Consider the following 144,179-nt stretch of genomic DNA (forward strand, 5'->3'; position numbering starts at 1 on the left):
TGGCCCAGATGGTTTAATCAGGTAGAGTCCATGTTATTTTAACACCTTTTCCCCACTGTCCCAGAAGTGTTATACAGCTTGAAGAGTTCCTTGTTTCAATAACTTTAATGTGAATGGCACAGATATTCAGACATGTGAATTGGTTTTTGCTTGTAACCCTTGTGCTCAGTGAAATTATATGAAAAACAATGAGTCCTTGATAAAGAAAGGGATGACTTATCATTTGCTTCTCTCTTAGTTTGTAGTAATGAAGAGACTTGGAGATTATTGTGCAAATACATATTCCAGCACCTTTATGATGCAGATATTGTTAATGCATCTCCTGGATAAGGTGTAAAAGAGTTAAGAGCAGTTTGTAGCCCCCACTGCAGATAACAAAGAAAGTGGTCTACAAAAGTGAATTCATCACAGGGTATCCCCCTCTGAACAATTCTACCAGCAGAATCTATTGGGTTCAAAAAAGTTCTTTGGATGCAGACCAATAAATGTAACAATGTCATAAATTTATTTAAGATTCAGTATGTTTGTGGACCACCAGCATGTTTGTGGACCACCAAATTTGGCTATAGGTCCAAGTGATCTCTGAGACCAGGAACATCTATTAACATCTTCTTTCAATATATCAACCCCAACCTTACCTGGACAGGGACATGTCCATTCATTGATAACCACACAGTTGCACATGATACAACATCTGCAGCTGGAACAGAATCTGGGGACCAAATTGCTTAAAGGAAACCTGGTTCTGCATGTCTTATACATCTGTTGAAACAGCTGCACTGATGGTCACTTAGCTATTGAGTCAAATTCAAGACTACTTGAAAATAAGTCCAGAAATAGCTTTGGTCCAGAATACTTGATAGGTTGCCTTAGCCATTACAGATCTAATGGGTTACAGAGGCCATCAGGGCAGATCCTGGAATGTTTGCCAAGAGACACAGAATAGTATTTGACATTTTCCCATGGGTGGGCCTTCTTCAGGGTGAGACCTTCCCTCAGGAAACTCCCCACCCCCCACCATTTGTAAGTTGCCACTGTTGCATCTTTTAGCCTTAGCTCTTTTCTCACAACTTCTAAATATGAAGATTGGATAGATTGAGAATGTCCTTCTCTCTTCTCCCTCTATTTTCATCAACAGAATTTAACATTATTCTAATTTATTGTGTTTTCATTTTCTATTTATAAAGTGTTTATAAAGCAAAACAAACATATCTTCAATAAATAAACAAACAAACATTTGTATTAGAGTAAAGGCAACTGGAAAACCCTTCCTTTTTGGGCTCTATTTTTTCTCAACTATTTTATATTTTGAAATATATTTCTGATAAATATATTTAATTTATCATTAAAATATTCTTTGGGAATCTCATTTCTGTTCCAGATTTAACATAGAAGTTGCAGATTTCTTTTTAAAAACAAATTTCAGTTGAAAGAAAAGATTAAAAAGTGTTAAACGACCCAGATAGATTTGCCATTTTTAGAAGTACTGACTTTTCTTTTCTGCTTCATATCATAGAAACAAAGTCAAGAGAGTATCAAATGATGTTCCTAATGCTGGTCAGTGACCATAATAAAATTAACTATTCTATTTCTTCACATTTTAGCCAAGTTAAAATAAAAGCAAACAAACACAAAGACAGAATCCAAAATCCAGAACCCACATCCAAAATGCTGTTTTATGCAATTTCCCTCATACACAACCTCCTCTTTCTGTACTGAAATTTTTATCAATTTTTAAAATATAGCGAACTCATAGGAATGTGTGGACCAAGAACAAGGACATACTAAGGATTTTGCTCATTATTCTTCATGCAACATAATTTATATTAGCAAAATCAGAACCATCACACAAATCCATACCATTTTTATTATTTTCTGAAATATGAAATGTGGATCGTTCAAAAATATATCCTAACTTAACTTTGTACACTTGATTATCAGATATGGATGATTGTTTCCAATGCCCAGAAGATCAATATCCAAACAATAACCAGGATTTATGCATGCCAAAAGTATAAGTTAATTAACTTATCAAGAACCTTTGGGAACCAGCTTAGTGACACTGGCTCTTGTGCTTTCTTTTATCACAATAGTGGTGCTAGGAATCTTCAGGAAGTATCACACTTCCATTGTCAAGGCCAACAACCACAGCATCTCCTACACCCTCCTTATCTCCCTTCTCCTTGCCTTCCTTTGTTGTCTGCTTTTCATCAGTCGACCTGTGAAGATTACTTGTCTCCTTCGACAAACTGCTTTTGGGATCATCTTTTCAGTGTGGCTGTTTCTTGTATGTTGGCCAAAACCATCATTGTGGTTCTTGCTTTTATGGCCACTAGGCCAGGATCCCAGTTGAGGACACGGGTTGGGAAAAGACTAGCCTTTTCTATTGTACTCTCCTGCTCCCTTATTCAAATTCTTCTTTGTACTGTGTGGCTAGCAAGCTCACCCCCTTTCCCAGACTTTGATATGCACTCCTTCATTTCTGAAATCATTGTGGAATGCAACGAAGGGTCAGTTGCCATGTTTTATTTTATCTTGTCTTTATGGGCTTCCTGGCTATTGTCAGTTTTTTTGTAGCTTTCCTGGCCAGGAAGTTACCAGACACCTTCCAGGAAACCAAATCTATCACATTCAGCATGCTGGTCTTTTGCAGTATCTGGTTGTCTTTTGTCCCTGCCTACATGAGCACCAAGGGGAAGTAGTGGCCGTGGAGATCTTTTCCATCTTGGCCTCTGGTGCTGGGCTCCTGGCTTGTGTCTTTTTTCCCAAATGCTACATTCTTCTAGTGAGACCTGATCTTAACAAATGGGAGCACTTAATAAAAAGAGTAAATTAACCAATATTGTCAACAATATTCTTTTTTTCCCCCTCCACTGGTGAAACTACTATTAGACAGTTTGCAATGAACCTTCTCAGACAGTAATTTGAAACTTTCTTTAAAGGGAATATTATGAACGTTTATAGTTCTTAATAGAAATGATTAGAAATAACATTCTGTTAATATAGTTTTAATTGGTACAGTGGTAGATGAGGAAACGATAAACGTTAGATATATATTCTGCAAATCAAAGCAGTTACAGTAAGTTCTGTTTCAAAGCAGGCTGTGACTATTATGGTAGTTCTAAAGACAAAAGTAGCACAGTTTGAAGAAACCCTGGTTGAAATTGACAGTTCATTCTTTAGGATCTGCACTTAGTTGAGCATACTTTAAAAACAAAGTTTATTCACAGCGCCTACAGGCAAATGCCTAAGATCCAAAAATACAGGTAAGATTCTTAAGAAAGTTATATGCTATGACAGGCCATCTGCAGGCCCCTGTTTGCATCATGCTTGACCTGAAATACTTTGGAGTCCTTGGTACTCTCTGAGCTCTGTTGTTTGTTTGCAGATGTTTCATTATCTGGCTACGTAACATCATCAGTGCTAGTGAGTGTGGGGTTTGCCTACTGTTTACATACAGTAGCTTGCCCTGCCAGTGTTGGTGGGGGTGTGGTTTTCTCCTTGGTAGCTCCTTGAATAGGCTATTGCTATCTGCTTGATTGTTTGTCTGGTGTTAATTTGTCAGGCAAAGCCAGACAGCAGGTCTAGTTCCATTATGTTATGTTATATTATTATACTGTATATACATACAGTATATATATACAGTATGTGTGTGCGCGTGCGTGCGTGTGTCCGTGTGTGTGTGTGTGTGTGTGTGTATACACATACATACACATACACAACACACGCATACATACATACACATACACATACATATATACATATACATACATATTCTGTATACTGTTTTCTACCATATACAGAATCTTCCTTAACTGAGCTAAAGGGAAAAATAGTCTTGGGAACCTACAGCAGTGCCAGTCTAACTTTCTTCTTTGGCCCCTCCTCAGTTTCCACACTAAGCAAGCTGTGCAAATGCTTATCAGTCAGGAATGTGCTCTCTTCTCCCCCTTCTCTGAGCTCCATAATACCACATCCCTCATCAGGGAGACTTTCCATCATATAATCCCTGCTTATCTGGGTGTAGACTGCTGGACAGGATGTGTTCTGGTTTTTTGGTTTCCTCTTTAGCTTTCTTGTTGTCTCTTTTGAATGATGTGTAAATGTGGTTTATCTCTATGTGTCTATTGATGGCTGATTTGTCTGAGTGCCAGGCTTCCAGGAATTCCCTAGCAGTTTTGGATTTAGCTTGGTCTAGGCTGCTCACAGTTTCCCAACTGAGCCTGTGGTTGAGTCTGTCCATGTGTTGTGAGATTAAGGGGGTTTTCTCATGTCTTCTGACTGCTAGTTGGTGTTCATGGATGTGCTCTGCCAGTCTTCTGCCCTTCTGTCCTACTGGTGGCTCTTAGAGTCTTTACCCTGTATGTTGTAGATGACTCCTGTTTTATTTCTTCTTGGGCTATGGGTCTGTTGGCTTGCATAAGACATTTTGGAGGGATTTAGTTGGTTTGCGTGCTATGGTGATGTTGTGTGTTTGTAATAGTCTGTTGGTTGTTTCTGAGATGTTTTTGATGTATCGTGGTGTTATCCTTTTCATAGCCACCCAGAGTTCCTCCTGCTTGGAGGAGATGGGCAGTGACAAATTTGACAAATAAAATAGCCTGTGTGGGTTGTGCTGCAGTGGGTTGAGTGGCCAGGAACTTTTTGATGAAGTGGCATGGGCATCCATTGTATGGGAAGATTTTTTTTATGGGCCATCTGTTTCCTTTTTCTGGTGTTCTGGGTTGCTGCAGTACGTTTGTACTGATCTGAATACTGTTTGTACACAGTTCCTCTTGTGGGAGGTTGGGTTGTTAGAGGAAGATTGGTGTGTTGTTTTCTTCGTCCCCTGTGAATTTTATTCTTTTGAAGATGTTGTTGATGGTTTTGTATGTCTTTTCCAGTTGTTCCTTTTTTATTATGACATACTGGATCCAAACTTTTGGTTGGTTGTATGTGTGGGAGTGCAATAGTTTCTAGACGCTGCATTACACTCTCTGCTATGAATCCTGATAGTGGTGATCCCTTGGGTGTTCCTCTGAATTGTTGGTATATTTGTCCATCAAACTGAAAGTAGGTAGTGAAGCAGAGGTTGATGAGTTCCATGATTCTGGGTATTTCAATCACAGTGTATCTGGTTAGGTCAGGTGTGTTGTGTAGTAGTGCTGCCATGGATTCTTTCTCTAGTTCAGGATCAGTGGATGTAAAGACATCCAATGAAACCATAATTTCATCTTCTATTTTTAGGTCTTTGATTTTCTGGAGGAACTGTAGTGCAGAGTTGATAGAACATTCACTCCCCTCAGTGAGATGTCCAAGCTTTTTCGCCAAATGAACATACAAAATGGATATCAAGTGGGATATCAAAAAAATATCTAGGGACATTCCAGGGAGTAGAGTAGCAATACCAATGTGGAAAATATTGGCTTAGTCAATTTGAACATCTAAGTCCCATTGTAGACTCGTGGAAGACTTATCAGCACACCTCTTGATGCAACTTTTATCTTCCCCAACTTCCTGCCATTCTTAAATATTTGGGAGTCCTGAGAATAACTGGAAGTGACTAGATGTGTAGGCAACTCATTCTTTTAAAGGGATGGGATTTTTGCTTATCCATTCAATTTATTTAAAATTTTATTACAACTTTGCATTATCATTTTTTTTATTTATCATTTATCATTTATCACCATTTTATTTAAATTGTCATTAATACTTTGACTATACATTACAAATATAGCTCATTATCTACATTGTCTGAGGGCTGTGCAGACCGAAATGAAACTGACACTACTGTAGCAAAGGGATTTTCCACTCTGTCCAGTTCTTTTTCTGTTCTGCTATTTACTCTGGGAGAGATACCACTTCCCTTGAAGGAGCAGGTCTCTGACCTGAGAGCTTTGCTGGACTCATGGCTGTTACTTGAAATTCAAGTGGAGAGCATCACCAGATTTAGCCCAGGGTTTGCTCTGTTGAGGTTTTCCTACTAACAGATTAAGACTGCTATATGTGCCTAGTCATTTTGGCCGGGTGAAAAGGTTGCAAGTGATTGTCTCCTCTCACGTGCTTCATGCAAATCACCTGGGGGGGGAGGAAACCTGCCCAGACTTGTTCTCAATTCCTCTTTTTTCTCTGCCGGCAATGTAGCCAAGCAAGCCTTGCTCCAAAGGGAGCTAAGTCCTTTAAATGTTTTGCTTTTGTTTTTGCTTTCTGTAAATAATTTTTATAGAAATGCTTGTTGTGTGACTTTGTTGACCTCTCCTGGGCTAAAGGCTTTCCCAGCATCTGCCAACATGCTCATGTACTACTCTGGATCTTATCTGAAAAAAGATATACATGGCAACAGTGCTCCATCCTGTCACATTTGATGGAGGACCATCATACATATCTTGAGAAGTAGCCTCTGATTAGCATCTACCTGTCAAATGTTTTCATAAGGCTTTGAAGGCTTTATTGAGGGTGTTGTTCTGAGCTGGGATTGACACCATAGTTTATGTAATCTTCCAGTTTACTTCTGTACTCTACATTGATTCATGCTATCTTTTTTCTGTTTTTAATACACATACACATACACACACACAAACACACACACACATATACATACACACACACACACACTGTACAGTATATATATATTTACCAATAATACATATATACCAATATACAGTATATTATTGGTAAATAAAATATTCAGAAGATATGATGAAGTACATCCAAAAATATAACACTGCTAATAAAATCAGACAAGAATGTACAGAATAGTGATTCAATGAGTGACATTTGTAGAAACTAAAAATATATTCATAAAGTGAACTAGCTCAATCTGTTAACATATTGTTAACTCTAAACAAACAGACCATCTATTGCTCCAACTTCTAAGTTTTGGTACGATATGTTATTTCAATACAATAATTATATAATATACTTCGATTTTTAATATGCTATTAATTAGGTGCCTTGGGTATTGAATACAGATAAAAGAAAAAAAGTGGATATTCTAGATTCATCCTTTCTTTACAGCCATTTAATGGGCTCCACACTTCCATGGTGTCATGAGTGCCGTTGAGCTGAAGACATCAGCACAACGGCACACATGACAATAACGAAGCAGAGGAAGGGGCTCAAGATAAGCATAGCACGCACAACAACAGCCACAGACTCTAGCCGGAGGAAGCAGCCATCAGCTCACAAAGGAGAAAGAAGAAAAGACAAAGGCTAAGCGGATCGCGAGGCACACCCAAGCTGTTAGCACAAGCGCAACGGAGATCGCCCAGCTGACAGCAATCACCGGCTGAATGAGGAAACCGATGATGGGCGATCCCGGGGCACCAGCTGGGGCCTCGCAACCCTTCACCTACCGGCAAGACAGCATGCAGGACAAAGGGGGGATGACGTAACCCAGGGTGAGGGGGCGCTGACCGACGCGGGGTATTTAAACCCCGCACCGGCGCGCTCCTCTCACTCTCAGCTTTTTTCGTAACTGACGCTATGCATGAAATAAACCTGAACCTGCTCTTCCCTGAATCAGCGTCTGCGTTTTACTCTGCGGTAGGCAGTGCATGACATAAAGCTGAGAGTCACAAACTCAGCCTCGCCGAGCCCCACCGGACAACGAGCTGCGGGAGGAATAGACGGCGAGAAGACCACGAGCGATGAGGCCGACGCGTCGCGGCCAAAGCGGGCGAACCGCACGGCAAGAAGCGGAGGAGGACCGATCGAGGCCAGAGGCACCGCAGACCCCAGGAGCCACGGACACCCGCCCGGCCCACCCCAAGCCTCAGCTCCAACCCCAGAGGGAGACGGCGGCGGAGGCGACCCGGCCACGGGAGGGAGCAACATACCTCCCGAGACCAGCGGAGACCCCCCCGCCCCACATCACACCCCAGCCATGGGCACGAAGCGTCAGCCCAACTGCGGCAAGCACGGTGGAGGACGGAGAGGCAACCCAGCCGACGCACTCCCAAATGGAGGAAGCGGACCAGCGGACAGGACTGCCTGAACCCCACCAGTGGCTCAACCCGGCGGACACACCGATAGACCCGACCCCAGCTGCGGCGCGGATTTCGGACGGGGAGGCTCAAGCCAGACTCGCAGCCATGGAGGCCCAGCTACAGGACCTCAGGACCATGCTGCAATCGCTGATGTCCCCGGCGCCGCCCAACGACATTCCCGTGCAGGCCCACACCCCGAGCGGGTCGTCGCACCCCCATGGGCAAAATGCTGATCAACAAGCGGCCCAAGCGGACGAAGCCAGGAGTCGGGAAGCGAGAGGAGAGGACTCACACAACGCCCAGGCCCCAAAGGACTTCCCCATCTTCGACGGGAACCCCGCAAAACTGTCGTTCTTCATTACGAACGCAGGGGGTTCATGGGGCGGCACGGACACTCTTTTAACTCCGAAGCGGACAAGATCGCAGCCGTGGCGATCAAACTACAAGACCGGGCGGCAGACTGATATGTCCAAATGTACGAGTCCAACTCCCCCGCCCTCTCGGACTTCCATGCTTTCATTACCGAGATGAAGCACTACTTTGAGGACCCACTAGCCAAAGAGAGGGCTAAAAGCGCACTCCAAAGCCTCAATCAGGGCGCACACACTGTCCCAGACTACGCCCTCAAATTTAAAGCCCTAGCAGGGAAGATCAACGACTGGTCCGAGACCACCCTGCTAGAAATGTTTAAAAGGGGGCTCAACCACGAAGTACTTCAATGGGCTCTCTACCGGGATGATCCGGAGACTCTGCACGGCTGGATCCACCTCACGGGGAAAGCAGAGCACGCGCACCGCACCTTCCTAATGACAACGATGGAAGACAAAACCAACACCTACTCAAAGGTACCCGCGCCACATGTGGGGACGGCCGGTCCCACATATCCAAGGAAGAAATTTACTCGCGGGCCCTGCGGGAGGTGTGGGAAAATGGGGCACAAAACGGCAGATTGCTTCTCCAGCCGAACCCCAGCGAGCGCTCCTAAACCCGCACTGAAACCTAGCCTCAAACCAACTAACCCGCCGCCACCCCCCCACCGCCGAATGACCGGAGCCACAGCGACACCGGATGAGGGCTGGGACGCTCACTGGGGGGGAGAGGACGCCGTAGACCCAGACCAGCCGGCGGGAAATGCTCCCCGCCTGCCTTAAAACGTGCCGCGAGGCAGGTGGTGGGACAGAGACGCGGATCACTTCGACAGAGCGGCGAAAGCTCCGTAATAATGGCGGCAATCAAGCTCTCTGGGGGCAACGGAGCCACCACGGCCGCGGCACTAGTGGACTCGGGGTGCTCAAAAAACCTGATCCACCCCGACATAGTCGCAAAACTCGCCCTACGCTGCCTCCCCCTCCCCACGCCGCTGGCATTTCACCAGCAGGATGGCTCAACAGCGGGAGGGACACCAGCCACAATGCAGACCGAGCCGGTAACCCTACAAATGGGTACCCACACCGAACGAACATCGTTCGTGGTAACCCACATAGGACGGCCCATCGTAGTCTTGGGGATACCATGGCTCGCAACAAACAACCCGTGCATCGACTGGGCGACCCGCACCTTCCGATTCGATGACGGCGAATACCGGGCACCAGTTCCGGCGGGCAGGACCAACCCCACGGTGGGATGCGCAGAGGCGGCAACCCAGGACAACACAACCACACCAGAAGACCTACCGGAGCAATACGCTGACTTCTCAGAGGTCTTCGGAGAGGCGGAATCTGATCAACTACCCCCCCACCGCAAGACGGACTGCAGGATTGACCTGCTGCCCGATGTCCCCTTACCTAGGCCGAAGATTTACTCAATGACCCCGAAGGAGATGGCAACCCTTCGGGAGTTCATCGACAAAAACCTAGAGAGGGGATTCATAGAGCCGGCATGCTCACCGGTCGGAGCGCCCGTCCTATTCCGAGAGAAAAAGGACGGCACCCTACGGCTCTGCACCGACTACCGGGGCCTCAATGCAGCTTCCCTATCCAATAAATACCCCTTACCCCTCGTGAAAGACATGCTCGCCCACCTATCCACGGGCAGAGTATTCTCCAAGCTGGAACTTCGCGAGGCGTACTACCGGATCCGAATCAGGGAGGGGGACGAATGGAAAACGGCGTTCAACTGCCCCCTAGGCGCCTTTCAATACAAAGTGCTGCCATTCGGACTAGCAGGGGCCCCGGGGGTATTCATGCAGCTCATCAATGAGGTTCTGCATGAGCACCTGTTCAAAGGGGTCCTGGTCTACATAGACGACGTCCTCATCTACTCCAAAACGCACGAGGAACACGTGACCCTAGTCAGACAAGTCCTCGACAAGCTAAAACGGGCGAAACTCTATGCCAAACCCTCAAAGTGCGAATTCCATAAAGCACACCTAGACTACCTGGGGTACCGAATCTCCAGAGAAGGCATAGAGATGGACCCTGCAAAAGTCGAGGCGGTGGTGAACTGGGAACGCCCCCGTAACAGGCATCAACTCCAGAGCTTCCTCGGCTTCGCGAATTTTTACAGGTCATTCGCACGGGGGTTCGTGGAGATAGCCCTCCCCCTAACAGACCTCCTCAAGACTAAAGGGGTGGGGGACACACGACGCGCCAAGAACCCGGGCACAGTACTAAATTGGACTCCCGCGTGCCAAACCGCATTCAACAGGCTGAAAGCGCTGTTCACCACGGAGCCAATCCTCGCGCACCCAGACCCAGAACGGCCGTTCGTGGTCCAAGCCGACGCCTCAGACTTCTCCCTGGGGGCCATCCTACTCCAGAAGGACCCCACAGGAGTCCTGAAACCATGCGCCTACCTGTCGAGGAAATTCTCTGAGACAGAAAGGAGCTGGCACGTCTGGGAGAAGGAAGCCTTAGCGGTGAAATCGGCGTTGGAAACATGGAGGCACCTACTGGAAGGAGCCACCCAACCATTCGAGGTCTGGACAGACCACTGGAACCTCGAGGCCCTCCGAACGCCCAGACGCCTCAGCCCAAAACAGGTCAGATGGGCCCAATTCTTCAGCCGCTTCAACTTTCAGCTGAAGTTCATGCCGGGCAAAAAGAACTTCCTAGCTGACGCCCTCTCCCGACTGCCCCAAGATGAGGAGCCCGCATGATCAGGATGGTCCTATCCGCTTCCCAGCTGGGGATGGCGGTGACCACCCGGAGCAGCACTCGGAGGCAACCCAACCCCACGGCACAACCGACGGTGGGGCAACCAGTAACCAGACGGCGCCAACCGCAACTGCCAGGGGTGATACGCGCAGACCTCACTGCCGCCCTCAAAACCGACCCTTGGCTCCTAGCAAACCCCGACAAGGTGACGATGGCACAGGACCTGGCATGGGGGGAAGACAGAATATATGTCCCAGACTCACAACGCCAGGCGATCTTGCACAGATCCCACGACGCCAAGCAAGCGGGACATTTCGGGTTCCTGAAGACCCTGCACCTCACACGATGCCAATTCTGGTGGCCCGCGCTGAGACGGGACGTGAAAGCCTATGTAGCGTCCTGCCCGACATGTGCCAGGGCCAAACGGGCACCAGGTAAGCCCCCGGGACTTTTACAAAAGGCGGCGGAGCCCTCCCGCCCATGGGAGGAAATCTCCATGGATTTCATAGTAGATCTCCCACCCAGCCAGAAGAAAACGGCCATTTGGGTGGTGAAAGACTACTTCTCGAAACAAGCCCACTTCATCCCCTGCTCATCGGTCCCGTCTGCCCAACAACTAGCCAAACTCTTCCTGATACACGTGTACAGGTTACACGGATGTCCCGCACGCGTGGTGACCGACAGGGGCACACAATTCACTTTGAAATTCTGGCGGGCCTTCCTAAAGCTGACGGGGACCCAACAAGCCCTATCCACTGCCTGGCACCCCCAGACGGACGGAGCCACAGAGGTCCTCAATGGCACCCTAGAACAATTCATACGCTCATACACAAACTACCACCAAGATGACTGGGTCGAACTGCTCCCATTTGCGGAAGTCGCATATAATAACGCCGTCCACACGAGCACGGGGAAAACCCCGTTCGAAGTAGTCTCGGGGCGCGACTTTGTCCCCATACCGGAGCTACCGCAACCCCTGGGACCCCAAGTGGATGCAAGTGACTGGGGATGGAAGATTGCGGAATCGTGGCCAATAATCACGGCAGCGCTGAAGGAAGCACAGGTGGCCTACAAAGAGCAGGCCGACAAGCACCGGCGCCAGCAACCGACGTTCCAGGCAGGGGATATGGTCTACCTATCCACCAAATTCCTGAAGTCACCTCAACCCTTGAAAAAACTGGGGCCTAAGTATATCGGGCCGCTTCGAGTAACCCAGATAGTGAACCCGGTGGCAATACGCCTGGACCTGCTGCACAATCTACAGAGACTCCTCCCGGTATTTCACACCAGCCTCCTGAAACCTGCAACCACCTCTCGATGGCACCCGAGCACGCTACCGCCCTCCCCAGTGATGATTGACGGCCAACAACATTTCGAAGTAAGAGACATACTCGACTCTCGCCGTCAATGGGGAATATTACACTATTTAGTAAGGTGGAAACACTTCCCCCACCCAGAATGGGTGGCGGCGCAACACGTCAAGGTGCCAGACCTGACCCGGGCATTCCACCGGACGTACCCCGACAAGCCAAAGGGGCGACAAGCCGAACCGGCCCCTGAACACCCTTTTCCCCGCGGGGCCCCCCCCCGCCAATCACACCCCCAGGGGAAAGGGCCCCCCAAGCCCGCGACTTGGGTAGACCTCCCTCCCCCCGGGACTCACCCTCCCCCCGCCCTGGGCCCACGAGGGAGTGACACTGGTCACCTGTGCATGCCTGGGGGCAACGCCCAGGATGCACACATAACAATGACGACGCACTTGGAAAAAAGATAAGGGCCCTACCTGGAGCTGAAAAGCACCCAACCAGCCATGCCTCTTTCCTCGCCGAACTGAGCCAAACAAGCAGGGTGTGGCCGGAGCATGCGCACGCCCAGGGTGTGGTCGGGGCATGCGCACTGGGAACACACCCTAGATGGACATGAGGTAGAGGGCAGAACAAAGGGAGGGGCGAAAACACTCCAGCAGGAAATTTAAAATATATATATATATATATTTTGACAGCTCTCCTGGTAAAAAACCGGAAGGCCGGGGGGGGCACTATTCGGACAGGGGGCAGTATGTCATGAGTGCCATTGAGCTGAAGACATCAGCACAATGGCACACATGACAATAACGAGGAAGCAGAGGAAGGGGCTCAAGATAAGCATAGCACGCACAACAACAGCCACAGACTCTAGCCGGAGGAAGCAGCCATCAGCTCACAAAGGAGAAAGAAGAAAAGACAAAGGCTAAGCGGATCGCGAGGCACACCCAAGCTGTTAGCACAAGCGCAACGGAGATTGCCCAGCTGACAGCAATCACCGGCTGAATGAGGAAACCGATGATGGGCGATCCCGGGGCACCAGCTGGGGCCTCGCAACCCTTCACCTACCGGCAAGACAGCATGCAAGACAAAGGGGGGATGACGTAACCCAGGGTGAGGGGGCGCTGACCGACGCGGGGTATTTAAACCCCGCACCGGCACGCTCCTCTCACTCTCAGCTTTTTTCGTAACTGACGCTACGCATGAAATAAACCAGAACCTGCTTTCATATGAATCAGCGTCTGCGTTTTACTCTGCGGTAGGCAGTGCGTGACACATGGGATCCCCAGGCCTGACAGAAAAACCAAGTTTGGGGGGCCTTCTGGAAGGCCAACAGGGTTGGGGCCATGCTTACCTCAGGGAAAAGGATGTTTCAAAGGGTGGGTGCCACAGCAGAAAAGGCCCTCTTCCAGGGCCCCACCAATTGAAGCTCTAGCTAACAGGACCCACAACTTGCCCATCCTGCTCAACCTGATGGGATGGGTGGATGTAATTTGCATAAAGTGGTCCCTCAAATAACCTGACCCCATGCCATGTAGGACTTTAAAGATCGAAACCAGCACCTTGAATTGGACCTGGAAGCAAACTCATAACCAATGAAGCTTGCAGAGCACAGGTGTAAGATGTGCTGTTCTTGAGGCACACAGAACTGCCTGTGCCACTGCATTTTATACCAGCTGAAGCTTCTGGATATTCTTCAAGGGGAACCCCATGTAGTGTTACTGTAGTCCATTTGCAAGGTGACTTGGTCATGAGTGACTGAGAATACAGTAGATGGGCACATGGAACATTGCAGGGTGGTTGACCAAATGCTCGGATTCTTCCTTTGTCAAAAATTTATCTAAATTTAATATTATATTTATTCAAGAAATTGGGTAGTTGGCCAGATTTTTGTGGATGGATTTTATTCTCACTACACCAAAGCTGTTTCATATGAAAGGGGAACAAGACCCAAAGGAGGCCTGGCCATCTCAGTTCCTACAGATTTAAGAACATTATCCCTCTTCCCTAGGCTTCTAGTATTTTATCTGTTGCCTCTTCCTGAACTACCTGAAAGAGCTTACAGATTATTGTGCTTCTCCTCAAAGAATATATATTCATTAGGAGTCCTTATAAAGGAGGAAAAGAATGATGTAAATTGTTCCTATGCATTATTGCAATCAGACAGGTGACTGCCACAAATATGAACCCAAGGAAAAACATTGAATTGTATCTTCGACATCAGAATCAACTTGCCTTCTCACCATGGACCCTGAATCAAATTTGGCTACTTTATACTACATGCCCAGAAATGGGAGCCTAGATGTCAAGGCATTTGGTGAACAAGCAACGTTGAGTTGAAGTTCTACCTCTAGTTCTTTATTACTTCTACCATACACAGAAATCTTGCCAGACTAAAGTTACCTTCTCTGAGCCAAAGGAAAAAATACCCCTGGGAAACTAAGGCGGTGCCTGCCTGACCCACTTCTTTGGCCCTCACACTTTCCACACTAAGCAGGCTGAGACTCCTTTTATCAGTCTGGAATGCATTCTGCTCTCCCACCTCTCCTGGCTCCATAGCATGACCTCCTCCCTCCACAAGGAGACTTTCCATCGCACTAGATAAATTAGTAATATTCCTGCAAAGAGTCTTTCTGATTTCTGTTCCATGAGGTCAGTTGGCTCTACATGACACTAACAGTTGTACTATTGTACACTTGAAAGGACACATACACACTGAATATCTGCACATTAAATACCTTCATAAATTTGCTATCAGAAGAATCTATGTTACATTGTCCCATAGTTAGGGTAGATATGGACATTAGGAAAATCTACAGCATGCTTTGTACAAAGAAGTCATGGGGAATTATGTTTAACTGATTCTTTTTATCAGATGTTCCTTTCTATTCAGATCAGGCCTCAGCAAAATTATATAACATTTGGGGGAAAAGACACAAACTAATAGCCCCCCACTGGAGGCTAAGATGGCAAAGATCTCCACAGCTACCATATATTTTCCTTTGCTGCTCAGGTAGGCAGGAACAAAGGACAACCAGACACTGCAAAAGACAAGCATGCTGAACGTGATGGATTTGGTTTCCTGGAAAGTATCTGGCAGTTTCCTGGCTAGGAAAGCTACAAGAAAACTAACAACAGCCAGAAAGCCCATGAAGCACAAGATGCAATAAAACATTGCAACAGATCCTTCATTGCATTCCAAAATGGTTTCAATGTTTAGAGAGTTCAGGTCAACATTTGGGAAGGGAGGAAAGGTGGAAAGCCAGACTACACAGAGAAGAGTTTGAATAAGGGAGCAGGAGAGCACAATGGAAAGGGCCAGTCTTTTCCCAACCCATGTCCTCATCCTTGATCCTGGCTTGGTGGCCATGAAAGCCAGGACCACAGTGATGGTTTTGGCCAACATACAAGAAACCGCCACTGAGAAGATAATCCCGAAAGCAATCTGTCGAAGGAGACAGGTCACCTTCATGGGTCGACCAATGAAAAGCAGGGAACAAAGGAAGGATAGGAGGAGGGAAATGAGGAGGGTGTAGGAGAGGCTGCGGTTGTTGGCCTTGACAATGGGAGTGTCCTGGTACTTCCTGAAGATTCCTAGCACAGAAATTGTGATGAAGGACAGCACAAGAGCCACTCCAGTCAAGCTGATACCCAGTGTTTCTTCATAAGATAGGTAACTTACGTGTTTGGGAATGCATGAGTCATGATCTTTATTTGGATACTTATCAACTGGGCAATGGAAACAGTCATCCATGTCTGGAAAAACAAGTGGGTATATTAAATCAAGATATTCTTGGCATTTCTGCATATTCCCCCAAATAGACGCAGAAGAATACAAAAGAGGTCTATTTGTAGCATTTCCATCGGTTTTTCTCTTCTGAAGTTTTCATCCTATACAGCATAATTTTTTCCTTGATGCAAAAGTAGAATATATTAGTCAAGAATGTACACTTTTAATAAGAAAGGTTTGTTTAGTAACACACTGAGATGAAGTTGTTGTTATTTTTTAATCACTGAGGAAATGTTGGGATGCAATAGTTTAGGAACTTAAGGTTGTAAGAACTAAGCCTACTTTAATATTATACAGCATTTCAAGGTTGAAGATCCAGTTTAACTTGTCCCTGTCTTCATTTTTCCTATTTTCTGTCTTTCGGTGTAGTGGAAATGCTGCTTTCCACTGAGGTCCAATCAAGTTTAAGCCATGACAACTAGACACTGTATAATGTATAATATAAAAGAATATGCAACACCCCCTTCCTGGAAAACTTGATTATCTTACAAACAACTCAAAGAATTACTGGGTTCATGGTTATCATCACCATCATTATCATCATCACCACCACCACCATCATCAAAAGTAGCAGTACTTATCTCCTGACTAGTAGAACAAGAAATAAAAATGGTCATATTCCCTTTAGGAATATGATACAAAATGGGATTTTGGATAAGGAAAGCTTCTTTCCCAGCCACAGCATATGTAACTTTAAGTCACCTTAATGCAACTCAGAAAAAGTGCTCCCAGATGCCTTTTTACTTCTGAACAAATTTTCACCAAACGTGTGTCATGTTACCCATTTCAATGTGCTGTTAACATTGTAACGTTTCACATGTCATCTTCTGTTCCGTGTTCCTTCACCCAGATTTTTCCATTCCCTCGCCCTCCGTTGTTTTGAGGGCTTGGAATGTATGTTTGGGTTTGCGCTCCTGCTCAAGGTTACTTTCCCAGGCGCGTCTAATGGCTCCTAGCACCTGGGAGGGGGAGCGCCCTGACGAGGGATGGGGCGGAACTTGCTCACAGGCAAGGCTTTTAAGTTTGTATTTGGCACGCTTTTGCTCATTCTCAGCTTTCTCTGTATTTGCATACTATTCCTTTAATAAATCAGTTATCTTTAAGCCCGAGCTTGTGAGACTGAGTATTTGGGATTAGGCAATCGTTACATAAAGCTGAGAATCATTTCAACCATTTTCCGCTAGCCCCATCCAATCACTGGATAAGAGGGAACGCTAGCGATGACCGAACATCAGCTTCGCGCAAGTGATGGGAGCGAGGAAGAGCGGGAGGCGGCAAGGATCCGGCCAGCTCTAACCTCGAGAGTGCAAAGAGCAGCACGTCGGGAGATGCGGGATGCCCAATTAGATGAATTGCTGATATCCATGCAGGAGAGCCTCAGGAGTGAACATAAAATTGTAATGGAAAGAGCACCGGGGAGGGGGTCTCCACAACTATCCTGGGAGCCCGAAATTCCCCTGTCACCGAGGGTGGTGGTAACCAACCAACCCCTGGAAGAACCGGTCACTCCTGCTCGTATGAGGGCGTTGGAGGACAAAATGGATCTAATAGTGACAATCCTTAAGGATCTCCCCAGAGATGCAGAGCCCACCCCGGAGGATTGGGAGGAAGAGCCGTCACAGTACCCCAGGCATAGCACCCTGCCATCCAGGGGGAGAAGCAAGACTCGATCAGCCCGTCAGGCGGGGGGGCGAGAGGCAAGACCTCCTAGGGATCGGCCACCCATGGGGGCTCGGCGTACGCTGACATTCGCGGAACCGCCACAGCCAGCTGAGCCGGCAAGAAACTTCCCACCATTTGGGGTGAAGTTTGATGGGGATCCCACTACGCTCTCCTTCTTTATCACTAATGCCAAGCATTATATGGAAGATTGGGGCCGGAACTTTCGGTCAGAACATGGCAAAATCAATTTCATTGCCAACAAACTGAGAGGAAGGGCAGCTGATTGGTATGTACAACTGTGCCAGGCTGAGGCAACTGAGTTAGAGGACTTCGATGACTTTTTGTGGGCACTTAAACAGCATTTCGAAGACCCTCTAGCCCAAGAAACAGCTAAAAACGCCCTGAGGAAACTCTACCAAGGGTCCCTCTCAGTTGCCAATTATGCGCTGGAATTTAAAGCTTTGTCAGGGAAAGTAGAAGACTGGTCTGAGCCAACTTTAATTGAAATGTTTAAGCAGGGGCTAGAAACAGAAATCCTTCGCTGGGCACTAGGAAGAGATGATCCTAAAACGCTGTACGGGTGGATTCAGTTGGCGGGCAGCACAGAAAATGCCCTACAAACCTATGCCCATACCAAAGAGCTTAGACAATCTCATCTTGCTAGAGGAGCGCGTACATCTGGGCTTGCCAGCCGCCCCAAACCGAAAACCTGGGAAGAAGAAAGGGAACGACGATTCTCCAAAGGTCAGTGCCTGAGATGTGGGAAACAAGGGCATCGAGCCACATCGTGCCCCAGACGTCGTCCAGAGGAACGACAGACGAAACCTGCAATAAAGTCGCCTGCGCCTACTCTACCGCGGAAACTGAAAGCGGCCATCGCAGAACTGGACCCCCCAGAACTACCCTTCGGAGAAGAGGAAGAAGAGTTGCAATTCGAGCAGCCGGCGGGAAAAGCCTACCACCTGCCCTGAAGGGCGCCCTAGGGCAGGTGGAAGAAACCGGGCGTAACCACAATTCAGTGAGTGGAAATTTCCCCACACTGACTGTTAAAGTTAAACTGGGCTCAAAAACCAAAACTGTGGAAGTTTGGGCCATGCTAGACTCGGGCTGCTCCCATTCCCTTATGCACCCTGATGTTGTAGCGGCTCTGAAACTGCCCACGTTTCCTTTGCCAAGACCTATGATCTTCACCCAATTGGATGGAACTATGGCGGGAGGGAAAGCAGTCAATCATTCCACGGAACTGGTAGCCTTGCAGATGGGCTCCCATCAGGAAAAGCTGCCATTTGTTGTAGCTCCAGTGGGGGGGCCTCTGGTTATCTTGGGGATGCCCTGGTTTGTGCAACAAAACCCTTTTATCAACTGGCTACATAGAACTGTGACTTTTGCGGATGGATTTTACAAAGTACCCGAAAAGGACCTACTGGAAGACATGGAGGGTAGAGGGGTAGCGTATACTACTGTGCAAACGCTTCAACCTCTTGAGGGATTACCCAATCAGTATCAGGATTTTGCTGAGGTATTTGGGGAAAAGGAAGCAGATCGCTTGCCACCCCACCGAAAAACGGACTGTGCCATTGAATTCTTACCAAACGTAAAATTGCCTCACCCAAAAATATACCCCATGTCTCCCAAAGAGCTCACTACGCTAAGGGAGTTCATTGACAAAAACCTGGCTAGGGGTTTCATTGAGCCTGCTAATTCCCCGGTAGGAGCCCCTGTCCTATTCAGGCCAAAAAAGGATGGGTCATTACGGCTTTGTACCGATTTCCGCGGGCTCAATGCGGTCTCAATATTAAATAAATATCCTTTGCCCCTGATCAAAGATATGTTATCACATCTGGCCAGAGGCAAAATCTCAAAACTGGATTTGAGAGAAGCTTATTTTCGTATTCGCATAAGGGAAGGGGATGAGTGGAAAACTGCATTTAACTGTCCTCTTGGGGCTTTCCAATACAAAGTCTTACCATTTGGTTTATCCGGAGCACCTGGGGTTTTTATGCAACTAATCAATGAGGTCTTGCATGACCACCTATTTAAGGGGGTACTGGTATATTTGGATGATGTATTGATTTATACTGAAACCATGTCAGAACATATCCACTTGGTGCGTCAGGTACTGGCTAAATTGAAAAAAGCAGAGTTGTACGCTAAACTGTCAAAATGTGCCTTTCATCAGTCACAAATTGATTACCTAGGCTATTGAATTTCAGCTAAGGGCATTGAAATGGACCCTGCAAAAGTAGAAGCTATTGTGGCATGGGAGCCTCCCCGTACCAGGAGACAATTACAAAGTTTCCTTGGGTTCGCTAATTTTTATCAGGCATTCGCCCAAAATTTTGCTGAAATTGCCCTCCCCCTTACTGAACTGTTAAAAACCAAAGGACAGGGGGATACGCGACGTTCAAAGAACCCAGGCGCGCTCCTTAAATGGACTCCAGCCTGTCAGCAGGCGTTCGAAGCGCTCAAACAAATCTTTACCACAGAGCCAATTTTACAGCATCCAGACCCCTCTAAACCCTTCGTTGTACAAGTAGATCCTTCTGATTTCTCCATAGGAGCAATCTTGTTACAATCTGACCACTCTGGCGCCTTAAAACCCTGTGCTTACCTCTCTCGCAAATTCACTGAAACTGAGAGGAGATGGCACGTTTGGGAAAAAGAGGCTTTTGCTGTAAAAACAGCTTTGGAGACGTGGCGACACCTATTGGAGGGCACTTCCAACCCTTTTGAAGTCTGAACTGATCATAAAAACCTGGAAGCTCTAAGCACCAGTCGAAAACTCAGTCCCAAACAGCTGCGCTGGGCTGAGTTTTTCAGCCGCTTTGACTTCACCCTTAAATTCATACCAGGCAAGAAAAACTTTTTGGCTGATGCACTCTCCCGCAGACCCCAAGATGCTGGCCCAGGGCCAACGGTCCAAGGCACCGTCTGGACCAATAAACAATTAAGTTTGGCAGCGGTGACTCGCAGCCAGACCCGAGCGCAATCAACGCAACCTCCAGCCGCTCTGCCTTCCAGCCGCTTGCAGCGCTTGTCAGTTCCATCTGATTTGCAACAACAGTTGCTTTTCCACCTTAAAACAGATACTTGGTTACAAACCAATAGAGACAATCTAACTTTCACTGACGATCTCACCTGGCACAACGATCACCTTTATGTACCCGATGCTATGCGAAAAACCATACTCCAGCGCTGCCACGATGACAAGCTGGCTGGACATTTTGGCTATTTAAAAACTCTTCACCTTGTTCGCCGACAATTCTGGTGGCCAACCTTACTCAAAGACCTAAAAGCATATGTTACTGCTTGCCCTGTGTGTGCAGCAACAAAGCGCAAAACAGGCAAACCTCAAGGTCTCCTTCAACCCGTCGCCACCCCATCTGTCCCCTGGCAGGACATTTCCATGGACTTTATCGTTGATCTACCCCCTAGTCAACGCAAAACTGTCATTTGGGTGGTCAAAGACTTTTTCTCCAAGCAAGCTCACTTCATCCCATGCGCTTCTATCCCCACCGCACAACAGCTGGCCCGCCTCTTCCTCATCCACGTGTACCGCCTCCACGGTATCCCCGCCCGTTTGGTGAGTGACATAGGCACACAATTTACGTCACAATTCTGGCGGGCATTTTTGAAACTTCTGGGCACCAAACAGTCACTTTCCACCCCGTGGCATCCGGAAACGGACGGATCTACAGAGGCGGTTAACTCTACACTGGAACAATATCTCAGGGCTTTTGTTAACTACCAACAGGACAATTGGGTCGACCTACTTCCATTTGCAGAGGTCGCCTACAACAATGCTGTTCATCAAAGCACTGGTCAAGTTCCTTTTAAAACAGTTTTTGGGCGAGATTTTGTTCCTATTCCTGAACTTCCCCATCCACAACCACTGCCAGCTTCCCTTACTGACTGGGCTGACTCTCTCAAGCACTCATGGCTTAATATTCAACAAGCTCTCCTCCATGCCCAGGCTACTTATAAACGCCATGCCGATGCAAAGCGTTCCCCAGAGCCATCTTTTACTGTCGGAGATAAAGTCTACTTATCAACTAAGTTTCTCAAATCCCCACAGCCCTCCAAGAAACTTGGCCCTAAGTTCGTGGGACCTTTTCCAATTATCGCCCAAATTAACCCTGTTACGTTTAAACTTGCTTTGCCTCACAACCTTAAACGTTTACATCCTGTTTTCCATTGTAGTTTACTCAAGCCCTACCTGCCGTCGGACCGCTGGCATCCCCAACCCATTCCGCCACCTCCGCTCATGATTGACAACCAGCAACACTTCGAGGTGACATCCATCCTGGACTCCCGATGCCAGCGCTCCGCTTTGCAATACCTCGTCCGCTGGAAACATTTCCCTCATCCTGAATGGGTTGCTGCTCCAGACATGCTTTCCCCTCGTTTGGTAGCCCAATTTCACTCTGCCTATCCTGACAAACCTGCTCCATAGCCTTCATTTGGGGGGGCAATATGTCATGTTACCCATTTCAATGTGCTGTTAACATTGTAACGTTTCACATGTCATCTTCTGTTCCGTGTTCCTTCACCCGGATTTTTCCATTCCCTCGCCCTCCGTTGTTTTGAGGGCTTGGAATGTATGTTTGGGTTTGCGCTCCTGCTCAAGGTTACTTTCCCAGGCACGTCTAACGGCTCCTAGCACCTGGGAGGGGGAGCGCCCTGACGAGGGATGGGGCGGAACTTGCTCACAGGCAAGGCTTTTAAGTTTGTATTTGGCGCGCTTTTGCTCATTCTCAGCTTTCTCTGTATTTGCATACTATTCCTTTAATAAATCAGTTATCTTTAAGCCCGAGCTTGTGAGACTGAGTATTTGGGATTAGGCAATCGTTACAACGTGTTTGTTTCACTCAGTTACACATCCTAATAAGGATTGTTTGAACAGAAAGTTATTGTTTGAACTGGGACAAGTTTCCACAATGAGTGCTTATATATAACCTGATGTCTAAATGCTGAAACACACCCCATGTTCTTAAGCTGTTTCTTACCCGACTGGTTTGAGATCTTCCCTTCCGAACATGGAGTACAATCATAGCAGCAAAAGGGTTTGTTCTCTTTCTTGCTCTTTCTGAAACCTGAGTGGCATTTCACATTACACAAGGAAAGTGGCTGTGTCTGTCCATGTATGGAAGAAGCATTCGATGTCACATGCAGAAAATCAGAAAAGGGCTCAGTCAATGTTCACAATAAATAAGGAGGATTCCCAGGTTTGCTCAGAGGAAGTAAGGCAGAGCACGATGGGCCCACCTCTTCTCACTGCCCTCAAGACATACAACCTATATATTTCCAGTGAGGCTGGAAAGTAGTGGAATCAATATCTATCTCACTGAGAATGAGGACTGTAAAAAAAGGCATGCTAATCTTAGATAGAGGAGGTCCTCAATTCATGGACCTCATTTTCTAAAATCCACATTAATTTTGAGATTACTTTCAGGGAATGAAAGATGAATCTTTCAAAGATAGTAGCAGGGAGAAACTTACCCCATCTTCCTTTCTGGCAAATTCTTAAATTATACTAATGAGTGAGAGGCAACAATAAACTAAGAGAGAAGGATAGAGGGAAAGGATATCAAGCCCTTTGGGTCTATATTGATATGCAAATAAAAATCAACAGCTGTTTAGTGATGGCAGGAGTTGGGTGGTCAATAAATTTAAATAGATAGATTATGATAGATAGATAGATAGATAGATAGATAGATAGATAGATAGAAGCTGTTTCTGTCAAATACACTCTAGAAGGGACCTGAATTTTCTTACTATTAAGAATGAATTCTAAGAAGAAAGCAAAGATTTTGAGTTTTAAGAGAAAAAAGTCAGAAGAATATTTTGGAGGTGGGGAGAAGGCCCTAAAATAACTAACCTTAAAAAGATTGTTTTGAGAATGAAATGGTTCCTTTTTGTGGGAGGTTTTCAGCTGAGATGTCTGACTTTGTAATGGGGCAGCTGGGCTCTTTGATTTCCATATGAAAAATGCCTAATGGGTAATATGGAGACAACTAAATGTTCTGGTTTATTTTGAGGTGGGATAAGAAATTAAGAATATGTATATAGATTGATGTCAAGGCTTGTATGACTCCATTTTTCTTTAGAGATTTGGATTAAGATGTATTCTATTGCTTTTAAAGTATGTTTGATCTTTTAAGATTTATAAAATATAATAATAAGTGTTTGGTTTTAGGTTTAATAGAGTTAAGATTGTTATAGTATTATTAAGTATAACAGTAGAAAATTTAAATATAATTTGAATTTCATTATAGTGGTCAAAATATATAGAATAGTGGTAGGAAGGAAATATTTAAATAAATGGGGATTTGTGGGGGGGTGTTATATGGAGGTCATTTATTTGTTTAATTTTTTTTCCAAATATAAGGGGAAGGAGCTATTGTTTTTAGTGTCATAATGTGTTAATGGAATGATTTATAGAAATAATGTGATTTTGGTTTGACATAGAGTAAGGGATTAATGATGGAAATTGTTGTCTATTCATGTTGTTGAAAGTTGGAAGTCATCCTGATATGTAATCTCAAAAAATATTTTTTATTTTTCTGTTTTTTCTGTTTTTTCAATTTTTTCTTTTTCTTTTTATAGTTTCTTTCTTTGCTTTTTGTAACTTTTATCATTGCTTAAACTTAATAAAACTCTTATTTAAAAAAAACTAACCTTAAAAACATGTATTTTTTCTTGCTTAGCTCAATGAAAACTGAGCACTTCCAAGAACCTAACCCTGAAGGTCTTTGACGTGGCTGTTTATAGAAATGAGATGGACCTTACCTGGTTAAATTGAGTGGGCCAGACAATGTTCTTCTCAAAAAGTCTGAATCGCTGGTCTGAAGAGCCCTGTGGCTCTATCCTCCCAATTTTGACCCGAAGAAAAGACTCATTTGGGAATGTGACCCAGTTGATAATATCAAATCGAGCTACTGATTCTCCATTTTGGTCAAAAGAAATTGATTCTCCACTGCTGTCATTAAATGATACACTTCTAAGAAATTGGTGAATCTAAATGTGGGAAAGAAGAAGCAAAAAAGAAAGAAAAGGAAAATATAGTTGTTTGCATTCTAATATACTATTTTTATTGTTTTTATGTGGGATATAAAGGTTTTTAACCTTACTGACATAAATACATTACCATTGGTGATTGTTTGCATTATTTATGTGACTATAGAAGAAAAATAGGGGAAATGTTGAAGATTTAAAGGGTGAAGCAGAGGGGGAAGGAGACAGGATGACCCCTTAACTTACTTCAAGTAAAGGGAAATATCAGAAATGAAGAAGTGAGGTCCCTTAGGAATACTCTGGCTTATTTTAAAAGTCTTTTATGGATTTAAACATTCCATCTCATATTGGATTTTCTCACATACACTGTTTGATAGATTGACGTCAAAACGCCAATGTTCAGAGAATGAAGCCACCAACTTCTAAAGAGCTGTGACTGATGGAATGCTTCATAAGGGAAACTACATAATTGAAAACTTATGAATGTCTTTTGCACTCATTCAAATTATGATTGAGATTACTCTGGGCTATGCAAATTGTTTAATAATCAGTGAATTCCTCATTACATTACTTGGGAAAACAAAATTTGGTCTAGGAATCTATAGGAATTTCATTTTATCTCATACAATATTGCGCTTCAGCTGCTGGCTCTTTGGGTCCAGTCTTCTCAATGTTTTGATAGAAGAGCTGAAAGATAAATGGCAAAGTTGAAGGAGAGAGCGAGAAAGAGAGATAGAGAGACAGAGAGGATATCTTCCACCTGGCTGAAGTCTTAACTACCTTCCCTCTCTTTACTACCATCTGGCCACACTTCTCTAGTCCAAATGATATCCCAATGTCCTCACTGTAGATCCATGTCAGGTGGATCAGGGAGTCGATGTCTCATTCACTCTTAGCTAAGAGCTTGATGACATCCATGTCATGTAGGGGAGGTGGCTGATGGTAGTTCCTCTTTTTTTAATAAGAATTTTATAAGTTTAAAGCAAAGATAAAACTGCAAAAAAAAAACTACTACAAAAAGAAAAAAAAGAAAAAAGATGAGAAAACAAAAAATGATAAAAAGATTTTTTTAAGAAATTACAGGATGACTTCTGACTTTCAACACAAGAATACATAGCAATTTCTATAATTAATCCCTTACTCTAAATCTAACCAACACATTATTTCTATAAATCATGCTATAGACCCATTATAAACAATCACTAAAAACAATTGCTCCTTCCCCTTATATATAAAGAAAAATAAACAAATATATAAACCTCTAAATCAACTTCCCTCCCCCTAAAGAACCCTTTTATTTAGATATTTTCTTCCTGCTACTATTCGACATATCTCTGGCCACTATAATAAAAATCAAATTATAAAAACATTTGAATTGTCTACTTTTATGCTTAATAATACTGTAACAATCTTCTTATAAATCTTTAAAAAATCAAACAAACTTTAAATCATTAAAGAAAAATGGAATCATACAAGTCTTAATATCAATCCAAATACATATTCTTAATTTCTTATCCCACATTAAAATATACCAGAGCATTTTGTCTCCTTATTATGCATAAGGCATTTTTCATTAAAAATAATTAAACAGCCCAACTGTCCCTCTTAAAAAAAAAATCAAGCTGCTCAGTAGAAAACCTCCCACATAACATAGCTTCATTCCCAAAACAGTCTTTAGGAAAAACAGCCTGGTCAGTATCTTGTAAGTCAAACTTTAACTCCTTCTTCACCAAAATATGTTCATCACCCAGCATTTCTTCAAAGAGTCTATTACTGTCAGGAAAAAAATCCCCCTCTTGATAAACTTCTTCCTCCCCCCATAGAATGTCATCAGCCAGTTGATACATTTTAGAATTGATAGTTTCTACAATATCCCAAATATCTTGCATAATAGCTTGGCAGGTGTCATGAAAAATCTCTTTAAAATCACAAGGAAGGCCCGAACAAAACTCAGAAGATTTCCTTATGGTCCTCCATGTTTCAGGCAGTAGATTATGGTGCCCTCTAGATACTTGCAGATAGGAGCTAATAAGTTAATGAGAGGCTTGTTATTAAGTGAAATTGACAAAGGAAAAATATGCTAACCAGCAGCTACAGAAAGTGAACAGAAAAATGAAAACTCAAAACAGCAAGTTCAACGTGCAGGAAAAAGTTGAATCCTTCACATTAAATACAAAAATAGTAATGGGAAGAATACTAATTATTCTCAGTCCTCAAAATTTAGATGGGAAGTAAGCCAAAGTCTAAAAAAAAAACATTTTTGAAAGTAATCCAGAAATAACGATAGGCAGCAAGACAGTCCACTTTTTCTTGTTGTAGACAGCCTTTCTTAGGGTAAGAAAACTTAACAATATAAAATGAGTGATTTAGAAATGGGGAGGCTCAACCTAATATTCCTTAAGGCTATAAATGCAGGTTGGAAATGACGGCTTCCCCACCTCCCGTCGTCTCTTACCAAGACTTCGCTGTTTGTGATTCTCAGGCTACAAGGTGATGTTTTGGAGGACAAAAAGGGAGCTTTTCTTAACTCCTGAAAAAGCTCTGGGCTTCAGGTAAAAGCCCGGGCCCGAAAAAAAACTCACATTGTCAGTTCTGTCCATGGAACTCGCGGAAAAGGCTGTTCAATCGTCCATGTTCCCCGCCGGAAGCTGATGGTAGTTCCCCTCTTGAACTTGTATCCATATCCAGTCCTTGTGATTATCTGGCTGAGGGGGTTCAAGCTCATGCAGAACAGGAGCAGGGACAGTGCATCACCTTGGTATATGCCGCTTGTGCAAGCTGTCTTGACTTGACTTTCAGTGTTGGTATCCACAGTCCCATTGAGCTCTTGAGGAAGGTCTTAAGTGTCCATGTTCCCCGCCAGGCATTCACAGATCCATGTGTGGGGCATGGAGTCATAGGCTTTCCTGTAGTCAATCCAGGCTGTGCTCAGATTGGTCTGTCTAGATCTTGAGTCTCAGGTGACTGGTGTTTTGAGCCCCTGTGTTGTTCCCAATGCTCTTCTGAGCTGTGCTTATGTACTGGGCCATATTGTTGGTTATGCTGCAGCTTGCTGGTTATGATGCCTAATAGGAATTTTCATGTTGTAGGGAGGCAGGATATTGTCTGTTAGTTGGATGGTGCTGTTCCCTTGTGGGGATCTTTCTTGATCAGCACTGTCCTACCTTGTGTTAACCAGTCTGGGTGGGAGCCTGCTGCTAGCAGCTGATTCGTCTGTGCGGCTAGGCATTCATGCACTGCTGTTAGTTTCTTTAACCGGAAGGTGTGGATCCTGTCTGGGCCAGGTGCTGTCGAGCTCTTCATGTTCTTGGTCTGCTTTTCATGTTCTTGACCCCATCAGCCAGATAATCACAAGGACTGGATATGCATACAAGTTCAAGAGGGGAACTACCAACAGCCATGACTCTACATGGATGACATGAAGCTGCATGCTAAGAGTGAATGAGACATCGACTCCCTGATCCACCTGACATGGATCTACAGTGAGAACCTTGGTATCTCACTCAGACTAGAGAACTGTGGCCGGATGACAGTAGAGAGAGGAAAGGGAGTCAAGACTGATGGAGCGGAACTACCAGTGGGCCACGTAGCAAAGTAAACGTCAAGGTGTAGAAAGTAAAGTCCTAACCTGACATAGGTTAATACAGTATAAATATATATCACACACATAGACACACATATACTATATATACTGTATGTATGTATGTATGTATGTATGTATGTATCTATATACATACTTTGTATATATTACAAAGTTGGATCTAGTACAAAGATAAAAACTACAGAAAAGCAAGAAAAAAAAGAGGTGAGAAAAAAGGAAAAAATATTTTTGCTTTTTTGTAGTTTTTATCTTTCTTCTAAATTTAATAAAGCTTCTAACAAATTTGGATCTAGTTAGGACTAGAAAAGATGGATCTATTTAGTACTGGATAGAAGATAACCAGGACATTGCAGGTTAGCATTCAAGAGTGGGAAGTTGAAAATCATCCCACTCTTGAACTGAAGTTTGGAGAAAATGCTCAGCAGCAATCCACCATCGCATCACACAAACGACTCTGATCTAATTGAGTTACAGCTGAGAAAATATTACCACCAGCATAGCCCACATATGGTCAGTGCTCTTACACTAGTCTCCTCTGAGCGTTACCTTCCATGACTGTTGATTAAGCTTCTGTCTCCTTCTGTTCATGACTGATCTTTGATTGCCCATAGAAGAGCACATGGCATGCAAAGCATGTGCAATAGCATAGACAGCACGGTAGACACTGTAACTGTGAGCCGTCATCCTCATTTCAAACACAGCCATAGGGAGAGTCTCTAGTCGCTCCTTCCCAGTGCAGATGTTCTCACTCTTCACATCAGTGGAAAAACCAGGGAAGAAGCAATTAAATACCTGTTGCCAGATTTCTCTCAGGGAACCATCTTCTGCCTCCAGAGTAGGGTTTCTTGCTTGAAGAAATTGACGGAATCCAGAAATATCTTTTGAAGTAACAGCCAAGGATAAAGATCCATGGATAAAGCTTAAGTCCCAATTTCTCTGCAAGGGAACGGATGTGAAATCAACATCTGCTGTCATAATCCAAACTTTGGAATATTCTGGCATGTCCTCAAGTTCAGAAACCTTGAGGAAAACCCTTAAGCTTAACATACTCTGAAATTCTCCATGAAAGATGACAGTATTGGTTGTGCGGGTCAAGGCAAAACGTAATGTTTCACAAGCTGCTTCCTCTACCCTATCAATGTCACTGAGCATCCCACCAGCCAAATTTCTTATGAAATCAAAGCAGATACCACTCTCGGAAAGCATAGGGATCACATTCCTTAAGAGCACTTCTCTTGCATTGCCAATATCAATATAAAACACTCCAATCCAGGTCCATCCAAAATGCAGCAAGAGATGGAGGATCCCCTTGTACTGATGAATGGCATTTGGGAACATCCAGTGGAAGAAAACAGCATGTGTTTGAGCATCCATCTCTGGGGCAGAGCTGTACGCAAGCTAAAGTACATGAAGAAGCAGAAGTGTTAGTTTCAAAGCATATCTCACTCCTGTTTTTCTTTCTGTAGACATTCTATTAGGCCATCATGACCTCTGTTCCATCCATTGGTTCATATGATACAATTAACTGTTTTATTCTAGCTGGTGAGTTTTGACTGTCCAAAACAAATCAAAACAGTAGCCTTAAAAATCCAGGGGACCTTCTTTGAAACCTTTCCTGTTTCTTTAACAACACTTACTTGTGCAATTTTGTAGTTGGTCAGGATGGCTGACATGTCCAGGAATTCATTAGAGCTCGGTCCCCCAATAACAGCTACCAGATCGTTCTGGAGGTGACATTTATAATTAGGGATGAATCTGCTTGTTGTAGAGAGCAGCTCCATTGTGGCTGCATATGTATATCGCGGACTAAAATAATTGTTATAGATATTGAAGCCTAGGGTGACATTGGTTAAGATCTTGTGGTTTCCATTAATCTCTTTTACAGCAAACACCAAGGCTAAGACATGTTGGTAGGCCTGAGTCAGTAACCTGCAGTGACATTGGAAAGTAAAAGACACATTTTTTAAGTTAAGAAGAAATAAACATTTCAATCTTGTATATCTTTCCTATCATCATAGTAACCTAAATTACTAAAGTAAGATATATGCCAGGGCTGTTGTGAGGAGTGAATCCATACATTTGACCCAAAACTACATATTGTGTGTATGATAGCAGCATACATACTGACATATATTCACATAGTTATGCACAAATAGACACATTTCTCTCTCTCTGAGCCACTCTCTCTCTCTTTTCCTCCCTGTCTCTGTCACACAGACACAGATGCCATCTTTCTATTTATCCATCAATGAGAAATGCAAAAACAAACAAGCCAACCTTAGAAACCAGTTAGGACTCAGATAAAGAGCAGAACTGGGTAATGAGCTCCAGATGACACACTGAATATAATGTGATTTTCAAGAAACAAAACAATGCTTCTGTATCTGCCTGTCTCCCTCCTTCCCTTCCTCCCTTCCATTTAACCATCTATCTATAATTTCTCTTCCACTGAAAATTCCCAGTTTTTCTTTTGCTCTAAGAGCTGCAACGTGGAACTTTAAAAAGGGCAGCCTCAACTCTTCTCACAATGAATGTTTGGGTAGTGAAAGCCCATTTATTACACCATTTTATACACCAAAAAGTGTATTCACTTATGTCCTTATATTTATGAATTAATGCATAATGCCTTGTATTTTGCATTATATCCTATATTTTCTCTTTTGCACACTGTGTCTGTTACCTACAACATTTTTTTTATCTGTTTGAATATCTGTTGTGCTCCAACTATTTGTATACAGTGCTACTGCTGTAGCTGTTGATACCCATGCAATAAAATATGGTGGCATTTTGAAATGGTTAAGAAAAGTTATTGTGGAAGTCAAATACTGACTATCGCCCTAAAGCAATAATTAACATGGAGTACCACTTTTTTTCCACTGACTTTGATCAGAATAGAGATACAACACCACAACTTTGAAAAGTTTCAGTTCCTCACATGAAATCAATGAACATGTCCTGAGAAGGATGTCTTGTGAATTTTATCTCATCAGACATAATGAAGAACTGAGAAATTATACCACCAATAATGAATTCTCCTGGCTGATAATATTTATGAAAAATAATACTTGGTTCATTACTAGAGTATTTTGCACAATTGACCATGCAGATGCTCTTGGGGATCAAAACTAATATCAGCACGGAAAGTTTTATAGTCATAAATGAAAATGTTCCTTTCCAAAAACAATTCTCCATCTCCCTCATAGATGACAGACTAGCTTCAAAGGTCAGAGTCAAGAGTCCGTTGCAGGCCAAGGCTCTATAGAAGAAATGTCTGGGCACTGAGTTGATGGAGCCTAACCTCCTCATTTCCCCAGCTGGGATTGTCAAATGGCAAATTTCAAGCATCTTTTAATTTGTATTGATAACATTTCTTATAGCCACCAACTATCCAGAGAATTAGAGAAACAGTCAGAGAAATCACAATTAGCTTGTTAATTGCAAGTCAAATAATACCATATTATTTTGCTTATCTTACTGCTGCTGATATATTATTCGACTTATTCCCCATGGACACAGAGACTGTAAAATGGTCCTGTCCCTTGTCCTCGAGGTCAACCACCCTTGAGCTCAACTTTAAAATGAACATACCTCTGGTTTGCAAAGGATATATTGATATGAAGTAGAACTACAACTTTTACATAATATAGATTGATCCTGTCTTTCCAAGTCAACCATATCTAACAGTTTGAGAAGAAAATTAAATTACTATAGATTATTCAAAAATGCACTTACACATGCTAGCAGTAGTTTCTCTTGGTTGGAAGTTCAATGAAACCACCAGAAAGGTGTCTTTTTCCTTTCTATCTTGCCAGAAAATCAATCAATCAATTAATCTTCTGCAAGACATTTCTTGTTGCATGGTATAATCCAATGAACCCTGCTCTACACTTGGGATTCTAGGGATTATGCCCTACAATCAACACAAATGGAAGGTAGAAATACGAGAAAAAGAATGTTTTTGCTTTTTTATTGCAAGGCCTTGTTTCTGTAAAATTGAGCAACCACTGAATCTTCCAGCAGGAGGAAGCATTTACTGAAAAACTCTATAGTCCTTATACCGTACAGGAAGAGGAGTGCGTTATAGTAATCAGATAGGGGCTGGCCACAAATATGAGCCAAAGAATATCTATGAAATTCCTTTTTCTCAAGATGAATGCAGCATCTCACCATAGATCTTGTGTCTGATTTGGTTGTTTGATAAAATATGCTCAGAAATGTGAGCCTGGCTAAATTGATAATATTTAACCTATGAATGATCTGAGGTTTGTTCAGCGAGCCTAATAACCTCCATGCCACGAACAGGTGCACTGTTGTACACTAGAAAGGATCGTACACTTGCACATTAAGTTAGTTCTTAAATTTGATGGAGGGTAGACTTATCCTTTTCTGTGGCTGTATGGTTTGTGGAGCTGTTTGCATGGACAGAGACTTTTAGAAGAGGCTGAGTGGGCATCCGCTGTGTCCACCTGTGATATAGATGGATTATATCTGCTTTTTGAAGTTCTGAGTCACTGCAGTGCAGTTTTGCTCATCTGAAGGGAGTTTTTACACAGCTCCTCTCATGTGCTGTTGGGATGTGGCTGTTCTGGGGGAAGCAATCATATCTATACAAACTCATTTTACAGGGACTGATTGTAGAAAGTTCTGTTGTAACCTATGGGAGATTAATAGTAAATATTTCAAAATCGTTATTTATTACTTATTTTTATTGCTTCTAAAATAATAACAAAAATAATAAATAATAATGAACAAAATAATAAATAAAGCTATCATAATATCACCAGCATCTCTCTACAGTCAGAAAGGAAATTGAGATTTTGGCATATGGTGTGACTGCTCTTTGTTTTTATTCATTCTTTTTAGTTTAAGTCTAGATACATTGGTGTTTATACAGTAAAAAACAGACAAACAAACCTTCATACAGTACAGTGATTATAGCAAATTGACCTCAAAAGGAGAAAAAAAAATGAAATGAATAAAGAGGAGAAATCGTATCTATGTAATACAAATATTAGTTCAGAACTTGTACCTATTACCATATAGACACAGATTGTTCCACCTTCTTGTTTTCAGAATATGAAGCCATTTCAAAAATCAACAAGGGACACATAACCTGAGTCCAATCTATTCTGTTCTGTTCTGTTCTGTTCTGTTATACTCCACTCCACTCCACTCCACTCCATTATCCTAAGCCCATTTACATTCTAACTGATCACTTTAGGGCAGGGGTCCCCAAACTCTTCAGCTCATTAACCTCTTCATGATGTTTCAGATTGTTCATCAACCCCCAAATATTTATTATATGAAAATAATTTAATAAATACTATTTAACTAATGCAGATGATACCACTTTGATGGCTGAAAGTGAAGAGGAACTGAGGAGCCTTATGATGAAGCTGAAAGAAGAAAGTGCAAAAGCTGACTTGCAGTTAAACCTCAAAAAAACCAAGATTATGGCAACCAGCTTGATTGATGACTGGCAAATAGAGGGAGAAAACGTAGAGGCAGTGAAAGACTTTGTATTTCTAGGTGCAAAGATTACTGCAGATGCTGACTGCAGTCAGGAAATCAGGAGATGTTTAATCCTTGGGAGAAGAGCAATGACAAATCTTGATAAAATAGTTAAGAGCAGAGTCATCACACTGAGAACAAAGGTCCACATAGTTAAAGCAATGGTGTTCCCCGTAGTAACATATGGCTGTGAGAGGTGGACCATAAGGAAGGCTGAGCGAAGGAAGATTGATGCTTTTGAACTGTGGTGTTGGAGGAAAATTCTGAGAGTGCCTTGGACTGCCAGAAGATCAAACCAGTCCATACTCCAGGAAATAAAGCCAGACTGCTCACTGGAGGGAATGACATTAAAGGCAAAACTGAAGTACTTTGGCCACATAATGAGAAGACAGGACACCCTGGAGAAGATGCTGATGCTAGGGAGAGTGGAAGGCAAAAGGAAGAGGGGCCGACCAAGGGCAAGATGGATGGATGATATTCTAGAGATGATGGACTAGTCCCTGGGGGAGCTGGGGGTGTTGAGACTAACAGGAAGGTCTGGCATGGGCTGGTCCATGAAGTCACAAAGAGTCAGAAGCAACTGAACAAATAAAAAGCAACTTAACTAATAGTGCCCTGAAATGAATGCATGAACTATCTCCCCCACCTCCATTTCAGTAACTTCTGTTTACCCATTCGGTGAGCCCAATAGCCCAATAGACTGCTTAAGGATTTACTGCTATGCTCTTAAAAAGATACAAATAAAATTACATTGGGTATCTGTAGGCTAAAATACTTAAACTTGCTATTGGAAGGGCCTGCAGTACATTGTAATATAAAAATGACAAATACAGATGTTTGGGGAAATTGTAGGGTGTCATGCAATGTAGAAGCTATAGACAATGTCATTTACTTGATTCCTTTTATCAGCTGCTCCTTTTATTCAGCTGCTCCTCTTGGCCTCAACACAATGACACAGCATTTGGAGAAAAAGACACAAGCCAGTAGACCCCCACTAGAGGCTAAGATGACAAAGATCTCCACGGCCACCAGATATTTTCCTTTGCTGCTCAGGTAAGCAGGAACAAAGGACAACCAGACACTGCAAAACACCAGCATACTGAAAGTGATGGACTTGGTTTCCTGGAAAGTATCTGGCAGTTTCCTAGCTAGGAAAGCTACAACAAAACTAACAGCCAGAAAGCCCATGAAGCTCAAGATGCAATAAAACATTACAACAAATCCTTCATTACATTCCAGAATGATTTCACTGTTCAGAGAATTCATGTCAACATTTGGGAAGGGGGAAAAGGTGGAAAGCTAGACTACACAGAGAAGAGTTTGAATAAGGGAGCAGGAGAACACAATGGAAAGGGCCAGTCTTTTTCCAACCCATGTCCTCATCCTTGATCCTGGCTTGGTGGCCATGAAAGTGAGGACCACAGTGATGGTTTTGGCCAACATATAAGAAACCGCCACTGAGAAGATGATTGTCAGCACCTCATTGCAGTTGAACAGTAACAGAGTTAATAACTTTTGTAATAGGAAAAGGACCAATAAATTTCAGTGCCAACTTTTTAGAGGGTTGTTGTGAGCAAAGAAATTTAGTAGAGAGGTATACCAAATCCCCAATCTTGAAATCCCATTCAGGATGCCTGTGCCAGTCAGCAATTTTTTTGTGAGTTTCCTGAGTGTGATCCAGGGTTTCCCTGATGACAGGCCAGTTGCTAGCAATTTGGGCAGCCCAATCAGCAGCAGCTGAATCAGGTAGAGTTTGTAATTGCAGTTCAGGGATGGGAACGAAGTCCTAACCGTAGACATTGTGAAAAGGTGAAAAGCCTGTGCTTTGATGAATGGCATTATTGTATGCAACCTCAGCAAAAGGGAGAAGATCAACCCAATTGTCCTGTTGAAAGCTAATATAGCAGTGCAGAAACTGCTCTAGTGTTGATTGAGCTCATTCAATGGCTCCGTCAGTTTGTGGATGGCTCGACGAGCTGAGGGACTGCTGCGCACCAATCAGTTTCAAAAAAGCACGCCAGAATCTCGAAGTAAATTGGATGCCCCGGTCTGAGATTACATGAGTGGGACATCCATGGATTTTATAGATGTGAGTGAGGAACATTTTAGCAAGTTGTTGGGCAGTAGGAATTTTAGCACAAGGGATAAAGTGAGCTTGTTTAGAGAACAAGTCAATAACAGTCCAAATGACAGTTTTATTCCTGCTTTCAGGTAAATCAACAATGAAATCCATGGCAATTTCTTTCCATGTGGCTTTGGGGGAGGCGACGGGTTGTAAAAGTCCTTGTGGTTTGCCCCCCTTTTGCTTAGCTTGAGCACAGGTGTGGCATGATTTGACGTAAGATTGAACATCAGAGTGTAGGGTGGGCCACCAAAATTGGGGTCTCACCAAATGGAGAGTTTTTGTAAATGCAAAGTGGCCTGAAGATTTGCTGTCATGGGAACACTAAAATTTTCAGGTGAAGTGATTCTGGTACGTAAATCTTGCCATTGCAGTACCAGACCTTGTCAATTTCAGTTAATTGGGCTTTGTTACTTTGTAGCCATGGATCATTAAGGAGTGCCTGAAGCAGTTCCTCTTTTAGATCAGGTTGGACTTTCACTTTCTCAGCTGCTGATTGTTTGTGTGTTACGCAAGCCAAGCCAAGTTGTTTTTGAGAAAAAATGGTATCTACCACAGGAGTGGTATTTGTGTGATACTGAGGAAGCCGAGAAAGTGCATCTTCAAGGAAGTTCTTCCTCCCAGGAAGGAAATTGAGTGTAAAATTAAAGCGGTTAAAAAACTGAGCCCATCAAATTTGTTTCCCATTCAATTTTCTTGGGGATTGGAGGGCTTGTAGATATTTGTGGTCAGTCCATACCTCAAAAGGATGTGGAGCACCCTCTAAGAGATGGTGCCAGTGAGTAAGGGCAGATTTGACTGCAAAAGCCTCTTTTTCCCAAATTGGCCAGTTGCACTCAGAGTCAGAAAATTAATTTGAGAGGTAAGCACAGGGGCGGGGAAAACCAGAGTCATCTTTTTGAATCAGAACAGCTCCGATGGCTGCATAGGAAGCATCAGCTTGCACAATAAAAGGGCACTGTGGATCGGGGTGAGCAAGTACAGGTTCAGTAGTAAAAAGCAATTTCAAGTGATCAAAAGCCTTCTGGCAATTAGGGGACCAATTAAGCTTGGTGCCAGGGGACACACTATATTTTTGAGGGTTTGGGACACCTGCTGCAAAATTACTTCCATGGCAGACATTCTTGCCTCCATGGCTCGCATCTCCTGCAGAGTTCCATTCGGGCCGTGGATGGTTCCCTGCAACCCCGGGCTCTGCACCTTCACTTGCACCTCCATCAGCAGTGGGGGCTTCTGCTCTGATTGCAAGGGTCCCATCTGGGACTCTTTGATGATTACACTCAGAGTTTGTGGGTCCCCCATGAAGTCTAAGGCCAGCAGGGCACTCTCCAGCTCCGTGGTGTCAAGTTTAGGTTCACCCACTCACTCGCTCTCCCCGCTCTCCGAACTCTCCTCCGTCTCAACCTTTTCTTCCTCCAATCTAGCATATAGCACAGTTCTCTCAGGTGATGGTAGAGGTGAAGGTTGCTTGGCTCATGCTTTCCCGTGTTTTGGCATGATCTGTGGACTCTCAGCTGAGCGATGTCTCAGGAAGAGTCTTTCACACATGGATTCACAGCTTAATGTCAGCACCTCAACATTCAAGCATTCACACAATCACAGTCAAGAGGCTTGAGTTCCTTTAACTGTTTAATAAAGCATAATGCAAGGTACAGAGGCCAAGCTGTGAATAAAGAGTTCCCGTGCAAACCTAACTTTTAAAACTACATTTCCCTAACCAGTCCCCTTTCCCATGAAACCATCCAACCCTCCTTTCCAGGTGGTGTTTTTGCTCTATTGAAACTTTATGTCCTTGGTATTCCGGGTAGCCATAATAAACATAAGAATGTACTTCACACTCCATCTTCATACCCCTCCCACCTGGTGACATCCAGTCTATCCCTTAGATAAGGAAATGATGGCAGATGCCTCGACAAAGGTTTTCACAAACCTTTGATCAGGGATCCTGACAATGATCCCAAAAGCAGTCTGTCGAAGGAGACAGGTCACCACCAAGGGTCAACCAATGAAAAGCAGGAAACAAAGGAAGGAGAGGAAGAGGGAAATGAGGAGGGTATAGGAGAGGCTGCAGTTGTTGGCTTTGATGATGGGAGTGTTGTGGTACTTTCTGAAGATTCACAGCAGCAAAACTGTGATGAAGAACAGCACAAGAGCCAGTGTAGTCAAGGTGATACCTAGATTTTCTTCATAAGATAGGTACATTACATGTTTGGGAATACATGTGTCATGATCTGTAGTTGGATAGCGATCATCTGGGCACTGAACACAATTATCCATATCTGGAAATTAAACACGTATATATTAGATACATTTGCACATCCCCCATTACAGAACATTAAGAAGATGACATTAAGCTCTTTATTCCATTTGCATCTTGGGTACACTATCATAGAATTTTTTGTTGAACATGTGTGCAAAAGAAGCACATGATAGAGAAGAATGAGGGCAAATTGACTTCTAATGAGGAACAACTTCCGGCGATTTTATATCTGAAAACAGTTGATGAACTGATGTTGCTTTACGAACTGGGACATTTTTTCCATCAAAAATGAGTGTTTGTTTGTTTGTTTGTTTGATTATTTGATTTATGTAAAACCTGACATCTAAACATTTTTATATGGTTTCTTACCTGTCTGGTTTGAGATCTTCCCTTCTGAACATGGAATACAATCATGTCAGCAAAAGGGTTCTCCTTTCTTGCTCTTCCTGTAACCTGAATGGCATGTCTCGTTACACAATGTAAGGGGCTGTGTCTGTCCATTTATGGAAGAAGCATTGGATGTCACGCGCAAAAAATCAGAAAAGGGCTCAGTCAATGTTCACAGTGATGAGGAGGATTCCTAGGTTTACCTGAAGGGGGCAGACCAGAGCAAGTGGACTCACCATTTCTCATTGCCCTCAGCACATGCAATTCACATATTTCCAATGGGGTTGGTAAGTGAAAGAAGCACTTCCTTTCCTCCTTCCTCTTCTAGAGTGAGGACTCCAGAAAATGTGGCAGACCTTAGATAAAAGGGACCTTCTATCTAGATGGATCTTTCATTTCATAAATAATTAATGGAGAGAAACATACCCCATCTTTGTTTCAAGTAAGTAGTTAATGTATATTAATAAGTGAGAGATTGAAATAAAATAAAAGAGTGGAGGATGAAGAAGGACACAAGAATGGAAAAGGGACCCCGTTCTTTGTATGCCTCACTGATACACAGTTAAAATCAAGAATCAAACATAGGAATCGTCAGGATTCTTCAGTTATTCAGAATTATTTATGGCTGTTCAGCTATGGCAGATGATTCTATCAAATATTCCTCCAGAGAAGACTGTCGAAAAACTGTTTAAACAAGAAGAAAATAATACAAGTTTAAGGGGAAAAACAAACCAGAACATTTTAGAGGGGAAATAGTCTAACCGTCTTTCAGAATGTATAACTTGTTCTTTAGTTATACATTTGAGTTTGACCAAACTATTTAGTAGAAAACAATCCTATTTCATAAACTGAACACTGAAGCTCTTTATGTTTTAAGTAACTAAATAAACATTTATTGAAATGAAATGGATTCTACCTGGTTAAATTGAGTGGGCCAGACAATGTTCTTCATAAAAATATTCAGCCGCTGGTCTCAAGATTCCTGTGGCTCTATCCTTCCAATTTTGACTCAAAGAAACTATTGATTTCAGAATGTGACCCAGCTGATAATCTCAAATTTTCCTATTAATTCCCCATTTTTATCAAAGGAAATATTTCCCCCAGCAGCATCATTAAATGATACACTTCTAAGAAAGTGATGGATCTAAATGGGAGAAAGAAGGAGAAGTAAAGAAATGGAAATGTAGCTGTTTGTAATTTACATTTCTTTGTTATTTTTTGTGGGCTAATTATGGAAATAAAATAAAATCTTTTAAACTTTGCTGCCATCAGGACATCATTCCAGGTGGTGATTTAAATGATTTATTTAATTACATGTATAAGTAAAACAAGGCAAAATCGTAAGGATAGAAAGGTGAAGTAGAAAGGGGGTGGGGGGATTACCTGTTAATTTATTATATTTCCATTTACTTGAAGTAAATTAACAGGTAATTCCACCCACCCCCTTATTAAGTAGGATCCCTTAAGATAACCTCTGGCTTATTTTACAAACATATTGTGATTCTGAACGCATAGTATCATAAGATATTTTCTCTCATACAGTATTTGCTGACAATTTTAATGTGAAAATATTGAAAGAATCAAGCCACAAATGTCTGAAAAGACACAACTGATTGCATCCTAAGCTTCATCACAGTATTTGGCCCAATTCAGTTCATATGTGTTGTGAAATAGTTGAGCGATTTACTGTTTAGTGGTATTGCCATTATATCATTTGGGAAATCTGCATTTGATTTGGAAATTTTATCTCGTTTGCTTCAGTAAGTGGCATGCATGTGGCTGATCTTCTTTAGAGACAAAAGAGGGTCAACCACTCTTAATATTTTGAAGGAAGGCAAGTAGGGAAAACAGGAACTTCGGCCTAGACTGAATTTTTAAAAAAAAATTCAAAAGAAGGAAAACAGCAAGTAATCCCTCTACTGTTGCTAAGAAAAGTACTTGGATATTTCTATGAAATAATCACGTAACAGGAGACTGAGTTCTAGTCCTGCCTTAGGCCTGAAAGCCAGCTGGGTGAGCTTGGGCCAGTCCCTCCCTCTCAGCCCCAGAGCCAATCAGGCGTGGTATGAGAGTTCTAGTCCCGCCTTAGGCGTGAAAGCCGGCTGGGTGACCTTGGGCCAGTCCCTCCCTCTCAGCCCCAGAGCCAATCAGGTGTGGTATGAGAGTTCTAGTCCCGCCTTAGGCGTTGTCATGAGTGCCGTTGAGCTAAAGTCATCAGCGCAATGGCACACATGACAATGGCAAGGAAATAGGTGAAGGGGTACAAGATAAGTAGCCATCAACCCACAACGACTAACGGCCAACAAACAATAGCTAAACGGATCACGGAGCACACCCAAGCCATCAGCGGCAATACAACGGGGATCGCCCAGCTGAAAGCAATCAGCAGAGGAATGGGAAACCTGATGATGGGCGATCCCGGAAACCCTCACCCACCGGCAGGGCAACGTATTGGACAAAGGGGGGTGACGTGACCGTGAGCGAGGGGGCGCTGACCGGCGCGGGGTATTTAAACCCCGCACCGGCGCGCTCCTGTCACTCTCAGCTTTTTTCTACCGACGCTGTACGTGCCCTGCAAATAAACCAGAGCCTGATCCGCGAACCAGTGTCTGAGTGTTATTCAGAGGTAGGCAGCGCATGACATAAAGCTGAGAGTCATAAACTCAGCCTCGCCGAGCCCCACCGGACGACAACGAGCCGCGGGAGGAGTAGACGGCGAGAAGACCAGCAAGATGAGGCCGGAGCGGCGCGGGCAAGGAGGGCGAGCCGCGCGGCAAGAGACAGAGGAGGACCGACCAAGGCCAGAGGCACCGCGGACTCCCGGAGCCATGGACGCCCACCCCACCTGACCCGAGCCTCAGCTCCAACCCCAAGGGGAGATGGCGACGGAGGCAACCCGACCGCGGGAGGGGGCAGCACGACTTCCGAAACCAGCGGAGGACCCCGCGCCCCACATCGCACCCCAGCAACGGGCGTGGAGCGACAGCCCAACGGCGGTCAACACGGAGGAGGACGACGGAGACACCCAGCAGACGGCGGAGGAAGCGGACCCGCGGCAGAGGGACGATGAACCCCGCCGGCAACCCACCCCCGAGGACGCGCCAACGGAACCGGCCCCAGCGGCGGCGCGGGCTGTGGACGAGGAGGCACGAGCTGAACTCGCGGCCATGCGGGCTCAACTGACGGAACTCCGGACCATGCTCCAGTCGCTTATGCCCCCCGCGCCACCCAACGACGTCCCCGCACAGGCCCACACCCCGAGCGAAGCACCGAACCCACACGGGCCAGCGGAGGGTCAGCAGACGGCACAGGCGGCCGACACCACACCCCGGGAAGCGAGAGGCGGGGCCGCACAAAACACCCGGGCCCCAAAGGACTTCCCCATCTTCTTCGATGGGACCCCCACAAAACTCTCGTTTTTCGTGACCAACGCTAGGGAGTTCATGGGGAGGCACGGACACTCCTATGACTCCGAGGCCGACAAGATCGCCGCCGTGGCGATCAAACTCCAAGACAGGGCGGCGGACTGGTACGTCCAACTGTACGAGTCCAGCTCCCCCGCCCTCGCCACCTTCCCTGCTTTCATCAATGAGATGAAAAACTACTTCGAAGACCCCCTAGCCAAAGTAAGGGCGAAAAGCGCACTCCAAAGACTTAAACAGGGCACACGCACGGTCCCTGACTACGCCCTGGAGTTCAAAGCCCTCGCGGGGAAGGTCAGCGACTGGTCCGAGACCACCCTGCTGGAAATGTTCAAAAGGGGGCTCAACCGCGACGTTCTCCAATGGGCCCTCTACCGCGACGACCCAGAAACGTTACACGGGTGGATCCACCTCGCGGGGAAAGCCGAACATGCGCACCGCACCTTCCTCATGACAACCACGGAAGACACAAACTATGCCGGGAAAAAGGTACCCGCACTACACGGGGGGATGGCCGGCCCCATATACCCAAAAAAGAAGTTCAACCGGGAGCCCTGCGGGAGGTGTGGCAAATTAGGGCACAAGACGGTGGATTGCTTCGCCAACCGACCGCCGACCAGCGCGCCCAAACCCACTCCGAAAATTAGCCCCAAACCACCCAACCCGGGGCTGCCCCCTCACCGCCGAATGACCGTGGCCACAGCGACACCAGAAGAGGGCTGGGATGCTTACTGGGGGGAAGAGGACAATGCAGACCCCGACCAGCCGGCGGGAAACGCTCCCCGCTTGCCCTGAAACGCGTGGCGAGGCAGGCGGTGGGACAGCAGCGCGGACCACCTCAACGAAACGACAAAAGCCCCGTAATATTGGCAGCAATTAAACTCTCTGCCGGCAACGGAGCCACCACGGCCGCGGCACTAGTGGACTCTGGGTGCTCAAAAAACCTCATCCACCCTGACCTAGTCGCCAAACTCGACCTCCGCTGCTTCCCCCTCCCCACGCCGCTGGCATTCCACCAGCTGGACGGCTCTACAGCGGGAGGGAAACCAGCCACGCTACAAACCGAGCCGGTCACCCTGCAAATGGGCACTCACACCGAGCGCACATCGTTCGTAGTCACGCACATCGGACGGCCCATTGCAGTCCTGGGGATGCCATGGCTCGTGACAAACAACCCGCGGATCAACTGGGAGACCCGCACCTTCACATTCGGCGACGGCGAGTATCGAGCACCAGTTCCAGTGGGCAGAAGCAACCCCACGGTAGGACGAGCGGAGGCAACCACACAAGACAACGCCGCTACCACAGCAGACCTACCAGAACAATACGCCGACTTCTCCGAGGTCTTCGGAGAGGCAGAAGCTGACCAACTACCCCCCCACCGCAAGACGGATTGCCGGATCGACCTACTGCCCGACGTCCCCTTACCTAGACTAAAGATCTATTCGATGACCCCAAAGGAGATGGCAACCCTCCGGGAGTTCATCGATAAAAACCTAGACAGGGGATTCATAGAGCCAGCATGCTCACCGGTCGGAGCCCCCGTCTTATTCCGGGAGAAGAAAGACGGGACCCTACGGCTCTGCACCGACTACCGGGGCCTAAACACGGCTTCCCTGTCCAACAAATACCCCTTACCCCTGGTGAAGGACATGCTCGCCCACCTGTCCACGGGCAAAGTCTTTTCCAAACTGGACCTTCGCGAGGCGTACTATTGCATCCGAATCAGGGAGGGGGACGAATGGAAGACGGCGTTCAACTGCCCCCTAGGCGCTTTCCAGTACAAAGTACTGCCCTTCGGACTCGCGGGGGCCCCTGGGGTGTTCATGCAGCTCATCAATGAGGTACTGCATGAACATCTGTTCAAAGGGGTCCTGGTCTACATCGACGACGTCCTTATTTACACAAAAACGCACGAGGAACATGTAACCCTAGTCAGGCAAGTCCTCGACAAGCTCAGAAGGGCGCAGCTCTATGCCAAGCCTACAAAGTGCGAGTTTCACAAAGAGCGCCTAGACTATCTGGGGTACCGAATCTCCGGGGACGGCATCAAAATGGACCCCGCAAAAGTCGAAGCGGTGCTAAACTGGGAGTGGCCCCGCAACAGACGGCAACTACAGAGCTTCCTCGGATTCGCGAATTTTTACAGGTCATTCGCCCGGGGGTTCGCTGAGATAGCCCTCCCCTTAACGGACCTCCTCAAAACCAAAGGGGTGGGGGACACCCGACGCGCCAAGAACCCAGGCACAGTGCTGAATTGGACTCCCGCGTGCCAGACCGCATTCAACAAGCTGAAAGCGCTGTTCACTACGGAGCCAATCCTCGCGCACCCGGACCCAGAACGGCCGTTCGTGGTCCAAGCCGACGCCTCAGACTTCTCCCTGGGAGCCATCCTGCTACAGAAAGACCCCACGGGACTCCTGAAACCATGCGCCTACCTGTCAAGGAAGTTCTCCGAGACAGAGAGGCGATGGCACGTCTGGGAGAAAGAAGCCTTCGTGGTGAAATCGGCACTGGAGACATGGCGACACCTACTCGAGGGAGCCACCCAACCATTCGAGGTCTGGACTGACCACCGGAACCTCGAGGCCCTACGAACGCCTAGACGCCTTAGCCCAAAACAGGTCCGATGGGCCCAATTCTTCAGCCGCTTTAATTTCCAGCTGAAGTTCATGCCGGGCAAAAAGAACTTCCTGGCCGACGCCCTCTCCCGACTGCCCCAAGATGAAGAGCCCGCCCCAGACACCATTGGGACGGTCCTATCCGCCTCGCAACTGGGGATGGCCGTGACCACCCGAAGCGGCGCACGGAGGCAGCTCGACTCTACGGCGCAGCCGACGGCGGGACAACCGGCGACTGAAAGAAGCCAACCGCAACTACCAGGGGGAATGCGCACGGTCCTCGCCGCCGCCCTCAAAACCGACCCCTGGTTCCTGGCAAACCCCGACAAGGTAACGATGGCACAAGACCTGGCATGGGGGGAAGGCAGAATCTACGTCCCGGACTCGCAACGCCAGGCGATCTTGCATAGGTCACACGACGCCAAGCAAGCGGGACACTTTGGGTTCCTCAAGACCCTACACCTAACACGGCGTCAATTCTGGTGGCCCGCGCTCAGGCGAGACGTAAAAACCTACGTGGCGTCCTGCCCAATGTGCGCTAGGGCCAAACGGGCACCAGGCAAACCCGCGGGGCTATTGCAACGGGTGGCAGAACCCTCCCGCCCATGGGAGGAAATCTCTATGGATTTTATAGTGGACCTCCCACCCAGCCAGAAGAAAACGGCCATTTGGGTGGTGAAGGACTACTTCTCAAAGCAGGCCCACTTCATCCCCTGCACGTCGGTCCCATCCTCACAACAGCTAGCCAAACTCTTCCTCATCCACGTGTACAGGCTACACGGATGTCCCGCACGTGTGGTGACCAACAGGGGCACACAGTTCACCTCCAAATTCTGGCGGGCCTTCCTGAAGCTGACGGGGACCCAACAGGCCCTATCTACGGCTTGGCACCCTCAGACGGACGGAGCCACAGAGGTTCTTAATGCCACCTTAGAGCAATTCATACGATCATATACTAACTACCACCAAGACGACTGGGCTGAACTGCTCCCGTTCGCCGAAGTCGCATACAACAACGCCGTCCACACGAGCACGGGGAAAACTCCGTTCGAAGTAGTCTCGGGGCGCGACTTCGTCCCCATACCGGAGCTACCTCAACCCCCGGAACCCCAGGTGGACGCTAGCGACTGGGGACGGAAGATCGCGGAAGCATGGCCAGTAATCACGGCGGCGCTGAAGGATGCACAGGCAGCCTACAAAGAGCAGGCCGACAAGCACCGGCGCCAACAACCGACGTTCCAGGCGGGGGATATGGCCTATCTATCCACCAAGTTCCTAAAGTCAACCCAACCCTCGAAAAAACTGGGGCCTAAGTACATCGGGCCTTTCCGAGTCACGCAAATAGTGAACCCGGTAGCAATACGCTTGGACCTGCCACACAACCTCCGGAGACTCCACCCGGTGTTCCACACCAGCCTCCTGAAACCGGCAACCACCTCCCGATGGCACCCAAGCACGCCACAGCCCGCACCGGTGATGATCGACGGGCAACACCACTTCGAGATAAGGGACATTCTCGACTCCCGCAAGCAACGAGGAACTCTACACTATCTGGTCAGGTGGAAACACTTCCCCCACCCGGAATGGGTGGCGGCGCACAACGTTAACGCGCCTGACCTGACCAGAGCATTTCACCGGGCATACCCCGACAAACCGCAACCAAGGTCAGCAAAACCAAACCCCCCCCCCGCAGGCCCCCCCGCCTCCCGTGCCCCAAGGGAAAGGGCCCCCCCAAGCCGGCGACTTGGGTGGACCTCCCCCCCCCGGGACTCACTCCCCCCGCCCCGGGCCCACGGGGTGGTGACAAACGTTCGCCAGCACCCTCCCCCCGCCCCCCGGCCGCGGGGGAGTGGCAAGCAAGTCAACAGGGCAACCTGGGGGCAACGCCCAGGAGACACAACAAAGGCGACGCACTTTAAATAAGAAAAAGAAGGGCCCTACCTGGAGCTGAGAAGCACCCGACCAGCCACGCCTCTCTCCTCGCCGAACTGAGCCAAACAAACAGGGTGTGGCTGGAGCATGCGCACGCCAGGTCAGGACCCGAGCATGCGCACCATGGACACACCCTGGGAAGGCACGTGGTAGAGGGAGGAGCAAAGGGAGGGGCGACAACTACTCCGGCGGGAACTTTGAAAAAAAAAAAAAAATGTGGCGTTTTGACAGCTCCACGGGGAAAACCCAGAAAACCGGGGCGGAACACTATCCGAAAAGGGGGCAGTATGTCATGAGTGCCGTTGAGCTAAAGTCATCAGCGCAATGGCACACATGACAATGGCAAGGAAATAGGTGAAGGGGTACAAGATAAGTAGCCATCAACCCACAACGACTAACGGCCAACAAACAATAGCTAAACGGATCACGGAGCACACCCAAGCCATCAGCGGCAATACAACGGGGATCGCCCAGCTGAAAGCAATCAGCAGAGGAATGGGAAACCTGATGATGGGCGATCCCGGAAACCCTCACCCACCGGCAGGGCAACGTATTGGACAAAGGGGGGTGACGTGACCGTGAGCGAGGGGGCGCTGACCGGCGCGGGGTATTTAAACCCCGCACCGGCGCGCTCCTGTCACTCTCAGCTTTTTTCTACCGACGCTGTACCTGCCCTGCAAATAAACCAGAGCCTGATCCGCGAACCAGTGTCTGAGTGTTATTCAGAGGTAGGCAGCGCATGACAGGCGTGAAAGCCGGCTGGGTGACTTTGGGCCAGTCCCTCTCTCTCAGCCCCAGAGCCAATCAGGCGTGGTATGAGAGTTCTAGTCCCGCCTTAGGCATGAAAGCCAGCTGGGTGACCTTGGGCCAGTCCCTCCCTCTCAGCCCCAGAGCCAATCAGGCGTGGTATGAGAGTTCTAGTCCTGCCTTAGGCATGAAAGCCGGCTGGGTGACTTTGGGCCAGTCGCTCTCTCTCAGCCCAACTCACCTCACAGGGTTGTTGCTGTGGGGCAAATAAGTGGAGGAAGGATTATTAAGTATGTTCACTACCTTGAGTTATTTATAAAAATAATAAAGGTGGGATTTTAAAAAAAGTAAAAAAAAAACGTAAAAAAAAACGTAAAAAAAAAGCAGAATTGTTTTTTGTACATTAATGCCTAACTTTGGAAAGCACAAATGATGTTGTCTAAAATAATAATAGAGGATAACTTAGACAAAAAAAAAAAAAACACTGAAAAACCATTTCATGCTAACCTCTATGATTGCATGTACCTGACTTAGATGATCTTGAGAGAACCATGAAAAGTTGGAGCTAGTTATGTTGGACAGAAGATAACCAGGACCTTGCACAGCAGTGACCAAGATTGGGAAGATGAAAGACAATCTCAATAACTTTCATACTGTGACCAGGAAATTTACATGGACATAAGTACAAAGCCACCAGGAATGACTCTCAGATCAAAGAACAGTTTATCTTGACCTTACATGTAACACAACGTCTCAATAACATCCCACCATCCCATAAGAAGGTACTCAGATCTCTTCACATTCTCCCTAAGAAAATACTATCACCAGCATATCCCAAGTATGATGAGAAGTCTTACAACCCTGCTCTGAGCTTTACCTTCCATGATTGTTGATTTAACTTCTGTCTCCTTCCATTCATAACTGATCTTCGGTTGCCCATAGAAGAGTACATGGCATGCAAAGCCATAGACAGCGCTCTAGACACTGTAACTGTGAGCTGTCATCCTCATTTCAAACACAGTCCTAGGGGGAGTCTCTAGCTGCTCTTTCCCAGTGCAGAAGTCCTCATTCACCATGTCACTGGGAAAACCAGGGAGGAAGCAATTAAGTAACTGTTGCCAGGTCTCTGCTAGGAAACCATCATCTTTCTCCAAAGAAGGTTTCCTCCCCTGAAGAAGTTGATGGGATCCAGAAACATCATTTGAATTAACTGACAAGGATATAGATCCATGAAGGAGGTTTAAGCTCCAATTTCTCTGCAAGGGAATGGATGTAAAATCTACATCTGCCGTCATAACCCAGACTTTGGAATTGTCAGTACCTGATCATTCAAGCATTCACACAATCACAGTCAGGAGGCTGGGATTCCTTTAACTGTTTTAATGAAGCAAAATGAATGGTACAGAAGGCAAGCTGCGAATAAAGAGTTCCCGCTCAAACTTAACTTTTAAAACTACATTCCCCTAATCAGTCCCCTTTCTCATGAAACCATGTCACCCCCCCCCTTCCAGCCAGATGGTGTTTTTGGTGTATCTTAATCCCATGTCCTTGATGTCCTGCATAGCCATAATAAACATAACAACCTACTTCACAGCTTCACACCCCCTCCCATCTGGCGACATGGTGTCTACCTCTTTGATAAGGAAACGATGGCAGATGCTCCGATAAGGGTTCACGAAACCTTTGATTGGGGGGATCTGACAGGAATACTCTGGCATTTCCTCAATTTCAGACATTTTGAGCAAAAGCCTCAAATTTAAGATACTCTGAAATTTGCCATGAAAGATCACGCTTTAAGATATATGGGTCAAGAGAAAATGTAACATTTCAAGAATTGCTTCTTCGCCAGTCTCACTGAGGACCCTACCAGCCAATCTGAGTATGAAATCAAAGCAGATACCACTCTTGGAAAGCATGGGAAGCACATTCCTTAAAAGCATCTCTGCTGAACTGCCAGTATCGAGATATATCACTCCAATCCATGTCCACCCCAGATACAGCAAAAGATGGAGAATCCCTCTGTACTGATGAATGGTGTTTGGGAACATCCAGTGGAAGAAAAGAGGTTGAGTTTGAGTATCCAATTCTGGAGCAGAAGTACAGTATATGCAAGCTAAAAAAAATGGAGGGACATAAGGATAGAAGAGTTATTTCCAGAGCCTATGATGCTGTTTCTACAGGAACAGTGTAACCTCTGTTTCATTCATCAATCAATATTAACCAGCTGTTCTAGCTGGAATGTTCAGATAAGCATTTCTGAGTAGCCATTTTCCATTAACAAAATAAGAACAGCATGCCAAAATATGATGGTGCCACTGGGTTTCTTTTTAAATCTCTTTCTGTTCCATGAAAGCCACTTGCTTGTGCAGTTTTGTAGTTCATCAGGATAGCTGCCATATTCAGGAATTCATTAGAGCTTGGTGACAGTCACATTTATAGTTAGGGATGAATCTGTTTGGAGTAGAGATCAGTTCCACTGTAGCTGCACAGGTATGTCTTGGATTAAAATAATTGTTATAGATGTTGAAGCCTTCTACGTTTCTGTAGTTTTTTTTAAACTTTGAACAATCTTCCTTTAACAGAAATTATTGAAAAAAATAAAATTTATTCATTCCAAATGGCAGATTAATTCTCATTAATAGATAACAAGAATACATTTACAATTTCTTGTTATGAGAAATTATTCCAAATCATTTGAAAATGACCTCAAGTGCTGAAATGATAATCTGATTGGGATATCACCTGATTTTTCCTCATCATCCCAAAATTTAAGGTTAGATGAGCAATGGATTCGCCCTTCATCCAGCTCCAGAACCATCTCCATACTATTTCTTATTCCTTTTCCAGTTGCTTGGGGAATCAGTCCTCAGCTTCTTTCAAGGGTATATAGAACAAAATTATCCGTTCCAGATGCTCCTTTTCCTTCTCTTCCTTCACCCTATGATGTTTTGTGAGTCCAGTCTTTCTTTCACATGTGGTGGTCGTGTGATAAAGTTATACCCTTTGGGTATAAAATCTTTGAAGAGATAAGCATCATTACTAAACTAAGAATTGAAAATTCTCCAGAGCTAGGGTTACTGCAGGAGGGACGCAGTGGCGCTGCGGGTTAAACCGCTGCGCTGCTGAGCTTGCCGAACGGAAGGTCGGCGGTTCGAATCCGCGTGACGGGACGAGCTCCCGTTGCTAGTCCCAGCTCCTGCTCACCTAGCAGTTCGAAAGCATGCAAATGTGAGTAGATTAATAGGTACCGCTTCAGCGGGAAGGTAACGGCGTTCCGTGTCATCATGCCGGCCACATGACCACAGAGGAAGTGTCTACGGACAAACGCCGGCTCTTCGGCTTTGAAACGGAGATGAGCACCGCCCCCTAGAGTCGGACACGACTGGACTTTATGTCGAGGGAAACCTTTACCTTTACCTAGGGTTACTGCAATGGCAAACCGCTTCTGAAAAACTTGCCTTGCCAGGAAAACTGCAGGAAGTAGTCCAGTCGCTAGGTGCCAACAATGACTGGAAGAAATAAAACAAAACAAAAAACCCCTCAACTTATACATCAAAACATGTACAGAGCCATGGATATGACCTTGGAGAAGCTATTCAGCACTGTTCCAAAAATAAATTGTGAAGAAGCACACTTTCCAAAGAGAAGGGAAAACACAGGCAGACTTGGAGATTCTGTTCCTAAAGCCTATCTCAATAAGGTATCATTCAAGTCTTCTTGTAGAATCTCCATCCGTATCAGGACAACCTTGAATGTGTTGCTGAAGATAGTGTCAGGGCAGGAGGTGATTTCCAGGAGATCAAGAATGAAGAGAAACCACTGGGATTGGTAAACAAAGGAATTCTTAGAAGATAGCCACCATTCCCACACCTTGATAGAATGACCGATAATGCCAAAAATGTATCTGCTTCTGCCCAAAGAGATGATTGGCAGAATAACATAAAAGCTTATGCCAGAGGCATTAAAGAGGCAGCCCCCTCACCTCCATTCTCAACCTATTGGGTCTACTACTCTGAAAAGCTACCTGGGAACAGACCTCAGAAGATCACTGCTTGACACTATCTAAGCCAACTTCTTCATTGCCAAGAGTTGAGCTAGTTCAGGACATTTGGCTTCTGGGCTGCATCAATTGAGAAACAATTCATCTCTTTTTCAGTACTTTAGGATTTCAATCACTGCCCTTAAAAACATTCCTTTTCCTTCCATCACTGAATATTTATGCAACTATTCACAGATATAATATGAAACTGTTTTAACTAAGGCTGCAAACCAGCATGTATCCTGCCCTTAAATATCTCTCCAGGCTGAATACAAGTTCCCTTGTCTTATATTCAACCTTGGCAGTAGAGAAAGCAGTTCATTTTTTCTCTCAGCTCCATTGAGACCATGCCTGACTTTTATGAACATGAATGAACTCTTTCTGCTGAAGACAATTTGCTTTACTCTCCCTCTTGTCCTCCCATTAGTATGGGCATAGATAGGCCTAGTGGTAGCTGCTCAACCTCTTAGACACTCAGTGGATTAACTAAGAACTCACCATAATGGACTTCCTTGGTTTTCTGGAGTATTGAGGGATAGAAGATCCAAATGGATGACTCCTTTTTGGGGGATGTAATTTGTACCTATGGCCTAATTTTGTTGTATGGGTCCTGGAGTCTCTGGATCTCCAAGCTTTCATGGGACATCCTCTAAAACAACAACAGGAATTGATCTTTCAGCACAGAGAGTCTAAGAAGCACTTGTCCATTTAACAAGGTTGTCACATTTAAAGTTTGGCTTTGTCCAGACAACAAACACTTATCTTGTGTACTATTCTAGCCCCTCCTCAGTTTGCCTTGACATATCCAAGGGGTTAAACAGACCACTAAGTGGATGCACTAATCATTGACATCAGGTGAGCTCTCCTGGCTTTGGGAATATGTACTATTGACCACACCCAGAAGTACTAGCTGGGACTTTATTGTAAGGTTACATTAAATGAATCTTGCAAGTCCGAAAATACATGTTTCCCGCTTCACCTTTACAGTCCAAGAAAATAGGTAGGGTCCCTTCTGAGACGTTTACCCCAGGGACACTGGGGGGGCAGGCAGGTCCATTCCTTCTATGGACTCAGCTGCTGCCTAGTCTGCAACTCTTCCTCCTGTCTCCCAAGGTCATTCCCACATACAGTACCATTACAGGTATGGACCTGCCTGCACCCCAGTGTCCCTATGAGATCCTGCACAGCATGTCTCCCTGTCTCCTGGTCTCCCATTTAGAGATTCGTAAACTAAATAACCCAGCAAATAGTTGGAAAATATCCAGTAGTGACCTCTTACCATTCAGGATGTTGGAGGGAAATGCTGATTGGTGGACTCTTCCTTAGCCTGTCTTTTTATTCATATCAAACATGCATTCCAAATATCAGGTGTGTGGAACTAATCTGTAACTGTTCCCATCCCTACGAATGGCAACAGCACAACTCTTTACACCAATGTTCAGTTAAGCTATTTCTTTCTTTCTTCCTTTAATATTTATTTATTTTTATCCCACATTTGTTATTTTTATAAATAACTCAAGGTGGCAAACATACCTAATATGCCTTCCTCCTCCTGTTTTCCACAAAACAACAACACTGTGAGGTGAGTTGGGCTGAGAGAGGGTGACTGGTCCAAGGTCACCCAGCCAGCATTCATGTCCAAGGTGGGACTAGAACTCTCAGTCTCCTGGTTTCTAGCCCAGAACCTTAACCACTAGACCAAACAGCCTAATGAATTAAATGGCCACTACCTCTGTTGTATTTGTGCTTTGCTTCTCTTTTTTTTAACCTTGTGGTCATTGACCATAGTTCAATTTGGCCTGATTTAATTGATTTGGGGAGCATGCTGAGACTCAGTTTCCTTGAATGGCATGATCTGTTTGGGCCCTTAATGAATCCTTCACAGTTGAGTAGGAAGTCATGGGAATCTACTTCTCTATTTCTCTTGCTCTGTGAAATTGTCAATTAAATCTTAACTAAAGAACTGCTTAAAGAACCCCTTTGCCATAGGAGCAGCCAAATCCTAGGCAGACGGATCTTCTCTTCCACTGAAATGGTCTAACCTTATCAGTAATCCTACATCCCCAAATATCTCCTTGCACTCCAGCCTAATCTTTCCCACTGGCCCACAACCAAGAGGGTGTAGGAGCAAAATACCTTCCAGCCACCCTGTTTGGGAAGATCTGCTATCAACTTCAAATAAACTAAAGGTGGAGACCTGATTAAAGGCAAACAGTGATCTCCTAGTCTCTTTCCACAGCCTTGCAGAAACAGCCCTCATTCTCCATGGGACATGAGAGGGAAACAGGGAATTGAACCATCAAGCCCACATGCTGATTTTTTTCATTTTGAAATCTTTCTTGGGGACTGTTTCCCTTTATCTGACCAAAGAAATCATTTTTCAACTGTTCAGCTAAACACAAAGAACTGCAGAGGTCTTGAGGCAACATGATCAATGAGCTACCTCTGTCTGAAGGAAGATTACCGATATGGTCTACCTGAGATTCAAAATATGGCAACATTGAAATTTCTCTCAAACTGAAAATGGCAAGGAGAAATGGAAGTAAATACATGAAGAAATAAATGAATATTAACATACCTTCTTGTGTGTGGCTCTTTCAAAAGGCCTATTTTTTACTTACGGATTCCTTTCTGGATTTACCTTAAGGGAAATTGCACACCTGCTGTTTCTCCTGAGTTCATAAAGTAAGACAGGAGAGATTGCAGCTGAGCTGTGATAAACATCAACAAGTTGACCTCTGAAAACTTTATCCTGAACTCACAATTCCAAATTGATCATTATTCCCCCATCCAACCATAATTATGAAATAGCCATCATTAATGCTATAAAGTATCCGCCTGGCCCAAGAACATTCCCTTGGGGCAGGCCGATAATTCGACATTTTACTATACTAATATCTCATGGTATCTTGATATGATCAATCATTTCATGATTCCTTTTTAATGAGGGATGGGACAGTCAAAGCTACAATACTGTGATTATTGGTAGCTGATATTACAGTATACAGTTCTGGCTTTCAATCAGCTGGGTGTTCCCCTGTGAATTACCACTTTTCAAATATCTATGAGGGGACAGACTATTTGGGATAAAGCAGGAAGACTCTCAGCTAAAATCATGTTATTTGTGGCCCTGATGATAGCTCTCGGAGTGGTGCCTTGTGGCCCAAGTAAGATGCCTCTGGCTAAGTGTCCTGTTACTGGACCCCTGCCTATTCTCCACAAGTATTACCAGCCTGGCGATTTCATCATTGCTAGCATTACATCTCAAGTCTACCTTTTTTCAAGTCCAATAACTTTTCAGAAGCAGCCTTCGGATGAAACGTCTGATGACCTTTTGTAAGTACTTTAGGCTGAAAAAAAACACACATCTTCTGTGTGTCCAGTTAAGGTCTTCATATTATTTAATTTAGTAGCCTTCCTTTAGCTGTTTTGTCCAAAGCTCCAACTGGGGATGAAAAGAAAAGAAGAGGACGGAAGATTGTTTTCAAACTTTTAGGGTATACAGATTTCCATGTGTGCGTCTTTCCTGACCTCCATTTCTTAATTTTATAATGTGGTCAAAGCAAAGGGGGAAATAATAAAGTTTCAGCCATTTCTCACAGAAGAACGATCTCAGAAACTTCCCAGAACATCAAAGTGATCCCAGCTGATACTTAGGATGAACAGACAGATGGATAGATAGATAGGCAGGCAGGGAGGCAGACAGGAGAACTTTACAATTGCTCAAGAGCATAACTCCCCCCCAGTTGTAAAAAATAGTATTACTTTCCTTTTTTATTGTCTTACATAGGATATCACTGTTACAAGCATTATAATTATTTGGGTTTTTTCATACAGTTAAATATAGCATTGAAAAGGAAGAGAAAAAAAAAAACACTGCAACATATATCAAGGTGTTTGTTACATATTAAAGGTTTGAGTCTTAAACTAAATTGCTTGGTATTGAAATCTTGGTACAGGTATGTGTGCGTATCGTTCTGCATCTGTGTGTACATGGAAAAAATAGTTGGAGAAAGCAAACAAAAAAGAAAAAAGTCAACAAGCTATTAAATTTCTGACTTCCCCATTTTTTAACATCTGCATTTTCTCTTTTCAACGTATAGAAAATTTAGTTATGCTTCCGTGGTGAATTTAATCCATTGGCATGCATTGACACTGTTAAAGTTATCTTAATAAATAGTATGCTTCGAACTCCTTAGCAAATGGACCATATGTATCTGTCAGAATGGCTTTGCTACCTAATCTTTTCCAAATCTGCTCCCAAGTATGTTTCCTCAGAATTCACCAAACTTATTCCATACAGTAAGTCTCCTCTTTTCAAGGGGCCAATTATGAGGATGACCATGATTAGAAAGAATCAATAATAAGATCTGAAGAATGTGATAACCTGAACCGTATTGCTCCTAATGTAGGATGTTCACTCAGAATTACCAGCACATCCTGGCCTTGGCATTTGCTGTGAAGGAAATCAATGAGAATACCCAACTCTTACCCAATGTCACTTTGGGCTTCCGTATCTTAAACAGCTATTTTTTGGCAAGTTTGACGTATCTTGCCTCAATGGAACTTTTATCCACGCAGGATAAATTCATCCCTAACTACAAATGCGACATTCAGAATAATATTGTGGGAGTCATTGGGGGACCTACTTCTGAAGTCTGTCTCCATACGACAAACATCTTGAGCACCTACAAGATTCCACAGGTAAAAAAAAGGTATGAATGGCTCAGGCTTATTATGTTAAGGGCACTTTTGTAAATCGGAGACAGAAAATGGAAACCTCATAAGTTTGCTAGGTGACTTGTTTATCAAGCCTGAGAAAGTAGCTGATCAATATACGTTTGGGTGTCCAAAATGTTGGGGCAATTTGATGTATTTATAGCAAAAGTGATGTGACATACGGATGGATTTTTTGCAGTAATCCATCCATATGTCAGTATAGATTCTACATTTGCTGAAAAGCACTGATTTGGAGTGTTTGAAAAAACAGATTTGGAAAGTCCAAATGTATAGTATGCCTAAAGATTGCACTTTATATTCTTCAATAGCATAACTTCTCAATAAATCATACTATATTTTTATATAAAAAAAATAGTATGATTTATATATTAGTGAGCTCATACCTAGCTGATCTGTGGGTCTTCCCTAATCTCTTTAGTCTGATCCTAAATTGTGCAAGAAGGAGTTCGTGATCTGAACTACAGTCAGCTGCAGGTCTTGTTTTTACCGACTGTATAGATGTCCGCCACCTTTGGCTGCAAATGATGTAGTCAATCTGATTTCGGTGTTGTCCATCTGGGGAAGTCCATGTATAAAGCCGTCTCTTAGGTTGTTGGAAGAGAGTGTTTGTTATGCAGAGTGAGTTGTCTTGGCAAAATTCTATCAGCCTATGTCCTGCTTCGTTTTGTTCTCCCAGGCCATGCTTACCTGTAATTCCAGGTGTCATTTGACTGCCCACCTTAGCATTCCAGTCTCCCGTGATGAAAATAATATCTCTTTTAGGCGTGTCATCCAGTAGGTGCTGCAGATCCTCATAGAACTGCTCTACTTCATCTTATTCAGCATCTGTGGTTCGGGCGTATATTTGGATCACTGTGAAGTTAGATGGCTTGCCCTGAATTCAAATTGAGATCATTCTATTGTTTTTTGGATTGTATCCAAGCACTGCTTTAGCCACTTGACTATTAATTATGAAGGCTACTCCCTTTCTTCTGTGGTCCTCTTGTCCACAGTAGTAGATCTGATGTGAAGTGGCCCATTCCAGTCCATTTCAGTTCACTGACGCCCAAAATGTCTATCTCTAATCTTGACATCTCACTAATGACCACATCCAATTTGCCCTGGCTCATAGATCTTACATTCCAGGTTCCAATGGTGTGTTGATCCTTAGAACATCGGATTCGCCGTTCACCACCAGCACCGTTGGCCGCTAGCCATCCTTTCGGCTTTGAGCTAGCTGTGCCATCACGTCTGGGGCTAGTTGAACTCATCCTCTGTTCCTCCCCAGTAGCATTTTGACCATCTTCCGACCTGGGGGTCTCACCTTCCGATGGTATACTGACATATCTCTGGTTGTACTGATCCATTTAGTTTTCACGGCAAGAATACTGGGGTGGGTTGCCATTACCTTCCCCAGGGATCTCATTTAGTCTGACCTCTCTGTCATGACCTTCCCATCTTGGGTGGCCCTTCATGGTTTAGCTCATGGCATCATTGAGGTGCTCAAGCTCCAGCACCATGACAAGGTAATGATCCTTTGCTGAAGGCATAAAAACTTAGTAGGGGTCAAAAAGAATCTGTTATAAATCTTGGTGGAAGTCAGAGAAAGTCTGTTTAAAATCCTCCATCTCTCACACAGTAGAGTATGGCACCCCCTGGAGCTTAACCAGTGAAAGTCAATGATATGAAAGAATTCCAGAATGTGTTTACACAAGTGAAAGTGTGATATGCAGACAGTTCCCCAGGGAAAATAGAAGCAGAAAACTGGAAGTTCAAAACAGCCAATTCAACGTGTAGGAGAATGCTCATATCCTCAAATTTAGTACAAAAATAATAACAGGGAGACAATTATTTACTCTCAGTCCTCCTTAATATTTGGAGGGAAAACAAAGTCCAAAACTTAAAAAATAATCCCAAAAATAACGATAAGCACCAAGAGTGCCCGCTTTTCCTTGCTGTAGAAAGCCTCTCTTAAGGTATGCAAACTTAACAGAAATATAAATTGGGTGATTTAGAAATGGGGTGGCCAGTCTTAGTGTCCCTTTAAGGCTACAGCACAGCTTGGAAAATGGTGACCTCCCAGCCTCTTGGCTAGCTCTTACCACTCAAATGTGAAATGTTGTTTGCAATCTTCTGGCTGCAAGCAGCCATCTGGAGGAGAGATGGAGTGATTCTTGGTGTTTGCCTTTTTCCTGAAAAACTCTCCTGGGCTGCAGATAAAACCTGCCTGAGCCTGAAAAAACTGCTGCATTGTCAGTTCTGCCCACTGAGCCCGCGGGCACAGCTGCTCATTCCCCAATGTCCCCCACTGGAAGATCAATAAATCATAGTATCTCTTGAAATACCAGTGGTCTAAAAGAATATGTTGCTTAGTGAATATTTGTCATAAGAAATATTTAAATTACAAAAAAGATAACATAAAAAAGATGGAAAGGCAAAAGAGTGAAACAAGTCTTTTTACTAAATGTCTGGGAAGATTCATTTGGATTGTGTCTGACCACCTCCCACGTATATCTTTCTCAAGATCTTATATGGCTCTTCTCCAATAATAGATGACAAAACCAAAGAAGACTTCTCCTACCATATGTTTCCTAATGCGACCCATCACTATATGGGCATTCTTCAGTTGCTGCTGCACTTCAAGTGGACCTGGATTGGTGTGATTGTTTCAGATGACAACAATGGAGATTTATTTGTACAGGATATACTTCCCATGTATTCTCTCTGGGGTATCTGTGTGGACTTTTTAGAAAAAATGCCCTCAATATCTTTTTCAGGTGACCTTCCTGAAACAGGAATTAAATGGTTTGGGACTTCTCCTATTGTCACAGGAAGTACTGCCAATACTGTTATTATACAAGGAGAAATACATACTATTAGTGTCTTAAGATTGATTTTCCGCTTTGCACAGTTTTGTGATATTACAATTGAGAGCCGGGTGTGGATTATGACAGCCCAGATGGATTTTATATCTCCTGGCATTCAAAGAGATTGGGATATACATTTCCTCCATGGGACTCTATCATTTGCTGTCCATACAAATTATCCTAGGGGATTCCAGAAATTTCTGAGGGAAAGAAACCCTTTCTCAGAAAATAGTGATGGCTTTATCAGAATCTTCTGGAGAGATGCATTTAATTGTGATTTCTTAAATTCCACTCGAGAGAAAAGAGGTGAGGAGATTTGCTCTGGGGAGGAAAAATTGGAGACTCTACCCGGGACCCTCTTTGACACAAGGATGTCTGGCCACAGTTATAGTGTCTACAATGCAGTTTACATTATGGCGTATGCTCTGCATGTGATAACTTCATCCAAGTCAAAACAGAGAGTGAAGATGAAAGAATTAAGACAAGATCAATTAAATGAAGAGCCATGGCAGGTATTTTGCAGACCAATACAGAACAGGTTCCTTCAGTAGACATTAGAATGCCAGACGGAGTGGAAGCAGTAGAACTTTAGCAGCAGAGATTGTCCTAGAAAAGTGCCAGGAAGGAGACTCCCAACAGACCCAAAGGAAAAGCATTTTTTCTGAGCTTTAGAATTGATCCGTGCAAGTCCTTATCACAAGATGCAATGATCCCCACTAGTTAGGATGTCTCGGGAAGGAAATTATATAAATTCATGATGGGCCGGTTAGATGAATAGTAAAAGAAAGAGCAAGTTTATATTTTCTTCTTTTTGTATTCAAATGGGTATGTTCTTACTATTAATAAGGACATATGGTATTTTAATAGATGGAATATGTAAAATACCCATAATCAGTATTTCTGTTCCCAAAATAATTTATTTTTCTTTTTTTTCCCTTGTGCACTCTTTTATATTGGGGAGGGGGGCGTCTAAAAAAAAAAGAGCTTCAGAGGCATTTTATTCCTACTGCTTAGTCTCTGTACCGATAATATTTTATTATTTTTGTCCTGCAAAATTTGCCTCACTGCAATTGGAGGGAAAAGAGCACATTTCAGTAGCATGGTTTCTGACTTTAAAGAGAACAAAAAGGATGGACAGAGTTAAACAGAGTAATCTCTGCTGCATTAAAGATGCCTACTTTCCCAAATTTGTCACCCCACCTTCTCTGTTAGTGTCACCACACTGCCTGAAGGGCTCACTCAATTTTTTTTCCTTCTCCTTCCCCTTCCCCTTCTCTTTCCCCTTCCCCTTCCCCTACCCCTGCTTTGAATTGGAATGAGTACCATCAGCGTAAATATACCTCTAGCGTGTTTGATATTGACCTCTGCAGAAATATTTTTTCTCTAGATCATTACCCACAGTTTGCAACTATGTTAAGACTATTATGAAGGGTGTCTTATGGCATCATTTTCTTTCCACCTTCTCCCCAATTTAGTTCCACAGGTTTATGAGAAGTACTTCCTTTAAAAACAATGCTGGAGAAAATACTTCCTTTGATGACAATGGGCATATAGTTGCTGGATTTGATATTTTCAACTGGGTGACACACTCAAACAACACATTCACAAAAGTCAAAGTTGGATGGGTAGACCCACATTCTTTCTCTTCTAAATTGCTCACCATTTATGAAGATTCCATTACATGGCCCACAAGATTTAACCAGGTATATAGTTGATTCAGATCTGGGGATAGTTTAATCCACATTTTGAATTGTTCCCATATTGAATTTTTTTAGACTTATTCTGATATTCTGCTTGTGTTTTTAATTGAAATTTGCTCTTCAGCTTGGTGTTCAAATAGATGACAGTATACTGACAACCTTGAAAAGGTAATTAGGATCAGACATGGTGAGAACTTGAATGAATACCTATTGGAAAACTCCAGGCCTTTTGCTAGACTACACATTCATAAAAACCTCCTAGAAAAAGGCAATGAGAAATAACTATCACAGGGTTGGGAAGGAACCGAGCTTGATTCAGTGAAGGCTTTACCTTTCTAATAGTATTAGGTGGAATGAGGTTATTGTCTTGGATGACTGACCAGCTTATGTGTGTATTGGGCCCAGGTTCCTATCTGCTGCTCCCTAGCCCATTGTCCAGTAGAACACTGCCAATTTGCCTAAGATGTACAATTTCTGTATTGGAATATGTTAGGAAGAAGGGTCTGATATTGCTTGGGTCATCTCCTATACCGTATGTCTGAATTCATCCATCTCTGAGGTTTAATCATTATAATGTCTCCTTAATTCTTCCAGTTACTGAATATCCTAGAATACCTATATCCTTCTAGGGCATGATCTGTCAAGGTTAATGGATTTAGTCTACATGGCCTTTATTTGGGTTAACAAAAAAGAGGTGGATAAAGAACTGTGTCTAATGGCTGAGGTTAGATTGTAAATAATAGAAGACTAGATTTAGTGTGCCTAATCCACTAAGAAACTTTTGGCATTAATATTTCAATGCAGCCAGAATAATAACAACAAGAGTAATAATAGAATTTATACTATATTCTGTGACTAGAATTTTGAAGGTTAACATAATTATCTATTTCTCTTTCTAATGGAATCATTTAAAATAGCTGCTAGGTGGTCAGTACAATGTGATAACCTTTGTCCTGCTTGGAATTTGGGAATATATATTTGATTTAAATATCTTGCTGGCCTACAGGAGGGGGCATAACTACACCACTATCCAACTACTCAAATCAAATCAATGTGTGTACAATTATAGACCAACACAAAACGGGTGGTTTACAGTAATTAGAAAGTTATTAGGAAGAAACATAAAAATGTAACAGTCAGGTATGGTAAAAAGATAAAAAATAGAAATGATATTAGTATGAAAGAATAAAAGATGTAAAAGAGCTTTAAAATGTTGAATAAAAGACCCATATAAAATGTACAAGTAAATGTATGTATGTATGTATATACAAGAGACACAGAAGGTATAAAAGAAATCAAAAATGAGAATCTAAACAGGAGGGATGGGAACATCGGGGAGCCGAGGGAGCATCTATGAACACAGTTTGTGAGAGAGTAGATCTTTATCTAAGATGGCAAACTGGGTGCACACTGAATCTGGTTTATAGTGCTGAGTCCAAAGCACAACCCAGAAGTCATCATCCATTGAATGCTGAGCTCTGCCACAAAAAAGTTGGCAACACTGTATGTTGTGCCAGAGTTGGTATCTGAAAGCAAGAGGGAACTATAACATGGTTCCATTGGCCCTGGACATTTCTGTAGTAAGGGTAGGATGAGGCTTGTGTTAGTGTCTCCATAGTATCGACACTAGAGATGCCTATGCGTAAAAAGAACCAAGCTCCTGTGTCCAGAGTTGCAAGGCCACTGCAGCTCCAGGCAGCGAGTCTTCCCCTACTGATCCACAAGGAGGGCTGAGGGAAGGCCTGACACTGTGTTTTGATGAAGGCCCTTCTGTGCCATGGGACTTCCAGCTCACTAAGGTATGCTATAGGGAGGCAGAGGACCTAAGGGATTCACTGGCAAGAACGTTTGGGGAGCTGGCTGGGTCAGACTGATACTCTCCCTCTCTTTCCCCGCCCCACTTCATAGAACAGCCAGAAAAGCTACTCCAGAGGAAGACTACAACTCTCCTTTATCTCCTTTATGTAACAACAGAATCTTGCAAATCTTATTGTGCTATCCCCCCCCTCCTCCTTATTTCCCAGGTAATCAGGGAGGCCTATGCCTGAGCCACTTCCAAATAGGGTCCAGCTTCTCAGGCCTTAAAGAATATTTCAGCCTTCTTTGCCTGTGTAACGGCTCTTGTGTATTTCTGTCAAGGGCATATTGCTTGCTCTCTACACTGGTACATGCTTCTTGATAAGTGTTTCAGTCTCATCATAACTCATGCTGAGCAGAAGACTGGAGAGAGGCCCAAGGATGAGATCTGGGTCTCCACTGCCTGCTTCCCCCTGGATTAGAAGCCATCACTTATAGCTAGTGGGGCAAGACCCAGGCGAAAGACAGACCTAATAGTCAGAAGGTGGCACTAGAGGCACAGTTAGGGAATTGAAGAGCTGCTCTTAAAAGTGTGGAATGTACAGGCTCTAGTGGTGCAACATTAGAGCAGGGACACAACTGGGCACCACAGAGGAGCTGTGCTAATGGCTTGACTTCCAATAATTGGAGAGTTACAGGTATATAATGGCTACCTCCTGTCTTCAGATAGTTGTAGATGCCAGGTTAACTCCTCTGTGTCTTTCCAGCAATGTGGTCCCCTGGGACTTTCCTATTCCAACATACTTAAGGCCTACTGTCAGCCCTCCCCAGTAGACCAGAGAGGAAATACCATGAGATGAGCTAATTCTACATTATTGTAAGGCTACTTTAATCGGATCTTGCAAATCTGAAAGTACAGATCTCCCGCCCTCCCTATTTACTGCCTGAGTAATTAGGGCAGATGCTTCCTAAGTTTCTTTCTTTGGCCGTTACTCTGTCGCAGACTCCTTTCACTTCTCTCGGATTGTTTCCTAGGCAGCATCTCTTCCTCCCCTCTTCCAAGGTCACCCTCATATTCCATCACGTCTACCCCCATCTTTTTGAAAAAGGAAACTGCAGGGTTCTGGGGGCCTGTTGGAAACTGCCATGACTTTGAGTTTTTTGATAATTGAGTTCCAACAGATCTTCCTTGCAACATTGTGCTAGGCCCCTCGGCATTCTTGTAAGGCCAGTATCATCTGCATAGGGTAAAAGAGAAGTGTGTCTTCCAGGAAGTTGTGGGGCAGGAAAGTCTGTGTTATGGTCATGGCCCACCGTACAGTTAAAGCAGTAGAGTCACTATGCAGTCTCACCTGATGCCTTTTTCAGGTTAAACAGCACTGTTGAGGTGGCTGTGAAGTGCATTAAAATATGCTGTTTGCATTTTCTGGAGTATGGGAACAGTTATTTTATTCAGATACCTTGCTGGTCTAAAGAACAGCCACTTAAAAATTCATTTGAATAGCGCAGATTAATCCCGCTGGCCATCTCAGTCTCGAACACACTGCCTGAGTGTAAGGATCACTCAGTCATAGGGTATCATTGAAAGAATTTGCAGTATTTGAGAACCTGCAGTGTTTGACCGTAACTCACTACAGTTGGCAAAGAAAAAAGCAGTAAAGCATGGCTTGGGTAAAGTTTAATTCCATTCCTCTGTGATGTATATTAGAAAGCAAAAACATTTAAAATGAGAAAAAGCGTATGAGATGTCCGTGAACAGCAGTTCAAAGGAAGTAAAAATGGCCAAACGTTCTTGCACTTATAAAAAGGGAATAACTTAAAGAAAGCCATGGAAGAATTTTAAACAGACTACTCAAGTTCTGGTGGAAAGGACCGTGATACATTTTTGTTCCCTATTTGCAAGGACCAATACCATTATGGCTGAGAAAGCTTCATGCATGTCTCATTCAGAATGTCTCATTCTGATGCCCTCAAGCAATGCATATAGAACAGCAAACCAGACCTTTGGTATCTGTGTTTCAGCAAGAGCTGACCATATATCCCATTTTGAATGGGACAGTCCCATTTTTTTAACATTTCCAGACCGTCCCGTCATTTTAATCTAAATGTCCATTTTGTCCCGTTTTCTTAAAAACCTTACCTTAAAAACCTTTAAAATTTGAAAGTTCCCACGAACCTGTCAGAATGCGGTCTGACTTTGAGTGGAAGGAGGGGGAGCTCAGCAGAAACGGCAGGAAAAAAGCTGCGGAGCTCAACCCGGCGGGAAACCTAAAAAGAAAAAAACCACATCAGCTGATAGGCGGTGATCAAAGGGTGAGCCGATTGGCTCCTGCCTTGAAACGGCGGGAAGAAAAGAATGTAAAAGCACAGCCGGAGGAGGAATGGCTTGTCGGGGACAACTGTTTACTAGACTCTCCCGCCCAGCTTTGCCTCTCGCAAGTGAAGGAATCTGAAGATTCCCAGCCTGAGAAAACCGGAGAACTTCCTGCCTGCCGATCCAGCCCGTCACCCAGCCCTGCCCCCTTTTGCCATCCCAATGTCCTGTTTTTAACCCCAATGTCCTGTTTTTAACCCCGTCCCGTTTTGCCATCCCAATGTCCCATTTTTGTCTCAAGGAAAGATGGTCAGCCTACTTCATGGCATGTGTGTCTTATTTCCAAGACCAATAATGCCACAGCATGCCAATAGCACCGAACCGATTCTTCATCTTCTTCATCTCTTCCATTTAGGAAAGGCCTCGTTCTATCTGTAATGACAATTGTCATTCAGGTTCAAGTAGGGCCAAAATAGAAGGAAAGCCATATTGCTGCTACAAATGCCTTCCATGTCCAGAAGGGAGGATTACAAATCATAAAGGTAAGTTCTAATATCTCTAAAGAATTAACTAGTCCATGCAAATGAGGGTGGAAGAGAAAGTTTTCCAGTTATGTATAGGAGGAGAAAAGTGCAGAGGAGTGAAATAAGGCAAAACTTTCCATCCGCTTCCTAATTACCTTCAAAGAACTTGAGAAAGAAGGAACCTCAGACATAAAAGAGTTAGAGGCTGAAGAAATGTTGATAGAACCAGAAGAAGATCCTAGGAGCAAGCACAGGGCCTGAGAAATAAGACTCTGCCTCACTAAACACTTGATGTATTGCTACATCCAGTTAAATCCTTTGCTTGGATAGAGGCACTTTCCAATCACATATACATTCTAATTTGCATAAATCAAATTTTCCCATATCTATGGCTGTAAGTAAAACCTTAATTTAATCTGCTGAATTTCTAAGCTGAAAAATTAGAAAAATTACGTTGGTCTAATTATGCATGAATTTTAATATTCAGTAGTTTAATCAAAAAGGGATAAAAGTAAATATCAATTTGAGTTGAGTGGAATTCTATGCAGTTTCATTGACTGTATTACAGAAGAGTTTTATTAGTGCCTTCAGTCTGCCCAATAGCTTTCTAACTCCTAGGCAGTCTCCCATCGAAGCATTAAGCAGGGCCCAGTGAGCTAAACTTCTTACTTCAGTCAACATTAGCCATGTCTTGATTAATGCAGAATCTTCTACATTGTAATAACAACATTTTCTTTTGCAGAAATGGATGATTGTTTGCCATGCCCAGAGGGAAAGTATCCAAACAACAACCATGACTTGTGCCTTCCAAAACATATAGTTTTCCTGTCTTATGAAGACCCCTTAGGGACCAGTTTGGCCACCATGGCAATTGTCCTTGCTTGCATTGCCACTGTGGTGCTTGGGATCTTTATCAAATACCAGGACACCCCCATCGTCAAGGCTAACAACCGGAACATCACCTACCTTCTCCTCATCTCCCTTGTGCTTTCATTCCTTGGCAGTTTATTATTCATTGGACAACCAGAAAAGGTGACCTGCCTTTTCCGACAACCTGCTTTTGGGATCGTCTTCTCGGTGGCCATTTCTTGTGTATTGGCCAAAACCATCATTGTGATTTTAGCTTTCATGGCTTCAGTGCCAGGGTCCAGGATGAGGAGATGGCTGGGAAAAGGATTAGATAATTACATTGTTGTTTCCTGCTCCCTCATTCAAGTCACTCTTTGCACTGTATGGCTTGTAACTTCACCCCCATACCCAGATGCTGATATGAACTTAGTGGCAGATGAAATCATCCTGGGATGCAACGAAGGCTCCACTCTCATGTTTTACTGTGTCTTGCTCTACCTGCTTTTCCTTGCCCTTGTTGGCTTCATTGTGGCTTTCCAAGCCCGGCATTTACCGGACAGTTTTAATGAGACCAAGTTTATCTCCTTCAGTCTCTTGTGTTTTTGCAGTGTCTGGCTGTCCTTTTTTCCCACATATCTGAGCACCAAGGGGAAATACATGGTGGCTGTGGAGATCTTTTCCATACTATCTTCCAGTGCAGGCTTATTGGGCTGCATCTTTTTTCCCAAATGCTTTGTTATTCTACTGAGGCCTGACCTGAACAGTAAGAAGCAGTTACTAAAAGGCAAGAAAGAAGAAATATAATTCTATGTTATTGTTTCAGTGAAAGATACATTCTCAACCTTTAAGCAATGCTCTGCATTTTATTGTTTAGCTTTGGGCTTCTAAAATTCATTTGTTGCTTATGGTAACTGCAGCGAGGTTATTATATGCACAAAGATGGCAGACTGCAGAAATACCATTAATGGAGAAATGGATTGTGAAGATGGCTGAGTTGGCAGAAATGGCTAAATTTGCTTGTTTGATAAACAATTAGGGCAAGAAAGAAAAAATATATTTCGATGATACTGTTTCAGTGAATTATATACAGGTGGTCCTTGTTTAGCAAATGCCTCATTTAGCGACCATTCCCAGTTACAAAGGTGATGAAGAAGAACTGTTGCAACCAGTCTTCATATTTACAATCTTTGCAGGTCTTTAAAGCAAAGGAAAGCTGAAACAAGATTGTAAGCACAGTCATGGTTTCACTTAGCAATTGCTTCACTTAACAACCAAGTTGCCCGTCCTAATTATGGTTGCTAAATGAATACTACCTGTATTGATATATTCACTGAAGATCACGCAGTAATTGGAACTGGTTCAGAATAAAGCAGGGCAGGCCATGATGTGCCTGCCACATTATGCCCATGTGTTATCTCTGCTTCACAAACACAGTTGGTTTCCAATTGGCTTCTACATGCAATTCAACATGCTGGCTCCACCTATAGGTATAGAGCTTGGTTATTTGTGGTACTGGTCATCTGTACTATTTTCTGCTATCTAATATGATCAGGGTGCTCTGTGCTCCTGGCTCCTTTGGTTAAACATGGGCATTTATTGGGACCTCTAAGAGACCAAATGTAAGATGAACCAACTAGTCCACTGAAGTAACCATTTTAACCTTCATTCCTTCCTTCCCTCCTTCCTTCTTTTTAGTAGAATAGTGAAGAAAATAAATTAACATGCAGAATGTTACTTGTTATGAGAAATCTGTCCAAATTATTTAAAAATGACCTCAGTGCTCAAACAGATAATAATGAAGTTCCTGGCTAGTTTGAGGAGTCAGCAGCTTGCCACTTGCCCACAAGATGAAGCACAAGGCCTCCCAGCCAGAGGGTGTGACTCCCCCATTACGTCACACTCATCTCAGCTGGTGAGGCTTTGATGCTGACTGAGAAGTGGCCCAACAAGGAAGCTCCTGCCATCAATGAATCTGAGGCCACAGGATTGGCCTATCACAGCCAGTTTCCTTGAAGGGACCAAAAGAAGGTTCTTGAAATGGTGAGTTGAACATAATTGCGGAGGCCTTGAGTGAACACGATCAATAGTGTCAGCGGGAAAACCTCCCAAAAGAATTCCAATTCACAAGGTTCGATGATACAGAGAAAAGAGTTTATTTGTAACGCATTTGCAAAGGCGGGTTCCCTCCATGCAGGTGCAGGAAAGAACCAAGAACAAAGCTAGCTCAAAACCTTTATAACCTAACTATCCTCCCCCTCCTTCGAGGGCTCAGCTCACAATCTTCCTGTTTCCCAAGCATTCTTGAGTTAGTTACTAGGTTTATGTGTTTATGTGTCCGGGATGATTCTGCCATCCTTATCTCTTCCTCCTTTCAAAGGCTAATCCCACTCAAAACACCTCTTTGTAGACGCCAGCTACTCTACACAATCAGCTATAAATTCCTAACCTAAACGGCTCTATCTAACACGCATATCCTCAGCCCCACGGGTTCAGGGTCCGGTCACCCACCTGTAGCTAACTCCCTTTTTCTTCTCTCATGAGTTTGAGGCACCTTCAGGGGATGCTCTTCACCCCCCCCCCTCACAATAGGATAACGATGTTTGTGCTTGCAGAACCAACAGTCCCCTTGAATTTTATAACATTGAAAGTTTGGAAATGAGCCTAATTTGGAACTTGACAAATTTTTACCCAGCCACTTTATTTTGTGTTCTTGCTTCCTAACATCCATCTTATTAACTCACAGAAAAACCTTAATAAATCTTACAAAGCTGAATAACAAGTTGTGAGAATCCACATATCCCTTTGGGGTGTTCTGGGAATCTACTAGCATCTCCTGGGTCACTTAAACACAAGTCTACTTGTCTGAAGCTAACCTTGAAAGTATTATTTCAATGGAACTACACATTCCTTTTCTCAAACACTTACCTAGTCTCTAATGTGAGAGAAAGGCTTGTTCTGAAAATTTTCTAATGCCTCTTGTTTCTAACAGGTAAAAATTCTTACAGGTACATCCAGAACATGATTAACCCGACACAGCCATCACATCTCTCATAGCCATCCGGGCAGCCACATTCCCTGTGGATGAATCTCCTATCATTTATTTAACATTATTTGTGTTAAGGAATTTCAATCCAAGAACACAATAAAAACAGCTACTAGAGAGAATCGTAATAGCAGCAGGAAATCTTACTTAGCACAACCTATCAGTACAAACTCCTGCAAGCACATGGCAGTCAGACAAGGATTATAAATTTATTTTTAATATTATTTTAATTATTCCTTCCGTTGATAGGCTGGGGAGTCTCCTCCTTCTCTGCTTACATCATTAGTCCCAGGCAGAAGCCTAGTCATATGCACAGGCCGAACCATGCATACATCTGAGCATGCTCACTAGTGATTCTTGGACTACAGATCCTTACACAATATGGAGAGGAACGCATTAGTCATGCATTAATTCCTTTGAGAGCCAGTTTGGTCTAGTGCTTAAGGAATCAGTCTAGAAACCGGGTGAGTGTGATTTCTAGCCCTGCCTTAGACACCAGGTCAGCTGTGTGACCTTGGGCCAATCATTCTTTTTCAGCCCTAGGAAGGAGACAATGGCAAACCACTTCTGAAACCTTACCAAGAAAATTTCAGGGACTTGTCCAAGCAATCGACAGGAGTCAACACTGACTCCAAGGCTCCTGCCCCACCAAAAAACATTCATTTCAGAATTAATTATGTATTAATTCATTTGAGAAAATCGAACATGGTATTTCCACATCCAGTTTGCTCATGGATGGCTTCAACAGCCATCCCTTTGTGGATTGTTATGATCTGTCAAGGTCTAACCTCTCATCCTGTCCTAACAGCCAGGAACCACGCTGAGACAAGGAATAGGTCTCTAGTGTTTTATTACTGCTACATAACAGAAAATCCTAACAAACTGAAGAAGCGTGGGAAAAACCCAGACATATAAACCCCAAAGGCTAAGGCAGGCCCGATCTGTGTCTCTTTGAATGGCTACCTAATTCCTCAGTGCTACGCATGCGCTTTACAGCCTGGATGGGAGTCCCCTGCTCGCCATCCTTACTCATGACACATCCGGAGCAAAACATGTTCTGTTGTCCAAATCCCTCTCTGGAAATGGAAGCTGAATTAAGTGTTTTGCTCATTTCTACAAACACTTTTTGTTCCTTACAGGCAGATGTGGGGGAATAGTCATTAGTAAAACTATTCAGCAGAACCCAAAGGACTGCATATGTCTGGAGGAAACAGCATCAGTGAGATAAAGAGGCTTACACTAAGATACCACATTTGTTTACTGGAATTTAAAAATAGTCTAACTTAAAAACTGCCCCAAATTAGAACTTGCAAAGGATTATCCCACAATGAGAAATGGACAAAAAATATTTCTTATGCATGGTACTTTGCAAAGACCTATTTTTACTTCTTGGTTCTTTTTTGGGTGTACCTTTAAATGGGAAATTATGCATCTGGTGCCTATTAGATGGTGATGGTGGTGGTGGTGATGATGATGATGATGTACCAATAGTATGAAGCACCTTGGGTGCAATTCCAAAACATCTGTACCACCACTCAAACACCATTGGCATTGACACCATCAGCCATTTGCAAAAGGCAGCTTTACTTGGAACATTCTGCAATGATACCTTTAATACTACTAAACAACAACATCTGCCTATCCCAGGTCCTTAGAAAGGACTCGATAGATGGAGAAAAGTACCAAAACCAGTCAAAACATATGGCTGACTATGCAACCAAGAATAATAATTTCTTAAACTTTTTATGCCACGTGACTCTCAACCACTCAGGGTGGCTCACAACAATCAAACAAATCACAATAAAATCAGTACAAAATAAAAAATCAACATAAAAGGTGGCAAGCGCGATGAAATGAAGGGTCTCGTTCTCCCTCGACAAAGGCCTGGGAGAAGAGCCAGGTTTTCATGGTGCTTCTAAACAACCACAGAGTCGGGGTAACTGCAGCAAGTTTGATGTGCACAAAAAGTTGGAAACTAATGAAATGCCTGCAGTGGAAAATTTGACTATAAAATTAACTGAACTGATCTGGTCAGAGGAAAAAGAACAGAGGTTGTGGGGGGGGGGGTTGAAAGACTGGAGACCATATATGGACTTTTTTGAAAGAAGAAAAGATCAATTTGATTTCTGGATTTGGGGAATAAAGAGGCAAAGAAGATGGGGAAAAGAATAAGATGATAATTCCTTGATAGAAAGAAGGTGGAAGGCATAAATGTATGTTTCCTTCTCTTTTCACTCATTTTCTTTCTTTTTTTCTTTTTCTTTCTTTCTATATATTTTTTTTCATTTTGTATATTTTTTTGGTATTGAAAAATTCTGATTATATGCACACACACAAACACACTCACAGAGATAGATATAAATATACACACACCAACATACATACAGTACAGATAACAGGATGGGGCCATCCAGAACTTGGAGGTAACCAGATTACTGAGGGAAGACACTGCTACGGAGAAGTCTTTCAAAGAGATAGATTGAGAAGATGCCACCTGAGCTGTCATAAACATCAGCATGTTCACCTCTGAAACTTTTTGAGAGAAAATAGAATTCTAAATTGCTGACTATTCCCCCATCCCACTGTCATTATGAAATAACCATAATTAATGCTATACAGTGTCTTCCTGGCCCATGAACATTCCCTCAGGACAGGAGGATAATTCAACAGTTAACTAATATCTCATGTTTTCTTGATATGATCAACGATCTCGTGTTCCCTTTTATGAGGGATGAGAAAGGCAGAGCTACACTACTGTGCTTACTGGTAGCTGATTTTAGATAGTTCTGGCTTTCAATCAGTTGAGTGTTCCCATGTGAATTAGCAATATTCAAATATCCATGAGGGGACAGACTACTTGGCATAAAGCAGGAAGACTCTCCATTAGAGTCATGTTATTTGTGGCAGAGATGATAGCCCCAGGAGTGGTGCCTTGTGGCCCAAGTAAGATTCCTCAGGCTAAGTGTCCTGTTCCTGCAGCTCTGCCTATTCTCCACAAGTATTACCAGCCTGGCGATTTCATCATTGCTAGCATTACATCTCAAATCTATGTTTTCTCAAGTCGAGTCACTTTTCAGGAGCAGCCTTCGGATGAAACTTCTGATGACCTTTTGTAAGTACTTCAGGCTGAAAAATAAAACACATCTTCTGTGTGTCCAGATAAGGTTTTCATGTGATTTAAGTTAATCACCTTGCATTAGGGGGTTCATCTAATGCTCCAACTCAGGGATGAAAAGAAGAGAGGATGGCAGATTTTATTCAACATTTTGGGATTTACACATTTCCATGCACTCAACTTTACTGAAAATTGAAAATTGCAAAAGATAATGTATTCACCATTCAGAAACATTCATAGATGTGAGACATAATCAATTATTGTATAGAAATTATCTTCCGCTTTGAAAGAATGAAAACCACAAAAAAGAAAGGAAGATTGTTGTTGTTTATTCGTTTAGTCGCTTCCGACTCTTCGTGACTTCATGGACCAGCCCACGCCAGAGCTTCCTGTCGGTCGTCAACATCCCCAGCTCCCCCAGGGACAAGTCCGTCACCTCTAGAATATCATCCATCCATCTTGCCCTTGGTCGGCCCCTCTTCCTTTTGCCTTCCACTCTCCCTAGCATCAGCATCTTCTCCAGGGTGTCCTGTCTTCTCATTATGTGGCCAAAGTATTTCAGTGTTGCCTTTAATACCATTCCCTCAAGTGAGCAGTCTGGCTTTATTTCCTGGAGGATGGACTTGTTGGATCTTCTTGCAGTCCAAGGCACTCTCAGAATTTTCCTCCAACACCACAGTTCAAAAGCATCGATCTTCCTTCGCTCAGCCTTCCTTATGGTCCAGCTCTCGCAGCCATATGTTACTACAGGGAACACCATTGCTTTAACTATGCGGACCTTTGTTGTCAGTGTGAGGTCTCTGCTCTTAACTATTTTATCGAGATTTGTCATTGCTCTTCTCCCAAGGATTAAGCGTCTTCTGATTTCCTGACTGCGGTCAGCATCTGCAGTCATCTTCGCACCTAGGAATACAAAGTCTTTCACTGCTTCTACATTTTCTCCCTCTATTTGCCAGTTATCAATCAAGCTGGTTGCCATAATCTTGGTTTTTTTGAGGTTTAGCTGCGAACCAGCTTTTGCACTTTCTTCTTTCACCTTCATCATAAGGCTCCTCAGTTCCTCTTCACTTTCAGCCATCAAAGTGGTATCTTTGCTCAAAAGTACTGAAATGCCTCTTTAGGAAAAGAAAGTGCCCTTGGGGCGTGGTGGGGAGGAAGTTTGGTTTCCAAGAACAAAAATACAGAAAACACAAAAACCAGCTGGCTATATAGCTAAAAGGCTAAGAAGGCCCATTGAAAGGGTTGTTTCTCACCTTCTCTTCTTTTCATCTCAAAAAAGGAGAAGGGGAGCTTCTAACCTTTTCAAATTTAGCAGATTATTATTTAGGATATGAGCATTACAAGCATAATAATTATTTGGTTTTTTTCATTCAAAGTTAAGTATAGCATTGAAAAGGAAAAGTAGAAGGACACGCTGCAACATACATCAAGGTGTTGGTTAAATATTAAAGGTTTCAGTCTCAGTCTAAATTGCTTGATATACAAATACCCAATCTGTTGTTACTTGGCATATATGTTTGTACATCTGTGTGTGTATTTGTGTGTCTGTTGATAAAAGGAAAAATAGTGAGGCAAAGCAAGTTTAACAAACTTAAAATACAAACAGTAAATAAGAAGAAAAGGTAGCAAAGAAAAAAATAAAAAAGTAAACAAGCTATTACATTTCTGATTTCCCCTTTTTAATATCTGTCAATTTGCAATCTATTATAAAATTGTTCTTTATTTTTATTTAGAGCATAAATAGAAGCCAGCATGATTGTTTTATCTTCTTTTCTTTTCACATTTTTCGGATTCATATCCTCCCTGCTCTATTTTTAAATTGATCCAAATCTTCTCAGGCAGATGATTTCATATAAATTACTATTTCCTTTTTTGTTTGTTTTTAGTCTCTCAAGCAGTTATATATTCTTGTCACAAATTCCATTGCTTTAATAGATGGATGTGTCCTATTTATATATGTGTTTCTTGTAGGCAAACAATATCTGCATTTTGTCATCTCAATTTATGGAAAATGTTGTTACATTTTTGTGGTGAATTTAATCCATTGGCATGGATTGACCCTGTTAATGTATACCTTAAAATATGTTTCAAACTTATTCCATACAGTAAGTCTCCTCTTTTCAAGGGGCCAATTGTGAGGATGACCATATCTAGATAAAATCAGTAATCAGATCTAAAGAATGTGATAACCTGAAAACTATTGCTCCTAATGTAGGATGTTCACTCAGAATTACCAGCACATCCTGGCCTTGGCATTTGCTGTGAAGGAAATCAATGAGAATACCCAACTCTTACCCAATGTCACTTTGGGCTTCCATATCTTAAACAGCTATTTTTTGGCAGGATGGACCTATCTTGCCTCCCTGGAACTTCTATCCACCCAGGACAAATTCATCCCTAACTACAAATGTGACATTCACAACCACAATGTGGGAGTCATTGGGGGACCTACGTCTAAAGTCTGTCTCCACATGACAAATATCTTGAGCACCTACAAGATTCCACAGGTAAAAAAAGACATCAGATGTTCAGGCTCATTTTGTTTAAGGGCAATTTGTAAATGGGAGATAGAAAATGGAAAGCTCATAAAAGCTATTTACGAACCCCCGAGAAAGAAGTTGATCAATTTATGTTTGTATGCCAAAAATGTTGGGGCACTTTGATGTATTCATAATAAATGTGAATATTTCGCAGTAATCCATCCATATGTCAGTATAGATGCTACAGTTGCTGGAAAGCACTGATTTGAATTTTTTGAAAAAATGCTTTGGGAAGTCCAAATGCATGCCTAAAGATTGCAGTTGACGCTCTTCAATAGCAAAACAAGTCTTAATACATCATAATATACCCTGAAATACCAGTAGGCTAGAAGAATTATGTTACTTGGGTGCAGATTTCTTGTTGATCAGAAAAAAAATATAAGATAAAAAGATGGAAAGGAAAAAGAGTGAAACAAGTGCTAGTGGTCTGTCTTTTTATGCCATGTATGAGATTAATTGGATTGTGTCTGACCACCACCCATGTATTCCTTTCTCAAGATATTATATGGGTCATCTCCAATAATAGATGACAAAACCAAAGAAGACTTCTTCTACCATATGTTTCCAAATGCGACCCATCACTATATGGGCATCCTTCAGTTGCTGCTGCACTTCAAGTGGACCTGGATTGGTGTGATAGCTCCAGATGATGACAATGGAGATTCATTTGTACAGGATATACTTCCCATGTATTCTCTGTGGGGTATCTGTGTGGACTTTTTAGAAAAAATGCCTCTAATATCTTTTTCAGGTGACCTTGCTGAAACAGGAATTAAATGGTTTGGGACTTCTCATATTGTCACAGGAAGTACTGCCAATACTGTTATTATACAAGGAGAAATACATACTATTAGTGTCTTGAGGTTAATTTTCCACTTTGCCCAATTTTATGACCTAACAGTTCAGAGCCGGGTGTGGATTATGACAGCCCAGATGGATTTTATATCTCCTGGGTTTCAAAGAGATTGGGACATACATTTCCTCCATGGGGCTCTATCATTTGCTGTTCATACAAATTCTTCTAGAGGATTCCAGAAATTTCTGAGGGAAAGAAACCTTCTCTCAGAAAATAGCGATGGCTTTATCAGAATCTTCTGGAGAGATGCATTTAATTGTGATTTCTCAAATTCTGCTCTAGACAAGAAGGCTGAGGAGATCTGCTCGGGGGAGGAAAAGTTGGAGACTCTACCTGGGACCCTGTTTGACACAAGCATGTCTGGCCACAGTTATAGCGTCTACAATGCAGTTTACATTATGGCATATGCTCTGCATGCCCTACATTCATCCAAGTCAAAACAGAGAAGAAAGATAAAAAGCAGGAGAGAAGGATATCTACTTGAAGAACCCTGGCAGGTATCTTCCAAAGGAATGCAGAAGAGCTCTTTTTAGTAGACAATGAAACATGTAGCAATAGTAGAATATTGGGACAAGATGTTACCCACTTAAGTGCCAGGAAGGAGATACAAAAGAGACAAAAACTGCCATCCATCTCACAGCTCATAAATATCTATGTAACTCCTATCAAAAATCCCAAGATGTAATGATGGCTATCTTTTGGGGGAAATTACATAAAGAAAGACACATCAGGTTAAAATAGTTAAAGAAGGCACACATTTCCCTCTGTGTTCTTCTCCCATTTCCTTTCTAAATATATATTTTCTGGGGATCTCTGCCATATTCAGAATGTTAAAAAAGAGATGAAATATGTAAAATGTTCATATTATATATTTCTGTCCACAAAAGAGTTTCATTTCTGTTTTGTAAATGAGTGTCTGTATATACATATTGTTACTGTAAATATAGTGCAAACCTTCTTTACTCTTAATCTGTTATTATTTTTGAACTGTAAAGTTTCCACTGCCAAAATTTGATGGAAAATAGCTCATTCGGGTAGCATGTTTCTGAGAGAGAAAGGCAGCACACTCGAACAGAGCAATTTCTCCTATATCGAAAGCAATTACTCCCCCAAATATTTCTCCAAACATCTCAGCTGGTGTCACCACGCTTCCTGGACAACTGACTTGAATGTTTCCTCCTTCTTCTCCTCCTTCTCCTCCTCCTTCTCCCTCCCCTTCTCCTTCCCCTTCTCCTTCTCCTTTTCTGGAGATTTTTTCCCTCAGAATCATTCATCTTAGCTTTATATCGGGTTAGGATTATTATGAAGGTTGCAACATGGCATCATTTTCTCTCCACCTTCTCCCCAATTTAGCTCCACAAGTTTATCAGAAGTACTTCCTTTAAAAACAGTGCCGGGGAAAATATCTCCTTTGATCACAATGGACGTATAATTGCTGGATTTGATATTTTCAACTGGATCACATACTCAAATAACACATTCACAAAAGTCAAAGTTGGATGGGTGCACCCGAACTCTTTCTCTTCTAAATCACTCAACATTCATGAGGACTTCATTGCATGGCCGACAAGATTTAACCAGGTATATAGTTTGTATGACTAGGGAAGGCAATGGCAAACCACCCCTCTATAGTCTGCCAAGAAAACGTCCCAAAAGCGGCATCCCCCCAAAGGGTCAGACATGATTCGGTGCTTGCACAGGGGACCATTCACCTTCACCATAGTTTGTACAGATCTGGGGATAGTTTAATCCACATTTTGAATGTTCAAAAATTGTTGACATGTACACATATTGAACTTTTGTAGCCTTATTCTGATATTGTATTTGTGTTTTGAATTGGTGTGTGCTCTAGGGTTTATTTTGCCATTTGATGGCACGATCTTGACAACCTTCTGAAGAACTTCAGAAGAAGAGTGTTGGGCTGCTTAAGTCTTTCATAGCCAAATTGCTCAACATTCAAAAGGACTCCATTGTATGGCCCAGAAGATTTAACCAGATACCTACAGTATTTTGCATAGGTTTGGGGACAATTTAATCCACATTCTGAACATTCAAAAAGTGGTGCCCTACTGTTTCTACTGTAACTTCAATAGCACTATTCAAATACTGAAGTCATGGTTTGAATTTGCTCTTAAGTGTGGTATGTGATTACATGCCACTACCTTGATGACTCCAGCTGACCATGGAAAGAGAAGTAGGGGGAGGCTTGGTGAGAATGGGAATAGCTGCCCAAATGAAAACTCCGGGGCTGGGGAGAAAAATATCCCGGAAAACAATAGTAAAATACTTCTGTGCTGTTGTCAAGGAGCTGAAATTTATTCAAAGCAGGTCTTAACTTTCTCATACTATTAGCTAGAATGAGCCAATTGCCTTTGATAACTGACCAATAAATGAGGAAATTTGGACCCAAGTCCCCATCTGCTGCACTTCAACTCCCTGCTTAGTGCATGTCTTTCATTATATCCAAGATGCACAGCACTCTGGAAATGCTTGCCACGGCACCTAAGCACCGTGTAGACACTGATCAATGTTACAGTCATCTCACAGCGTCTCATTCTGAGCATCCCCTCAAGCAGTGCATACAGAATAGGTGTCTGTGCTTCAGTAAGAGCAATGCCCCAGGGCATGCCAAGACCACCACACGGATTCTTTAAATTTCCATCTCCTTTTTTCAGAAAAGACCCCGTTCCCTCTGTAATGACAATTGCCATTCTGGTTCGAGTAGGGCCAAAATAGAAGGAAAGCCATTTTGCTGCTATGAGTGCCTTCCATGTCCAGAAGGGAAGATTACAAGTCAGAAAGGTAAGGTGTGCTCAGTTTAGAAAAATTAACCATTGCATGAAAACCTTTGTGGAATAAATTCAGAAGGAAATTATGTAGTACCGTATAGGTTATGTACTATAGGAGAAAATATATGGCTGGTTGGGATGAGTGACATAAAGGAAAATACCTTATCCCCTCCCTGATTGCCTTCTCAGGAACAATGAACCTTGTCATCTCAGCCATAAGACATCCATCTGATGAATGCTGATAAAACCAAGAGAAATACCAGGAGGAAGGCATTGGCTCTGGAAACTAAAAGAAGTTTAACAATAACTCTATAAAGAAAAAATGTTCATGTCAAAATCAGCATTCCCTTGTAGTTGTGCCCTAATTTCCTCACTAAAGACCTGAGGTGCTGCTCTATCCAATCACATGTATATTCTAATTTGCATAAGTCTGTATTAAATGCTTGTATCTCCCTGCTTTTTAGGTTAGCAAGGCAACCCCCAGTACTGTAAATTAGCAATGAATTTCTGGGCTGCTTTCCAGGGTTAAGCAAACTCTTTAGAAAACCTGTGAGATGAATTTCTTTTACTGTTCCTCCAGAATCTGTTCCTGTATGGTATTTTGAAAATGGTACACTGAGACACCAATGTCTGTGGTGTATATTTACAAATAGCTAGGAATTCCATTTCCAACCATTGCAATCAAAGTCTGGCTTCTAAAACTTTTGCTTCACCATCCACCTTTTGCCTATCACATGCAGAAACATCTCTGGCTTCATCTGCTGCCTTATTTTAATATTTAGAACTCTACAAATGATGAAAGCAATTAAAAATTAGTTTGGTCCAAGTTTGCATCAGTTCTAATAGTCAGTAGATTAATGAAAGAGTTAATTTGAGTTAAGTCCAATTCTATGCAGTTTCATTGACCCTATTAAAGGAATAGTTCATTAGTGCCTTCAGTCTAGCTAACAGTTTTATAACTATTAAGCAGTCTCCCACTGAAGCATTAACCAGGGCCCACTGGGCTAAACATCTTAGTTCAGTCAATATTAGCAATGTCATAATTAATGCAGACTCTTCTACTTTGTAATAATAGCAATTATTTATTTATTTGTTTGTTTGTTTATTCTTTCATTCAGACATGGATGATTGTTTCCCATGCCCAGAAGAACAGTATCCAAACAACAACCATGACTTGTGCCTTCCAAAACATATAGTTTTCCTGTCTTATGAAGACCCCTTAGGGACCAGTCTGGCCACTACGGCAATTGTCTTTGCTTGCATTGCCACTGTGGTGCTTGGGATCTTCATCAAATACCAGGACACCCCCATCGTCAAGGCCAACAACCGGAACATCACCTACCTTCTCCTCATCTCCCTTGTGCTCTCATTCCTTGGCAGTTTATTATTCATTGGACAACCAGAAAAGGTGACCTGCCTTTTCCGACAACCTGCTTTTGGGATTGTCTTCTCAGTAGCCATTTCTTGTGTATTGGCCAAAACCATCATTGTGATTTTAGCTTTCATGGCTTCATTGCCAGGGTCCAAGATGAGGAAATGGCTGGGCAAGCGCTTAGATAATTACATTGTTGTTTCCTGCTCCTTCGTTCAAGTCATTCTTTGCACTATGTGGCTTGTAACCTCTCCCCCATATCCAGATGCTGATATGAACTTAGTGGCAGATGAAATCATCCTGGGATGTAACGAAGGCTCCACTCTCATGTTTTACTGTGTCTTGCTCTACCTGCTTTTCCTTGCCCTTGTTGGCTTCATTGTGGCTTTCCAAGCCCGGCATTTACCAGACAGTTTTAATGAGACCAAGTTTATCTTCTTCAGTCTCTTGTGTTTTTGCAGCGTCTGGCTGTCCTTTTTCCCAACATATCTGAGCACCAAGGGGAAATACATGGTGGCTGTGGAGATCTTTTCCATACTTTCTTCCAGTGCAGGGTTACTAGGCTGCATCTTTTTTCCCAAATGCTTTGTTATTCTACTAAGGCCTGACCTGAACAGTAAGAAGCAGTTACTAAAAGGCAAGAAAGAAGAAATATAATTCTATGTTATTGTTTCAGTGAAAGATACATTCTCAACCTTTAAGCAATGCTCTGCATTTTATTGTTTATTTTGGGCTTCTAAAATTCATTCATTCTTTATGGCAACTGCCATGAGGTTATTATTTGCTCAAAGATGAAAGGCTACAGAAATGGAGGAATGGATTGTGAAGATGGCTGAGTTTGCAGAAATGGCTAAATTGACTTGTTTGATCAAGGAGGGAACTACAGTTACTTTTATAAAAGGCTGGAAACCCTTTATGGAAATTTTGCTGAAAATGGGTAGAAATGAACTGCTGATTTTTGGATATATTGATTAAAAATTTTATTTATGGGAAGAAGGGAACTATGATATGCAATATGGGAAGGTAAATGGTTTTAACTGATGCAAAGAAGTCAATTCTTTAGATATCTTTCCTTTTCTTGCTTTTTTGTTATTCACTTTTTCTTTTACCCTTTTATAATATTTTTCTATTTCTATTTCTTCTTCCATGTTTCTGTACTTTTTTAAATCTTTGCAAAATCTCCTTTTAATAAAAAATTATTTTAAAAAACCATTCATTCATTCCTCATGTCTGATTAGTTCTCATTAATTGATAATAAGAATATATTATAAGTACCTAGTTATGAAAAATTATTCCAAATTATTTGAAAATGTCCTCAGTGCTGAAATGATAATCTCACTGGGATATCACCTGATTTTTTCTCATCATTCCAAAGCTTGAATTTAGATGAGCAACATTTTCTTCCTTCATCCAACTCCAGAAGCATCTCCATAGTATTTCTTATTCTTTTTCCAGTTGCTTGGGGAATCAGTCCTCAACTTCTTTCAAGGATATAAAGAGGAAAAATTCAGATCCAGGTGCTCCTTCTCCTTCTTTCATCTGATGATGTTTTGTGGTTCCAATCTTTCTTTCACATGTGGTGGTCATGTGATTATGTTGTACCCTTCTGGCATAAAATCTTTGAAGAAACGAACAACATTACTTAACCGAGAATTGAATATTCCCCAGAGTTAGACTTACTGCATTTATTTGTGGGATTAAATTATCCAACATCTGGAAAACCTTATTTATCTGTTTTCTTGATTACCGATTTTCTTCTTATTAACTCATCAAGAAAGATGGGGGAAGATTCCATCAGAGGTGGGAATCCACCTTTTGGCCTCAGAACATTTTCAGAAAACTTTTCAAATAGGCAGTGATCCTCACCCCATAATTATGAAGTGCCTGTGATTAATAATGTTTTCCTGTCCCTAGAATATTTCCTGTAGGCATTAGAAATTTCAGGAGTAATAAATACTAATATCTTATGACTCATTTAGATCTGGTGGTAGCAGGCGGTAGAGTTACATCACCCTACTCATTGGTAAAAAAAAAAAGACAATGTGAGCATTTCTAGATTTTCTCTACCATAAAGAATCAGTTTTAGAGGTCCAATTGCAGAATTACTGAGCATCCATTAGAGAATAGCACCCTTTGTGGTATAAGCTAGGTAGTGATAGCTTCAAGATAGAGAATTGGAGAGACTGGAGGCTTTGAGGCCACTGCAAGACCTGAAACCTATTGGCAGTGTGGTAGGCCAGTGGTAAGGAAGATATTGAAAACAGATTGCTAACTCAACTCACAGAGAGCCAGTTTGGTCTAGTGGTTAAGGCTCCAGGCTAGAAACCAGGAGGCTATGAGATCTAGTCCCACCTTAGCCACAAAGCCAGCTAGGTGACCTTGGGCCAGTAACACTCTCTGTCAGCCCTAGAAAGCTGGCACTGGCAAACCACTTCTGAAAAACCCTGCCAAGAAAACTGCAGAACCTTACTCTGGCAGTTGCCAGGAGTCAACACTGACTCAAAGGTGCACACAAACCTATATTCCTAATAAATCTATTCCTAATAAATTTAATTACTAAATCTAATTAATTAATAAATCTAATATATATCTATTTATTAGATGTACAGTTTATTCCTCATAAATCTAATCTGTAGCTCTTCTTTTGTTCAGGAGCTCCATTACTTTAGTTACCTAGAATCTACAACACAATCACTATAAGGCCTAAAGCAGAGGAGGAAGAGGAGGAGGAGGTGGTGGTGGTACACCTGAGACTTTTGCTGACTGCAGTGTTTTGGAGAATATGACTGCATACCCTATGATTATCTAAGGTGATAATTATGAAATCCTCATTATGCTCAAAGCAGAAAAAAGATTTTTCCATTCCAATTACATACAGGTATATAACAACTCCTGAACTGATCAAAGGGAGTAGAATATATATATTCTACTCATATCCATCCATCCATCCATCCATGGATTAAGCTTCCCAGTGTATATATATTTAATTGTAGGGTTCAGAGTCCTAAAGACCATGGCATACTAAACAGCTGGATGATAATGATCAAAGTAAGAGTAGAAGATCTTACATTAAAGGGCAATTATCATGCCTGCTGTATAAGAGGTTACTTCTTATCCCTGAGACTTCTTGTGTATTTGCTGCTGTTGCCACCAACAGATTGTGTGATGTCTCCTGCAGTGTGTACCATTCCTGACTCCCTGAAAGTACAATACCAATATTATCAGCCAGGTGATGTGATAATTGGTGGGATATTTTCACAGCTTTTCTCCTTTTCTGAAGGAACAGACTTCAGCACTCACCCGGCACCCAAGTGTGATGTTGAACCTGTGTAAGAAAAAAACATGTTGTTTTCTGTAATACTTGGCTATTTCCTAGCAATGCCACTGGTATGCTTTTAGCAACTCTGCATAGATTCTAGTAGTCAGATTTTTTTTATTCCTACATCTACTTATTCTGCTCTCCTGGTGATAGAAAATAGGAGGTTGAAATGGTGGTCAGACCCAAAATGCACCCATGATATCCTTGTTATTCCCCCCCCACACACACACACACATGAAATTTCTATCCCATCACTCTTGGGTTGAGCCCAACCGTCTTAAACTTCAAGCTCCAGCACTGGGCAAAGGGTTGGACTTTATGATCTAAATATCCCTTCTAGTTCTATGATTCTATGATGTTTTCCAGATCTGTTTGACCACCTTGAGTTTTTTCTGATCTTTTATGTCTGATGGGAACAACTCGGTCAGTAAGACACACTAGATTTGATTGTATGAACTGAGGAAACCTGCATCAGTCCTGGCTCAGTCTTCTATTGGTTACAGTACTTGCCATTATAAGTATACATAGCATTATTTATACCCATATACATCCTACGCAAAAATCATTGGGGAAAAATCTCTCCAGTAAGGTGGGAGGGACCTTGTGGGAGGCCAGAAGCAACTGACTATTTTGTGGCTAGAATGCTGGAATTTGGTTTGATCCAGAAGTGCAAATTAGAGGAAACATGACACACCACTGAAAACTTTTACTGCATAATCTAGTGATACAATATTTAGCTTCATCTGCAATGTAAAAGCCTTGCATTTGTTTTTGAGCGTAAGTTCTCTGAAAATGGATCTCTCCCTTTGGGTCTAGGACACTTGAAATATTGATGAGGATAAGATCCATTACAAGCAAAGCAAGCTATTGTTTTAGTTAAAGGTGGCCTCCTTCTAAATGTCAAGTTTCTCATTCCCCAATATTCTCCAACCGTAAATATGGGTTATTCTAAGACACAGTGCCTCTTACAGGAGTAGTGTGGAAATGTTCACAGTGTAGAACCTCATGGCTTACTCATCATGTGTCTTTTCCTTTAGTGTAATGCTGAAAAAATATCAGCACACCCTAGCCTTGGCGTTTGCTGTGAATGAAATCAATGGAAACAGCATGATCTTACCCAACAGCACCCTGGGATTTCATGTCTATGATAGCCACTTTGATGCCCAGATAACTTATCAGAACACACTGAACCTTCTCTTTAATCAGAAGCCAACTATCCTCAACTACAACTGCAGCAAGAAGATTCCAGCAGCTGTCATTGGGGGTACTGACTCAGAAACATCCCTCCACATAGCTACTATCTTAGGCATCTACAAGATTCCTCAGGTAAGGCCGGTTATACATCTATTTGCTTAGGAATTTACAGTATTAAAGAGCTTTGCTAAAAGGTACATGGTATGCACATTTTCTCTATAGTGATGTACCATAAGCAGGTTGATTGGAACAGAAATAATATAATGTCTTCTGAGTTTAGTTTGGAGATACAAAGACTTTTAAGAACTCATTGCTAGCACCACAAAATATGTGTAACCCTCACTTTTTTCTTCTGGTAATGTGATACTATTTCATTCTCCTTCTCCAGTAATGTGGTATTTTAGGCATGGGAAGAGTTATTGCATTATTTCTCTGATTTGCTCTGAAATAAGTGCATTTACAAAGGTGTTTATGAACCATTTAAAACTTGATTTAACTAACCAAGTGTATGAATGGATAATATCGATATAAGTGGTTCCTGTTTAGAAGGACGGAACCGTGTCCTTCTCAACAGGATTAATGTTTTATATCCTCATAATGCCAACTGGTGTTTCTCTTTAATAGACAGATATGTGGTGATCATTTTCTTCCCCTTTTCTGTCTATTAACTCTGTCCTGAACTTAAGTACTCCCTTTTTCCTCTCCTGACTTTCTCTCAGTTTCCTTTGCTCTCTGCATTAACCTTCTTTATAATGAGATGACCATTTAACTCTTTTCTTCCATACTCTCAATATCATTACATCACAGAAGGGGTTCAAAAATAGTCTGAGTAGGGTACAGGATAAATCACTGATTCTTTTAAAAAGCCTTTTAAACTTATGTAAAAGATAAACATGATAACAGGAAAGTTTCATATTAATTGTTATGCTAGGTGGCAGCATTTGCTGATCTTAGAATGTAAATAAAAGGAATAATTACAAATTAAACATAAATAGTGAAAAATTAGAGCAAGTAGAGGAACAGTTGTACTTCATGGGGTATTAACTAGGGATGGAAAAAGAAATGTGTAGATGCAGGTAGAAAAGTCATGGTAATATGAGATCTGTTGTGAGGAATAAATAGTGTGTTTTGTTTTGTTTTATTTTGCTTTGCTTTGCTTTAACCTATGTTAAGGAGGTTAAGAAAAACTATATGCTACATAGAGTCAGTTTGTGATTGGAACAGCCTGCAGGTCCTGTAAACTAACTAACTAACCAACTAACTAACTGTTTTTTTTAAAAGAAAATAAAAGTACTGTGTATAAAAGTGTGCTTCTCCACACCTTGCTACAGAAATTAGAATTGGGTATGCCAGGAGTAACATAAAAGTGAGTTGAATGCTGTGAGAATGGGATACTTCAGAAGTATGTGCTATAATAACAGGAGAGATAGGGTCAAGAATGGATGGGTGAGGAATGAATTTGGAATGAATACAAAAGTGAATAGGAAAGAGGTACATGTTCATGGTTTTCTCATATACAGAGATGGTATGAAGATCAGATTGCATAACAAATAGATGAAGGACAATACATAAGCTGTCAGCATCAGCAACTCTGTTCACTCAGGGTTTGACTGAACTCATGCTGTCATGTCATTAGTATAGTCCTTTCATTGCTTTCTTGATCTGATTTCATGGCTTTAGATTTTGTCATTCTACAGTGTAGGGTATTTACTTATTTCTTTATTTATTAGTCGTACTTGGGGATGTCGCTCATTGTACACAAGGACTGAATTAGATCATTTGCCATCTGGATTTTATTTTTACCTATATTTATTGTTTATTTATATACTGTATTTTATATATTGTAATTATATTGTTGTTTAGTGTTTTATTGATTATTTTATTGTAAACTGCCCAGAGTCCCTCTGGTGGGAGGAGATGGGTGGTGACAAATTTGATAAATAATGAATAAATAAATATTTATATTTCAAATTTCGTCACCGCCCATCTCACTCAAAGAGTGACTCTGGGTGGTTTGCAATAAAACTAAAAATAAATACAGATTAAAATACAATAAAAACCATTTCGGATGGTTTGAACTTTTTGTCCTTTATTATTCATTAGTTTTCTTATTGTGCCCTTATTGGCCAGGCATTTAATGGAAAGCAGATTAAACATTGCTGTAAATAAATAACATTGAAATAAGTTAACACTCCAGGATGAAGATGACAAAACTTAATTTCCCCATGTTTTCAGGACACTTAATAGAGGGAAATAGAGGGTGGGGGAAATAAATATCTCTGACTTCTAAATAAATTATGCTAGCTTCTCTTATCCAATTAAAAAAATAGTTATGCGGTAGATGCTGCAAGGGTTATTATTTATTTGTCATATTTCTCTACCGCCCATCTTGCATACAACAACTCTGGGAGGCTATTAGCACACATACTGGAGAGTTAGATGGACAGATGTATGGATAGATGGATTGATACTTCAACCTAAGTGAAATCCATCTACCAAAATATTTCACTCTATAATTAAGACAGAATTTAGTTCAGCTTGAACATTTATGTGAATGTGATATATACATGAGATAGGGAAGCAACTACATTTCTCCATGTGGTTTAAAACACTCTAAATTCACAATTAATATTTTAAATGTAAACACTACATAGAGTGCTATATTAAAAAATAAACTAGACAGAATATATACAATTTAAAAATATGGCACCAGGTAATTAATATGTTAAGAGATGCTTAGGAGAAGAAAAAATGTCTTTGCTTCCTGCTCAAAAGAAAGTAAAGTAGGTCCAGATATCTATCACTATGGAGAACTTGGTGTCTACCATGGAGGTAACCCACTTCCTTAGCCTGAAAGGACACCAGGTAAGATCTCTGAAGATGACTTTAGAGCATGGAATGGCATTTGAAGGTTGGTTTCTTTTTAGCTGTGATCCTAAGACATGTAGATCTGAAATATAAAGTATTTGAATTGATATATTACAGAACATCCTAAGTAGAACATACACATTAGGATCTTACTTTAATGTCTGTTTCAAAGCAGAAAGAAGACGCGGTAGACAACATGTTGTAAATAAACAGAAAGCAAGATTCAAGTCAGACATGAAACATTTTGACTGAGCTTCAGCATAGAATGGCTGTAAGCTTCTTTTATTTCACTACACTTCTGAAGTTAAAGCAGTGAGGAGAAAGTCACCAACATCCCCTTAAGTGATTTGGGGTTGTAAATGTGAGAAAAAGAACTAGCATTATAGAAAGGTGCTTGACCCTGTATATCTTTTTATATATCCCCAGTACAAATGTAATTATGTTCTTCTTTAGGTAACCTATTGTTTATATACTCCACCAGTGAATGACATAAGCCACCACTCTTTCTTATACCGCACGGTTCCTAATGAAGCACATCAGTACACTGGGATTGTCCGGCTATTGCTTCATTTTCAGTGGAATTGGGTTGGAATGATGGCCATGGAGGATGATAAAGGAGAACAGTTTGTGCAGACCTTGGGAAAAAAAATTTCTGATAATGGAATTTGCACTGCCTTCACTGAACGAATGCCAATCCAAAGCAATATTATAGGTGTTGTTAGTTTCAATGACTTGTTTAGAGGAATGGCCCTGTTGCTCAGTGAAGCAAATGTTAATGTCTGCATTGTAAGTGCTGATGCTCATATGATGTTAGATCTGCAGATAGTGCTCAATCTTGCTGAATCAGAAATGACAGTGCCTGTGCAGAAGGTATGGGTTATGACAGCCCATTGGGATTTTTCAGTGGAGCCCTTTTTAAATAATTTAAATATGCACGTCTTCCATGGTGCCTTGTCCTTTGCCAGTCACACCACTGAGATGTCAGCATTTCAAAATTTCCTTCTCTTCCAGAATCCCCATTCTGTTACAGATAGTTTTATCAGAGTCTTCTGGGAGCAAGCATTTAAATGCTTGTTTCCAGCTTCTGGCATAGATATGGAGAACCATAGAACCTGTACTGGCAGTGAGAAACTAGAAAGCCTTCCACAGCCTTTTTTTGAAATGAGCATGACCAGTCAAAGCTACAGTGTTTACAATGCTGCCTATGCTGTGGTGCATGCTTTGCATGCATTGTATTCATCCAGAAGGAAACATGGAACCATGCTGGGTGGAGATAGCCCAAGGACTTCTGAATCATGGTATTTTCAGGTAATCTCTCACCTCGAAGGCAGATTTTTGTTTTTTGACAGATCAGTGTTATTGTTAATATTGATGCCTTCATTTATATAAGGATTGTCATTCTGTACACAATGGATTACTGTACCTTCCCAAAGGAGATGCAGGGAAGGTAAGACAGTAAGTGTAAACAGTGGAGATAAATACATGTTAGTAGACTCCATAATGCAATAAAAGGACTAAAAGTTTTCTCAGACCAACATTTTTGTACATTTTGAAGGAAATTTACACCAATGGCATCAAATCTTTTTCATTTTGCAGAACATTCTAACTTAAGTAAATAATAAAAATCACACAATAGTGGTAGCAGGGAAAAATTACATAGCTGCTACAACCACTTGGATACCCTCCCAGAAGTGGTCAGCATATAAATTTAATTTAGTAGTACTAGTAGTATTACCCTGGCAGATAATAAATTCTTAGCTTTGGGACTCTTGGATTCCCATCAGTGTCATAGGTTTACCAAGATACAGTATCCATGTATGCCAAATGAAAATTGAGTCTGTTTATTTGATATACATTAAGCAAAACATTTTATAAGTATACAACCTTTTGGTTTTTTCAAAATATCTGTAAAAAGGGTATTTTTTATATCCTTTTTAAAGATGTTAAAAAGGGCGAGCTGAACTGTCGTGTTTGATTGGGGAAGAAGGAAATAACATGACCATTAATAATGGAGTGATCAAATAATCCAACAGCTACAGAGTATAGCAAAACTTTATTCCAAGCCAAATATTCCTCTCTGTTTCCACCACTGTGGTAAAACTTGTCAAAACTTCATTTATTCCAGCTTTACCATTTCCTAAGTCGAGTCTCCTTTAATAACAGTGCTGGAGACAAGGTGTCTTTTGACAAGAAGGGTGACTTGCAAGCTGGATTTGACATTATCAATTGGGTTACTTTCCCTAACAAATCCTTCATGAAAGTGAAAGTAGGACAAATGGATCCTCAAGCACCATCAGGCAAGAAGTTCTCCATCGATGAAACAAAAATCACATGGCAGGCCCATTTTAACCAGGTAGGACCAGAATGGAGTTCCTAGTTTGAAAACAAACATGGATGGCCTTCTTTTCAGCAATTAATGATTCCACAGTAGTTTTACTGTACATTAAGAAGTGTGTGGAAGAGGACACACTCAAACTTTCTGAACCTGTTCATTAAGCTTTTGGATTTGCAGAGCTAGTTTGCAAGAGCAAGGAGGACAGAGAGGAATTTAGGACTTTCACTCTCTTTTTCCACAAGGAAATGGAGAGCTTTCAAATGAGGAGAGTCTCAGTTGCCCCCAAGAGTGTTGTCCTATGTACCTTTAATTCCTCTGATCGAGAAGGTGCATATTTATTACTGAGGATTGCCTGTCTAGCTCTTAAGCCATCTTTATAGCCTCACTCAAGGTAACCTTTTCAAGTGAAGTTAGGAAAGAGTTGGTCAAGGAGACTTCTTAGTATGTAGGTTCCCAGGTACCTCATGTCCACCTGAGGCAAGTATACCTGGCACCCAAGTTGAGATCATTTCAGGGCCAGGCTACAGGATGATAGTTGTCTTCTCCCTGCCCGTTTTAATTAGTTTTAAATGTCATTCTATTGTGGGTTATCTCTTTAATTAATATACTCAGGAGCTTCCTAGGTGGGGGTGGAGAGTCAAGGAGGAGGGGGTAGTGTGAGGCAAGCAAGGTCATTGTGTTGTAAGTCATCCCCCCTTTTCTACTTGTGTTGTGACATTGAATGGACACCCAGAAGAGGTGGAGTTTGCAGTGTGAAGCTACATGTCAGCCCTTGGAGGTAGTCCAGGCCAAAAACCAATTCCATGAGTACCAACACTGCCTTTATTGTAAAGTTACAGTAACAGAATCCTGCAGGTCTGATAGCACATCTCTCCCACCTTGCCTTTACTTTCCAGGGAACTCGGGAGGGTCCCTTCTGAGACGCTTCCCACACCCCCATTCCTTCTGTGGGCTGAGATATCTCTTATCTGACCATTGCCCTGGCTGCAGCTCTTCCTCCTCCTGTCTCTCAAGGATATTCCCACAGACCATTACACCAGAAGACCACTTTCATCCATCTGATGGAAGCAACAAGACCCTGCAGCTCTTTAGGGTTATTTTCATTGCTTGCATTGCTTTCAGTACTCTAAATCATTCTGTAATTGATCCAAAGAATTTACCTGGCCAATTAGTAGTAGTAGTAGTAATATCATACAGAACACAAGCTTCCCCCTTTTTAATGTAGTGTCTTCCATTTTCAAGAATCCACAAGATAGTATTTATTGTCATATAGCAGTAGTTCAACATTCTGGGCATCAGAAAAGCTCAGATAACATTTTCTTTAATTCACTGTAACTTGAATTTTAGGGGGAAACATAGTTTGTGTACAGTAATTTATGGCATATATCTGTCAGAGTAGATCTGGAAATTGCATTTAAAGATCCCCTTGGTGCTTGTAGAGGAATTCTACATAGGTGCTCATAACTGAAGTGGTCCCAGTCTTTCAGTAATAATATAATATACATATTGACTTCATGGTACTATAAATTGGGCACTACTGAAGTCAAATACAAGCAACTCAGAATGATGGCAAGAGATTAATCACATACAGTTAAGTTATGATAACGTATTAGTTATCATATGTTCATATTAGTGATGAAAAAGCCTATTCAGAGTGAGGGTGAGGTTCATGAATAACACAAAACATGCTATTTTGTATCAATTCTTTCTTATAAACATACATATCTGCACATACATACACACACATATACAACTAGCAGGTTGCATATGAAAATTTCTCAGAGGTTTATGATGCATGTTCTGATTTCAGAAAACTGTTGAATTCAAGGGAAGAAAATTCATATAGTATTTCACCTTCTCTCTCTCCCTCTCTCTCTCCCTCTCTCATTAATGAATAGACTATACCTCTTGCTCTGTGCAATGGTCATTGCCCTCCAGGTTCCAGAAAGAGAAGGAAGGAAGGGAAGCCATTTTGTTGCTATGATTGTAATATATGTGCGTCAAGGAAGTTTTCAAATGAGAGAGGTAGGAAACGTTGTACTGTAATGTTCCTGTATGTGCAACTGGGTGTATACAAAATGCACACACAGAGAAACATACCACACACATATAGGGGTCACCCTCATTATTCATGGGAGTTCCATTCTGGCTGAACTTGCAGATAGCAAGATTGCAAACAATGAGGTCATGGAAAAAGACACTTTATACCAGTGCAGAAGGACAACCATCATTTTGTGCATGCACATATTATAAAAATAGAGAAAGCCAGTTTGGTCTAGTGGTTAAGGCAATGGGCTAAGGAGACTGTGAGTTCTAGTCCCACCTTAGGCACGAAAGCCGGCTGGGTGACCTTGGACCAGTCCCTCCCTCTCAGCCCAAGAGCCAATCAGGTGTGGTATGAGAGTTCTAGTCCTGCCTTAGGCATGAAAGCCAACTGGGTGACCTTGGGCCAGTCCCTCTCTCTCAGCCCAAGAGCCAATCAGGTGTGGTATGAGAGTTCTAGTCCCACCTTAGGCACGAAAGCCGGCTGGGTGACCTTGGGCACCTTTCTATAATGCTAGTTCTTTTTCTCACATTTACAACCCCAAATCACTTAAGGGGATGTTGGTGACTTTCTCCTCACTGCTTTAACTTCAGAAGTGTAGTGAAATAAAAGAAGCTTACAGCCAGTCCCTCTCTCTCAGCCCAAGAGCCAATCAGGTGTGGTATGAGAGTTCTAGTCCTGCCTTAGGCCTGAAAGCTGGCTGGGTGACCTTGGGCCAGTCCCTCTCTCTCAGCCCAAGAGCCAATCAGGTGTGGTATGAGAGTTCTAGTCCTGCCTTAGGCCTGAAAGCTGGCTGGGTGACCTTGGGCCAGTCACTCTCTCTCAGCCCAAGAGCCAATCAGGTGTGGTATGAGAGTTCTAGTCCTGCCTTAGGCCTGAAAGCCGGCTGGGTGACCTTGGGCCAGTCACTCTCTCTCAGCCCAAGAGCCAATCAGGTGTGGTATGAGAGTTCTAGTCCTGCCTTAGGCATGAAAGCCAACTGGGTGACCTTGGGCCAGTCACTCTCTCTCAGCCCAACTCACCTCACAGGGTGGTTGTTGTGGGGAAAATAGGAAGAGGAGGAAGGAGTATTAGGTACTGTATGTTCACTGCCTTGAGCTACTTATAAAAATAATAAAGGTGGGATAGAAAATAAATAAAATAAAATATGCATCGAAGTCTATGAACACAGCATACCCTTCAACACAAACATCAGGGGCAGGTATATATTTTCCAACTGCTGATATGTGAAGCCATGGGTAACAGCTTGGCTAAAGACGGCTACTTTTGTGTGTTTCTGTGTGTATTCAAAGATGCTCTATCATAACCAATACCAAAGTTTACGTTCAGCTGGTAGGTAATGGCTCTGATGTAATTAGTAACAAGTTACACTAGAGGAGATGCTATTTATGTGTGCAAAATTTTAAATAACAATGAAAGACATATGCAATCCTTCCATACTTCTACTTTACCCACACTCATGAGGCATTGCTTCCTTTCAAGAGAAAATCCATAGGTGACAGAGAAAGCACATATACGTAGACCAAGAAACTTATGTATATAAAAGAAGTTAAGTTCTAGTATGCACTGCTTCCATATCTCCCATATCCCATGTGGCACAGCAAAGAAGGGATTTTTTTTTCTGATGTGTACTTCTGAGCAAACTGACTTAAATTCACATCCCACAAACGAATTCGTAATTCCAAACACACTAATTCTGTAGACAGTACAATTCTTCAAATTTTGCAGAAATGTTTATATTTATGGAAATGTGTACAAAATAAAGGTTTTAGTGAAAGCTGACTTTAAAAATGAATACACAGAGTCAGAGAGACTGAACACCTGTGTAAATATTATGAAGTGAAAAGAAATTGCATAAACTCATTCTTTCAATCATGGCAAAATATTACAACTATATATAGTGTGTTGTAGATGTTTATAAAGTTGTTTCAAGATTTATAAAGTTGTGCATAAGGCTTAAAGTTTAGAAATTCCCTTCCCAAGCAAAATCCAGAAGGGGAAAAAAGTGAAGAAGAGGGAAAAATGGTTTTTCAGCAACATCTGCCTCAGATTACAATCTTTGGTGCAGTAGTCCTCAGTCCTACTTAGTAAGGGAAGTCTTTGGCCAGGAAAAATGTATTCGGTCTTCTATATATTGGTATAAGAGGGGTTCTCTCAAAGCCTTCTCAAAAAGAAAAACAAATAATTGTTGACCCGATGCTTTTTATAATATAAGCTTCAGCTTTAAAAATCAAAGCTACTGCATCCTTCAATACAGTGTACAGGTATTTTGATAGGTAGAAGTGCTTATTTATTTATTTGTTTGTTTGTTTATCTATCTAATTTATCCCTGCCCATCTCCTCCCGTCGGAGGCCTCTGGGCGGTTTACAACAAGTGATTAAAACCATCAGAATAATACAAAAAATAAAATACTATAAAAATACTATAAATAAAAATAAAAATAAAGAGTAAAAAATCCAAGCGATGAAACATCTAAAAGAGTCCAAGTGTGGGAGGAGTGGTCTATAACAACCATCCCCATGTAACTCTATTCCCCTCTCCACCCCAAGCGAGGCAACAGAACCAGGTCTTCAGACTCCGCCGAAAGGCCAGGAGCGATGGGACCAATCTCACCTCCGGGGGCAGCATGTTCCACAGGACGGGAGCTACTGCGGAGAAGGCCCACTTCCTGGACCCCACCAGATGAAATTCTTTTACAGACGGGGTCCGTAGCATGCCCCCTCTGCACAATTGGGTGGGATGGGTTGATGTAATGGGGAAGAGGTGGTCCCTCAGGTAACCTGGCCCCATGCCATGTAGGGCTTTAAAGGTGATAACCAACACCTTGAATTGGACCCGGAAGCAAACTGCTACCCAATGCAGCTCATGCAGCAGTGGTGTTACATGTGCCCTTCTGGGGGCACCAAAAACAGCTCGCGCAGCTGCATTCTGGACCAGCTGAAGCTTCTGGATACTTTTCAAGGGTAGCCTCATGTAGAGCACATTGCAATAGTCTATCTGAGAGATAACAAGGGCATGAGTGACTGTTCGAAGGGCCTCCTGGTCCAGGAAGGGGTGTAACTGGTGCATAGCACGTAGCTGCACAAAGGCTCTCCTGGCCACGGCTGCCACCTGCTCTTTGAGCAGGAGCTGTGAGTCCAGGAGCACCCCCAAGTTATGCACTGGGACTGTCTGGGGCAGCGCAACCCCATCCAGAACCAGAGATGTTAATGTCCCGGATACAGAAGAACCATTAACCCACAGCCACTCGGTCTTACCAGGGTTCAGTTGAAACCTGTTGTTCCCCATCCAGGCCCCCACAGCCCCCAGACACTCAGAGAGGGTGGTCATGGCATCACTTATTTCACCTGGGATGGAGATATACAATTGAGAATCATCAGCATACTGATGATACCTCATCCCATGGTGACGGATGATCTCACCCAGCGGTTTCATGTAGATGTTAAAAAGGAGAGGGGAGTGTACTGATCCCTGTGGCACCCCACAAAGAAGGGGCCGGCGGGCTGATCTCTCCTCCCCTATCAACACTGACTGGGATCGGCCCTGGAGGAAGGAGGTGAACCAGCGTAAGACTATGCCACCCACCCCCAACTCCCTGAGCCGCCCCAAAAGAATACCATGGTTGATGGTATCGAAGGCCACTGAGAGATCAAGGAGAGCGAGGATGGATGCACTGCCTCCATCCCGCTCCTGCCAGAGATCATCCATAAGTGCGACCAATGCTGTTTCCATCCCATAACCGGGCCTGAAACCTGACTCAAAGGGGTCTAGATAATCTGTTTCCTCCAGGACCCTCTGGAGCTGCAAAGCCACCACTTTCTCAACCACCTTCCCCAGAAAGGGGAGGTGGGAGACTGGACGAAAATTGTCCAGAACAGTAGGGCCCAGCGATGGCTCCTTGAGGAGAGGGTGCACCAATGCCTCTTTAAAGTCTGCCGGAAACACCCCCTCTCCCAAGGATGTATTAACCATCGCATGGACCCAACCACATGTCCTCAGCTCCAACAGGATCAAACTGCTCCCAGATAACTGGGTAAGCCTGTTCCCCTGGTATCTCTCCAGACCAAGCCTCATGCCTGGAGTCCAACTTGGAGCGGATCCAAGAGATTTTGTCCTGCAGATGCTCAGCAAATTCCTCTGCATGGCCCTGTAGGAGGGTCACTGAACCCACCCTCCCCAAAAGGGATTGAGTGATCTTAAAAAGGGCCATCAGGCAGCATTCTGCAGATTCAATAAGAGCAGAGAAATATTGACTTTTTGCTGCTTTTATCACCACAAGGTAGGCCTTAATGGTGGCTTTTACCTGTGTTTGGTCAAATTCAGTCTTTGTCTTCCTCCAGCAGTGCTCTAGGCGTTTCTTAACCATCTTCAGCACCCTCAGCTCCTCTGTAAACCACGGGGAGTGCCGGGTTTGATGAGATGAGAGAGGCCACACAGGCACAATCCTGTTCAAGGCCCTGGCTGTCTCCCTATTCCAGGCTGCAGCTAGGGCCTCCGCTGGACCATGGAGCAGATCACTGGGTATAACCCCCAGCTCCCTCTGAAACCCTATCAGGTCCATCAGTCGCCAGGGGCAGACCAATCGAATGGGTCCTACCTCCCTGCAGAGGGGGGTGGCATAAAAGAATCTCAGGGCCACCAGGGTATGGTCTGACCATGACAATGGGGACAGATCTATCTCTCCCCTCAGATCACATTGCCCCTGATCTGACAAGAAAACCAAGTCTGGGGTGTGACCACTGTCTCGAGTCAGGTCCTGAATTATCTGGGACAGGCCCATGGCTGCCATGATAGCCATGAACTCCCGAGCTGCCTCTGAGGCATGCCCTAGGGATGGCAGATTGAAGTCCCCCAGAACCATAAGCCTTGGAAACTCCACCGCCAGCCCCTAGATGGCCTCAAGCAGCTCAGGCAGGGAGGTTGCCACGCAGCAGGGAGGTTGGTACAGCAGCAACACTCCCAACTGTTCTCGGGAACCCAGCTTGAAGAACAGGGTCTCACAACCAGCCACTTGTGGAGCAGGGCCCCTGAAGGCCACAAGAGACTCTCGGATGACAACAGCCACCCCTCTTCCCCTGCCCTGGGATGTATTTAAAAAGCTGGAGATACTTAGAGATGTGGAGAAGTTGTGTTTAATGTTTCTGGACTACATCTTCCAGCACTTCTGGCTGGGAGGGTTAACAGTAATGAATGATGAGAATTGTTGCACTTCCAGTTTCAAGAACCATGGGTTTCCCACTGATGCTTTATGACATAGAATGTTTTCAATTAATAAATACTTCTCAGTAGACAGAAATATGCAACATTTGAAATAGTGCTATGAATTCTGAAATATGTATTTTCACAGATATGGATGATTGCTTAGACTGTCCAGAAGAACAGTATCCAAACAAGGAAAAAAACCTGTGCATTCCCAAGGATCTAAATTTTTTGTCTTACAATGAAACTCTGGGCATCACTTTGGCTGTTTTGGCTCTGTCCTTTTCTGTGACCACAGCAGTGGTGCTTGGAATTTTCATAAAACATCAGAATACTCCCATTGTCAAAGCCAACAACCGGAATCTGACTTATGTTCTGCTTCTTTCACTCTTCCTCTGCTTTCTCTGTTCCTTGCTCTTCATTGGTCAGCCCCAATCACTGACCTGTCTTCTCCGTCAAATTGCTTTTGGGATTATCTTCTCGGTTGCTGTTTCTTCAGTTTTGGCCAAAACCATTACAGTGGTTCTGGCATTTATGGCTACTAAGCCAGGATCAAAAATGAGAAAATGGGTGGGGAAAAGATTTTCAAACTCTCTGGTTCTCTGTTGTTCCTGCATTCAAGCAAGTATTTGCATATTATGGCTGTGTACTGGCCCTCCATTCCCAGATTTGGACATGCATTCTCTTCCAGAAGAAATTGTAGTTGAATGCAATGAAGGATCAGGCAACATGTTCTATTATATTCTAGGATATATGGGATTTCTGGCTCTTATCAGCTACATTGTGGCTTTCTTTGCTCGGAAGCTACCAGACACTTTTAATGAAGCCAAATTTATTGCTTTCAGCATGCTGGTGTTTTGCAGTGTATGGGTGTCTTTTGTCCCAACTTATCTGAGCACTAAAGGAAAATACATAGTAGCTGTGGAGATCTTCTCCATTTTGGCTTCCAGCATTGGAATATTGGGGTCTATCTTTTTTCCTAAATGCTACGTAATTGTCCTGAGACCAGAACTGAACACAAAGGAGCATCTAAAAATGAAAAATTAGCAATAGCTGAAATCCCACAATGTAGAAGAATTTAGCTCTGGCCTTGAGAGGTAAAATGCAGCGCAGCTGTGGAAAAATAGAAAGTGTATGAAAGAGACTCAGAGACGCCCCACCTCAACCTCACTATCCTTAAAAAGGGGAAAGTGGATGTTTTGGACTGGCTTACAAGTGTCTGTTAATATAACCTGTAACAATAAAGTAATATTCCTGGAATCCCTGTGGTATCAGTTTCTTGACCTGACCTACTTCAAAAGGTTGACACACCATTAGGAAATAAACACAACTGATGATACTATTTCTCTTTAAGATCTTAAATCCAATGCATCTTGTCTGCTGAACGATAATGTAAAGACAAAATACTGTATTTATCTCACTGTATAAATTGTATATTTAGATATACTTTTATCCTTCATTTCACACTGTATATCCTCTAATTAAAAGAGTCCAATTATGACTGCTGTTTATTCTGACTGGTACAGTGGAAGACACACTGCTAACCGTTATGTAAAATTAAACTCACAATATGTAGAAACCCAAATACCTTTTGTTGCAACTCACATAGTAAGAATATAATGTATAATGTGTGCATATGGGGAAAAAGCAATCCTTCTCAGTGTCTGGGGAAGTTTCCAGGTGAGAAAAATTGGTTGGCTGGCTAGAGGAGTGTTTCTCAATCTCAGCAACTTTAAGATGTGTGGACTTCAACTCCCAAAATTCCCTACTGAGCATGCTGATTGGGGAATTCTGGAACTTGAAGTCCACACAGTTAAAATTGCTGAGGTTGAGAAGCACTAGTCTAGATGATTTCAAACTAAATACCTTCATGTGAAGTCATAGCAGGCTAACCCATTTCAACCTGCCAGAATTCTTGGCCATCCTGCTTCATAAAGTGTAGAGGTGGGCGGGGGGAGGTATCAAAAATAGAAAACAAAAATCATCAAGTTCAAAATAGCTGATTTATTTATACCTAAAATGGAAACTGCTTGCAACTAGGGACTCCGTGTCCCCTCTCCCATCCAAGTATTTTTTAAAAAATAGATAATTTTATGATTCTTTTGGGTCATGCTAAAAACTATGTTAAGTACTGAAGAATGTAATAGAAGATATTTAATGGATGAAGTCAAAGGACTATGTACTCCATCATATCATTTCCTCAACTGATCAAAAGGATGCCTACAGGAAGCTTAAAGATGGATATGACCATGTCCTTAATAACTAACCTCAACAACCATCCTGTCCCTAGTCCTGTTGGTATGTCATCAACCTTCTGCTTAGTAGCCACTGATAAACTTATCCTCACTTTTCCAGACTGCTCTGCATGGCTTTCTTAGGTACTGGTCATCAGAAGATCATATGGAAGCAGATTCTGTAGCTGAATGTGTGAATTATTATTAAATATTAAATATTATACTCTATTCCATTGGCAGAATTCTTTCAAACAGACCTTGTTACTTAAGCTTGTTTAAACGTTGGTGCCAAAGAGCTTCACTGACCATGTAAAACATATATTTACCGTGAAACTATGTTTCCTCTTCTTAGCATATTGGAACATAATTACTTTTTTCCTAGCTATATCCCACAGTTTACTCCTTGTCATTCCCCCCACCCATCATATTAAACCCAGGTGCCATTTCCATGTCTGAGATACCATAACAAGATCTGATAAACATGTTTCCTTCATTGTTTCTGCTGCACCTGGTGCCATGGAGGTTACAGTGCTCTTGAGATGGCAATTCCTGTCATTATCACAAAGTGCTGTGATTTAGCTTCCATCCTGGAAAGATTAACTAAGCTTTTTGAGACTGTAGGTACCTGCAGTGGCAACCCCATTTCATTCTGTGTCTTCTATGCTTCTTTGTAGGCATTGTTCAGAAGTCTTGAAACCACTAAGTGTTGTACTTCATATGATCCTGGGCATTCGATCGAGGTAAAGGATTAGGTGTTAAAAGAAGCAACTTCTTCATCCTTGCAGATGTCAGAGCTATTCCTTTTGCTGCTACTCTTAGTGTTTCCACAAATTGAAGGGAAAGCTCTTCCTAATTTGTGTAGTGTGCATTATCCCCTTCACATTCAACATGAGTATTATCAGCCCGGGGACTTTGTCATTGGTGGAATCTTTTCTCAGCTCTTCACACCTGCCTTCAATCCGTTATCCTTCACTGAGGATCCCCAGACAATGATTGAAGACATGTATACGTAAGGAAACCATTTTTTTTGTCCTCTCTGACAAAAAGGTCCGAAGTTTGAATAATCATCCTAAATAGATGCCAGAAGCAAACAGGTGTGGAGTTGTGCTTTTTCGTGAAAGACAGGGCTCATCTTTTTCATATAAACAAAGCAATCAAAGAATATAATCCTGGACCTAAGTGAAGTTTAAAAATTGACTTTTTTCCCAGTGTTGACAAGGAAGGAAGGAAGGAAGGAAGGAAGGAAGGAAGGAAGGAAGGAAGGAAGGAAGGAAGGAAGGAAGGAAGGAAGGAAATATGGTAATAATTGATTAGTATTACGAAAATTGTGGGTGGGGAAAAACACACATTTTATTCGATCTTGTAGGTGGACATCTTGGGTTGTCCATGCTTGTCAAAAATTAGAATCCCTTGACAAGAGTTAGAAACTAGTTCAATTGAAATAATATAGGAAACAATTTTGTTCAAAAATGAGTACAAATGCTTCAGAAAAGCTCATACTAAGTTTTGCTCTCACTTTGGAATTCAGCATTGTCTGATTGTCCATTGCCCCTGAGGAAATGCTCCTAACTATGAGAAAGTTTATTTTATAATAAAGGTGTTATTCTTTAGGCTATCATTGAATTCTTCATTACAAGGCAATTTCCAATAGGCTGACTTTGATAATGCTCTGATAGTTATAATCAAATAAATTTGAAAGATTAATATTGTGGTCCTTTACAGCTTACAGGGGAGCAAGTCCCACTGACCTCATGGAATATGTCCATTCTTCCATTATAAATATCAGAAATTTGTACATGTGATGCAGTTTTTTGTGGATGGACTGCTTGCTGCTTCCTTTTCATTGAGGTCACCTGTTTCTTTTTCTTTGCCTCACTATTACCAAGACATATGTCTGTAAAAAAAAAAACCAGCAAAATGCTTGACACAAATCATGAAAAAGAAGCTATCTTAATATAATTATAGAAATACACTGTATATCTACAGAACAAGATTCTGTGTGCTATTTTCTTAGAATGGACGACAAAGCAGAAGAACATCTTCAAGTCATCACAGTATTATTCACAAATAAGTTTGCAAAGACTGGTATCGTATACTCTGAGATCACGGATGACGATGCAGATGATCCGAAGGAAAAATAAACTTCAACACAGACTGAATGTGCTCAAATTCCGAAATACAGTTTTGGCAGATCGAGTTAGTTAAAGCCATTGAGGTGTGCTTGACTCCCGGTGACTCATGGTAACTGTTTGGGCAAATGTTTGCCTTTTAGACCTGCCCATTGTAGGAAGTCACAGCTCTTCCAAAGACATTCCCCAAATCTCTTTGATCTCACCCATCCATGTTATCATTCATCTTCTTCTGCTTCTCTCAAACTTGCCAACACAGTCACTTTTTCAAGCCCGTCATCTGTTCATAACCTTTGCTGAGAATATGTGAGTGTCTGCTTGCTGATCATCTCCTCAATGGAGTAGTTAGTCTTATCTTGATCCAGTGTCGATCCACGTTCTTATTCTTGTAGTCCATGGTGCTCGTAGAAACCACCTTTATATCCATAGTTTAGAAGTTTCTTCATATTCTTTATCAGTGTCCAGTCTTTTATATACTTGACTGCTGGAAAAACCACTGCTTGGACTATTCCGTTCAGTGTTCTCACTGAAATATTAATCTTCCTGATCTTCCCTATGTCTGTCATTACTTTCCTCCCTAGAATTAGCAGAATCTTTCTTGTTTATGATCAAAACTTAGCAATTAAAAAGATGATTTCAGAACACTTGTCATTAACTTCTGGATAAACCCTCAAATTAATTCTTTCTTTACTGTCCATCACATTGTCCATCTTGATCCCAGAAAGTTAAAACTATTATTTTCAATTCTTCACTGTCAATTGCTGGCTTATTAAGCATGTGTATTGGTATTACATTCGTCTTCTTAAAATTTAAAATTTGCATTTTTTTTCACTTTTCTAATTTAATAATAAGCTTTTGTGAGTCCTCTTTACTTGCAGCTAATTAAATGGATCCTCTGTCTATCTCAAACTGTTAATGTTTCAACTTCCTATTTTGATTCCTGCTATCATCATGCCCAATCCTGCCACTCTTATAATAATTTCAGATATAAATGAAACTATTAAGGGGACAATGTGCATCTTTGTCTCACTCGCTTCCTGTTTCGATCACTCAGTTTCTCCAAATGCAGCTCTTATTAAACTGTTCATTTACAGTTTCTTCAGAAGAATACTCACTTGTTCTGGGGCACCCATTAATGTTACTTTGTTCCTTACTGACCACATAGATTTTGCCAGAACGTGGAACATAATAAGGGTAATACCATTAAGACCAGTTCATTTGGCGTTTCTCTCTCTATGTATGGTTCTATTTTTCCTTGTAAGCTAATAAGCAAAGCCGATTGTGTAAGGAATTGGTGCAGTAATTTGGTAATCTGCACTTTCTCTTGCATTTTCTTTTTTTCAGTATATACACTAATGTTTTCCCAACCTCAATGCCACTTAGTCTGGTTCAGCACTTCCACTCCTTTAATCTGTTCCTGGTACCTTCCTATTTGACAGATATACCTGACTTTCTATTCCTGAATATATTCTTTGCCTACAAATGATAATTTTATAATCCCATTTACAAAGAATATTAGTGTAGTTTTCCCATTTTTTAAAACTCATTTGCATCTATCAGGTTTCTTCCATGAATATTTCTTAGTACTTTTCAGTTACCTGTAGATTTTCCTATGATTTCTCCTATTTCCTGTTATTTTTCTGATCCCCTTAATAAAGTCTCTCATTTCCTTTTTCTTGTTATATGCCTAATGCCTGATCGTAGACGTTCACCGTTTAAATATATTTCCTTGTCATGACAGTCTGCATTCAGTCCTCATATATCCTTCCTGTTTCCAAGATTTTCATCCTCCATCTTTCCCTGACTGCCATGACAGCTTGTTCTGAAAGCCTCCCTGAAATTTTGGAAATGTGTTTATGCCACTTCAGTTTTCACACTGACTTTTTTTCTATTTCCATAGTTTCTCACTTTGCCTTTTATATAAATGAAGCATACAAAATCTGCCCTGTACGTTCATCTTATATTCTAAAGATATGTCCTGCAGGTTAAATCTTGCTGCTACAGAATATTTTCTAAGTTTAACCCTTATATTTAACATCATTTATTCATGGTCTGTTCCACAATCTGTTCCTGGATGTATACTAGCTGCCTGGATAATGTTCCTTCATTTAGTTAAGCGGCATTTAAAGAAGAATAGAATATAGTGCAAAACTCTAAAGATACACTATATTTCAAAAGTACAAAAGTATTTTAAAGTAGAACAGCAACCTGTAGCTGCAACCATTTCGTTATATGTTATGTTATGTCTCATTATGAGTGTTAAACAGGAGGATAATTCCAACGAGTGGACAAGATGTCCTGTACATATATATAATGTTATTCTTGTTCTAGCACAGTGCCAAAGAATTACCAACATCTCCTGTCAATGGTTTTTGCTGTAAATGAGATCAATGAGAACCTAAAGCTTTTACCCAACATTTCCTTGGGGTTCCAGATTTATGAAAGTTACTTCAGTGCACGCATGGCTTATCAAAATACTCTGAACCTTGTATCTCGTCATAACAAGACTGTCCCCAACTACAAGTGTGATGTTGAAAAGAATCTGATAGCAGCCATTGGGGGCCTTGATTTTGAAATCACTCTACACATGGCCTCCATCTTAACCCTCTACAAGATTCCCCAGGTAAGATGGAAAGAGATAATGAAGGAGTCTAGCAGTAAAAACAAAATAACCAGTGTAAAAATAAAAAGTGCACTTGAAAGAAACCAGACTGTAATATGTAGAAAAAAGATTATTATAGTAATTCAGTTTTGTGTATTTGCTTGACAGGGAGAATCAAGATAGACTGAAAAAGGGGAAATGTCTGGGTATTTAGCTGAAGAATCAGTCCTTTCAAACTGAATGCCTTGGTGCAGGGAAGATGTTGACCCAATTTGCCTCAAAGAATTGCCTTGATCTGGATTATTGGAACAATCCAATTTGAAGTTGTATGTCAATTAAAAAATAGAGTCACTAGCTCCTGGCAGCACTCAGCCAGCCTTGTTAGCTCTCAAAAGCTAAACAGAGTTGGACCTTGTTAGTACGTGGATGGGAAGCTCTCAAGGTATGCAAAGGCTGAAGGCTGCATTGGGAAATTGTATCCATCCATTCCTCTATATCTATCTATCTATCTATCTATCTATCTATCTATCTATCTATCTATCTATCTATCTCCCAGAAGAAGACAATCTCCTTCCTTCCTTCCTTCCTTCCTTCCTTCCTTCCTTCCTTCCTTCCTTCCTTCCTTCCTTCCTTCCTTCCTTCCTTCCTTCCTCCATTCCATTCCATTCCATTCCATTCCATTCCATTCCATTCCATTTTTGTTAGTTTGAGAAAGTGATGACAGCATTCTTAGTGATGATCAGGAGCATTTCAATGGAGTAAACTTTAGGCAAGGATGCTAAATCTTAATATGATGTCTTTCCAAGCACATTTGGTAGAGGTGGGGGAAACAATGCCTAACCTTAGTATAAATTATAGAATATGTAATGGTCTCTCCTATGGTTCCATGTACTATATCAGAGTATAGACTTCTTTCTTTGCCTTTACAAACATTGTTCATATAGAGAGGTGTGCAGTATTTTGGATTTGAAGCAAGCAAGGATAGTTCAGATCCAGCATAAGCCCCCTTGCTGAATGGTGGGTTGCTCCTTAAGGGAACTCAAGGGAACATCCTGGACTTGGACAGTAGCTGCATGGGTGCAAGTAAACACATTTGAATTAAGAAGGTATTAAGAGGCTGACTACTAGACCCAAAGCACCCATGCCCACTTCAGATCTGAATACCCTCCTATTCATATGTCTTATTAAATTATGAAATTCACTGTCATGAAATGTAAGATCAGCCACCATCATTAAGGGATTAGACAAACTCATGGAAAATATCTGCTACTAAGTACTTCTAGTCCTGATGGCTACAGAGATAACATATCTGAATGCCACTAACCATGACACATGAGCTAGAGTTGCTGTGGTAATGCACCTGAATTTCCTTCTAGTGAACTTCTCATCAGCATCTGGATGCAACAAAAAGAGGAACTACATGAGCCAGAGGTGCCCCCTGGAATGGGTGGGAACAAAAATTGGGTCTCATTTTGCAATTTTCACAATTTGGGGTGAGTTTAAATGTTAAATGGGTGCATTAAAACTTGCAGATGCTTAAAGCATCCAATTCACACCTTAAACTACCTGAAGTCCTTCCTCAAGTGAGCTCTGGCATCACCTCATACCATGAAAGCCTGGATGGACCTCAAATCAACTGAGATTATTCAGCTATTTCATGGGCCTTAATTTGATCCAGCATTGAACTTCCTTTAATAACATGACATAGAATCCCTCTGAAAGGAGACTAGGGGAGTTCAGGATTCTGGCAATTAAAATGACTTGGAAAAATAAAAAGGAAAGAAGCTCTGATGAAATCTAGTAGAAAAACAAGTCTGACGTCCCACAGAGTGAAACACTTTCCACAGTTCTCACTCCTTACTCCATTCCAGAGCCAGATTTTAAAGCTTTTAGGTAGGAGAAGGTCTTTGGGTCCAATACTCAATTAAAAGTTTCTCTCTAGATTAAAATGGAATGACATTTTGTTTGTATTGTTTGTTGAATGTGTGTCCCGCCTTTTATAGCACTTCCTATGCCCACCCCTCCCACCCCAAATCACAACCCTGTGAGGTAGATTAGCTGAGAGAACAATTGGCCCAAAGTTACCTATCAATATTTGTGGCTGAGGGGGAATTAGATCTCCTCAGTGCCAGCCCAACATCTTAGCCACAAGATTGCCTTCACTGAATGTCTTCAAGAATGTCTGAAATTATTGAAGGAAAGATAAAATCCTGTAGGTATCAGATATGAAATTCAGACATGAAATTCACTAACAGGTTGATGAACATCTTTCTAATCTTCTCTAGGTCACCTATGGTTTATTTTCTCCAGCAATGAGGGAAAAAAATCAGCTTGCTTTCTTATACCAGATGGTTCCTACTGAAACCTATCAGTTGAATGGACTTGTTCAGCTCCTGTTATATTTTCAATGGAAGTGGGTTGGGATCATTGCCTTGGGAGATGAAAAGGGGGAAATGTTTGTGCAGACCTTATCACATCTGCTTTTCATGAGTGGGATCTGTATAGCCTTCACAGAGAGAACACCTAGTCATGAGTATTTCTTTCAGGTGGATGAACTGATAAACCAATTAAAGAATATAGTTGTGTCCCTACATGAGACAAATGCCAGTGTAATTGTTGCAAAGGCAGATACGCACACCATGTTGGATATTCACTGGTTGGAGTTTGTGGTTAACAGTTTTGAATTACAGCCTATTGACAAAATATGGGTTGTGACCGCTCCTTGGGATTTCTCATCCGAAACATTTCACAGAAAGCTGAATATACAGATCTTCCATGGTGCCTTATCATTTGCAATTCATTCCAAGGAGGTGCGGGATTTCCAAAATTTCCTTCAAAATTTGAATCCACGTTCTGAAGCTGATAGCTTTATCAAGCTTTTCTGGGAACAAGCATTTAACTGTTTATTTGAAGATGCAGATGCAGGGCAGAATCAAATGCCATATTGCACTGGGGATGAGCAGGTGGAGAATATTCCTGGACCTCTTTTTGAAATGCAGATGACAGGTCAAAGCTACAGTGTCTACAATGCAGTCTATGCTGTGGCTCATGCTTTCCATGCTATGTATTCATCCAGAACCAAGCACAGATTGAGCGTGTTTCAACAGTATGTTCAGTCTTCAAAGCTGCAATATTTTCAGGTAATCTCCTTCACATTAAGCAAGCCTACCTTTTTTATGACTAGATAGCTATCTAGGATGCAGAATTTGTGCTATTCCTACCAAAGCAACAGGGACTATGGCTTATTCATTAAACTCTAAAGAATTTGGTTTCCCACAGTGTGATTATGCAAAAAGGAGTTGCATGTACACCTGTTCATTTGAGCGTGGACAGGGACTGAAAAACAGTGATTATTTTTCCCTGTCTACTGTTCCTCTGCAACATGTTGTCTTTCATAGCTAGTTTCCTTCATGAGCTTCAAAGAACCTGGTTTTACTCTTCAGTAATGCCTGGTTGGTGCAAAATAAAACACAGATACTGTAATCCACTATTTGATCATGGATGAGAAAGCAACTTGTGTAATAAAACTTGGAACTTGGGCTGGGCAGCTCCAGTTTCTCCCAGTTGGGTACAGCATGCAAAACATGTGGGTGGAAGAGTGGTGTAGGCTATCATCCAAAGGAAAAATATCTCTCTTACCAGAATACCTTTGTGGGTATTGGTGAGTATGTGCATTCTAGACCTGGTACCAGGGATAAATTAGGGATTCTGGTACTCTACCATTGTCCTGCTGCCTAACAAATTCCAGACTGAGAGGGCCAAATTGGTTTTGGAGCTGTTGTTGGAGACACCTAAACTTATAGTGTTGGAAGGTTTCAGATTATGGATCTGATGGATCACAAGAGGCCTTGGGAGGATTGGGGGCTGGTTTCTCCAGTGATTCTATTGAACCCCTGATTGGTACATTAAAATAAGGAGCTTGCTAGGGTGATTGACACAACTACACCTAAGTGCCACTCCACTTGCAGCTTGAAAAATGCCCTGAAGTGTGTAGTTGACCTGCAGGAGCTGAAGTGGTAAAGACAGAAGTGTAAATGAAGGGGATTTTTTCTCCTTCATAAAGTGCAAGTGGAAGAAGACTCAGTTCAAACCTGATATGGCAAATTATAAAGCCCATTTGAAAGCATATATTATGGTGATACATGCAGTAAGGAAGCAGGCACATATTGAATCAGCAAGCGTATGGTCTTCTGACTGTAGGGGGATAACTTGCAGACCTCAGACTTGCAAGATTCTGTAATAATAGCCAATCTCAAGAAAAGTCATTTTAGCCTTCCTGCAGAGTCAATTCCCTGGTCTGGTCTACCTAGTGGAGCCGACATAGGTCTTGCAAGTCTCATTGTGCTGCAGGTCCTCCTCCATCTTGCAGTTCAGTGAATTAGGGAAGCATCTGCCTCAGCCACTTCTGAAAGTTATCTTGTTATAGACCTTAAAAATGCTTCAGCCCCTTTTGCCTCAGTGACTGTTCCAGCTTTCTCCATCACCGTCATCTTCCTTACTCTCTACAGTTGTATATTCTAAACAAGAGAGAGGTCCTGATTGTGAGGGCCCTTCATTCCAGAAAGGTGGGAGAGCTGCCAATTCTGAATGGGATTACATTCTCCCAAAAGGAGTTGATTCATAGTTTGAGGGGGCTTCTAGCTCCAAGTCTTTCCCAGATTTCTCAGATTGAAGCAACAGCCATTTATAAGGTTTGGTTGATAACAGCAACTGAGTTCCTTTCTAGAAGATAATGAACTTAAAAAATTGTGGTGTACATGCTGAAAACCTCCAACCTCGATTATGGTGATGTGCTATACACAGGGTACCTTTGAATGTAGTCCAGAAGCTTCATTTGGGACATGACTTGCCTGCCAGGTTAGTCTTGGGAAGAACACAGAGGCCATATTGCACCTGTGCTTAAAGCAGGCACAAATTGGCACTGTGTGCCAATTGGTCATTACCTTGAAAGCCATGCATGACTTCACTCAAGGCTATTTGAGAGACTGTTTCTTCCTATATGAACATCCTCACTTACTAGGATCATCTGATGGAATTTGCCTAAATTTGCCATGACCTCATCTGGCAATGATTTGCATTTGAGCCATCCTGGTCACCACCCCAGCCCTTTGGAGTGCACTCCCTGAGTTGTGCAAGGGCATAATATCTTTGCCAACTTTTTAAAAGTCTCTTAAAAACATATTTTTGTACCCACTTTTAACTGCTGATGTCGTTAATTTTAAGTATGAATGCTACTTGCTTCCTTTCTTCTTCCAAATTGTAAATTGAACTGTTTTAGTGCCTTGATTTTCAGTGGGCGTATTTATTTACTGCTGAGACCCTTTGAGAGTCGGTGGTAGATACAGTTCAGAAATAAACAGGCAAATGCAGTTCTGCGAAACCTACTCTTGGCTTTCTCCCACTAAAGATCCACCCTTTTCTGAAGGAGATCTCGTTTAACAACAGCGCAGGAGACACCTTGTTTTTTAATGAGAATGGTGAATTAGAAGGTGGATTGGATATTATCAACTGGATAACTTTTCGAAATCAATCTTTCTTAAAAGTGAAAGTTGGGAAAGTGGACCCCCAAGCTCCAGAGGACAAACAGTTGTCTATTAATGAGAAGATCATTACCTGGCACTATACATTTGGAGAGGTAGGACCAAACAGCAAGATCTAAAGCTCGTATCTTGACTAAACCTTATACATGATTGGGCCCCACTCATCCTCCTTAAGGTTAATGGTCAGAAGTGGGGACTGTAAGAAACATACTTCCCCAGTTCATAAGTCCATGCAGCAATCCTCTGATTGGTTAAGTCAAATAACAAAATACCATTACAGAACTAAAGACTGGACCCAAGAGATATTGAGGTGTATAGAATCCAAAGATGGGCAGCAGAGGAGTAGCTTGGTAGGAGGTGCCTTAGATTAATGTAAATATGGAGCAAATATGTTGTAAGTTTCCTCATAAGACCATTTCCTACCAGGTGGGCTATACCACTACATTTGAACAAAATGTTTGTGAATAAATCAAGTGCAAGTATAAAATACTTGGATGAAGAGGTTGAACTAGAATTTGAGAGGGCCAGTTAGCTATGGGTTCCTTGGAGCCAGACATTTCCTCTCAGCTCAACCTACCTCACCGGGTTGTTGCTGGAGGAAAAAAATGGATTGTTATGTATGACACTTTAAAGGCAGAATACAAATGTAAGAAAAAAATTAAGAGGGTTTGTTTCAAAGTTTCTAGTCCTCTGGGTTATAGAGAGATGTCAAAAAGATGTTAATTATATATAAAGAAGAATAGCTGTAGAAATCTCAAAACCAGAGGGAGAATGAATGGGGTTCAGTGATTTGTATCATTCACCATCACTGTCCATTCACTTGCATAAGGACTATGGACTAGATGGTATATGAACATTTATTTGATGATTTTCCCAGTGTTGGTTCATTGGTTTGTTTTACTAGGCTTATAAACTGCTTCAATCATGTCTGATTCTGATAGGCTTACAGACCTCCAAAACAGTAATAAGATCACAATCTAAAACATTAAAATATAACAGTAATTTTTACCAGCACTGAGGAACAACTGACACTCATATATACAATCCCCTCCCTAAAGGGAGATAGCAACAAGGGACAAAGTTATAGAATTCCTATATGGTTTCAGTTATACTGCTGAAAAATGTTGAATTTGGAGTTTGTTTTTCAACACTGAATTTGAACCTTTGTCTAGAGTTCACAAATCTTAATTGTAAAGCCAACTGATTAGGACAAGCAACAATACCTTAGTATTAGTAGCCAGTTGTGAGAACTAATTGAGAAGTTAGCAAGTTATGAAGGACCTGGGAACTAAACACAACAGTACTTTAGATTGCATTTGTCCATCTTGATTTGACTGGAACACCAAGAGTTTAATTTTACCAATCAAAGAGAATATCTGTAGACCAGGGTTGAACTGGCCAGTGCTGAAGATGTTGCCTGGCCAGGCAATGAAACGTCTGAAAGAAAACAACCAAGCTCAGAGAGCACCAAGGATGCCACAATTTGATTTTAATTAAATCAGTCATGAGTACCATGACCATATTTTCTTGGAAAAACTGGGGACAAACCTGAAAAAAGGGGCTGACTGAAAAAGGTTCATAAAGATTTTTAAATGATTTTTAAAAAAAAATGTAACTTTGCTTTACAAAGGCAAAACCAAGAAAACAAATAATTAAATGAAATGAAATTAATCTAAAGGACAGTTTTCTGAAATAAAGGACTGTCCTTTATAATAAAGGACGTATGGTCACTGTAGTCATGAGCCTACAGGCTGAACCGCCCAGAGTCCCTCCTTTGGGGGAGATGGGCGGTGATAATAATTTAATAAAGAAATAAAGTAAGTCTTGGTGCACAATAGCTAAGAATTGAAGCAAACTGAGGTTGAGTCTTACTTTAAAAACTGGATGTGATTCATGTATAAGTGATTGAGAAAAAGAGAGAACAAGAAAGTTCATACATTTCCCAAGAAGTAACTTTTAATGCAACAATATTATAAGTCAGTTCTTTTTAAAATTATGTCCCATTTCTGGCCAAATAGTGGCCAGAAAATTCACAATTTTCTTATTTAAATTTGATTTAAATGTGTTAGATTTATGTCCCACCCATCCTTTTCAATAGATAGTATACATAGCTCTCCAATTTTTTTCTCTACAGTAATCTTGAGAGGTAAGCTAAGCTGAGAGAGAGAAGAGCTAAGTTCTCCAAACTTACCCAGTGAGCTTCTGTGCCTGAAGTTAGACATGACCCTGGGTCTCTCCAGTCCAATACTTACACCACTCTAAAATGCCAGTCTCACACTTGGCATTTTTTTAAAAAAGTCAGATAAACCTAAAACAAAATACACCCACGCTTTATTTAGTGATTAAGTTCCATTCCAATGACCAGGTCATTAAGCAAAATGGTTGTTAAGTGATCATGTGTCTAAGAAAGAGAGACGTGAAGATCACTGTTTTGCTGCTACCTCATCCAGATAAAGTTCTCTTGTATAGCTACACCAGCGTTACTCTCATTCCAGCATGCATTCTGGTCAGGTGCACAAAATTTGGTCATAAATGTGCTCGTCGGTCAGAAAATGAATTTTTTATTACTGTCATATTTGTGAATGGTCTCTAACCAAGGTAGGTGCTGAAGAAGGTGTAAGGTCAAAGCAGTATGTAATTTTTAAACTTTCTCAACCAATATATATGTAGCTTGGAAAGCCAAAGGTTATTAAGACCAGCAGTCTTCTGGTTTGAGAAGCTGGCCAATTTTAAAGAATGTAAGTGGCTTTTCTAAATGCTCCAGATTTAAAAAAAAAAAAATAGGGTTGAGGAAAGAGAGATTCTCTGATAATTTCTCAAAGGCAGGACATCTCTTCTGCAAAGGCACATCAGTAGCATTGCTCCTTGAAAATTCCCGTGGAAGGAATATGAAGCTATCTTCCTGTGAGAGTCAACAGAAATGTGAAAAAGCAAGGAGATTGCAGATTGTTGGAGACATAGAAGAAGTGGGAAAGAAGAGCAAGGGACAAAAGGTGTGTTATGATGTCACAATATAAAACTCTTGACTTATGTATCTGTGTCAGATGTCAGGACACCAGTGTGTAAGGGTGAGATTTATGTTGTGATGTCACTGCACAGGTGTCATCATTTTTCCATCATCCACTTTGGATACCTACAGTAGAAGATGCAATAAAGATGAAACCTTCACAGCTTGTAATAAGGAAAGGTCAAGGATATCACATTTCATTCAGGAGCATTTCATTGCAATTCTCTTCTCCTTGAAGTGCATTCTAAAGCAAATTCCATTTTGTTAAATGACAACTGGAATTTAAAACCATGGAGGATAATTGTTCTGCCTAGCATTATTCATTTTTCATAGTAATGCACGGCCATTGCTGCAAACTCTGGGAATGTATGTTCATACCTATGGAGGGTGCCCAAAGCAAGGAAGGCTAGAATGGTGTATCTGTTCAGCCAGTGTTGCTTCTATCCATGGCATCTGATAGAATTCAAAGCAAATACCTACAATCTGGGAGCTAAGGATCTCTTCCTCCATGGGTTAGCAATATTCTGGACATAAAATCACCCTGAAGTCCATTATGCCACAATTTGATTACAACACCCTGTTGAGGCTCAACTAAATGAGGATAAAATGGATTCTTCTTCTCCATGGGTAGGTTGTGCCCCTGTCCCTGTGTAATCACCCCTGCCTTCCAGGTTATAGCAGACAAAGCAAAGAAGGGGAACCGTTTTGTTGCTATGGTTGTGCTGAATGTCCATCAGGGAAGATTTCCAACCAGACAGGTAAGGAAGATCATACTATAAACTATAATTAAAAGATGTATGTCATGAATTTAGTTTTATTGTACAGCAAGATGGGGAGAAGAAGATATGCCAAACACCTCTCCTGTTATGTTAAATATCTGATACAAGTTGTATGGTGCAAAAATCCTTGATAAACAACCAAAGTTCATTCTGCTTCTGTACCTGAAAAATTATTGGCAGATTTGGAGCTGGATGTGACCTCTCTTCCCCATTGGCCTCCGCTCTCATGTTCAGAAATCAGAAATATAATTAAATAGTTCAAACCAGGGAAAATCCCAGGTTCAAATCTTATTACATATGAAGTAATAAAAAATAATAAAGTCCTTGTATACGAGATGGGTGGTGGAGAAATACGACAAATAAATAAATAAATAGATAAATAAGAATGGTGCACTCCAGTGTTAACTTCACTTTTCACAGAAATAGATCACTTGGCCATGATACCAAAGGACTGGGGTCTGGCTATTATAAGATCAATATATAAGAAGGGCAAAAGAGATGGTCCAGCTAACTTCCACCCAATTAGTTTGTTAGGTCAGATCAGCAAACCATATGCTAAACATCTACAGCATAAATTAAATTTTGTGGTTGAGTGTGGCCTGTAATCACAGCCAGCAAGGTAACAAAACACTGGAAAGATGAAACAACTGCTGGCTGGAATGATAAACATTTTCACATTTTATTAATGATAGTTCCTATCTCAACTGCCCTTGAATTCAGATTCTGGTTAGTAGAGTTCACCTTTCCTATGCCATGGAGATTTTTAAAAGTGTAGCATTAAGCAAAAAGTTTTGGGATTGTTTTTCAATGAAAACTGGGTTAGTAGTTTTGTTTTTTTTTTAATGTACAAACTAGCTACCTAACTAACTAATCTGCTAACTGCAACCAAATTATCCACTAGAAAACAGTTTGGGAATTTCAGAAAAAGTGCATCAGAAGGATTCTACTTGCAAGGACCCTAATTTTTGTCCTAAACTAAAGGAGTGTTTTGGAATCGCCCTGATTATTAATTACATTGTGTTATAGTATGAGAAAAGCTAGATCATATCTATAAGGCTGTCAGCCCCTTCTCATATACTGTACTTTATGCTTGAAAACTAAATTGACCTTCTCTGTTTCTCTCCCTTTCTCCAAGATATGCATGACTGCTTCAAATGCCCAGAAGATCAATACCCTATCAAAGAAAAAAATCAATGCCTTCCTAAGGAACTAAATTACCTGAGTTATGTTGATCCTTTTGGCAAGAGTTTGTCTTTTATGGCTCTTGCTCTTTCTACAACCACAGTCTTGGTGCTTGGAATCTTTATTAAGCACCGGAACACTCCTATTGTCAAAGCTAACAACCAAACTCTCACTTATGTTCTCCTTATTTCGCTCTTTCTCTGCTTCCTCTGCTCTCTATTATTCATTGGCTGCCCCCAGTTACTGACTTGTCTTTTCCGACAAACTGCTTTTGGTATCATCTTCTCAGTGGCCATTTCTTCTGTCTTGGCCAAAACAATTATAGTGGTTCTTGCTTTCATGGCTACTAAACCAGGAACTGGAATAAGGAAATGGGTGGGGAAAAGATTTGCATCTGCTATTGTTTTATGTGGCTCACTTATTCAGACAAGTATTTGCATGATATGGCTGGGCACTGACCCTCCATTTCTAGATTTAGATATGAAATCTCTGCCCAAAGAAATTGTAGTGGAATGCAATGAAGGATCAGGCAACATGTTCTACTACATTCTGGGTTACATGGGGTTTCTGGCTCTCATCAGCTTCATGGTAGCTTTCTTTGCTCGGAAGCTGCCAGACACATTTAATGAAGCCAAATTTATCACATTCAGCATGTTGGTCTTTTGTAGTGTCTGGGCGTCTTTTGTCCCAGCTTATCTAAGCACCAAAGGAAAATACATGGTAGCTGTGGAGATCTTCTCTATCTTGGCTTCCAGCACTGGTTTACTGGGTTGCATCTTTGCTCCGAAATGTTACATCATCATTTTGAGGCCTGATCTTAATAGCAAAGGACAACTAATAAGAAATAACAAGAAGGAAAATAGCTTTTGAAAGTCTGTACTTGTATAAAATGGTGATGCAAAGCTCAATGCAGTCTGAGAAATAAATACTTTGTACCTATTCTTATGCATTTGTCCATCTATTTCTCATTCCCTCACTCTCTTTAAGTATAATTTCTGATTTTTAAAGGATTTTGATTAATACTCTAGTATTCTGGGTGATGCCTTTTAAGAATGTCAATAGCAAAAGAAATGCTTGTCATATTCGTGTTTAAGCAAAGATGATCACATCTCTAGAAAAGGTACAGCAGAGAGGGATTTTATTATTCCCTCTGGCCAACTATCATCTTTTGTGATATTATGATATTTTCTTTTTCAATTTGGAAGCCACCCAGAGTTGGTCTGAAGTTCAGCGACCCTAGAAATATGTTTTAAAATTATAAATATCTGGGAACAGTTTGATCCTGTTGGACCTGAGGAAGTGGACAGGATCCTATGGACAGTAAATGCCACCACATGTCATCTAGACCCACACCCCTCCTGGCTGGTAAAAGCAGCCTGGGAGGTGACATGTGGTTGTGTCCAGGTGATGGTTAATACATCTTTGGGAGAGGTGGTGTTCCTGACTGCCTTTCAAGAGGCATTGGTGCACCCCCTCCTCAAGAAGCCATTGCTGGACCCTACTGTTCTGGACAATTTTTGTCCAGTCTCCCACCTTCCCTTTTTGGGGAAAGTGGTTGAGAATGTGGTGTCTTTGTGGCTCCAGAGGGTCCTGGAGGAAACGGATTATCTAGACCCCTTTTGGTCAGGTTTCAGGCCCAGTTATGGGACAGAAATGGCATTGGTCACACTTATGGATGATCTCTGGCAGGAGCGGCAGTGCATCCATCCTTGCTCTTCTTGATCTCTCAGTGGCTTTCAATACCACTGACCATGGTATCCTTTTGGGGCGGCTCAGGGAGTTGGGGATGGACAGCGTGGTTCTGCGCTGGTTCACCTCCTTCTTCCAGGGCCAGTCCCAATTGGTAGTGATAGGGAGTGAGAGGACCAACTGTCAGCCCCTCCTCTGTGGTGTGCCACAGGGTTCAGTACTCTCTCCTCTCCTTTTCAACATCTACATGAAACCACTTGGTGAGATCATCCATCACCATGGGGTGAGGTATCATCAATATGCCAATGATACTCAATTGTACATCTCCATCCCGGGTGAGGTAAGTGATGCTGTGACTGCTCTCACTCAGTGCCTGGGGGCTGTAGGGGTCTGGATGGGGAACAACAGGCTTCAACTGAACCCTGGTAAGATGAAGTGGCTATGGGTTAATGACTCTTCCATATCTGGGACATTATCATCTCTGGTTCTGGATGGGATTGCACTGTCCCAGACAGACCCAGTGTGTAACCTGGGGGTCCTCCTGGACTCACTGCTCCTGCTCAAAGAGCAGGTGGCAGCTGTGGCCATGAGAGCCTTTGCACAGCTATGTGTTATGTGCCAGTTACACCCCTTCCTGGATTGGGAGGCCCTTCAAACAGTCACTCATGCCCTTGTTATCTCTCATATAGACTATTGCAATGAGCTGTACATGGGGCTAACCTTGAAAAGTATCCAGAAGCTTCAGCTGGTCCAGAATGCAGCTGTGCGGGCTGTCTTTGGTGCCCCTAGAAGGGCACATATAACACCGCTGCTGTGCATTGGGTACCAGTTTGCTTCTGGGTCCAATTCAAGGTGTTGGTTATCACCTTTAAAGCCCTATGTGGCATGGGGCCAGGTTACCTGAGGGACTGCCCCATTACATCAGCCTGTCCCACCCGATCATGCAGAGAGGGTGTGCTGCTGACCCCATCTGTAAGACAATTCTGTTTGGCGGGGTCCAAGAAGCGGGCCTTCTCTGCAGTAGCTCCCACCCTGTGGAACATGCTGCCCCCAGAGGTGAGGTTGGCCCCTTCACTCCTGGCCTTTCAGAGGAGTCTGAAGACCTGGTTCTGCCACCTCACTTGGGGTGGAGAGGGGAATAGATCTACATGGGGATGGCCACTCCTATAGACCACTCCTCCCACACTTGGACTGTTTTAGATTCTCCTGCCATTTAGACTTTTTTACTTCTTTATTCTTATTTATATTTATTCATCAGAGTGACTTTATAGTTGTATATTTTATTTATTGTATGATTGTTGTTTTAATTAATTATTGTAAACTGCCCAGAGTCCTCTGATCAGAGGAGATATGTGGGGTCAAGTTGAATAAATAAATAAAATAAATAAACAGGCAACCATAAGGTTGCATATGGCCACTGAAAGTACCCCAAAATTCAGTGGATAACCTACAAAGACTTTCAAAATCTGTTTCCACATTGTAACTTTTATTGTAACAGAAAAGGGAAAAAACTAAATCAATGACAGGGGAGAAATTTTAAACTGTATTTGATTTTAATTCAATGCAAATGAAATTAAACCCAATTAACTTACTGTGCCTCCTTCTGCACAATGTTTCTGTTTCCTTAAAAAAAAAATTAAGTTACAGCATTGGACTAACTATTGGCTACTATGAATCTGAATGATCAGCTTTTCCTTGCCACAACATTTTATGAGCCCACAATGGAAAGAAGGAATGAAGGAGCAACGTGTTCCTTTTGTTTTAATCATTGCAGCGTCAAAACTACAATAGTACAATTAGGAGGGAGGGAAGGAGCGAGAGAAAGAAAGGGGCTTCTTTTGAGGAGCAAACAATACGTAAAAGGAAAAGTCCCACCTAGACAGAAGCCAGTGAGCCTTGCCTGCTCTGCATGGATGAGAAGGGCAAGAAGCTGGGGCTCAACCAATAAGGTCCTGTAAAGACCATAATCTAGATTGAATGCCAACCTGTCCCCATTGCCAATCCAGTGCAATATGAACTTGATTTGTTTAAGCTGGCTTCAGGTACAGCCAGGAGCAGTATGGAAGACAAGAAGCTTAGGCTGCTATGCACACCTGCCCTTTCTTTGCCCAGACTGTTTACAGGTAAATAAATTTTTGTCAACTGTCATGCTTCAGGTTTCAGTCAAACATGCACACACAATTTCTTGGGAGATCATCAGTTTCACTTCTAGGCTATAGAAGGATCCTCTTCTGAACTGGAATAGCAATTCTTATATTTATGATAACTTATGGGGAAGCTGAACTTTCCAAGTGCTTTAGATTTTAAGCATTTACTTAATTATGTTGACTTGATCTAAGTCCCTCTTGGGGAAGATGGGCGGTAACAAAATTTGAATAATAAATAAATAACAATAAATAAATAAAAAACACCATGTTGCTCAGACTCTATAGCCAGAATGATAGGTATGACAAATCTAATTGAACGGGCCTGATATATCTGCCATTCTCTAGTTGCAACATTAACTTTATTCCTCTCCAGGGAATTGTGCCATGATGACATAAACGTTCTCAAGAAGGTTTCTGTTGTGCATTACACCTCAATGGAAACCCTGTAATTATTTCAAATAACTATAGCTTATCTTTCATATTGATTATCCTTAGAAGGTTCTGAAGAAGACCTGAGTACAGCATTTTTATGTAAAATATTCCCAGGCCAATCAGAACATGCTATTGGAATTTTAGATTCACACAGATATATGGGACTTCCATGGCAATGTAGTATTTTCATCTCTTCCTGATGAGTTACTTATCCGTGATGTCTCCACCGACAAGTTGAAGAAAATTGTCACTGACGTGAGATCTGAGTAGCTTAGACAAAAGTGATTCTGTGTAAAAAGATGATGTTATCGTTCAGAAACATTTGGCTGTTTTTACTGTTTGTTCACCTGCTCTTGCTACTACTTCTTCAGACAGGAGGAGAATCTCATTTTAATATAAACACCATAAATAATCCCAGTCTCACCGAACACCAATATTATCAAATGGGAAACTTCATTATTGGTGGAATCACCTCTCAATTCTTTTTTATTTCCAACACAATTAACTTTCATGAACATCCCCAAATGCAGCTGATTGATGAATATATGTAAGGACATTATCTATTTTTTCAAAAACCTGTTCTTACAGGTCCTAATCATCATCATCATCATCACCATCATCATCATCATCATCATCACACCCACAATCACTTCCACCACCACACCTAGGATAATACATTCAAATAGAAGAATGCTTATTTGGTTTCAAGGATGTAAAGTTTTTGGCTCATACAAATAATTAATATAAGCTGTCAGAGAAAACAGCATTCACTTCATGTTATTAAGGATTTTATTCTCAATCTTATTCACCTAAAAAGAATTAGGTTGAGGAAAAAGATTCTTTGCTGTTTTCCTTTCCTATACCATCAGACTTCTGAGTTTAGCCAGATGTTGGTACTTTCAAACACTGCTCTTTAAAAATAATTTTTAAAAAACCAGTGCTACTGTAAGTTCTTTACCCTAAGAATACTGTCCTGTACTGTGTTGTGTCATATTATTGCTTTCCTACAATTTCGGTGTTGCTTATATTTGCCGAGTTATCAGGGAAACATAATAAGCAGCTTTATGAAGAAATAATCATTTCCAGTGCAATGGGTCCTTTTTTTGTTTTGCAGCAATTTCAGATGCTCAGATTTATTTATTTATTTTTTGAAGATGATGGTGATGGTGATGATTTTGAGATACAACCTCTCTGATTCCAAGATTTTATGTTTTTTTCAAACAATGGAAGAAGTTCCCACATGGTCTTTCTGGTTTTGCAACGCTATATAGACTTGTTCTTAATTGTTCTTAATATATGAATATTAATATTGCTGATATTAATGTGATAGCCTCTAATGCATGAAATCACTTTAAAGGCAGAAGAAGTGAAAGTAACATTTTAGAATCAGCTGAAAATCTTTTATTATTACTTCATTTATTATATGAGACTCCAGTCAACCCCCAAATTACAGGGGAAGGAATATCATTTTCTACATAAATTTTGTGTACTTGTGGCATATCCTTCTTCGACTTCTTTCCTTCTTCATTGTATTAAAAGTGAATATAGGTTCAAAAAATTTGCATGGGTATTTACTATGTGATGAGCTAAAAAAAAGATGAAAGAAGAAAAATAGAAGGAAAGAGTTAATGAGTAGTGAATGCCAGTCTCTTAAAAGTTGTAACATTTGTTGCAGTGCAGTGCCGAAGAAATACCAGCATGTCCTCTCCTTGGCCTTTGCTGTGAAGGAGATCAATGAGAACATCAAGCTCTTACCTAACACCACTCTGGGTTTACACATCTATGACAGCTTCTTTGATGCAAGGACGACTTATCAGAATACCTTGAACCTTCTCTTCAGTCAAAAAAGGAACTTCCCAAACTACATTTGTGATGTTGGGAAGAATCTCATAGCTGTCATTGGAGGACTCGACTCAGAAACATCCCTCCACATGGCTAACATCTTGGGCATCTACAAGATTCCACAAGTAGGTTGTGAACCTGAGACATGGGAGAATCATGGTATTCATTTTGTAGGAAAGATGGTGTCTGTTTAAATGAGGGTGTATTTTTTATTTATTTTTTTTATCCAAATACCCTGCAAATACTGAGGAGGAATATTGCACCTGGCCAACCTTGGATGATCCCAGAAAGTTAATTGGGGTTGAACCTGGTTAATATTTGCATGGGAGACCACCATAAAATTCCAGGGCTTTAAGGGGGATTGGAAAGTGGAGGTAGGTAAATGAGTTCCAAAAATATAAGTCTCCTCTCAAATAGTAGAAGTGAAAAGGAAATGAAAAGGGAAAAAATGGTTTTCCCAGAGCAAGCAATAAAAATCATGGGCTCACTTAAAAAAAGCAGTAACATTCTTTCTGCTCTCTAATGAACTTTGTCTCATGAACTTTCTCTATACAGACATTGACTATCCCATACATTGAAACAAATAGGTCCCACAGTAAGCTTCTACCCTGAGGCCCATTGTCTGCTGTTATCCATGGAATACCCTGATCCTCAATAATCACTCCAAAGGGGGACAGCAAAGAGGTGAATTGTTAGACCTTAACCTGACTCTGATGCTCTGTGCCTGCCTGGGTGTACTCCCAATAACTTTTTTCCTTCCAATCCACAGCCCCAATATAAATGAGGCTCCTGGGGACAAGCAACCACAGTCACACTTACTAACCATTAAATCTATCCAGGATAGATATCTATACTTCTATCTGGATTCATCCTTTAAGTCTAATAATATATAGAAAAGTGCTGGCATACTTATTAGAATCAGCTATCCTAGCCCATCTCTTTTATGCAAACCAGGGCAAGGGATGGATGATGATGATTTTTTCCACTTCTTCTTAGCTTGCTTGTTCCTTCTTTGCTCCAGAGGGGGATATTAAACATACTCTCCCTTCCTTCCACCGGATGATTCCCAATGATGCATATTTCTACAATGGCATTCTCCAGCTTCTCCTTCATTTCCAGTGGAAGTGGATTGGGATCATTTCAAGAGATGATGATAGAGGAGAACAATTTGTGCACACCTTCATGCCAAAGCTTGCCCAGAGTGGTATCTGTGCTGCCTTCATTCATAGATTCCCCACCATGATGTATTTTTCAGACATGGTAAATTATTTCAGCAACATGCAGAATGTTTTCAATTTCCTGAGTGAGGAAACAGTCAGGGTGTTTGTTGTAAATGCCAACCTTCAGACCATGGACTCAGTGATGTGGCAGATCTACACAGAGCAACTTGAAGTAACAGATCTTGGAAAGATGTGGCTTATGACTGCTGAATGGGATTTCTCAGCAACAACATATCATAAAGGATTCAGTATAGATACATTCCATGGCGCTTTGTCCTTATCGCTTCCCTCTAGAGAGATGATTGGATTCAGCAGTGTCCTTCAAAGCCTAAACCCACACTTGGTGAAAGAAGACAGCTTTTTGAGACTCTTTTGGGAACAAGCCTTCCACTGCTTATTTCCAGATTCCAGTATGGATGGGGAGAAAGATGTAATCTGCACTGGCAAAGAGAAGCTAGAATCTCTTCCAGGATCCTTTATTGAGATGAGTATGACTGGCCAAAGCTATAGCATTTACAACTCAGTCTATGCTGTAGCATGTTCCTTATATGCCATGTCTTTCTTGGGAACCACATGGAAAGTAAGAACCAATGGAAACAGACAGCCACCAACAGAACCACAACCTTGGCAGGTAAAGGGTGTATTTCATAGGCCTGCATAGGGGAGGAGGGTTGTTTGCTTTATTTTATTTTTAGGGAATATTGTAGAAGGTGAGCAATAGTCTTTGGCAATTGGGAGGACCCAGGCTGAAGGCCTGGCTGTGGACAAGCCATGGTGGCAAACAGGAGTTGGATAAAGACTTTTAGAAAGAGATGGAGATTAAGAAGAAGCAGCAGCAGAAGCTGTTCACAGTTAGATGGAAGAGAAGAGTGGAAAGATAGGCTGTAGATGGTAAAGATCTTCCCAGGTAAATATCTTCTGCTACGCTTGGGTGGTGCCCACGGGGGCCCACTATCTGAGATGAGAAGTAAATATGGATGCCATCCCTTGAGTGACAGAATAGGAGTGGTCCCTTATCCCACAGTGTCAGTGAAATTGGGGCTCAGAAGCACTAGGTTGGGGGTATTGAGTTAGTAGGATGGTAGAGACAGAATGTGAATATGTAAGATAGTATGTGTGTGTGGAGGTGATTGGTAGAGCAACAGGAGACAGTCTGCCCCACAATGGATGCATGTGTCATGGTGACCTCTGATTCAAAGGAGGAGACTGAAAATGTGCAGCCAGCTCCAGATTCAGAGGAAGAGATTGACAATGTGCAACCAGAGTTACCAGCAGAACTGCTGCTTGAGCAGCTGCAGGCAGAGGAAGTGGGCCTGTCCAGTAACCAGCAGGCACAGCTACTGCCAGTCTCTGAAGATGAAGAGGCTGAGTTGCCACCCCCTGTCAGTGCAAGGGCTCACCGTGCAGAATGGAGAGCAGAGCAAAGGTTCTCTGCAAGGTTACTCACAAGGAGGGAGCCTCACCCTCCTAAATGAGCCACACCAGGGATGTTCTTATTTAAGAAGAGCAATGAGCTCAAGCCTCTCCATTGGTGACAAACCATTCACAAACCCAGACTCTGCGCCTTTGGACTTGAACCCGTGTGACCGTGACTCTGAACCTGGACTGGCTGATGACCTTGCTATGTCATTTTTGGACCCTTGGATTTCACCTGACTAGTCTTGTGCCTGCTGCTTTGGAGTTGGGCTATCTCTCTAGACAGGTTTGCTGGACTTGTGGGGACTTGATTTCTCTTATGTGCATTTGGGCATTTGCACATACCTTTCCCTCTGTTGCTTGCTATTTGTTTAAAAAGCCATCTAGTAAAAGTTTGCAATTAGCTCTGCATGTGCTTGTGTGTGCCTGGCCTGGGACAGGGCAGCATGCAGTGATAAAGAGAGGATGGGTGGTTAGCAAAGTCTAGGGGTCATTTGGCCTTTTGGGGGGGCTCCATGGTTAGGATGGATAGGTGAACACCAGGGGTAGATTGAGGAGTCTTATTGGGGGGTAGGAGATGGATGGGTAAATTTTAGTTGTAATGGGTCAGAAGAGATATGGCAGAAGGCAATAGTTCCAGGGGAGGGGGAACTAGCAATTTTGTTCCAGCCCTTTGATCTTGTTCCTGGGTTTAGGGGAGCAAGACTTGATCACGGATAAGCAAGTTCTTGGGTGAAGGCAGGAATGTAGCCCTCCCCAAGATTTGCCTGTTGTATTTCAGGCAGCCGTGACCCCAAAACCTTGAAGGAGATATGGTACACCCCTCCTGAAGAAGCCTTTTCTGATTCCAACCATATTAGACATTGTCTACCTCATCTCCAATCTTCCTTTTGAGGGAAAGGTTGTAGAAAAGGTGATGGGCTGGATGAAGTGGAACACCTAATTCCCTTTCAATCAAGGTTCAAGCCTAGATATGGGTTAAATAACCTTCCCTGGGACCTAGATGGAGCCCCCTGGGTCCTATAGAACTATTTGTAGTATTCAAGAGCTCATGGTATCCTGCTGGACTGTTGCATAAGGTGTCAGCAAGACACTATTTGCTGTTGGTTCTGCTCCTTCTTTCCTGAGTAGTTCCAATTGGCAAGGCTTCTAACAGATTTCCAAATACTATTCAGAGTACTAGTTTTAGTACTCTGTCCTATATTTAGTACTATATTCTTCTTTCTTTGGCTCTCAGGTATTTCCAGAACTGTCTCCTTTAGATAGAATTATCTCATCCAATGCAAACATCCCAAGAAGGCTGAAAGGTTGTTGAAGGGGAGAGTTGCAGGCAGTATTTCTCCATTGTAGTCCCTTCCCTTTGAAAGAGCTTTCCCCCAGAAGTCCACTTCCTGTCCCTCTTGATGTCATTCAGGAAGGCCATAAAAATGATACCATTCTGAAGAATATCTGATATGTAATTAGCATAACTGGATATGTAATAATCACCATTGGGACACAGCACCAATATGGATGGCCCTATTCAATTTGATATTTTCTCCCTATTGCTGGTAATGTTTTATTGTTTTGATATGCAAACTGTTGAGAGTTGGATTGGACTACAGCAGTATAAGCAACTGTAAATAAAAATTAATATAGTAGAAAAGTTGTTATTTTAGGAAATAATGAACTACTACATCATTAAAGGGATTTAATTTTAAAAGGGATTTAAAACTGCAAGGATGAGCATTTGTTTTAAGATAAAATTAAATATTGATTTCCTTCAACATGCATTAAAGAGGAATGGATTTTGAGACATCAAACAGAATAAATTCCTTAAATAAAAGACAAACTAGAGTACAGATGCCTTACATGCAGCACAGAGGCCACATGAAAAGTTCAAGGGAGTCATGTGATCCCCAATTCCATGCTTTTATCTTGTCACTACAGGATTGATTGATTGATTGATTGATTGATGATGCACCATCAAGTCAGTGTTGACTCTTAGCGACCACATACTGCACACTAGATTTTCTCCATGACAATCTGTCCCTAACAATTCTTCAGGTCTTCCAAAAGTACACCCATCACCACTGTAATTGAGTCCATCCACCTTGCTGCTGGTCATCCTCTTTTTTCTTCCACACCCTTTCCTTCCAAGTTGTAGTATTAGAACACTTTATTTCTAAGAGCCCAGTATTATTCAACATTTTTATTAACAGACAGGATAATGGGACTGACGGGCTGGTCATCCAAAATTGGTATGTCTGGGGAACAGAGCAACAGAGTAAGACCACAGTCTAATCTGAACCGGTTGGAAGACCAGGGTGAGAGGAACAAGATGTCCTTCAACTGAGAGAGATGTAAGGTTTAAAAATTTAGAAAAAATATAGAACTTTTTAAACCTATAATATATTTTATATTAACCACCCAGAGTCCCCCTTTTTGGGGGGAGATGGGTGGTAATAGAAATTTGAATAATAAGTAAATAAATAAATTTCTATATTTTAATAGAAATACAAGATGGGGAATTCATGACTTGGAAACATTTGAGAAGGTCTAACAAAGTTCTGAGCTTTTTATCAAAGTATTTGATAAGTATTTTATCACAAACAAGTAAAATCATTACTGAGCACTGGTGAGATCACACATGGAGTACTCTTTACAGTTTTGGGCAACACATTCCAGAAGGATATTGATAGTTAGAGAGGCTTCAAAAGAGGGCAACAAAGATGATACAAGGCCATATCAGGGTAGGATTAAGGAACTTAGGATGCTTATCCTGGAGAAGAGAAGACTGAGGTGAGATATGACAACCATGTTCAGGTACATAAAAGGAAACTACAGGGAAGTTCATGAAGAATCATTTGGCCTGGACATAGGAACTAGGACTAGAAATAATGGATGTAAGTAGCAGCAACCTAGATTTCCTTATCTGACCATAAGATCTGTTCAACAGTAGAAGAGTCTACCTATTGAAGTTGTGGATTCTTTATTTCTGGAGGTTTTTAAGAAGAGGTTGGCCAGTCATCTCTCATGGATGGTTGATTGGTTTTCCTGCACATTGCAAAAAGGTTGGACCAGATGATCCTTTTGGTCCCTTCCAACTCTAATTCTATGAGTGTATGATTCTTGATCTGCAAACACTCACCTTAGGAATGGTAAGAATAGTGTGTTAGTTCTTGAGTTACAGGAATCCTCAAGTGTGTTTTCCTTTTTTATAGTATCCATTAACATCTTCCCTTCCAGCTTCCTTTTTTTCTGAGGAACCTTTCATTCAACAACACTGTGGGGGAAACAGTGTCTTTGGATGAGAATGGTAACTTGGCAAGTGGATTTGACATTGAAAACTGGGTTGCATTTACCAACAAAACCTTCTTGAAAGTGAAAGTTGGAAGAATAGACCCCAAACCCAATCCAGGTGGAGAGTTTTCCATTAATGACAATGAAATAATATGGCCCAGAACATTCAATCAGGTGAGATATCGTTGTAGATAATGGTCATATGCATAGTGGAGAAAAATTTCCCCAACATTCATGACCATCCTCTGAAACATTAAGAAAAATGAGAAGGCATGTTCAACAAACACTAATGTCCCTGTTTTTAATGAGTAGATTGTGCCTCTTTCTGTGTGCAATAGCAAGTGTTCTCCAGGTTTCAGAAGAAAAAAGAAGGAAGAAAAGCAGTTTTGTTGCTATGATTGTGTTCCATGCTCAGGAGGGAAGATTTCTAATGAACTGGGTAAGATCAGCCAATATAAAGAAATATGAACTTACAATGTCTGATTAATACCAACTTTCACTTTGTAAGGACTGTGTCAGCACCTGCTCATTCAAGCATTCACACATACAGTCAAGAAACTGGATTTCTTTGAACTGGCTTATTGAAGCGTAACGAACGGTACAGAAAGCAAGCTGCGAATAAAGACTTCCCGCCAAAACCTACTTTAAACTACATTCCCTTAGCTAGTTCCCTCTCCCACAAAACGTGTCACTTCCCCTCCCAACCAGATGGTATTCCTGTCGTATCTCAACCTCCTGTCCTTGATGTGCTTATAGCCAAAACAACCCCTTACGTTCCAACTTCACACACCCCCTCCCATCTTCCTCCCATCCTGCAACTTATGAGAATGACACAATGGGAGATGTCCTGATAAGGGTTTCTGTGAAACCTTTGATCAGGGAATCTGACATACTGAATCAAGTAACTGCATACATTATACTGATTAAGATTAACTAAACATAAGAGGAAAAAGAACTTAGGAAAAAAGAAAAAAATAAGATCCATATAATATCAATATAGAAATAATTCAATCTTTAAATTTATTATTAGATATAGAGTATGTATAAACATACTGTTTCGTCATTTCATTTTTATAATGTAAGGACATTGCAAACATTGACAAAGAACACTGTCTTTAATCCATTCCTTAATGACAAATGATTACTTTTCTTGTATATAATTTGATTACAAGTTTTAGAAAGGGAGATTAAAAACTAATACAAACTCATATAAAGTAAGAAGGAGAAAAGAAAAAGAAAGAAAGAGAAAGCTAAAAGTGCAAGAAAGGAAAAAAAGAAAAAGAAAAAATAGAAAAGAAAGAAAAAAGTTACAAAGAAGTGGCTTCCATTCTTCTTTATAGCAGTTGTAAGTATGATTATAGAGGGACGCAGTGGCGCTGCGGGTTAAACCGCTGAGCTGCTGATCGGAAGGTCGGCAGTTCGAAACCGCACAGCGGGGTGAGCTCCCGTTGCTCGTCCCAGCTCCTGCTCACCTAGCAGTTCGAAAACATGCAAATGTGAGTAGATCAATAGGTACCGCTTCGGCGGGAAGGTAACGGCGTTCCGAGTTGTCATGCTGGCCACATGACCCGGAAGTGTCTATGACAACGCCGGCTCCAAGGCTTAGAAACGGAGATGAGCACCGCCCCCTAGAGTCGGATTCGACTGGACTTTACGTCAAGGGAAACCTTTACCTTTACCTAAGTATGATTATAAATTCACTCTGAAGTTACAACAGGACTCCCGTCTTTGTATATTCTCTCCTCTCTAGTCACCAAAACTATAAGTTCATTTTTTTCTGTTTTATGCAGAGACCGTAAAGGGTTTCTAGTCACCAATAAACATAGATAGTTGTCTTTTCTCTGATCAAAGAAGTCAATTTGGCCATCTCAGCAAGTTCCATCATCTTCAGCAACCATTCCTCCATTATTGATCATGCTGCATCTTTTCATCTTTGTGCATACAATAATCTCACTGCGGTTGTCATATACAAAAACAAAGTTCCATGACTTTTTTCCAACTGTTTGTCCATTGATCCCAAAAGAAAGACCTCTGGTCTCAGTTGTATATTAATCTTTAAAATTCTCTGGATCACTGTATGTATCAGTTCCCTGTTGAGGTTTTTGTGTAGTCTCATCTCACACCTCCATTTGAATCTCCTCCAATTCCTCTTTAAATGTCTCTAGAAATTATCTCACCTTCTGGAGAGAATTCAGTTGAAACCTCTGCTGCTTTCAACGTAAAAACCACACCTTCCAATTTCCCCCATTGAAATGGAATCATTTTCTGTTTTAATCTCAGTCGAAAAAGAATGCTCTTTTCTTGTGCAAGATCCTGATAGGAATTTCTTTCAGAACAACTGCATCTGTATTATCCATCTTCAGTCTTGTATTAAAATGCCTCTGCAAAACTTGATCTCTGGTTTTCTTCCTGAGAAAGTGCACCAAGACATCTCCTGGAACATTTTTTATTCTCACAAATCTTGTATTTATTCTATATATATATTATCAGTTTATGCCTTGGCATCCTCCTCAACCCAATCAAAAAAAAACAATGCTAAAGTGTTAATAACCTTTCCTCTAATATCTTCACCAGAATCCTCTGGGATTGCTTTAAGTCTAAAACAAAATTCCTTCCCTCTTAATTCCAATAGAGCCAAATCATCTACTTCCCTTTCCAGCTCTGTCTAGAACTCCTGTCTTTCTCTCCAGAATTTCCACTTTGTCATTAATTTGTTTTACATCTCCAGAAACTTGTTTTGCAGAGCTTTTCCATCTTCTTAACTTCTTCCTTCATCTTTACAAGTCTTTGATTCATGCTTTTTTTTTCCAAAGCCGCCAATTTAGTATCAAGTGATTCAGCTAACTTATTGCCCAATTCCTCAAACATTTTCTGAAGTAAATCTGGTTTAGGTCCTCTCTCTTCAGGTTGCTCTATTGATCCTCTCCTCCTCGCTGCTTTTCTGGTGGTTGCCATTGTAATATTTTAATCCCAAAGTGACAGTGTCTCAGTTGTAAGGGAAAGAGGAAAAGGCAAGCTTTCCCTTTTTTAATTTTGTCTTTCTCTGCCGTCAATACTTTTACCTCAAAAGGCACTCCGTAGTTACGGTCAACAGCACAGCCTAGTTCGTATTACCTTTATATTTTGTTTTGTAAAATCCACCAATTGTCTGCATTCTTAAATAAATCTCTGTTAAAATAATCAGACAGGGTCAACAAATGTGACGAAGTAAAAATAGAGAATGGAGTATTTTCCTTTTCCTTCCCCCAGATATGGATGATTGTTTTGAATGCCTAGATGATCACTATCCAAATGAAAAGAGAAATGGATGCCTTCCAAAGTTTATACATTACCTGACTTATGATGAACCTTTGGGCATGATGTTGACTATCCTGGCTCTGGTTCTTTCTGCAATTACTGTTTTGGTGTTTGGACTCTTCTGTAAGCAACAAAAGACTCCCATTGTCAAAGCCAACAACCAGAATCTCACCTTTTCTCTGCTTATCTCCCTTCTGTTCTGCTTTCTCTGCTCCTTGCTTTTCATTGGTAGGCCCCAAAAAATAACATGCAGTTTACGACAATCGGTGTTTGGTCTCGTCTTCTCAGTGGCCATATCTTCTATTTTGGCCAAAACCATCACAGTGCTTCTGGCTTTCATTGCTACAAAGCCAGGAATGACTATGAGAAAATGGATGGGGAAAAAGCTAGCATATTCTATTATTGTCTGTTGTTCCTGCATTCAAATAATTATTTGCACAGTATGGCTATGTACTGATCCTCCATTCCCAGATCTGGACATGCATTCTGTGCCGAAAGAGATTGTGGTAGAATGCAATGAAGGGTCAGCCAGCATGTTGTACTATGTTCTAGGTTTCATGGGACTTTTGGCTCTCATCAGCTTCACTGTGGCTTTCTATGCTCGGAAATTGCCGGACACCTTTAATGAAGCCAAATTTATTACTTTCAGCATGTTGATTTTTTGCAGTGTGTGGGTGTCTTTCATTCCAACTTATCTAAGCACCAAAGGAAAATACATGGTAGCTGTGGAGATGTTCTCTATCTTGTCATCCAGTGCTAGAATATTGGGTTTCATATTTCTTCCCAAATGTTACATTATGTTGTTAAGACCTGATCTCAACAGCAAGGAACATGTCATGAGAAAAAAATAATAGATGAATTTATATAGCAGCAAGCATGATTCTGAACATGATCATTTTACACATATGTATATGTACATGTGCAAGAAAGGGAATATGAATGCTGCCCTGAGGAGTTTAACATCTACCCATTTTCAAAGGATAAGTGCAGAGAGCAAGAAGGCTGTCATAACTGGAGCTGGCTGTACTCAGAGGAGGATGTTTAGGCTCCCCAACCCTGCCCTTGTCAAAGCCTTCTGATACATCTTCCACATTAGTGCAAAAGTTTGGGCAATTAAGTTTACATCTATACCAACAGCACCATCACGGGCCTCAACAGGTACACACACAAAATTAGAGGTGCCTTCACACATTCTTGCTCTAATGCTACAGTATATATGCCACGGGCCCACAACTAGGGTCTGTGTCACCCAGGGCAAACATGGATTCCGTACCCATTTTGCTGCCCCCCAGTGCTCATTTTGCTGCCCCCCAGTGCTCATTTTGGTGCCACCCCAGTACACATTTTGGCACCACCACCCCAGCATGCCATCCTGGGCACATGCCCCGCTTGCCCCCCCCCCCAGTTGCAGCCCTGATATGCCATCATTTGCCACCAATGCCCTACATAGAACAAACCAGACAAAATTTGCACAAAAGAATTATTGAACACAAAGTTGACATCAGGTCTCAAAACAGGGACAAAGTAATATCAGAGCATTCGGCCTCCCAGGACACTCTACTGCAGATCTCAAAGTGGCTGTTTTGGGAAAGTAGGGCTTCAATAGCACCACTGAACAAATACTGCTAAACTCATGTACACCATATGATTTCAGACCACCTCAGAAGGTCTCAGCAAACACATTGGGTTTTTAACACATCACATCTGTTAAATGATAGTACTTGTAATCTATCTCACATGTAATTTCTATCTGCATAACCAACCTGTCTTCCCTTATTTTCCCCACCCCACCCCACCCAAGTTTCATCTTAATTTAAATCCTACATCAATCTACCCACTCTATGCATCTGATGAAGTGAATTCTGCTTTTTAATAAAATGTGTTAGTCTGAAAAGGTGCTACCAGACTCCTGATTTTTTACCACTATAGATGAACACAGCTCTCCTCCCACAATGTCTGGAAATTAGAATTCCTAATAAGAGCTTTTTAACAACTGAACAGATGTATTTAGGAGATGTTTAGATTCATTTATTTAATTTTAACTGGGAGCATAAGCAGATGATAGATGGCCATCTATCCAAGAAGCTACAGTCTCATAGTCACTCATGCCTTGGTCATCTCCCACTTAGACTACTCCAACCCACTCTACATGGGGCTGTCCTTGAACACCATCCAGAAGCTACAATTGATCCAGAATGCAGTGGTGTCAATAATTATGGATGCACCACAGGACACCCATGTAATATAACTACTTCACAAGTTGCACTAGCTTCCTATAGGCTTCTGGGTGCAATTCAAAATGCTGTTTATTACCTTTAAAGTCCTTCATGGGACATGGCTGGGTTATTTGTGGAACTGCCTGTCTCTGAAGGTATCTGCCTGAACTATAATATCTGACACAGTGGACAGTCTTTGGGCTCCCTCTAATCATTTAAATAAGACGTAAGAGCAGACTTTCCCTGTCATAGTATACCCCCATGATTTGGGTGGCCCTAATCCTGTTAGCTTTCTATAAGACCTTGAAAAACTAGTTTTCCCCTATGGATTGGGCTGGGACATTGGATGAGCTCATCTGTTAAATGGTCTCACACAGATGTTACAATATGGCCCGGGTTTGTATTGTTTTATATTGTGTTGTGGGCTATTTTAATGTGTATTGCCCAGAGTTGCAGTTTGTGAGTTGGGTGGCCACATAAATTGCATAAACGAACAAACATGTCCTAGATTTATATCAAGTTCCCAGAATAGCTCAAAGCCAATGTTCAATATAAAATTAGGTTTAAAAGCTCAGTACACCAAAAAGACCTCTCCAGTATGAGTAACCACACATAATAACAATAACAGCAACAGCAACTCAACATCTTGTTTTCCAAGTAACCAACCACCATCTTATCAGAAAATCATAACCAGTTTACGAGGATTATATAGTCTGTTGTCTTATTTAGAAGCCCACCAGCTGTACCTGTGAAGGTATGTAGCAAGGACCCTCCAAGTCTGGGGGCCAGTGGGCATAGCTGGTATTTTGAGAGCTAGTGGGCACTCTCACAGAAAGGAAGATTTGACAAAGAGCAGTTGAACAAACCCCAGAATTACAGACCTTTTGGAAAACCTGAAGTCTGATTTATTTCCCAGATTCTTCTGGAAAGTCTGCAATTATTTTTTTTCTAGATGTGTATGTGTGTATCTTTGTCTCAATCCCCATCTTCATCTCCATTTCCATCATCTCTCTCTGTCTCTATCATTTCTGCCTCTATCATCTCTCTCTCTCTCTTTCTCTCTCTCTCTCTCTCTCTGTTTTTGGGGCAAGAACTTGATTAAGGCTGATGTTCGCTGCACTATTATTTTCTTCTGCAAGTTGCCTTGAGAGCTTCTAGAGGGTGACTGAAAAATACTTGAAATCAATAGTAATTAATTGAAAGTATTAAAAATCTTTTTCAGACACAGATTATTGCATCAGGTGCCCAGAAGATCAATACCCAAGTGAAACCAGAGATCGCTGTATCCCGAAAATTCACAGCTTCATTTCGTTTGAAGAACCGCTGGGCATCACGTTGGCTTCTTTGGCTCTTCTCTTTTCTTTGATTACACTGATTGTGCTTGGTATCTTCATTAAAGAAAGGCACACTCCCATCGTCAAAGCCAACAACCAGAGCCTCACCTACCTTCTTCTCACTTCTCTCCTTCTTTCATTCCTCTCTACTTTGCTATTCATAGGTCAGCCCAACAAGGAGATCTGCCTCCTCTGGCAGACAGCTTTTGGCATCATCTTCTCCATTGCTGTTTCATCTGTTTTGGCCAAAACTATTATAATAGTTATGGTTTTCCTGGCTTCCAAGCCAGGAAATATTTTTTCAAAAATGGGTAGGAAAAAAACTGGCCTATTCTATTGTCTATGCTTGCTCCGTTGTTCAAGTTGTAATTTGTAGTCTTTGGATTTTTACTTTCCCTCCATTCCCAGATTTGGACATGCACTCACTACATGGACAAATCATTGCGGAATGTAATGAAGGCTCAGTTACCATGTTTTACTCTGTTTTAGCTTACAAGGGTTTTCTGGCCATTCTCAGCTTCACAGTGGCTTTCCTAGCCAAGAAATTACCAGATAGTTTTAATGAAGCCAAGTTCATCACCTTCAGCATGTTGGTCTTTTGCAGCATTTGGCTTTCCTTTGTACCCAACTATCTGAGCACCAAGGGAAAATCTATGGTGGTTGTAGAGATCTTCTCTATCTTGTCCTCTAGTGTTGGCTTATTGGGATGCATCTTTTTCCCCAAATGCTACATTATAGTATTGAGGCCTGATCTGAACAAAAAAGAACAACTGGTAAGGAGAAAGCAATAAAATACAAAGTCATCAATTTATCTCACATAGTGATGTATTTCTTCTTCATCAAACACACACACACACACACACACACACAAAGCACTCCATACAGTGTCTGGAGGGACACTTCAGATCAACATCTCCGCAATGTATTCAAGACAGTCATGTAGATGAAATCTTGTTGACTGGAAAGAAGATAGCCCTTCAGATGTTGTTGGTCTGCAATTCCCTGGGAGACTAGATTGAGAAGTATGCAAATCACTCTTGATGCAACTTGATACATTACATTGTTTCAGCTTGAAATAATTCTTCCATTCAAAATGTTAAAAGTTGAATTGAAGCCTCAGAGTGAGTCAATTGTTGCAGGTCACTGATTGCAAATCTTTGATGTACCTGGACAGATGAATAGCTTTTTAATCAAATCTCCAAACTGAACCTTTGCATGGTCCTAGGTCCTGATGTAAACAAATAATCTTTTGACGCTCTAAAGTCGAAACTCTTCTACAAACTCAACAGGACTACAAACATTTCAACTGCTTTTTAGCGATTTGTCTGTGATCTTTTAGGATATTAAATTCCCCTTTACTGTCTACCTGTCATGAGTAAGGATGGCCAGCAGGGGGCTCCCACCCAGACTGTCAAGCGCATGCGTAGCACTGAGGAACTGTTCAGCCATTCAAAGAGACACAGATCCGGACCGCCTTAACCTTTGGGGTTTATATGGCTGGGTTTTCCCACACTTCCTCAGTTTGTTAGGATTCTTGTTAAGTACTACTAATAAATATTAGAGACCAAGTCATTGTCTCAGTGTGTTTCCTGGTAATCAGGACACTACCTTTCTTTGTCACAAGATCCTGTATGTGCATGCTGAATTTACACACATTGCATATGGTGCACGTACATATGTGCAAATAAGGATAGAACCTATATATTTGTCAAAAGGAATCTCATATCCATTACATTGTCCCCAGAATTTTGTTCAACGAGCTTCCTTCTCAAGAACCGTTTTCTTTGCCAGCTTAAGGAATTGTTCATCTTGAGAACAAATTATGAACATTAACGTTATTATCTTAATATTATTTTATACTGTATTTAAAAAAATAACTATCTATCTACTGTATATATATATCCTTTCAAACAGTCATTCACACTTGGGTCATCTTGAACGTGGACTGTTGCATGCCATCCATGTGGAAAAGCTCTTGAAAAGCAGTTTGGAAGTTGCAACTCGTCCAGAATTCAGTGTCATGGGAGATTATGGGCCTGCCACACCATGCCTATGTAAGACCTTTGCCCTGGGAACTGTACTGGTTACCCATAGGCTTACAGGTACAATGCACAGTGCTAGTTATACCTGTTGGAATTATCAGGAGTCAACTCAGCATTGTCTCATAACCATAAGGAGGTCTTTCAAGTAAACACATCTCTATTGTACTTGTGGGATGTCACATGGGTCATCTGATTTCCACTTACTCCTTCTTCTTGGGTTTGGGGATTGACAATCTCCATTTTTACCTCTTGGGCACACCTGCAAGCAGGAGGTGCTGCAGAATGCAGCTCTCATCCTCTCATCTCACTTGCATGCAGACTTTCTATTTCCATAAAAAGTGTCTGCAAAGAACCAGTGATGAATAAGTGCTTTCTACTACGAAGCTACTTGTATCCAGATCTACTGAATAAATGTAAGCTACCTTTTTTTTTCCCTCTTCATCTAACTACTGTGTGAAGACTGAATTTATTTTCTGAACATAATTAAGCTTAATGTGCAAGTTTCTTTGTTTGGTTCACTATTCTACTTTGCAAGATCATTGTTAGCTGCTTGGAGTTCTTTTATTAACCTTTAAAAACTCCATCAATACCTATAAAGCCCTTTATGGCATAGAGGCTGGTTATCTAAAGTGTCATGTGATTTCAGTAGTTTTTACTTGTCCTGTAAAATTGGCCAGAGAAGGCATTCTCCAGGTCCCCTCCATTAAGCAGTGTCATTGAATGGGGCCTAGGAAGCATGCCTTCTCTGCTCCATAGGGCAGGACATCTACCCAGAGGTCCATCTGACATCCACCCTGAATGCATATAAAAGAACCCTGAAGAAGTGGCTCTTCCCTCAACCAAGCTGAGTTAGACTTGGCTTTTCCCTTGGGTTAGATGAAGTGGCAGATGTTGTGTAGTCTGCTGTTTTTACAATGGATGCTTTTCTTCTTCTGGGTGTTTGTGGGTTTTTCATTTGTATGTTTTAGTAATGATTTCTTATTGCCCTCCACACAGAATCACAACAGAGTTGCATGGCCTTGTAAAATGAATGAATGAACAAATTAATTAATTAGTATCATCTACCTAGCTCCCTTTCCTTCTATAATTTGTCTATTTTTCTGTCTAGGCACAGAATGAGTAGATGCTACCTTTAACTTAAATAAAAACAGGACATAAAAATTTGACCATATGACCACAATGCTTTGTTTTAACCTGCAGTAACTAAAACCCCCAGTGTTTGGAATCTCATCTGATACCAGCAATTCTGGATTTTTCTGACATGGGAGCTTGCTAAAAGAATGTCTATATAATCATGAAAGAAAAAAACATAACTTGATTTTCAACAAGCAATTATTTTTGACAATCTGATTTTTTAAAATTGTTCTATTGTTACCAAACCTCCACGCTTTATTTCATTTATTTTTGTTACCCTTATCACTTCCAAAGTCGTGTTCAGCCTGAATGCTATTGAATAGATTTGAACTTTTTAATTAATTATTTAACTATAAGAAACATAAAGAAGAATCTACATTCCAGGACTGATACATGATACGTGTTTGTCTAATCTTTTTATAATAACATATGTTTAAATTTTAAAAGTTCAAAAGATAAGGGGGAAAAGCAAGAGCTAGGAATGTCTTCTCTCTCTCAATGACTAGTCTTATTCAATTTTTTTCAAACAGCCCATCTATTTCTGTGTTGCTTTGGAAAGAAAGAGCCACAATGGAAGGAAACATCATCTGCTGCCAAGATGCATGATGTACTTAAAGGAGTTGGACACCATCAAGACTTTAGTTCCCAACTTCACTGCATTTGCTTATCACAGAAGCCCCTCCACATCATATTCAGTGGAAATAGTGAACAGATTGTCATAGGTCTTACAGAAGTGCCAGAAGGTGTACATCAGTGAAGGGCTGTCAGTTAGTTGCAGACAGAATGTGGGGAAAAAATCCAATTTTGAAAGCCCAGCAAATATGTTATGTGTTTCCCCCCTTCCATTTTAAAGAATTAAATGGAGGCTCTTGTATTCTGTTCACTTTTTTCTATGGATCACTGTGGTCGCTTTGAATTCCCAACTGAGCAGACATTTCACTCCAGAAAAATTAGAAATTGGAATATTAATTTTGCTAAAACTTTTGAAATAACTGGACAAAACAATATATTCATGGGAACATACATTGTTTAGTCTATTAGGAAAAAGATGATTGGTTGAAATTTGAAAATAAAGAAACAAAGAAATTTGAGACTTTGCGATTATAGAAGTGGGACACTAGAGGGGACTAAAGTTCCAGGCAGGAAAAAGAAAAAGAGAGAGAGAAACCTGTCTTTTATTTTAGAACCAAAAGAGAAGCAGTGACATATATAAAATGACAGACAAAGGTATGACACTTGAGACATTTCAAAGGATTTTTGAAGAACTGGGAGATAAATTTATAGTTAAACTGACAGCAATAATTATTGCACCTGCTAATGCATTTTTTGAAGAAATTCTAAAGAAGAAATGAAAGATGGGAAAGAGAACAACATGGAAGAACTTATAGACTGACAGCATGAAGAGGTGAAACAAACTCCAGCTGATGTAGAAACATTGGAAAATAAATAAATTGTGGATTATGAAACAGAGATGACAGTCAGAGTGGAAATACAAATGACAATCCAAGAGATGAAAAATTAAGTCCTGGGCAAGGACTTATGACTGGATTTACAAAACAGGGTTTCTAAAGCCTTGAAGAAATCTTTGAGATGGGAGAAAGAAAGTTTCAATGGAGATTCAATCCTACCACAGCAACCTGACGAATTAAAGATCAAGACTGTAGAAGCAAAAGAAAGGAATGTAAAGGTGACTTGTTTGATCAGGGTTAAAATAAGAAATACTTCTGTAAAATTCTGGGAACCTTTTATGGACTTTTTGCTGATACTTGGGACAGAAATGAAAACAATTTTTGGATTTGTGAATGGATACGAGGGGACTACATCCTTTGCAGCCAAAGGTGGCGGACATCTGTACAGTCGGTAAAAACAAGGCCTGGAGCTGACTGTAGTTCCGATCACGAACTTCTTCTTGCACAATTTAGGATCAGACTAAAGAGATTAGGGAAGACCCACAGATCAGCTAGATATGAGCTCACTAATATTCCTAAGGAATATGCAGTGGAGGTGAAGAATAGATTTAAGGGACTGGGCTTAGTAGATAGGGTCCTGGAAGAACTCTGGACAGAAGTTCGCAGCATTGTTCAGGAGGCGGCAACAAAATACATCCCAAAGAAAGAGAAAACCAGGAAGGCAAAATGGCTGTCTGCTGAGACACTAGAAGTAGCCCAAGAAAGAAGGAAAGCAAAAGGCAACAGTGATAGGGGGAGATATGCCCAATTAAATGCAAAATTCCAGAGGTTAGCCAGAAGAGATAAGGAATTATTTTTCAACAAGCAATGTGCGGAAGTGGAAGAAGACAATAGAATAGGAAGGACGAGAGACCTCTTCCAGAAAATTAGAAACATTGGAGGTAAATTCCAGGCAAAAATGGGTATGATAAAAAACAAAGATGGCAAGGACCTAACAGAAGAAGAAGAGATCAAGAAAAGGTGGCAAGAATATACAGAAGACCTGTATAGGAAGGATAACAATATCGGGGATAGCTTTGAGGGTGTGGTCAGTGAGCTAGAGCCAGACATCCTGAAGAGTGAGGTTGAGTGGGCCTTAAGAAGCATTGCTAATAACAAGGCAGCAGGAGACGACGGCATCCCAGCTGAACTGTTCAAAATCTTACAAGATGATGCTGTCAAGGTAATGCATGCTATATGCCAGCAAATTTGGAAAACACAAGAATGGCCATCAGATTGGAAAAAATCAACTTATATCCCCATACCAAAAAAGGGAAACACTAAAGAATGTTCAAACTATCGAACAGTGGCACTCATTTTGCATGCCAGTAAGGTAATGCTCAAGATCCTGCAAGGTAGACTTCAGCAGTTCATGGAGCGAGAATTGCCAGATGTACAAGCTGGGTTTAGAAAAGGCAGAGGAACTAGAGACCAAATTGCCAATATCCGCTGGATAATGGAAAAAGCCAGGGAGTTTCAGAAAAACATCTATTTCTGTTTTATTGACTATTCTAAAGCCTTTGACTGTGTGGACCATAACAAATTGTGGCAAGTTCTTAGTGGTATGGGGCTACCAAGTCATCTTGTATGCCTCCTGAAGAATCTGTATAACAACCAAGTAGCAACAGTAAGAACAGACCACGGAACAACGGACTGGTTTAAGATTGGGAAAGGAGTATGGCAGGGCTGTATACTCTCACCCTACCTATTCAACTTGTATGCAGAACACATCATGCGACAAGCTGGCCTTGAGGAATCCAAGGCTGGAGTTAAAATCTCTGGAAGAAGCATTAACAATCTCAGATATGCAGATGATACCACTTTGATGGCTGAAAGTGAAGAGGAACTGAGGAGCCTTATGATGAAGGTGAAAGAAGAAAGTGCAAAAGCTGGTTTGCAGCTAAACCTCAAAAAAACCAAGATTATGGCAACCAGCTTGATTGATAACTGGCAAATAGAGGGAGAAAATGTAGAAGCAGTGAAAGACTTTGTATTCCTAGGTGCAAAGATTACTGCAGATGCTGACTGCAGTCAGGAAATCAGAAGACGCTTAATCCTTGGGAGAAGAGCAATGACAAATCTCGATAAAATAGTTAAGAGCAGAGACATCACACTGACAACAAAGGCCCGCATAGTTAAAGCAATGGTGTTCCCTGTAGTAACATATGGCTGCGAGAGCTGGACCATAAGGAAGGCTGAGCGAAGGAAGATCGATGCTTTTGAACTGTGGTGTTGGAGGAAAATTCTGAGAGTGCCTTGGACTGCAAGAAGATCAAACCAGTCCATCCTCCAGGAAATCAAGCCAGACTGCTCACTTGAGGGAATGATATTAAAGGCAAAACTGAAATACTTTGGCCACATAATGAGAAGACAAGACACCCTGGAGAAGATGCTGATGCTAGGGAGAGTGGAAGGCAAAAGGAAGAGGGGCCGACCAAGGGCAAGATGGATGGATGATATTCTAGAGGTGACGGACTCATCCCTGGGGGAGCTAGGGGTGTTGATGACCGACAGGAAGCTCTGGCGTGGGCTGGTCCATGAAGTCACGAAGAGTCGGAAGCGACTAAACGAATAAACAACAAAAACGAGGGGAGGTATGGGAAGAAGTGAATGATGTGTCACACCATAGTGTCTTCCCTGGCAGAAGAGCTGACTCAGCCAACAAGCTTCCAAAGAGACGAATGCTGTACTACTACTTAACCTTGATTATTTACAGAATCACACCTCAGATACTTGATCTATATGAGGGAAGATATAAAATGTGGTGAATCTATGAATTAGGAGTGTATTGATTCAAGGAGAGAAAAGCTGCCCAGAGTCACTCGCTGAGATGGGCGGCTATAGAAATCAAATAAATTAATAAAAAATAAATTAAAAGGCCATTCTTCATTTGAGCATAACAGACCTGTGTACTCTAAAATCAAGACTTGTTCATGTCTGACTGAAAAAAAAAGGAGGAAGAGGAAGTAGAAGAAGGAATCTAGATAAAATAACAAAAGACAACATCAGGGAAATTTTACTGGAGGAAAAAAGATCTCTTGGAGAATTTATATTCAGAACAATATATGCTGAAGAGGTTTTGGATAAAATCTTTATAAGTTAGTAAACATCAATAGATGTGATGTTGTTTAAAAATACGGCCAAGGACACTATTGGAATCATTAAAATAAACCATATTCATCTGCCTATCTCATGATTGAGATAGAGTTATAGGAATGAGATTTTGGAAACAAAGCATGAAGCCTCTACAGAAAACTTCATATTCTGCATTAGAATATCACTGAAGGTAGGAGAAGGTAGGCAGTACTACTAGTCTTGATATCCAAATGTTCAACACTCTCACTTCCACCCAAGGAGCTCAGAGCTTCTTATTTCACAGCATCAGTCCTTGCTTACTGTAGATTATTTCTACAGCCAATTTGCAGATAAGTTTTCTCCATGCTACTTTCTTCCCTTATTCATGGACAGGTTCCTCCTCACTCTCAACTCAATGACCCTTGCTTGCCAGGTAACAGCAAGGAAAAGCTGGAAGGGAAGAAATTTTGCTGCTATAATTGTGCTCCATGACCAGAAGGGATGATCTCAGAGGAAAAAGTTATGTGATACACTCATTAGAAACATGAATGACATTAACTATTCAGAGTTCCTTGGGACTGAAAAGAAGAAATGCCATTGGAAGAACATTTAAATCCTTTGACAAGAGTCTAATTTTGGTAAGTTGACAAATAGGTTCCTTTGCCAACAACTTAGGATGTAGAAAATGTAGGGAAATATCTCAAGTTAGCTCCTTGGTTCCAAGTTCTCCAAGTTGCCAGATTTAGGAGGGCTGATGCAGAAGGACCATCTTTCCCTTTTTGTCCCTGAAGAAGACTGATGCTTTAACAGAGGAGAAAATTAAATTGGATTTCTTCCTATACTAAACCACCAGTTTAAATCCACCCCAAATCCAGGCTTGTATTCAACGATTGACAAATCAGCATTGGTTTTATTCCTACTATAGCTATTTACTCCTAGTAATAGTTTAGGAAGTGGAGAAACAGCATTGTCACCTTAATCAACTCCCTCTTTCAACTGAATCATTAAGGTTTGAATAAATATAAGGAAATCAAATAGTTCATCTCTTTCATAGCTGTAGCCTTGTCCTAAGATTATGCATCGTAAGAGTTTGTTTGTTTGTTTTGGAATGTAATTGCTTTAAAATAGCTAATTATCTTGTTTCAGACATGGATTACTGTCTTAGATGTCCAGAAGATCAGTATCCAATGAAGAACCAAGATCAGTGCATTCCTAAAAGTTTAAGCTTCCTTTCTTTTGCTGATCCTCTGGGAATTATGTCCATTTCTTTGACTCTTTTCTTTGTTGTGATCACAGCTCTGATACTTGGAATATTTGTTAAAAGTCAGGATACACCAATTGTCAAAGCAAATAACCAGAGCCTGAGTCACATTCTTCCTGTCTCCCTTCTATTCTGCTTCCTCTGCTGTTTTTTTGTTCATTTGACAGGCTAATAAGCATACCTGCTTCTTCCACCAAACCATGTTTGGCATCATCTTTCCCACTGCAGTTTCTTCTGTTTTAGCCAAAACTGTTACAGTGGGTTGTGGCTGTTATGGCATCCAAACCTGGAAACCTGTTTCAAAGAGGGGTGGGCAAAAACCTGGGATATTCTATTGTTTCATTCTGTTCCCTTATCCAAGTTGGCCTATGTGCTCTATGGCTAGGTACTTCTCCACCTTTCCCTGATCTGAACGATCATTTGATAATGGAGGAAATTATAATAGAATGTAATGAAGGATCAGTGGTCATGTTTTACTGTGTCTTGGGCTACTTGGCCTTTCTGGCCATTGACAGTTTCATTGTGGCCTTCTGAGTCTGGCAGCTACCTGACACTTTCAGTAAAGCCAAGTTCATCACTTTCAGCATGTTGGTTTTTTGCAGTGTTTGGTTGTCTTTTGTTCCAACCTACCTCAGTACTAAAGGAAAATATATGGTGGCTGTGGAGATCTTCTCCATCTTGGCTTCCAGCGCCAGATTATTATTTTGCATCTTTATTCCCAAATGCTACATTATTGTGTTGAGGTCAGATCTGAACACTAAGGAGCAGCTAGTAAAGAGAAAGTATTGAGTTATCTAAGAGAATTGGTTCCTATCTTCTGTTATTAATTCACCTCCCTTGAGAAGGTTAATAGAATGTTGAATTTCCTACTAAAGTTCATATAGAAACATTTCTTGTTTTCCTTTCTACTTAAAAATGGGAGATTGTGTTTCATCTTATTACAGACTTTGTAAAATACTTGCTCCAAAGTGTCCTGAAGTAAGAATTAACCTTTTTTTTATGTTGATAAAACATATTGGTTAGCCAATATCACATACTGATATTGTATAATACGTATTGGTTGGTCAATATCATGTGTTGATACTCTTATCATGTATTTTGTTGATTATTGTGTTTAAATTAACTTAGCCAGGCTGAACCCTTATGATTGCTAAATAAATAAATGATAGCCTTCTTGGAATTTTGTCTCCCCCCCCCACACACACACACACACACATATCCCATTGGTTTGATTACCAGGATTAATCTGGCATCTGAGAGAGGTAATAATGAGATCTTGGGGGGTTGTTATTTGAGAAATACTGGCATGGAGGATATCAGTGAATGATAAAATAATCAAGCAGAGATGGGACAGCTTCTTTCTTTTTATTGCTTAAGGTTCTTATTCCACTCTTAGAATTTAAATGGCATTACTATGTTTTTGCCTTTCTAAATTAAAGGGAGAGATATGATTACAGTTATTTTTTGAAAACTGAACATGTTAAACAAGTAGACTCTCTTTAGTCAGAACTAAGCACTACCATACCATATCCAATACAGCTCAGTACCACGTACTGTATGTGTTTCCACAGGTAATATTCATGATCCCAATTCATTGGTTGCATACCCAGGTGTATTATCATTCTTAGTCTTGTCTATAGCTCTGTGTGTTTTCACTTCACAATCTATCACTACACCACTATACTAGAAATGTCATGAAGGCACTATTAATTCAATAAATAAGTATATAATGAGTGAAAAGTTTCTGAGATACTTCTGTTCCCATTCTGAAATGTCTGAGTTTCTTTTACTCTCTTTTAAAAAAAAATTCATATGGCTTATTGCAATCAGCAATCCATTTGGCTACTTTGTACATCATGGCCCCCAATGAAGGTCTTCAGTGCCATTTATTCCTCCATTTCAGGTAGAAATCAGTTGGGCTCACTGTTACTGACAATGAAGGTGGAGATAAT

The 144,179-nt window shown here is 41.8% G+C and overlaps 6 protein-coding genes across 6 annotated transcripts; 5 read left to right on the forward strand and 1 right to left on the reverse strand.

Annotated features, from left to right (window-relative positions):
- Positions 1 to 15,220: 15,220 nt before the first annotated feature.
- On the reverse strand, positions 15,221 to 37,368 carry LOC134497027 (vomeronasal type-2 receptor 26-like). The gene is made up of 4 exons (XM_063302742.1): positions 37,174 to 37,368; positions 30,071 to 30,157; positions 22,825 to 22,951; positions 15,221 to 16,122 (listed from the first exon to the last, which is right to left on the reverse strand). Exons 1-4 carry the CDS (start codon positions 37,366 to 37,368, stop codon positions 15,221 to 15,223), a joined length of 1,311 nt encoding a protein of 436 aa, XP_063158812.1.
- A 17,278-nt stretch (positions 37,369 to 54,646) lies between these two features.
- Positions 54,647 to 67,048, forward strand: LOC134497028 (vomeronasal type-2 receptor 26-like). Its single transcript, XM_063302743.1, has 4 exons — positions 54,647 to 54,810; positions 55,887 to 56,178; positions 65,287 to 65,413; positions 66,138 to 67,048. The coding sequence occupies exons 1-4, from the start codon at positions 54,647 to 54,649 to the stop codon at positions 67,046 to 67,048; spliced, it is 1,494 nt and encodes a 497-aa protein (XP_063158813.1).
- A 5,148-nt stretch (positions 67,049 to 72,196) lies between these two features.
- LOC134497029 (vomeronasal type-2 receptor 26-like) lies at positions 72,197 to 80,616 on the forward strand. Its single transcript, XM_063302744.1, has 4 exons — positions 72,197 to 72,399; positions 74,618 to 74,909; positions 78,474 to 78,600; positions 79,706 to 80,616. The coding sequence occupies exons 1-4, from the start codon at positions 72,197 to 72,199 to the stop codon at positions 80,614 to 80,616; spliced, it is 1,533 nt and encodes a 510-aa protein (XP_063158814.1).
- A 3,703-nt stretch (positions 80,617 to 84,319) lies between these two features.
- On the forward strand, positions 84,320 to 97,966 carry LOC134497030 (vomeronasal type-2 receptor 26-like). The gene is made up of 5 exons (XM_063302746.1): positions 84,320 to 84,604; positions 87,794 to 88,648; positions 89,466 to 89,693; positions 91,574 to 91,700; positions 97,068 to 97,966. Exons 1-5 carry the CDS (start codon positions 84,320 to 84,322, stop codon positions 97,964 to 97,966), a joined length of 2,394 nt encoding a protein of 797 aa, XP_063158816.1.
- Positions 97,967 to 103,743: 5,777 nt separating this feature from the next.
- LOC134497031 (vomeronasal type-2 receptor 26-like) lies at positions 103,744 to 115,262 on the forward strand. Its single transcript, XM_063302747.1, has 5 exons — positions 103,744 to 103,905; positions 106,170 to 106,981; positions 109,255 to 109,519; positions 113,063 to 113,189; positions 114,346 to 115,262. Exons 1-5 carry the CDS (start codon positions 103,744 to 103,746, stop codon positions 115,260 to 115,262), a joined length of 2,283 nt encoding a protein of 760 aa, XP_063158817.1.
- Positions 115,263 to 122,885: 7,623 nt separating this feature from the next.
- Positions 122,886 to 130,568, forward strand: LOC134497032 (vomeronasal type-2 receptor 26-like). The gene is made up of 3 exons (XM_063302748.1): positions 122,886 to 123,104; positions 126,733 to 126,859; positions 129,670 to 130,568. The coding sequence occupies exons 1-3, from the start codon at positions 122,886 to 122,888 to the stop codon at positions 130,566 to 130,568; spliced, it is 1,245 nt and encodes a 414-aa protein (XP_063158818.1).
- The last annotated feature ends 13,611 nt before the right edge of the window (positions 130,569 to 144,179 follow it).

Source organism: Candoia aspera, chromosome 4 (genome assembly GCF_035149785.1).
Source record: "Candoia aspera isolate rCanAsp1 chromosome 4, rCanAsp1.hap2, whole genome shotgun sequence".
NCBI lineage: Eukaryota > Metazoa > Chordata > Lepidosauria > Squamata > Boidae > Candoia > Candoia aspera.

What these genes read in the sequence shown, in the direction of transcription:
- LOC134497027 (XM_063302742.1), bottom strand. Translation starts at nt 37,368, where the DNA reads ATGGGGGACCCACAAACTCTGAGTGTAATCATCAAAGAGTCCCAGATG. An exon ending in CAAGAATGTCTGCCATGGAA is followed by an intron (nt 30,158 to 37,173) that starts GTAATTTTGCAG and finishes TGTCACCTCCAG; the next exon opens with AACGATCTGGTAGCTGTTAT. An exon ending in CCAACTACAAAATTGCACAA is followed by an intron (nt 22,952 to 30,070) that starts GTAAGTGTTGTT and finishes ATACATGGACAG; the next exon opens with ACACAGCCACTTTCCTTGTG.
- LOC134497028 (XM_063302743.1), top strand. Translation starts at nt 54,647, where the DNA reads ATGCCTCTGGCTAAGTGTCCTGTTACTGGACCCCTGCCTATTCTCCAC. An exon ending in GAAACGTCTGATGACCTTTT is followed by an intron (nt 54,811 to 55,886) that starts GTAAGTACTTTA and finishes CTCCTAATGTAG; the next exon opens with GATGTTCACTCAGAATTACC. An exon ending in GAGGATTACAAATCATAAAG is followed by an intron (nt 65,414 to 66,137) that starts GTAAGTTCTAAT and finishes TTTCTTTTGCAG; the next exon opens with AAATGGATGATTGTTTGCCA.
- LOC134497029 (XM_063302744.1), top strand. Translation starts at nt 72,197, where the DNA reads ATGATAGCCCCAGGAGTGGTGCCTTGTGGCCCAAGTAAGATTCCTCAG. An exon ending in GCACCTACAAGATTCCACAG is followed by an intron (nt 74,910 to 78,473) that starts GTAAAAAAAGAC and finishes TCCTTTTTTCAG; the next exon opens with AAAAGACCCCGTTCCCTCTG. An exon ending in GAAGATTACAAGTCAGAAAG is followed by an intron (nt 78,601 to 79,705) that starts GTAAGGTGTGCT and finishes TCTTTCATTCAG; the next exon opens with ACATGGATGATTGTTTCCCA.
- LOC134497030 (XM_063302746.1), top strand. Translation starts at nt 84,320, where the DNA reads ATGCTGAAAAAATATCAGCACACCCTAGCCTTGGCGTTTGCTGTGAAT. An exon ending in CTGAATCATGGTATTTTCAG is followed by an intron (nt 88,649 to 89,465) that starts GTAATCTCTCAC and finishes CATTTATTCCAG; the next exon opens with CTTTACCATTTCCTAAGTCG. An exon ending in GGCAGGCCCATTTTAACCAG is followed by an intron (nt 89,694 to 91,573) that starts GTAGGACCAGAA and finishes ATTAATGAATAG; the next exon opens with ACTATACCTCTTGCTCTGTG.
- LOC134497031 (XM_063302747.1), top strand. Translation starts at nt 103,744, where the DNA reads ATGGCTTATCAAAATACTCTGAACCTTGTATCTCGTCATAACAAGACT. An exon ending in ACCAAGCACAGATTGAGCGT is followed by an intron (nt 106,982 to 109,254) that starts GTTTCAACAGTA and finishes AGGCAAATGCAG; the next exon opens with TTCTGCGAAACCTACTCTTG. An exon ending in GGCACTATACATTTGGAGAG is followed by an intron (nt 109,520 to 113,062) that starts GTAGGACCAAAC and finishes CTCCATGGGTAG; the next exon opens with GTTGTGCCCCTGTCCCTGTG.
- LOC134497032 (XM_063302748.1), top strand. Translation starts at nt 122,886, where the DNA reads ATGGATGCATGTGTCATGGTGACCTCTGATTCAAAGGAGGAGACTGAA. An exon ending in AGGCTGAGTTGCCACCCCCT is followed by an intron (nt 123,105 to 126,732) that starts GTCAGTGCAAGG and finishes TTTAATGAGTAG; the next exon opens with ATTGTGCCTCTTTCTGTGTG. An exon ending in GAAGATTTCTAATGAACTGG is followed by an intron (nt 126,860 to 129,669) that starts GTAAGATCAGCC and finishes TCCTTCCCCCAG; the next exon opens with ATATGGATGATTGTTTTGAA.